This window comes from Capricornis sumatraensis, chromosome 23 (genome assembly GCF_032405125.1).
Source record: "Capricornis sumatraensis isolate serow.1 chromosome 23, serow.2, whole genome shotgun sequence".
NCBI lineage: Eukaryota > Metazoa > Chordata > Mammalia > Artiodactyla > Bovidae > Capricornis > Capricornis sumatraensis.
The window spans coordinates 16,929,297-17,033,891 of NC_091091.1; the positions used below are offsets into that span (position 1 = coordinate 16,929,297).

At 39.1% G+C, this 104,595-nt stretch overlaps 1 protein-coding gene across 2 annotated transcripts; it reads left to right on the top strand.

Moving 5' to 3' along the window:
- Positions 1 to 7,997: 7,997 nt before the first annotated feature.
- Positions 7,998 to 55,393, top strand: LOC138070144 (cytochrome P450 2C9-like). 2 transcript variants are annotated; one of them, XM_068961232.1, is made up of 9 exons: positions 7,998 to 8,215; positions 11,513 to 11,675; positions 11,832 to 11,981; positions 26,255 to 26,415; positions 27,597 to 27,773; positions 33,919 to 34,060; positions 38,103 to 38,290; positions 53,781 to 53,922; positions 54,940 to 55,393. In XM_068961232.1, the coding sequence occupies exons 1-9, from the start codon at positions 8,048 to 8,050 to the stop codon at positions 55,119 to 55,121; spliced, it is 1,473 nt and encodes a 490-aa protein (XP_068817333.1). In that variant the 5' UTR covers positions 7,998 to 8,047; the 3' UTR covers positions 55,122 to 55,393. The 2 variants fall into 2 exon arrangements, with proteins under 2 accessions (XP_068817333.1, XP_068817334.1); XM_068961233.1 differs by lacking the exon at positions 27,597 to 27,773.
- The last annotated feature ends 49,202 nt before the right edge of the window (positions 55,394 to 104,595 follow it).

Below are 104,595 nucleotides of genomic sequence, written 5' to 3' on the forward strand. Positions count from 1 at the left end.
TTGAAGCAGAGGAACAGATAAGTGACCTGAAAGACAGAAAGGTAGAAACACTGCTATAAAACCGAATATAAAATAAGAATGAAAAAAATGAAGATAGCCTAAGAGTCTTCTGGGACAACATTAAACACACTGACATTTGCATTATAAGGGTTCCAGAAGGAGAAGACAGGAAGACAGGTTCAAGAAGGGAGAGTAGAAGGATGTGCACTCATCTTCTCCTGCGAGAACACCAAAATCACAAATTGCTGTTAAGAACAACCCTCTACAGGAGAATGCTGGAACCCACCAAAACAAGATACCCTATCTCCAAGGACAAAGGAGTAGCTGCAACAAGATGGTAGAAGGGGTGTGGTCATATATAAAATCAAGTCTCATACCCACGAGAGATCCTTGGAGGGCACATACAAAACCTTGTGCACACCAGAACCCAGGAGAAATGAGCAGTGACTGCACAAGAGACTAAGTCAGACTTGCCTGTGAGTGTCTGGGAGTCTCTGGTGGAGCTGTAGGTTGACAGTGGCTGGCATGGGGTCAGGGGCACTGATAGCAGCAGCCCTAAGACATTCTTTCGTAAGTCCTTTTGGGGGAGGTCATCATTTCCCATATCATAGTTTGGCCTAGGCCAAACACAGCCCCACTGATTAGCAGAAATTGGATTAAAGATTTACTCAGCATGACCCTGCCCATCAGAGCAGACCTAGTTTTCCCCACAGCCAGCCCCTCCCATAAGGAAGGTTGCACAAACCTCTTATCCTCATCCATCAATGGGCAGACAGAATGAAAACCACAATCACAGAAAACTACCCAAATTGATCACATGGATCACAACTTTGTGGAACTTAATGAAACTATGAGGCATGCCATGTAGGGTGACCCAAGATGGATGGGGTCATGGTGGAGAATTCTGACAAAACATGGTCCACTGAAGAAGGGAATGGCAAACCACTTCAGCATTCTTGTCTTGAGAACCACATGAACAGTATGAAAATGAAAAAAGATATGACATGGAAAGATGAAAACCCAGGTTGCTAGGTTCCCAATATACTACTAGAGAAGAGTGGAGAAATAGCTCCTGAAGGAATGAAGTGGCTGAGTCAAAGCAGAAATGACACCCCGTTGTGGATGTGACTGGTGGTGAAAGCAAAGTCTGATGATGTAAAGAACAGTATTGTATAGGAACCTAGAATGTTAGGACCATGAATCAAGGTAAGTTGGAAGTGGTCAAGCAGGAGATGGCAAGAGTAAGCATTGACATTTTAGGAATCAGTGAACTAAAATGGACAGGAATGGGTGAATTTAATTCAGATGACCATTATATCTACTACTGCGGGCAAAAATCCCTTCAAAGTAAATGAGTAACCCTTAGTCAACAAAAGAATCTGAAATGCAGTACTTGGGTGCAATCTCAAAAACAACAGCTTGGTCTCAGTTCATTTCCAAAGCAAACAATTCAATATCTCAGTAATCCAAGTCTATGCCCCAACCACTAATGCTGAAGAAGATGAAGTTGAATGGTTCTGTGAAGACCTACAAGACCTTCCAGAACTAACACCAAAAAATGATGTCTTTTACATCATAGGGAATTGGAATTAAAAAGTAGGAAGTCAAGAGATACATGGAGTAACAAGCAAGTTTGGTATTGGAATACAAAATGAAGCAAGGCAAATGTTAACAGAGTTTTGCCAAGAGAACACACTGGTCATAGTAAACACCCTCTTCCAACAAAACTCTATACATGGATACCACCAGATAGTCAATACCAAAATCAGATTGATGATATTCTTCACAACCGAAGATGGAAAAACTGTATACAGTCAGCAAAAAGCAAGACTGGGAGCTGACTGTGTCTCAGATCATGAACTCCTTATTGCAAAATTCAGACTTACACTGAAGAAAGTAGAGAAAACCACCAGACCACTCACATATGATCTAAATCAAATCTCTTATGATTATACAGTAGAGTGACAAATAGATTCAAGGGATTAGGTCTGATAGAGTGCCTGAAAAACTATGGACAGAGGTTCACAACACTGTACAGGAGGCAGTGATCAAAACCATTCCCAAGGGGGTTGGGGAATGCGACAAGGCAAAATGGTTGTCTGAAGAGGCCTTACCAATCAGTGAGAAAAGAAGGGAAGTGAAAGGCAAAGGAGAAAGGAAAGATATAACCATCTGAGTGAAGAATTTCAAATAATAACAAGGAAAAATAAGAAAGCCTTCCTAAATGAATAAAGCAAAGAAATAGAGGAAAACAATAGGATGGGAAAGACTAGAGATCTCCTCAAGAAAATTAGAGATACCAAGGGAACATTTCATGCAAAGATGGGCACAATAAAGGATAGAGATGATATGGATCTAACAGAAGCAGAAGATATTAGGAAGAAGTGGCAAGAATACACAGAACTATACAATAAATGTTTTAATGACCCAGACAGCAACGATGGTGTGCTCGCTCACCGAGAGCCAGACAACCTGGAGAGAGAAGTCAAGAGGGCCTTAGGAAGCATTACTATGAACAAAGCTAGTGGAGGTGATGAAATTCCAGTTGAGCTATTTCAAATCCTAAATGATGAAGCTTGTAGAAGTGCTGCACTCATTAGGCCAGCAAATTTGGAAAGTTCAGCAGTGGTCACAGGACTGAAAAAGGTCAGTTTTCATTCCGATCCCAAAGAAAGGCAATGCCAAATAATATTCAAACTACTGCACAATTGCACTCATCTCACGTTAGCCAGGTAATACTCAAAATTTTCAAAGCTAAGCTTCAACAGTATGTGAACAGAGAACTTCCAGATGTATACACTGGATTTAGAAAAGGCAGAGGAACCAGAGATCAAATTGCCAATACCCATTGGATCATAGAAAAAGCAAGGGAATTCCAGAAAAAAATCTACTTCTGCTTCATTGACTACACTAAAGCCTTTGACCACATGTATCACAACTAACTATGGAAAATTCTTAAAGAGATGGGAATACCAGAGCAGCTTACCTGCCTCCTGAGAAACCTATATGCAGGTCAATAAGCAACAGTTAGAATTGTACATGGAACAACAGACTGGTTCAAAATTGGGAAAGGAATAAGACAAGGTTGTATATTGTCATCCTGCTTATTTAACTTACATGTAAAGTCTGTCATTCAAAATGTTGGGCTGGATGAATCACAAGCTGGAATCGAGACATACCAATAACCTCAGATATGCAGATGATACCATCTTAATGAGAGAAATAAAGAGAAACTAAAGAGCCTCCTGATGAAGGGGAGTCCTTCATTGGAAGGCCTGATTATGAAGCTGAATCTCCAATACTTTGGCAACCTGATGCTGACTCATTGGAAAAGATCCTGATGCTCAGAAAGATTGAGGGCAGAAGAAGATGGGGGAGACAGAAGATGAGATGGTTGGATGACATCATCAACTCAATGGACATGAGCTTGAACAAAATCCAGGAGATAGTGAAGGACAGGGAAGCCTGGAGTGCTGGAGTCCATGGGGTTGCAAAGAGTCAGACATGACTGAGTGACTCAACAACGAACAACAAAGAGAAGAGAGAGAGAATAGACCTGAGCAAACATTCAAAAAGATAATAGTTGAAAACTTCCCTAGCATAGGAAAAGAAATACTCAGCCAAGTCTATGAAGCAGAGAGAGTCCAGGCAGGATAAACCCAAGGATGAACACACCAAGACACATAATAATCAAACTGACAAAAATTAAAGACAAAGATAAAATATTTAAAAAACAAGGGAAAAAAATAACAAATAGCATACAAGGGAACTCCTATAAGTTTATCAGCTGATTTCTCAACAGAATCTCTACAAGCCAGAAGGAAATGGCACAATATATTCGAAGTGATGAGAAGGAAGAAGATATAACCAAGAATACTCGACCCATCAAGTCTGTCATTCAGATTTAAAGGAGAAATCAAAAGCTTTACAAAGGCAAAAGTTAAGAGAATTCAGCACCACCAAACCAGCTTTACAACAATTGAAAAAGGAACTTCTCTAGGCAGGAAACACAAGAGAAGGAAGAGACCAACCTACAAAGAATAAACTTAAAACAATTAAGAAAATGGTAATAGGAGCATATATATTGATAATAACCTTACATGTAAGTGGATTAAATGCACCAGCCTAAAGACAGACTGGGTGGATGAAAGATGAAATATATGCATGCATGCATTTCCACTTACCACATCACTCTACTTAAGCCCCCAAAATGTAATTATTTTATACTGTTAGGTTAATCATGTTTCCATTATGGCTTGCAATTGCAATTACATATTTTTTGTCTGGCTATTAATTGTGAAAACTGATAAACATTTTTCATTGTTGTGATTAGATGACTACTGTTCATTTAATACCATTGGGTCATCATTGGTCAACAGAAAATAATAGAATTCTATATCACTAAAACTACCATTTAATAGAAAAACCTGTAATCACTTTTTCAAATCCAGATGCACATTAGAATTATCTTAGAATTTTTTGAAAAAATGCAAATGCTTAGGTATTGTTATTTTCTCCAAAGTTCCAGATGTGATTCTAGTGAGCAGCCATATTTAAAAGTAACTGGATTATATGATCATCTTTTATTTTTATCTAGTTTGTTTCACTTTTTCTCTTTCATATTCAGTGCTCCCATTTCATTTAGTTTATGTTTTCTGATTTCTCTGTCTGTTTTTGTTGTTCTTTCTCAAACCTTTATCAAGTGTAGCAGAAAAGCTTTCATTTATATATGTATAATGCAATATATATATTTTAGAAAACTTATGAATTTTTGCTTAGCTAAAAAATATATGACATTTTGATTCCACTTGTGTTACTATGTATAAATAGAATGCTAGAATTCTAATTTATATTCACTCAAACCTTTGATATAATTCCATTTATTCTGGCATCAAGTATTACTGCTGAAACTCTAGAAAGCTTATTATCTTAGTGATTTTTAAAAAAATTTGAATGAGGCTTGGAACTTCTAATCCAATTCTGAAAAAGAGTTAAGAGCTACTATGTTGTAAAAAAACAAAAACAAAAACAAAACAGGAAATTAACATGTGATACAGTATTAACTGGACTTCCCTGATAGCTCAGCTGGCAAAGATTCTGCCTGCAATGCAGGAGACCCCAGTTCATTCCTGAGTTGGGGTAGATCCCCTGGAGATAGGCTACCCACTCCAGTATTCGTGGGCTTCCCTGGTGGCTCAGACAGTAGAGAATCTGCCAGTGGTGCGGGAGACCTGGGTTTGACACCTGGATTGTGAAGATCCCCTGGAGAAGGACATGGCAATCCACCTCCAGTATTCTTGCCTAGGGAATCTCCATGGACAGAGAGGAGCCTGGTAGGCTACAGTCCGAGGGATCACAAAGCAACTTGGGCATGACTGAGCAACTCAGCAAAACTCAGAACAGCACAGCACAGCACAGTATTAACTAAAGCACAGAATTTGTTCAAATTTCACAAAATTTTATGCTAGTGTCCATTGTTTGTTTTCATACCTTATTCAAGATTCCACATTGTATTTAGTTGCCTTGAGCTGCTTCAGCTGCATGCAGCAAATTTTGATAAATGCTGTTTTCATTTTTATTTCATTACAAATATTTTTTTAATTTTCCTTGTTATGGCTTCTTAGATATACCCATCATTTAAAAGTGGATACTTAATTTTCACATACCTGGAGTTTTTATTTTATTTTTTTAATATAAATTTATTTATTTTAAATTGGAGGTTAATTACTTTACAATATTATCCTTGATATTAATTTCTCATTTAGATGCTTTTTTCTCTTCAATCACCCTCAGTGCTTTTTCTTTTAACCTTTTTAAGGTTTTCAATGGCTAAGTCAAAGATCTGTCTTGATAAATGTCACATTGCACTTGAAAATATGTGGGCTATTTTAAAATATCTGTTGATATTGATTTCTGACATAATCCACAGCAGTAAGAGAACACACTCTGTATGATTTCAATATCTTTAGATCATGAAGTTTTTGCATCTTGTTTTATGTTCCTGGATATGTTCCATTGTCTCCTGGTTTATAGTATATGGGAACTTGAATAGAATTTGTATCCTGCTATTGTGTGAAAACTGTATAAATCTAACTATGTTGAATAGGTTCATAGTGCTTTTTAGATCTACTGTATACTTCTACATTTCTTTCTATTCATTTTATTAATTTTTGAGAATTTGATATTGAAACTCCAACTAAAAACCTTAATTTATCTACTTAAAAAAATCATTGCTATACACAGTGAACTATATGCAAATTTGTTCTATATTTTCCAGTTCAGTTCAGTCTCTCAGTCATGTACAACTCTTTGCAACCCCATGAGCTGCAGCACGCCAGGCCTCCCTGTCCATCACCAGCTCCTGGAGTTCACTCAAACTCACCTTCATTGAGTCGGTGATGCCATCCAGCCATCTCATCCTGTCGTCCCCTTATCATCCTGCCCCCAGTCCTTCCCAGCATCAAAGTCTTTTCCAGTGAGTCAACTCTTCGCATGAGGTGGCCAAAGTATTGGAGTTTCAGCTTTAACATCATTCCTTCCAATGAAAACCCAGGGCTGATCTCCTTCAGAATGGACTGGTTGGATCTCCTTGCAGTCCAAGGGACTCTCAAGAGTATTCTCCAACACCACAGTTCAAAAGCATCAATTCTTCGGTGCTCAGCTTTCTTCACAGTCCAACTCTCACATCCATACATGACCACAGGAAAAACCATAGCCTTGACTAGACGGACCTTTGTTGGCAAAGTAATGTCTCTGCTTTCATAACTTTCATTCCAAGGAGTAAGCATCTTTTAATTTCACGGCTGAAATCACCATCTGCAGTGATTTTGGAGCCCCCCCAAATAAAGTCTGACTCTGTTTCCACTGTTTCCTCATCTATTTCCCATGAAGTGATGGGACCAGATGCCATGATCTTCGTTTTCTGAATGTTGAGCTTTAAGCCAACTTTTCCACTCTCCTCTTTCACTTTCACCAGGAGGCTTTTTAGTTCCTTTTCACTCTCTGCCATAAGGTTGGTGTCATCTGCATATCTAAAGTTATTGATATATCTCCCGGCAATCTTGATTCCAGCTTGTGCTTCTTCCAGCCCAGCATTCTCATGCTGTACTCTGCATTTAAGTTAAATAAGCAGGGTGACAATATACAGCCTTGACATATTCCTTTTCCTATTTGGAACCAGTCTGTTGTCCCATGTCCAGTTCTAACTGTTGCTTCCTGACCTGCATATAGGTTTCTCAAGAGGCAGGGCAGGTGGTCTGGTATTCCTATCTCTGTCAGAATTTTCCACAGTTTATTGTGATCCACACAGTCAAAGGCTTTGGCATAGTCAATAAAGCAGAAATAGATGTTTTCCTTGAACTCTGTTGCTTTTGCCAAAGTCGCCTGTCAATGTGGTATCATACTTTCACAACTTAAAGGACTAAAAATGTTTAAAAATTAAAAAATAGATAACTGACTAGGACTTACTGTATAGCACAGGGTTCTACTCAATATTCTATAATTTTCTGTATAGGAAAATAATCTAAAGGATAAAAAGAGTGGATATACATATATGTACAACCTATTCACTTTGCTGTATACTTGAAACTAACATTTGTAAATCAAGTATACTACAATAAACTTGTTTAATTTGGTAATAAATAAATAAATAAAAATGGCATAAAATATACTGATTGTCTTCAAGTCATAAATTTGCAACTGCTCGTTGACTTGAATCCAGAGTTTTGAGCTGTTTTTGGCATCAAATTATTTATTTCAATGGTTCTCAATCCTGACTGCACAATGGAAATTTTTTTTTTAATTATCAAACATGGATCCCACCCCAGTACAAGTAAATGACAATCTCCAAAGTTATTACTAGACAGAGGGAAAACAAGACTAAAGTACACTTTAACTTTATCTTTATCAGTGGCCAAAGTCTACTCAGAATAGAGTATAAAGTGGATGTGATTGATTGATATCTTTAGTCCTCAGAGAGACCCATATTGAATCAGCAGGGACTTAGATTTCAAGCTCACAGTCGTCTGAGTAAGAAGAGAAGGTGTCAATGGATCTGGCTGTGGTCCTGGTGCTCTGTCTCTCCTGTCTGCTTCTCATCTCACTCTGGAAACAGAGCTCTGGGAAAGGGAAGCTCCCGCCGGGCCCCACTCCTCTCCCGATTCTTGGAAATATCCTACAGTTAGATGTTAAGAACATCAGCAAATCTTTAACCAATGTAAGTAGCCTTTATGCTCCTCCAGGGCCTTGAAAAGGGTAAGTAAACTAAGTCCAGTTTTTTTGCAGGTCAACTATGTTGTCAAATCTTTTTTTTTTTCCAATGTAATTAACCTCCAATTAAAATAAATAAATTTATATTTAAGTCCAGTTTTAAAAGTAATATATATTTCTCTGAGCACGGTTTTTTTCTTTTACCGTTTAGTTTGTATTTATTTATTTATTTTTTAAAAATTTTATTTTTACTTTACAATAGTGCATTGGGTCTTCCTTGCTGTGCACAGCTCTCACTAGTTGTGGCAGATTGGAGCTACTCTCTAGTTGTGGTGCACAGGCTTCTTCGTTGTGGTGGCTTCTCTTGTGGAGCATGGGTTTTAGGGCACATGGACTCAGGAATTGTGGAAAACAGGCTTAGTTGCCCTTTGGCACAAGGAATCTTTCTGCCCCAGGGATTGAACTTTCATCAGTGGGTGAATTCTTAACCACTGAAACACCAGGGAAGTCCTGGGCACATTGTTAAAACAGATCAGCAAATTATTCCCTGTAACTTCTGATATTCCTGCTGCCTTTTCTCGCCTGTCATTGTCATAAGTAGAGAAAAGAAGTAATGTGTTTTGTGAGCAGAGAAATATTTGTCTTTGCACAAGTAATAGAAACAAAATAATAAAGTGGCAAAAGCTGCAATTGTTACTTCCCTTTTTGTTTCACAGCCTTTCAGTATGATTTGGGACTGAAAGTCAATGGTAAGTTTTTTTCTGATTAGAGATTTCCTTGCAGAAGTCTTTTACTATATAAGCTGTGTGTTTTGTTCAGATGGCCATGAAAATAGAACTTTTCTGAAGAAGTACATTGTGGTTGGTATTAAGGAAATAGCTCTGCATTCAGCACAAGGATGAGTGAATGAGGGAAAGAAGTCACCAGTCAGGGTCCCACTGGCAGCAGAAGCACTCATTTGGATTTTGCAGGAAGCTCCTGTCTGTACCCAGTAAATAATGCAGGATGGAAGATATTGTTCCTCCATGAGATATGCATGTCCTGACGCTGCCTCTATGATGCTTCCTCCCTGTCTGTCTTAGTGACACCATTGGATCTCAAACTAAGCTGGGCGTTAGAGTTATCTGAATTCATTTTTTAAAATATGGAATTCTAGTATTTATCACAGGGCTGCTGCTAAGTCGCTTCAGTCGTGTCCAACTCTGTGCGACCCCATAGACAGCAGCCCGCCAGGCTCCCCCGTCCCTGGGATTCTCCAGGCAAGAATACTGGAGTGAGTTGCCATTTCCTTCTCCAATGCATGAGAGTGAAAAGTGAAAGTGAAGTCGATCAGTCGTGTCTGACTCTTAGCGACCCCATGGACTGCAGCCTACCAGGTTCCTCCATCCATGGGATTTTCCAGGCAAGAGTACTGGAGTGGGGTGTCATTGCCTTCTCCGCATCACAGGGCTAGGGAATATGAATTCCCATTGGAAGAACCCTGCATGTGGTTCTGAAGCAGCCAGCTAGGTGATGGTTTAAAGGTGGACCTCAGGGATTGATGCCTTGCTCCTTAAGGATCAGAAGGTGAATAAGAGTTTCAAATTTAAATCTATGTAGTAGCCATGGGATGCTGGAAAGGAAATGAAATTCCACAACCTGTTTCCTTATTTATTGTTGTTGTTGTTCAGTTGCTCAGTCATGTCTGACTCTTTGCGACCCCGTGGACTGCAGCATGCCAGTCTTCCTTGTCCATCACTATCTGCCAGAGCTTGCTCAAACTCATGTCCATTGAGTCAGTGATGCCATCCAACCATCTTGTCCTCTGTCATCCCCTTCTCCTCCTGCCTGCACTCTTTCCCAGCATCAGGATCTTTTCAAATGAGTCACCTCTTTGCATCAGGTGGCCAAAGCATTGGAGCTTCATCTTCAGCATCAATCCTTCTAATGAATATTCAGGGTTGATTTCATTTAGGTTTGACTGGTTTGATCTCCTTGCAATCCAAGGGACTCTGAAGAGTCTTCTCCAATGCTACAATTCAAAAGCATCAATTCTTCAGCACTCAGCCTTCTTTAGGGTCCAACTCTCACATCCATACATAACTACTGAAAACACCATAGCTTTGACTAGACAGACTTCTGTCATCAGAGTAATGTCTCTGCTTTTTAATAGGCTGTCTTGTTTGGTCATAACTTTTCTTTCAAGGAGCGAGCACATTTTAACTTCATTGCTGCAGTCACCATCTGCAGTGATTTTGGAGCCCAAGAAAATAAAATCTGTCACTGTTTCCATTGTTTTCCCATCTATTTGCCATGAAGTGATGGAACCGGATGCCATGATCTTTGTTTTCTGAATGTTGAGCTTTAAGACAACTTTTTCACTCTCCTCTTTCACTTTCATCAAGAGGCTCTTTAGTTCCTCTTTGCTTTCCGCCATAAAGGTGGTGTCATCTGCATATCTGAGGTTATTGATATTTCTCCTGACAATCTTGATTCCAGCTTGTGCTTCATCAAGCCCGGCATTTCTCATTATATACTCCTTATTTATAAGCCGGGCAAATAAACCTTCTGAAGGTGCTGATATGAGAATTCATTGTAATCTGGGTACCAGTTACTTGGGCCATTGCCTAGCATAACAGATGGAAATGGAAACGGTAACAATTACCATCATCAGTTCAGTTCAGTTCACTACAGTCACTCAGTCGTGTCCGACTCTGCAACCCCATGAATCGCAGCACGCCAGGCCTCCCTGTCCATCACCAACTTCCAGAGTTCACTCAGATTCACCTCCATTGAGTCAGTGATACCATCCAGCCATCTCATCCTCTGTTGTCCCCTTCTCCTCCTGTCCCCAATCCCTCCCAGCATCAGAGTCTTTTCCAATGAGTCAACTCTTCTCATGAGGTGGCCAAAATACTGGAGTTTCAGCTTCAGCATCATTCCCTTCAAAGAAATCCCAGGGCTGATCTCCTTCAGAATGGACTGGTTGGATCTCCTTGCAGTCCAAGGGACTCTCAAGAGTCTTCTCCAACACCACAATTCAAAAAGCATCAATTTTTCAGTGCTCAGCTTTCTTCACAGTCCAACTTTCACATCCATACATGACCACTGGAAAAACCATAGCCTTGACTAAACAGACCTTTGTTGGCAAAGTAATGTCTCTGCTTTTCAATTACCATCATACTTATTTATTAAATTCAGAAATATTTAGGCTGTATGTGGCAGAATAAAAGCATAATAGTAGGAGGATAATACATTCTGCCTCAGGCACAATATAGTTTCAAATATTGACTTCTTTTGTTATTATGTTTACCTCCCTTCACAGCTCTCAAAAGTCTACGGCCCTGTGTTCACTGTGTATTTTGGCATGAAGCCCATCGTGGTCTTGCATGGATATGAAGCAGTGAAAGAAGCCCTGATTGATCTGGGAGAAGAGTTTTCTGGAAGAGGAACATTTCCATTGGCTGAAAGAGCTCATGTAACAAATGGTATGTGTTAAGCATTGGCAGTGGGAGTGGGCAGGATGGAAACAGGAATTTGAAGAGCTCTCCAGCAGAGCTTGGCCCATGTTGGGGGCTGCCAAGTGTCAGCTTACTTCTCCTTCCCTAGGACCTCCCTCCTAGTTCTATTTCTCCTCCTGGTAGGAATCCTTTTCAGCAATGGGAAAACATGGAAGGAGATGCGGCGCTTCTCCCTCATGACCCTGAGAAATTTCGGGATGGGGAAGAGGAGCATTGAGGACCGAGTTCAAGAGGAAGCCCACTGCCTGGTGGAGGAGTTGAGAAAAACCAATGGTGAGCAATTCTATGCTCTGATAGCTCTATCTTTAATAGTCTTCTCTCTCTCCAATGATGCCTCTTCGAAGAATTTCAGGATGGGCCACATCTTTCCTATGGGTCATGACTGTCAGCCTTCATGTGGAGGAGAGAGAGTTTGAAGAAGAGAACCAAGCGGGCTTTTGTGTATCTATGCTTGCTGGGTGTGGACTTCTATGATTACACATATGATGCGGTTACAAAAAGTCATTTATTCATAGTGTCTCCTGAGCCCTGTTTTAATATCAGAAATCACTAAGAATAGTTTTGAATCATTTCATGATAGAGAGAACAGTGGTTTTCCTGTATCACAAATGTGGTTGTCTGTTTTAGAGCATTTCACCAGGAAATACTTGTTAAGTGGACAGGGTGGGAATGATCTCCTCATGCCCTTATGGAGCATGAAACAAGTGTCATATGTATTTACTTAATTGAACTATATTCTTATATTCAGTCTCACAGACACATCTGAGAGTTATTCCAGGACCCAGGCCTGAAGTTCTGGCCAATAGTTATGTCATCTATGATTTCAGTCCATTAGGAATATTTATCTCAGTGAAGTTCTCCTCAATCATGAGTTCTTTGTAAAGGCATGAGTGCATGCTAAGTCATTTTGGTCATGTCCGACACTTTGTGACCTTATGGACTGTAGCCCACTAGGCTCCTCTCCCCATAGGATTCTCCTTGCAAGAATACTGGAGTGTGTTGCTGTCCCCTCCTCCAGGGGATCTTCCTGACTCAGGGATTGAACCCGTGTCTCCCTCTGAAGTCTTCTGCATTGGCAGGCAGGCTCTTTACCATTAGCTCCACCTGGGAAGCCCTCTCTGTAAAGGCAGCACTATTTAAACATATCAGCATCAATGATTTTTGTTACTCAGTACTCACTATATTTATATTTTGAAAAAATATATGCTAACATATTCAGCACAATACACCAAACCAAGTGATTAATATGAAATGTTTAACTAGATTTCAATCTAATTAATACCTTTTTACCCTGTCTTCTCGAACTAGAATTTGACTCTGTTTTCAGTTTACCAAACTTTGCTCCATCATTATTGGATTTTGATAACAAATTTATGGTAAATATTTACTTCCCACTACCAGGCACAAAGCGTTTGTCACAATGACTCTGATTTTTCAGCTTGTATTACAAATTACACTGTTATTTTTTTTCTTCAGAATTAGAGTATTTTTATAGTAAACAACATATAACATGAGATCTATCCTCTTAACATATTGTGTGCAGGACAGTATTATTAACTATAATCACACAGTGAAAAGTGAAGTCACTCAGTCATGCCCGACTCTTAGCGACCCCATGGAATGTAGCCTACCAGGCTCTTCCATCCGTAGGATTTTCCAGGCAAGAGTACTGCAGCCTACCAGGCTCCTCCATCCATGGGATTTTCCAGGCAAGAATACTGGAGTGGGTTGCCATTCCCTTCTCCAGGAGATCTTCCTGACCCAGGGATTAAACCCAGGTCTCCCACATTGTAAGCAGATACTTTACCGCCTGAACCACCAGGGAAGTTAATCACACAGTAGGCCTTTAGAACTTTCATCCTTCATGACTGATACTCTCTACCCATCGAACTCTCCATTTCCTTTCCCCGAGGCCCTGCTAACCAGCAATCTACTTTCTATTTCTGTGAGTTTGACTTCTTTGGCTACTTCATTTAAGTGGAATCATGCAACATTGGTCCTTTCATGACTGACTTTTCTATTTAGCAAAATATGCTCATGGGTCATCCACATTGTAGTATGTGACAAGATTTATTTCATGTTTATGACTGAATAGTACTCCACTGTGTGTATTTACATATTTTCTTTTTTGCTAATTATTGAGGGTATTTAGGTTCTTTCCACCCCATGGCTATATCTATTTGAGATCCCAAATCAGTCCAGTTCTCTTGAATAAAAACTCATAAATGGGGCTTCTGGGTAATATAGTGATTGTATTGAATATTTCTATTTTTTGAGGAGCTTCCACAGTCAAAATATGAACACAAGGGCTGGTCCAACCACACCATTGGTTATTAATAAGCTGAGACCAGCACAAAACTTAATGATTAGTGATGTTAACATTGTCTTAGATACCTATTGACCAATCTTCTTTATTTTTTTAAATGAACACAAGTTAAAAATATTATATAACTCATTAATGTGGAAATAAGTTACAAGTAGTAACAGAGTGTTCCAACCAGGTTACAGGACAAGGGTGGAAAAGTACAGATTTATTTAGAGTGAAAAAATGTTGATATGAATGTGCAAATGGAGGCAAAACTATCTAGGAAAGTCAACTGAATCTCTACAGAACAGAGTTTGTATGTCTAGAGAGAAGAATTATTTTGTGTCACTATCTATTGTTGAAAATTGAAAAAGTTGCAAAATATCTCCCATAGAATTACAGAAGAGTGAACTACATAGATAGTGCAAAGTTTTCTGCTGAACCATACATTTTCCCTACATGGTAGCTGTAACTACACCTACCTATCCAGGTTTTTAAAAAATCAACTTCCTGAATGGATGTGGTCTATACTCAATATTTCCCCCCAGGTTCATTGAGATATAATTGATACTGTGTAAGTTTAAAGTATACAATATGTTGATTTTATATACTCATATATTGAAATAGATTACTACCATAGCACTGTCTAGCGCCTCCATCAAGTCCCATAATTACCTTTCTTTAGAAAACATATAAAATCTAATTTCTCAGCAATTTTTTGATATGTAATATGGCTGTGTTAACTCTATTAATACTGTTGTGCATTAGATTCCCCAGAACTGATTCATTTTCTAACTGGAAATCTGTACTCTTTGAGCAACATCTCCTTATTTCCCCAACCTCCTGCCCCCTTAAAAACCATCCTTCTACTCTGTTTCTATGTGTTAGTTTTTTGTTTTTGTTTTTTACATTCCACATATAAGTGATTTCATATAGTATTTATCTTGTCTGTCTTATTTCACTCAGCATAATGTGCCCACGATCCATTCAGTGGTAGCAAATACAAGGATTTACTTCCTCTCATGGATGAATAGTATTCCATTGTGTGTATATATGTATATATCACTCAAGCACTGCACTTAAAGTGATGTATATACAGTAGACACTTGAACAATGTGGGTTTGAACTCATTGGTCTACTGATATGTGTGTATTTTCCAGTAAGTATTTGCTACAGTACCACATGATTCATGCTTGGTTGGATCCTGGAACATGTAACTGCAGATGTGGAAGGCCAACTGTAAAGTTGTACATGGACTTTCAACTGTGGCCGCATGGGATGGGGTCAGTGCTCCATTCCCATGTTGTTCAAGGTTCAACTCTTTGTGTGTATATTTATTTTTTCTTTATCCATTCAACAGTTGATGGAGACTTAGTTTGTCTCCACATCTTAGATATTGTAAATAATGCTGCAATAAACATGAAGTATAGAAACCTCTATGATATTCTGTTTTCATTTCATTCAGAAGTAGCAATGCTGGATCATATGGTAGTTTTATTTTTAATATATGGAAGAACTTCCACACTGTTTTACATAGTGACTGTAGAAGTTTACATTCACTCCAATAGTGTCATGGTAATGTTGAGAACCTTTTATGCACTTGTTGGCCATTTGCATGTCTTTTGGCAGATGTCTGTTCAGTTCCTCTGCCCACTTTTAACCAGGTTGCTTTTCTTTTTATTGCATTGTATGAGTTCTGTACATATTTTGGATATTAACCCCTTATAAGAAATATGGTTTGCAAATATTTTCTCACATTTTGTAGGTTTCCTTTCATACTTATTTTGCTGTGCAGAAAAGCTTTTTACTTTGATGTAGTCCCATCAGTTTACTTTTTATTTTATTGCTTGTGCTTTTGGTGTCACATTTGAAAAATCACATTCCCAAAACTGTTCTCAAGGAGTGTTTTCTCTAAGTTTAATTCTAGTAGTTTTATGCTTTCAGGTCTTCCATTGAAGTCTTTAATCCACTTAAAGTTAACTTTTATGAGTGGTAAAGATAGGGGTCTTGTTTCATTCTTTTGCATGTGAATTTGTAGTTTTCTGAACACTATTTATTGAAAAGACTATCCTTCTCCACTGAGTATTCTTGGCTCCCTTGTCAAATATTAGTTGATAATATATGTATGGGTTTATTGCTGGGCTCTGTATTCTGTTGCATTGGTTTATGTGTTTGTTTTTACGCCAGTACAATATTCTTTTGATATCTTAGCTTTGTATTATGATTTGAAATCAGAAATTTTAATGTGTTCAGCATTTTCCATTTTTCTTGGAACTTCTTTGGGTATTTGGGGTCTTTTTCTAATTCCATGTGGATTTTTAGAATGATTTTTTTGTATTTCTGTAAGAAATGCCATTAGAATTTGATGAAATTACAATGCATCTACAGACTGCTTTGGATATTATGGAGATAATAGTAGAATTAATACTTCTGATTCATGGACACTAAATAGCTATTCATGCCTTATTTAATTATTTTCATCAGTGTCTTTGAGAGATCAGTATAAACACTTTTATTTCATTGGTTAAATTTATTCTTAGGCATTTTATCATTTTATTGTGAGAAAAATGGGATTGTTTTCTTTATTTCTTTTTCAGACAGTTTGTTTTTAAAGTACAGAAATGCAAATCATTTTTTAATGTTGACTTCATATCCTGCAACTTTACGGAATTCACTGATTAGTTCTAACAGTTTTTAGTAGGGTCTTCAGGGTTTTCCATATATAAGATCATAGCATGTGCAAGAAGACTTTTTTACTTCTTCCTTTTCCTTCATGTGTGTATGCATGCTCAGTCGTGTCTAACTCTACAACCCTAGGGTCTGTAGCCCATCAGTCTTTTCTGTCCATGGAATTTTCCAAGCAAGAATACTGGAGTGGGTTGCCACTGAGAGACTGCTGGGGCTAGGATTCCAGTACTATATTGAATAGGAATGGTAAGAGTGGGCATTCTTATTGTTCCTGATCCTAGAGGAAAAGCTTTTGATCTGTCACCTCTGAGTACAATGTTAGCTGTGGGGTTGTCATAGATCACTTTCAGTTGCAATGTCTCATTTTTTATGTTGACTTCATATCCTGCAACTTCACTGAATTCACTGATTAGTTCTAAGCTTTTAGTAGGGTCTTTAGGGCTTTCCATACATATGTGCAAGCAGACAGTTTTTACTTCTTCCTTTTCCTTTGGACACATTTTATTTCTTTTTGCTGAGAGATGCCTGTGGTATGAACCCCCAGTACTATGTTGAATAGGAGTGGTAAGAGGGGGCAATCTTATATTTTTCCTGATCCTAGAGGAGAAGCTTTCAGACTGTCACCTTTGAGTATAATGTTAACTGTAGGTTTGTCATATATCACTTTATTATGTTGAGTAATATAGAAGTGTTTTTATCAAGAAGAATTTCTAATTTTGTCAAATGCTTTTTCTACATCTATTGTGTTGATTTTTGCTTTTCATTTTAATAATGTGGTATATTGCATTGATAAATTAGCATATGTTCAAAAGAGTTTGAGAAGGATTGGCAATGTTTCTAATCCTTAAATGTTTGTGGAATTCACCAGTGAAACCATCTGGTTCTAGGCTTTTTTTGTTGTTGGGTTTTGATTACTGATTTGACAACCTTATCATTTTTGGTTTGTGAGATTTTCTGTTTCTTCATGATTCAGTCCTAACAGCTTGTCTATCCATTTCTGCTATGCTATGCAATTTGTTGACATCATAGTAGTTGCTTCAACATTTTTTGTATTTCTGTGGTATGAGTTGTAATGTTTCATCTTCACTTCTGATTGTTTTTCATTTGAATTTTCTCTTTTTTAATTAAAAAATTTTAAATAGCATTTGTTATTTTGAGTGAGACTTTCTTGTACACCTTTTCATCCATTTATTTATTTGTTGTGTTTTGGCTGCGTGGCATGTGGGATCTTTGTTCCCTGACCAGGGATCAAACACATGCCCCCTGTATTGGAAGTACAGTCTCAACCATTTGACTGCCACGGAAGTCCCTGCCTTCTCTCTCTCTCTCTCTCTCTCTCTTTTTTAGATAATCTAGGTAAAGGTTTGTCAGTTTATCTTTGAATTTCTATGCTAGAGGTAATGGTGGTTTATGCACCACCTTTACATTACTGTATTATTCTGGATTCATCTATATATTTACCTATATCAGTAAGCTTTATACTTTTGTGCTTTTGTGTTGCTGTTCTGTGCCCCATTGTTTCAACTTTAATGACACATTTTAGCATTTCTTGTAAGACATGTCTAGTGGTGATGAACACCTTCAGCTTCTATTCGTCCTTTTTTGGAGAATTGTTTTGCCAGATATGTTAAGAGTTTTCTTGGTTGACATTTTTTTTTCTTTTTGCTTTATCATCCCACTCATTTCTGGCCTCCAACATCTCTGCTTAGAAACCTGTTGTTAGTTGTATGATGCTTCTGTTGTAAGAGACAAATCACTATTTCCTTGCTGCTATCACACTACTCTCTTTATCTTTGACTTTTGACAATTTGATTACAATGTCTTTCAATGTGAATTCTTTTGTTCATCCTAGTTAGAGTGTGTTGGCTTTCTAGAATCCGAGTGTCAATTTTTCCCCTGATATGGAAAGTTTTTGCTACTATTTCTTCAAATAAGCTTTCTGTCCCTTTCTGTCTCTCTTCCCCATAATATGCATATTGATATAATTATTGGTGTTCGCTAAGTTCCTTAGGATTTCTTCATTCTTTTTCATATTTTTCCCTTTTGATCTTCTGATTAAATAATATTAGCATGGGCTTAGTTACTCTGAGCCATATGGGATCTTAGTTTCCCAACTGGGAATGGAACCCATGTCTCCTGCATGTGAAGGCGGATTCTTAACCATTGGACTTCCAAGGATGTCCTTGTTTGATTCTTTTTTGTGTTTTGTCTCTTTGTGGACAGTCTCATTTTGTTCATGAATCATCCTCTTGAACTGATGAAGCATCTTTATCACATTTTTAAAAATTATTTGTTCATATAAGTAATATCTCCATTTCTTTAGGGTCAGTTTCTAGAGATTTATTTTCTACCTTTGAGCCATGTTTCCTGCTTCTTTTTGTATTTTGTGACTTCATGTTAAAATCCAGGATTTTGAAAAAAAAAAAAAGCCAACCTTCCCACTCTTTCTTTTTTCCTAAATGGGTAGTTCACAGCTCATTCTGCCTTCTTTTTTAATTATTTAAATTTAATTAATTTATTTTAAATTGGAGGATAATTGCTTTACATTATTGTGGCCCAGTCTTTATATGAGGACAAGGTATCTTGGCTAGGCATTCTGGGGGCCTCTGAAATCTTTTTCTTTTGAAAATGAAGATGCAGCTTCTCTGGCCTTGAATGTAGAATTTCACAATTAGTGAAGCTTGCCAAATTCATTTCAGGTAATCTCTTGTTCCCTTTGTTTTCTGTCTGCAGCAAGTTCCCCCTTAGTACCCTGAATCAGATGAGACAGATACCATTCCTTTGGGTAGCCCTGCAAAAAGCCAGAGCACCAGGTGCAAGCTTTACTCCTCTCCCATCCCCTTCAAGAAGAATTCTGAAGTGGTTCACTTTCTCTAGATTGTGTCAAGCCATGCTGGCCACAGCAAACCACTATCGTCACTTTCCAGAACAAAGCTAGTAGAGGTGATGGAATACCAGTTGAGCTGTTTCAAATCCTGAAAGATGATGCTGTGAAAGTGCTGCACTCAATATGTCAGCAAATTTGGAAAACTCAGCAGTGGCCACAGGACTGGAAAAGGTCAGTTTTCATTCCAATCCCAAAGAAAGGAAATGCCAAAGAATGCTCAAACTACCGCACAATTTCACTCATCTCACATGCTAGTAAAGTAATGCTCAAAATTCTCCAAGCCAGGCTTCAGCAATACGTGAAACATGAACTCCCTGATGTTCAAGCTGGTTTTAGAAAAGGCAGAGGAACCAGAGATCAAATTGCCAACATCCGCTGGATCGCTGAAAAAGCAAGAGAGTTCCAAAAAAAGGATCTATTTCTGCTTTATTGACTATGCCAAAGCCTTTGACTGTGTGGATCACAACAAACTGGAAAATTCTGAAAGAGATGGAATACCAGACCACCTAACCTGCCTCTTGAGAAACCCATATGCAGGTCAAGAAGCAACAGTTAGAACTGGACATGGAACAACAGACTGGTTCCAAATAGGAAAAGGAATACGTCAAGGATGTATATTGTCACCCTGCTTATTTAACTTCTATACAGAGTACATCATGAGAAACGCTGGACTGGAAGAAACACAAGCTGGAATCAAGATTGCCAGGAGAAATATCAATAACCTCAGATATGCAGATGACACCACCCTTATGGCAGAAAGTGAAGAGGAACTCAAAAGCCTCTGGATGAAAGTGAAAGGGGAGAGTGAAAAAGTTGGCTTAAAGCTCAACCTTCAGAAAACAAAGATCATGGCATGCGTTCCCATCACTTCATGGCAAATAGATGGGGAAACAGTGGAAACAGTGTCAGATTTTATTTTGGGGGGACTCCAAAACCACTACAGATGGTGACTACAGCCATGAAATTAAAAGACGCTTACTCCTTGGAAGAAAAGTTATGACCAACCTAGATAGCATATTCAAAAGCAGAGACATTACTTTGCCAACAAAGGTCCGTCTAGTCAAGGCTATGGTTTTTCCTGTGGTCATGTATGGATGTGAAAGTTGGACTGTGAAGAAGGCTGAGCACCGAAGAATTGACGCTTTTGAACTGAGGTGTTGGAGAAGACTCTTGAGAGTCCTTTGGACTGCAAGGAAATCCACCAGTCCATCCTAAAGGAGATCACCCCTGGGATATCTTTGGAAGGAATGATGCTAAAGCTGAAACTCCAGTACTTTGACTACCTCATGCGAAAAGTTGACTCATTGGAAAAGTTTCTGATGCTGGGAGGGATTGGGGGCAGGAGGAGAAGGGGATGACAGAGGATGAGATGGCTGGATGGCATCACTGACTTGATGGACATGAGTCTGAGTGAACTCCAGGAGTTGGTGATGGAGAGGGATGCCTGGCGTGCTGTGATCCATGGGGTCGCAAAGAGTCGGACAAGATGGAGAAACTGAACTGAACTGAACTGAACTGAACAGATCCTCACTTTCCTTTATTCTCACTGGTCCCAGACATCCATCTATCCTAGTTCTGAGAGCACCCCAAGTTAGTTAAGACAGAAACCATTTCCTAAATAAGCCCCTGAAAAGTCAGTTCATTGGATACATGCTTTATCCTTCTCTTTCTTACAATGGAGCCATCACCACCTTGGCCATTCTCTTCCAGCACTGAGTTGTGCCAGGTTGGGGGAGTTGCTAATACAGGAAAAATGAAATTGCACTTCTACAAGTTTTAATATGGCTGTTCCTAGCTGTGTACTCATCTAAGGTACTGCAACACTTAACTGGATTCTGAAAACCTCATTAAAATGTTTGCTGCGTTTATCATTTCTAAATCAATGTTTCTATGGGAGAATAACGGCTAGGTCACCGTCTTCCTGATGTCACTCTGTCAGTATATTTTTTATTCAAGTAATTATTAATCTATAGAGATGAACATTTTATCTCTCCACATAATGAATTTTCATTGATTATTTCATTGCAGCAATTTTGTTTTATAGATCTCCTACCAAAAAAGAAAACTTTTCCTCTAATGTGATTTCTTTACTGGAAATATGATAATTTAGATTTAAATGATGCATTTAAAACTGATTGAAATATACTATTCTGTTGCTAGCTACACAGAACAATATCCCAGATGTTCACATAGGGCAACTCTGACCAAATAATTAATTTTTGATCTGAAAGGAAATGATTAATATTTAATTCCTAAGGAGACAATTTAAAAATTTTTTTCATAATTTACCTTTTCTGCTTCACTTACCTCAGATTTATGTTTGAAATAGAAATTTTACATTTTATTCATATTTTTCTATGATCCAGCATATGTTGGCAATTTGATCTCTGGTTCCTCTGCCTTTTCTACATCCAACTTGTTGATCTGGAAGTTCTCGGTTCATGTACTGCTGAAGCCTAGCTTAAAGGATTTTTTGGATGACAGAAAAGGCAAGGGAATTCTAAAAAATTCATCTGCTTCTGCTTAATTGACTCTGCTAACGTTTTTAACTGTGTATTGTTGTTTAGTCCCTTGGTTGTGTCCGACTCTTTGTGACCCCATGGACAGCAGCATGCCAGGCTTCCTTGTCCTTCACCTTCTCCTGGAGCTTGCTCAAACTTATGTTCATTGAGTCAGTGATGCCATCCACCCATCTCGTCCTCTGTCATGCCCCTCTCCTCCTGCCTTCAATCTTTCCAAGCATCAGGGTCTTTTCAAATGGGTCAGCTCTTAGCATCAGGTGACCAAAGCATTGGAGCTTCAGCTTCAGCATCAGTCCTTCCAAAGAATATTCAGGGTTGATTTCCTTTACATTGACTGATTTGGTTTCCTTGTAGTCCAAGGAACTCCCCCCCAGTCTTCTTCAACACCACAGTTCAAAAGCATCAACTCTTCCACATTCAGCCTTCTTTATGGTCCAACTCTCACATCCATACATTACTACTGGAAAAACCATAGCTTAGACAAGATGGAATTTTGTTGAAAAGTAATGTCTCTGTTTGTTACTATGCTATCTAGGTTTGTCAAAGCTTTTCTTCCAAGGAGCATGCGTCTTTTAATTTCATGGCTTCAGGCACCATCTGCAGTGATTTTGGAGCCCCCCAAAGTAAAGTTTGTCACTGTTTCCATTGTTCCCCATTTATTTGTCATGAAGGGATGGGACCAGGTAGTATGATCTTTGTTTTTTTAATGTTGAGTTTTAAGCCAACTTTTTCACTCTGCTCTTTCACCTTCATCAAGAGACTCTAGTTCTTCTTCACTTTCTGCCATAAGGGTTGTGTCTTCTGCATATCTGAGGTTATTGATGTTTTTCCCAGCAATCTTGATTCCAGCTTGTGCTTCATCCAGCCCAGCATTTCCCATGATGTACTCCGCATAGAAGTTAAATAGGCAGGGTGACAATAGACAGCCTTGTCATACTTATTTCCCAATTTTGAAAAGTCCATTGTTCTATGTCCAGTTCTAACTGTTGCTTCTTGACCTGCATACAGGTTTCTTAGGAAGCAGGTGAGATGGTCTGGTATTCCCATCTCTTTAAGAATTTTCCAGTTTGTTGTGATCCACACAGTCAAAGGCTTTTAGTGTAGTCAATGAAGCAGAAGTAGATGTTTTTCTGGAATTCTCTTGCTTTTTCTAAGATCCAATGGATGCTGGAAGTTTGGCCTCTTGTTCCTCTGCCTTTTCTAAATCCAACTTGAATATCTGGAAGTTCTTGGTTCACATATTGTTGAAGCCTTGCTTGGAGAATTTTGAGTATTATTTTGCTAGCATGTGAAATGAGTGAAATTGTACAGTAGTTTGAATATTCTTTGGCATTGCCTTTCTTTGGGATTGGAATGAAAACTGACCTTTTCCAGTCCTGTGGCCACTGCTGAGTTGTCCAAATTCGCTGGTATGTCGAGTGCAGCACTTTAACAGCATCATTTTTAAGGATTTGAAATAGCTCAGCTGGAAGTTCATCACCTCCAGTATCTTTTTCACATAATGTTTCCTAAGGCCCACTTTACTTCACACTCCAAGATGTCTGGCTCACGGTGAGTGACCATACCATCGTAGTTATCTGGGTCATTAAGATCTTTTTTGTATAGTTCTTCTGTGTATTCTTGCTACCTCTCATAATATCTTATGGCTCATACCATTTCTGTCCTTTATTTTGACCATCTTTGCATGAAGTGTTCCCTTGCTATCTCTAATTTTCCTGAAGAGATCTCTAGTCTTCCCCATTCTATTGTTTTCCTCTATTTCTTAGCATTGATCACTTAGGAAGACTTTCTTATTTCTCCTCGCTATTCTTTGGAACTCTTATCCAGGTGGGTAAAATTTTCCTTTTCTCCATTGACTGTGTGGCTCACAACAAACTGTGGAATATTCTTAAGGAGATGGGAATATCAGATCACCTAATATGGATTGACTGGTTTCATCTCCTTGCTGTCCAAGGGACTCTCAAGAGTCTTCTCCAGCACCACAGTTCCAAAGCATCAGCTCTTCAGCTCTCAGCCTTCTTTATTGTCCAACTCACACATCTATACATGACTACTTTAAAAACCATAGCTTTGACTATATGGACCTGTGTGGGCAAAGTGATGTCTCTGCTTTTTATTTTTTATTATTTTTTAAATATAAATTTATTTATTTTAATTGGAGGTTAACTTTACAATATTGTATTGGTTTTGCTGTACATCAACATGAATCTGCCACAGGTATACACGTGTTCCCCATCCTGAATCCCCCTCCCAACTCCCTCTCCGTACCCATCCCTCTGGGTCGTCTCAGTGCACCAGCCCCAAGCATCCAGTATCATGCATCGAACCTGGACTGGCAATTCGTTTCATATATGATATTATACATGTTTCAATGCCATTCTCCCAAATCATCCCACACTCTCCCTCTCCCACAGAGTCCAAAAAACTGTTCTATACATCTGTGTCTCTTTTGGTGTCTCGCATCACTCATTATCAGAGAAATGCAAATCAAAACCACAATGAGGTACCATTTCACACCAGTCAGAATGGCTGAAATCCAAAAGTCTACAAGCAATAAATACCAGAGAGGGTATGGAGAAAAAGGAACCCTCTTGCACTGTTGGTGGGAATGCAAACTGTCTCTGCTTTTTAAAACACTGTCTCACTTTGACATAGCTATTCTGCCAAGGAGCTAGCATATTTTAATTTTGTGGCTGCAGTCTCTGATTTTGGAGCTAAAGAGCATGAAATCTGACACTGTGCCCACTTTGTGCCAGTCTATTTGCCATGAAGAGGTAGGATCAGATGCCATGATCTTAGTTTTTTGAATATTGAGTTTTAAGCCAGGTTTTTTCACTCTCCTCTTTCACCTTCATCAAGAAGCTCTTTAGTTCTTCTTCACTTTCTGTCATTAAAGTGATATCATCAATACTGAATATGATTTAGAAGGACTGATGCTGAAGCTGAAGCTCCAATACTTTGGCCAGCCCAATGCAAAGAGTTGACTTATTGGAAAAGACCCTGATGGTGGGGGAAATTGAAGGCAAGGGGTGACAGAGGAGGAGACGATTGAATGATATCACTGACTCAATGGACATGAGCTTGAGCAAAGTCAGGGAGATTGTGATGGACAGAGAAGCCTGGCATGCTGCAGTTTGTGAGGTCACAAAGAGACAGACATGACTTAGTGACTGAACAATAACAACAATTTATATTTTAGGCAAGAAACCCATTTTATAAAAAGTTATTTTTCTTGTTCTCATTTATTTTATTTTATTTGTTTTTAATTGGAGGATTTTTGCTTTACAATGTTGTGGTGGCCAAGATTGTTCATTTGTATTAGTTTTTTTCTCATACAGCATGGATGCTTGCTGCTTTTTAAATTAACCTCCAATTTATTTTTTAAAAAGACAAAAAAAAAAATCTGTTCCTTTAAATATGTGAAATCACCTACAGTCTCTGTTTAACTTCCATGTTGATTCTAGAGATGATTCTTTCAACTATTCATTACATAAAGCATTTTGAGGTTCTCAACTATTCTCTTTTTTCTTTATCAGTGCTATATTTTCTACAGGCTTTGCAAACAGATAATATTCAGTGCTGATAAATTTAGGTTATTAAATGATATAAAAATAGTCTTTTAAACTGTTTTCTTTCTCCCCCCCCCCCCCCACTTCAACTTAACAGGCCCCTTAGGTGAAAAGAGTACATGTTAAAGCAGTGGATTTTAATTGATTTTTTTTCCCAAAAACCATATTTACATAGGTGAATGTAGGTGAAATGACCTACTCAGGTTAAGGTAAAAGTGATGTGTTGATTTTATGCATGTGGAATACTTTGCTATTAAGGCAATTAGCTGGTAAAATATTGCTTTGTGAAAATGATAGTCACTCGGTTGTGTCCGACTCTTTGCAACCCCATGGACTATCCATGGAATTCTCCAGGCCAGAATACTGGAGTGGGTAGCCTTTTCCTTCTCCAAGGGATCTTCCCAACCCAGGGATCGAACCCAGGTCTCCTGCACTGCAGGCAGATTCTTCACCAGCTGAGCCATAAGGAAGCCCAAAATATTGCTTTAGAGTTTCTAAAATTACCTTTACCTGTTGTCTTAAATACAAATGTCTCGTGTATGTTTTAATGATGTGTTCAAATTGTTATTCTTCAGGGTTGCCCTGTGACCCCACTTTCATCCTGGGCTGTGCTCCCTGCAATGTGATCTGCTCCATTATTTTCCAGAACCGTTTTGATTATAAAGATCCGATTTTTCTAGATCTAATGGAAAAATTGAATGAAATCCTCAAGATTCTGAGCTCTCCATGGGTTCAGGTGAGGCCCAGGTCCTTTCTTCTCTAGGAATCATTTCTGCTCTTTTCTCCATGAGGTCCAGATACACCAAGCTGTGAGGTTAATGTGTGAACAGCACAGTCTTGCCCAGAGCTTAGCATCATGGAGTGCTCATCTGGGGACGATGGTGGAGCCCTTTAATGATAGACAGGAAAATTTGTGCCCAGAATACAGAATTGTAATTCAGTCCTATTGACACTGTTCAGTGGTTTCCCCACCAATTTTCAAAGCCATTTTCCATAAACTATTTTGGTAGCTTCCTCAAAGCATGCCTACAGCAGTAGAAGGATGTCCATGTCTTTCTGGAAAGCCTTCCATTGCCCACAAACCTTGTCACCCAGTCACCACTTAAGGACTTCTTTGGCACGTTAAGTTGGCAGAAATATCTGTGTTTGGAAAGGAAAAGAACGTCTCCTTCAATGGGGGAGAGTACTGCCAGGGGACACTGACTAGGATAGGAGTGTTTGGTGCTTCAGTTGGCATCTTAACTGACAAGATAATTGCTTTGAGGATGCCAAAGGTGATTGGGGTTGTTTGGTGTAGGAACCACAAACCAACATCACAAGTGTACCTTTGCTGAGCTGACATGTTCTGCCCTCTACCTAAAAGACAATGATGTGACCTTGCAGAGGTCACTTAATTGCTCTGGGGGCCAGTGACTTTATCACACTGAGTTAAGTTTCGTGGTTTTTAGTATTCTTTCAGTACTCAAATATGATCTTATGTTTGAGTCTATGAGACAACAGTAGAAACATCTGGGACCAGCTCTGGACCGTATATCAGATTGTCCAAACTCTTTTAACTACTGTTGTTTGTCATCTACAAAATGTGAGTCATAGTATTTCATGCCATCCCATATTTCATGGTAGAAGGGAAGATTGATATAAGAAAATGAGATAATTTTTATAACAGTGCTTGTATACTATACATATAATATATAATTATAGGAAATGATTATCATATTTGATACCTGGTCAGAATGTTCTCCCTCATAGATATCTATCAGTATAGCAAATTATGTACCTGTAAGGTAAGAATTTCCCTCAATACAGAGACCATATTATATTAATACTTATAATATCATTTCTGACAAGGTTTTGGCATATGGTATAGAAGTATTATTAAAGTGATCTTTATTTAATAAACAATTGTTTCTCTCCTAGGTTTGCAATAGTTTCCCTGCACTCATTGATTATTTACCAGGAAGTCATAACAAAGTAATTAAAAATGCTGCTGGTTTAAAAAGTTATGTGTTGGAGAAAGCAATGGAACACAAAGCATCCCTGGATATTAACAACCCTCGGGACTATATTGATTGTTTCCTGATCAAAATGGAGCAGGTAAAATGTTAATATCTGACCGATTGTGCATTCTGTGGCTCATTGACTAGTTCTGTATTTATCAGAGTTATTTTAATGGTCAGGGAAGCAATGCTGTCAAGCAGTTTAAATACATATTGTGTGCATGATAAGTAGAAAAATTGATCCTGCTCTTTGTGTAATAAGAATCTACCCAAAGAGAGACAGAATGACACCTCAGGTGAAATGTAAACAATTACAAACAAGTTGTTGCTTATTTGCTAAGTTGTATCCTATTATTTTGAGAAAATACAAAATATCATGCTGTAATATGAAAATGGTCATGGTAATTGCACACACTGTGTGAGGGAATGGAAAAGAATGACTTAAGGCAGCTGGCCTTCCTGTATGTCCAGTGGTTGGAAATATAATAATATATTTGCATTGAAAGACAGGGGAGGGAATTTCAGATGGGTATATGCTGTATTCAGCAGTGCAGAGAAGTGTGATGGGAAAGAGTAGGTGGATGGAAGAGAGAAACCTTAATTGAGTGTAAAGTAAAATGGATGACATAGATACGGAGTTGGAAGTTGGTATCTGTGAGCACCATTTGTGGAAAAGACTGTTTTTCCCACATGAATCATCTTGACATCCTTGTTAGAAATCAGTTGACTCAAAATGTGGGGGTTTATTTGTGTAATTTCAATTCTATTTTGATAATCTCTGTCAGTCCTTATGTCAGTATCACATCATCTGGCGGTCTTAATTATTAGCTTTGTAGTTAGTTTTGAAATTGAGATGTCCTTTAACTTTATTGTTCTTTCTAAAGATTGTTTTGGCTTTTGTGGTCTCTTAAACTTCCATGTGGATATTAGAATAAACTTGTCAATTTATACCAAGAAAGTGATTTTGCTAGGGATCGCAAAATTTTAGTGAGCCTATGCCTCTGGACTCTTAACTTCATGTGTGTTCCTCAGTGTTTTTTTCCCTCCTTAGCTGGGGCAGGAAAGCGAGAGTGGGCCAGAGCTGAGAATTTCACTTCTCCCACAGCTAGAGCTAACTGGATGGGATATTTCTCTATCCTCAGTTTGGTTAGTGTCTGATAAAACCCCAGCAGGTGAGGCTCTGGTTAACTAGCTTCTGTTGAGGACAGGCCTTCTTAAGACTTTATTTGGCTACTCAGTCTTGCAATATCTTTTTTCTTCTTTCACATTCAACATATTTGTGTATTTGGGTCTTAAGTGACTTTCTTGTAGACAATGTAGATTTTTATTTCTAATTTGAGGAATTAATATATTAAACATATAACATATTAGCTTTAGATGTACAACATAAAGATTCAATATATGCATGTATTGCCAAATGATCACCAAGATAAGTCTAATTAACATTCATCTCACATATAACTGCATTTTTTTCTTGTGATAAGAATTTTTAAGATTTACCTTCCTAGCAACTTGCAAATTTACAATATAGTATTAACTACAGTTATCATGCTGTATAGCATATACCTAGGACTTATTTATATTTTACAACTGGAAGTTTGTACTTTTTGACCACATTCATTCATTTTGACCCCTTTTCATCTCTGACAGTCACCAATGTGTTCTCTGCATTTATGAGTTCAGATTTTTATTTTATAGTCCACATATGTGTGCATGCTCAGTCACTCAGTTGTATCCAACTCTTTGTGACCCCATGGACTGTAGCCCACAAAGCTCTTCTGTCCATGGGATTCTCCAGGCAAGAATACTGAATAAGTTGCCATTTCCTACTCCAGGGGATCTTCCTGACCCAAGGATCGAACCCAGGTCTCTTGTGTCTCCTACTTTGGTAAGCAGATTCTTTACCACTGCACCACTGGGAAAGCCCATAGTCCACGTATATGTGAGATAATATGATATTTTATTTTCTCTTCCTGATTTATTCCATTTAGCATAATGCCTTCAAGTCCCGTCCATGCAATCATAAATGACAGGATTTCCTTCCTTTTTATGGCTATATTATATTCCATTATAAATAGGATATTTATCTACACAGTTTATAATGATTAGATGTAGTGAATGATTTACTTCAGTGTACTACTTTTTATTGTAAAAAGTACAATACCAGAAAGTTTCTGGTAAGTTTTTAAATTTTTATGGTATTGTACTTTTAGCTCCTGAATTTCTATTGGTTCTTCATTACAATGCTGTTCTCATTATTGATATTCCCTAATTGTTCTTATACTTTTCTGATATTCTTAGTTCCTCATACATGGCTTCCTTCATATCTTTGCACATACCTAAGACATCTATCTTATAGTTTTTAATCTAGTAAATCCATTGTCTGGGTTTCCTCAACAGTGGTTTGTGTTAATTTTTTTTCAGTTGTTAATGGACCATACTTACATAATTTATATAATGTAATGTGGTAACTCTGGAAATAAGATTTTACACTCTTCTAACAATTGTTATTGTTATTTGATGAAGACTGTATTAATTCCTTTGTGTAGTGACTTTTCTAGATTACTTTTGCCAAGACTATTTTCTTATCTTGTGTGGTCACTTGACTCTCTGTTCTGTTATCTCCATAGTCAGACAGTGACCTTACAGAGATTCTCTTAAATACCTGTACCTAAATGTAAATGGGAAAAGAAAGCATTCTCTTTATGTTTTCAATGAAAGTCATGGAGATTGAAACAATGGCTGCTTTCTGTGCCAGCCTCCAATGTAGAAGAATGTGGTCCAGTTTCCTGTTCTGAGATCCGCTGGCTACACCACAAATAAAGTCCACACTCTCCATAACTGTCTGCCTTGGAACTGGGTTATGAGGAATGTTAGTCAGCATGGGAGATGTCACATTTATCAGACACTGCACTTAAGCACATCAGCTGCAACTAACTAGTTTCCAGAGTCCCAAAGTAGTTGCTCAGACACTTTGTGCATGGCCAGTTGTTATTTCAGTGGAGGGATGGATTTTTGAAACTTCCTATCTGCCTTCTTTGTGACATTAAGTCAGTAATGCTATCATAATAATACTGAGTGCTTTTGATCTATATCAAGGAAGGTTTTTTATTTGTATGCATGCTAAGTCACTTCAGTACTATCTGTGGACTGCAGCCTGCCAGACTCCCCTGTCCATGGGATACTCCAGGCAAGAATACTGGAGTGGGTTGCCACGCCCTCCTCCAAGAGATCTTCCCAACTCAGGGATCAAACTTGTGTCTCTTCTATCTACCTGCACTGGCCAGTGGGTTCTTTACCACTAGCACCACCTGGGAAGCCCTTTATTTATATAGGTTTTCTTTAATCTTTCAACATTGTTTTATATAATTCCTTTCAGCAGTATTTTCTATAGCCTAAGAATGATAGGCTATGTACACATAACGACTTTATCTTCAAATCCAATTCAAGAAATCAAAATACTAGTACTGTTTTATGAGTTCACTGCCTTTCTAACTGATTTTAGAATAGTTTTGAATTGACAAGCTTATAGCTTGTGTAAAGTCAAAGACGATAACTTTTTCTAAAAAGTATACTCACTCAGAGTGTTTGGTCTCCCTTGAGGGTGTTTATTACTTAATATTAGACATGGCACTGGACCACTGGAGGTTGCAAATGCATCGTGAAATTAATACTGGCCTAAGGACAGGTTCACAGTGTTTTTGCATGTTAGCAGTCCCTTCTACTCAGTATTTAAAACAGCCTGCTCACTTTTACTTGTCAAGTGCTTTTTATGTTTGCTTGCTTTAATTCTGTGAAAAATGCCCTTGGTAATTTGATAGGGACTACATTGAATCTGCAAAGAGATCCAATTAGTCCATTCTAAAGGAGATCAGTCCTGGGTGTTCTTTGGAAGGAATGATGCTAAAGCTGAAACTCCAATACTTTGGCTATCTCATGCAAAGAGTTGACTCATAGGAAGACTCTGATGCTGGGAGGGATTGGGGGCAGGAGGAGAAGGGGACAACAGAGGATGAGATGGCTGGATGGCATCACCAACTTGATGGATGTGAGCCTGAGTGAACTCCGGGAGTTGGTGATGGACAGGGAGGCCTGGTGTGCTGCAATTCATGGGGTCGCAAAGAGTTGGACACGACTGAGTGACTGAACTGAACTGAACTGAACTGAACATTGAATCTGTAGATTGCCTTGGGTAGTATAGTCATTTTCACAATATTGATTCTTCTGATCCACGAACATGATATATCTCTCTATCTATTTATGTCATCTTTGATTTTTTCATTGGGATCTTATAGTTTTCTGAATACAGATCTTTTGCCTCATTAGGTAGGTTTATGCCTAGCTACTTTATTCTTTTAGGTGTGATGGCAAATGAGTCTGTTTCCTTGATTTCTTGTTCTGATCTTTCATTGTTAGTGTATAGGAATGAAAGGGATTTCTTTTCGATGTATTAATTTTGTATCCTGCAACTTTACCAAATTCATCGATGAGCGCTAGTAGTTTTATGGTAGCATCTTTAGGATTTTCTGTGTATAATATCATGTATAATACCATTGGTTGCAATGTGGTGGGTGCGTGCTCAGTCATGTTCAATCCATTGGTTATTTAATAACATATTGTTCAGCCTCCATTTGTTTGTGTTTTATACATTTTTTTTTTCTGTAACTGATATCTAATCTCATAGCCTTGTGGTTGGAAAAGTTTCTTGATATGATTTCAATTTTCTAAAATTTACTGAGCTTTGATTTGTGACCCAAGATGATATCCTGGAGAATGTTCCATGTGTGCTTGACAAAAAAGTATATTCTGCTGCCTTTGAATGGAATTTCCAATTAATATCTAGGACAGTAAGTTTATCTAGTCTAATGGGTTATTTAAGGCTTGTGTTTCCTTAATTTTCTGTCTGGATGATCTGTCCAGTGCTGTAAGTTTAAGTTGCCTACTATTATTTTGTTAGTATAGATTTCCCCTTTAATGGATGTTAACATTTGCCTGGGAGAAGGCAATAGCAACCCACTCCAGTACTCTTGCCTGGAAAATCCCATGGATGGAGGAGCCTGGTAGGCTGCAGTCCATGGGGTCGCTAGGAGTCGGACACGACTGAGTGACTTCACTTTCATTTTCACTTTCATGCATTGGAGAAGGAAATGGCAACCCACTCCAGTGTTCTTGCCTGGAGAATCCCAGGGATGGGGGAGCCTGGTGGGCTGCCATCTCTGGGGTCGCAAAGAGTCAGACACGACTGAAGTGACTTAGCAGCAGCAGCAGCAGCAGCAGCAGCATTTGCCTGACAAACTGAGGTGCTCCTATGTTGGGTGCATATGTACTTATAATTGTTACATCTTCTTGGATTGATCCTTGATCATTATGTCCTTCCTTGTCTCTTATAACAGTATTTATTTAATTTATTTGTTTATCTTTATTTATTTAGCTGTGCCAGGTGTTAGTTGTGGCATGCAGGATCTTCTAATTGTGGCATGTGAACACTTAGTTGCAGCATGTGAGATTTAGTTTCCCAACTAGGGATCAAACCTGGGCCCCCTGCATTGGGAGTGCAGAATCTTAGTCACTGGACCACCAGGGAAATCCCAGTCTTTATTTTAAAGTCTATTTTGTCCAAAATGAATATTGCTACTCCAGCTTTCTTTTGATTTCCATTTGTATGGAAATCACTTTCAATCTATCAAATACTTGTTTTGAGTAAGAAAGAGGAAGTGTACCAGTAAGCTTCTATTTATATCTTGCTGGCAAAAATTAAGCTGCATAGCCTGAAAGTGAATGTGTTAGTCACTCAGCTGTGTCTGCCTCTGCAACTTCATGGACTGTAGCCCACCAGGCTTCTCTCTGTCCATGGAATACTCCAGGCAAGAATACTGGAGTGGGTAGCCATTCCAATATCCAGGGGATGGAGAAGCTATTGCCTTCTCCAGAGGATCTTCCCTACCCAGGAATCAATCTTGAGTCTCCTGCATTGCAGGAAGATTCTTTATTATCTGAACCACTACTTAAATGCAGAAAAGGCTGATGAATGGAACTTTTAGGCAAATGAGGAATAAGGCAGGAGAAAATGACATTTAAGTCAACTGATCTACAGTATTTTGTTTTTCTACACAGTGGTTTTTTCCCTATAATTGCCCAGTAGTTTGTATGTTGCCTTAACTTTAAAACACCATGAGCTATTTTGGATTAAGGGCAATTCTGATAAACTAGCTTGTCAAACAATTTTATCAAATCATTCCTAGGAAAAACAAAATCAACAATTGGAGTTTACTTTGGAAAACTTGACAACCACTGTATTTGATTTGTTTGGAGCTGGGACAGAGACGACAAGCACCACTCTGAGATATGGGCTCCTCCTGCTGTTGAAGCACCCAGAGGTCACAGGTATGGTACATGGTGAGCAGGGTGACTGCAGAAGAGACATTGGAAAGAGACTGGGAGTGTTTTCCATCTTGTTGCTCTTAGAGAATTATGTAAATTTCTGTTTGAGCAGCTTAATGTTTTCAGTTTTAATGAAGGGATGTATTGGGACATCTTTACATAATACAGGAGGATGACAGACAGGAGTGAAACACTGTGGAAAATAAAAGCAATAAAGCAGCATCTGGATTTCATGGGAGGTCATGTGTAGCAGGCAATCCCAGCATGAATTGGCCTGGGGCTGCATAATGTGTTTATTATGGAAAGGCCAATTTGTTGCCACTTCATTCTGAAAATGCAATGTTCTAAAGTTTTCTAGAGGGAAAATGGAAGCTCTCCTTGCTGCTGCTGCTGCTGCTGCTAAATCGCTTCAGTCATGTCCGACTCTGTGTGACCCCATATGGCAGTCCACCAGGCTTCTCTGTCCCTGGGATTCTCCAGGAAAAAATACTGGAGTGGGTTGCCATTTCCTTCTCTGGATACTCTCCTTCAGTTCAGTTCAGTTCAGTCACTCAGTCGTGTCTGACTCTTTGCGACCCCATGAATCGCAGCACGCCAGGCCTCCCTGTTCATCACCATCTCCCGGAGTTCACTCAGACTCACGTCCATAGAGTCCATGATACTGAAGCCTAAATGGAAATCCTAGAAATTTAGTGAGGTGGCCAGACATAACGTCTACTTTCTGGGAAGTGATCTAAAAATTTAGATTCACAAGAAATTGTACTATTCAGGTTTAAGGTGCCTGTAAAGGTATTTTATTAGTCCAGAAGTCTGGTTCTAGAGAAACAGTGCTTGCCAAAATAAGAACTTTGGTGATCTATAGTTTTATCTTTTACAAAGAACATTATATAAGACATTTACATTTAAAGAGTTATGATTATTCATAGCAATTTAGAAACAATCTCCTGTCATGTGTCAGGATGTCTCTACAATGACTATGAACTATTACAGATGAGAATCAGTCTTCTAAAGTTGGACAAGAAGAAGCCAGGAAACAGCAACAGATAGATCTTTAACAAATTTCTAAAACACAGAGAACATATTGAGGGGTGATAATGAAATCAGTAGAGAAGATGAAGTTGTATCCTAAATATTAGAAAAGGAAGATACTTCTCTGCTAGCTCAGTTGGTAAAGAACCCACCTGCAATGCAGGAGACCCAGATTTGTTTTCCGGGTCAGGAAGGTTCCCCTGGAGAAGGGATAGGCTGCCCAGTCCAGTATTCTTGGACTTTCCTGGTAGCTCAGATGATAAAGAATCCATCTCCAATGTGGCCTGAGTTTGATCCCTGGGTTGGGAAGATCCCATGGAGGAAGGCATGGCAACCCACTATAGTATTCCTGCCTGGAGAATCCCCATTGACAGAGGAGCCTGGAGGGCTACAGTCCATGGGGTTGCAGAGAGTCAGACAAAATTGTGCGACTAAGCACAGCACAGAGAAGATTAAGTTGTGCCCTAAATATCAGAAAAGGAAGATACATAATTAGGAAAAGTTGTTTATATCCCTACCAGCCTGTAAGTTTCCGCATTTAGAAGTAGCAGGTGACAAACAGAAGAGGGGGAGACAAAGGCTGATAAAAGTAGCTCACCTAGCCACAACTCTTTGACAACTCCTCAGTGGCTCAGAAGGTAAAGAATCTGACTGCAGTGAAGGAGACCCAGGTTTGATCCCTTGATCAGAAAGATCCCCTGGAGAAGGGAAAGGTAATCCACTCCAGTATTCTTCCCTGGAGAATTCCATGGACAGAGGAACCTGGAAGGCTACAGTCCATGGGATCACAAACAGTTGGACATGACTGAGACACTAACACTTTCACTTTATCAGATCACTGTGTTCCCCCAGTAGGATGAGAGAAGTGGATCTCTCTAGAGAAGTGGAATCTAAGAGGCCCTATGCCCAGGACACTGGGCAGAGACAGGAGGAAACAGTGAGGTCACAGCATGGAAGAAAATTTAGGGAAGCATCCACATCTTGAATTCAGACTCAGCTCCGTTCTGCATCCTGCTTCCTGAAATTCAGCAGCAAGAGAAAAACTCAAGAGAGTGAACACTCTGGATAAAAGACCTCTAAATATTGCCAGGTAGATAGATAATTCTCTTGATATGTCTAACAGAGTGAATGAAATAAAAACATTCACCTCAAGACAGAGGGTCATGAAATTTCAGAACACCAGGATAAAAGAGAAAACTGCAAAAACTTTCAGGAAATGTAGCAGGTCATAGATAAAGGATTAGAGTTCACAACAGCATCAGAATTCAAGAGCAACTATCAAACTGGGTATTGATTTTATAAAGGGTATTTTCAGACCAGTGTGTCTGACAAAATTTTTACCCACTCTTTCCCTTTTCTCATCCAAATTCCTGAAGTCATGTCACAGGAAGTCATGGCTCCAGAAATCTTGAGAACTCATGAAGGAGAATGAAAGTGTCAGGGCTATAGCTAGGTATCAGGCATAGAAAATACCTGCTTCAAAATGGATTAGATAAAGCAGCTATGAAGGGAGACACCAAACAAAAGAGAAGTGATTGATGATCTGAGATTTCCTTATAAAAGGAAAACAATTATTTGGAGTTTGGAATATTTATCTCAGTATTTGGAAATAATTCTAGATCAAAATGCAGAAATTTATAAGATGAAATAAAGAGACATATTTAAGTCCAAGAAAATACAAAAAATGAAACATAATCATAGTTGTCTGATCAGGAAGCTTTGTTTATGTAGCCAGAATGATGATAAAATGAAATTTTAACAGCCAAAAATTGTGATCTAAATATATTGGGGGAAATGGAGTAACAGGAATTATGTGTGTTATGTGTGTTCTGTATGAAGTGGAGATGGAGTTATACTAATAAATTCTCATCTCCCACAGGACAATATTGTCTAGAAATAGGTATGTTAAAAATAGAAATAGTGAATTATTATTTAGAAATATAGCATCAATTTCAGAAGAAACTGCTAGAACACTCAGTGTGGTAGCTTATGGAAATTGGAAGATGAAAAGAGTATCATTGCAAATTGTACAAATACACAAAAAGATGTATAATTTAACTTTTCTACCTCTATATTATTTTGTTAAAAATTAACATCTGATTCCTATTTTTCCTCCAGCAAGGACTATAATTCTTGAGGTTATGTTTTGTTTCTATTTTGAAACAGTTCATCATTTGTTTTATCATGTATGTTAATATAGAGATATGTATAGATGTATCTTAAGCACAGTTTGTAGGAAACGTACATACATCTATATTACGGTCATTTTCTCTCTATGTCTGGGTGTAGTTCTGGGCATGTAACTGACTTTTGTTTTAATTTTTGTTTATTTATTCATTTAGTTTTGGCTGTGCTGGGTCTTTGTTGTTGCATGTGGGCTTTCTCTAGTTTTAGCGACTGGGGCTGCTTTCTAGTTACTGCATTCAGGCTTCTCCTTGTGATGGCTTCTCTTGTAGAGCACAGGCTCTAGGGCACGCAGGCTTCAGTAGTTACAACATGTAGGCTCAGTAATTGCAAGGCATGGGCTCAGTTGCCCCACAGTATATGGAATCTTCCCAGACCAGAGATTGAACATGTGCTCCCTGCACTGGCAGGCAGATTCTTATCCACCAGGGGAGTCCTAACTGATGTTTATAATGATGTTGGAATACCTTCATAATGCCTCATGTATCCCTGAATTCAGTCCTAAATATTCATTGGAAGGACTGATGCTGAAGCTGAAACTTCAATACTTTGGCCACCTGATGTGAAGAATTGACTCACTGGAAAAGACCCTGATGCTGGGCAAGTTTGAAGGTGGGAGGAGAAGGAGACAAAGGATGAGATGGTTGGATGGCATAACCGACTCAATGGACATGAGTTTGAGCAAGCTCCAGGGGAGCCTGGTGTACTGAGTTCCGTGGGATCGCAAAGAGTTGGACATGACTGAGTGACTGAACTGAACGGTTCCCTGAATTGGTATGCAAATGTGATATGCGTTTTTCGTTTTTGCATTAGTCATACTATCTCTTATCAGCTAAGGTCCAGGAAGAGATTGACCATGTGATTGGAAGACACCGGAGCCCCTGCATGCAGGACAGAAGCCACATGCCCTACACGGATGCCGTGGTCCATGAGATCCAGAGATACATTGACCTGGTCCCTTCCAGTCTTCCCCATATGGTGACCCATGACATTGAATTCAGAAACTACATCATCCCCAAGGTTAGATTGGGTTCTCTTACAGTGACTTCAGTGGTCTTGACATTCCCATTTCATGGTATGGGTGCAATCCTTAATGAACACAGATGAGAGAAGCACTAAAATCATATGTGAGGCAATTCAATAGTTTGTGTATTGTTTCCAGGATAGTCTAGAAAGCTTTATAACAGATTTTGACAGGTAGCAGTGTAAGTCTTCCAAATTTGTTCTGCTTCGTTAATATTGTTTTTCTGATCTTAGATGTTTACTTTTCCAAACAATGTTAGTACTAGTTTGTCAATTTATCAAAGCTCTCTGCTGGGATTTTTATCAGTGTTACATTAGATCTATTTAGAAAGGTTTAACATCGTGACTCACTTTATCTTTGTGTTAATAAATATGGTTTATACTTCCAGTTTTGGGGGGTTTATAGTTCTCTCAAAAATTTTCAGTGTACTGATTGGCTTGCAAATCTTTTGTTTTGTTTCCCCCCTAGATGCTTAATATCATTCTTGCTTTTATAAACTTTTTAGTCTTTTCTATTTCTTTTATCTGGAATATGGGAATATAATCAGCTTTTATCATTTGGTGATTTTAATGGTAGGAAACTTGCTAATTTTAAAATCATTACTAATAATCTTTCTCTAAATTAATTGCAATTTCTATATACATTGCCCTGTAGTCTGGGTTAATATCCATGTTTCATCTTTGTTTTATTTCTGATCTGTAGGAGAGTGGAGGTTAACCTCTCACTATTGAGCATGTTTTATGTACATTTTGGTAGATTTAAAAAATTAGATTAGGAAAATTTACCCTCTTTGTTTTTTATGATTTATAGGTTATAATTGCTATACAATTTTTTCATATTGATTTATGCAACTATTGTTATGATTGTATGGCCTTAATTTCCCACTAAATATACGTATTATAAGTATACACACAGCTGAATTTGGTTTGCCACATTTTGTTCAGAACTTCTCTGTTGAGTAAAGAATTTTGGTCTACTATATTTCTTCCTCAAAATTTTCTTGTCAGATTTCTGATATAAAGATAATGTTGTCCTTATAAAGTGAGATGAGAAATATTCCCTATGGTGGGCATATTTTATAAGTTTTCCCGTCTTCTACTTATGGTCACCTAGCTGTGCTTTTGAAGTGCCTAATAACTTTTTGTTGAGTATCAATTGTTATAAATGAGAAAATGCTGAGTTTCAGATGATGTTTATATTCTTCCACGAAAAGTTTATCCTAGTGGATATTTGGAGTGATATAACACCTCCCTTTCAAGTAAAATGTGGGCATTGACACAGACTAAAATTATTAATAATTTTAGATGTTAAGGCAGTGGAAGCATGAGTCTTAACCATTGGACCACCAGGGAGGTCCCCCCAGCCTGTATTTCAATTTTTCCCACCTTTACTGGAATATCCTTTATGGTCTTTTTTTCCCCTTTTTAATTCAATATCCAGCCAAAGAACAAGCATGAAATCTGGCTATCTTCACTTTTTAGTCTTCCAACATGAGTTCTCTTTGCCCTCTTTGTTTTCTTTCAGTACATTTCACTTTGTGAAGTGTCCAGGCCAATACTCATGTAAAATATTCTTCAAGCTGATTCTCTAGAAATTAGATTCCAGTTATGACTGGGCAAGAGAACTACATAGGTGCTTTGCATATCCCACTGAAATTTGTTGGGAAGAGGGAGACCACATCATGTCACTTACCTCGTTATTGGTTATGCACTGTTGTTCACATAATAAAATAGTATCTGTCAGGTTTTTCCATGGCCTATGTTCTGACTTTTTTTTACACTTAATTAATAAAAATCTATGGCAAAGTACTAGAACTTAATAAATTTCATGTGTATCATTCACCCTACAGTTTTAGCATTAATAGGTAAATGTTGCTTAAGTCAGTGACCCTAAGGTGAATTGTTATAAAATGATTTTTCTACTTTTTTTATGCTTTCTGTATGTTTCCTTTTTAATTTTATTTTTTCATTAATTAATTAATTTATTTTACTTTACAGTATTGTATTGGTTTTGCCATATATTGACGTGAATCTGCCATGAATGTACATGTGTTCCCCATCCTGAACCCCCCTCCCACCTCCCTCCCTATACCATCCCTCTGGGTCATTCCAGTACACCAGACCCGAGCACCCTGTATTATGCATCAAACCTGGACTGGCGATTTGTTTCACATATGATATTTTACATATTTCAATGCCATTACCCATATCATCCCTCCATCATCCTCTCCCACAGAGTGCAAAAGACTGTTCAATACATCTGTGTCTCTTTTGCTGTCTCACATACAGGGTTATTGTTACTTTCTTTCTAAATTCCACATATATGCATTAGTATACTGTATTTTTGTTTTTCTTTCTGGCTTACTTCACTCTGTATAATAGGCTCCAGTTTCATCCACCTCATTAGAACTGATTCAATAATATTCTTTTTAATGGCCGAGTAATATTCCATCGTATATATATACCACAGCTTTCTAATCCATTCATCTACTGATGGAAATCTAGGTTGCTTCCATATCCTGGCTCTTATAAACAGTGCTGCAATGAATATTGGGGTACACGTGTCTCTTTTGGCTCTGGTTTTCTCAGTGTGTATGCCCAGCAATGGGATTACAGGGTCGTATAACAGTTCTATTTCCAGTTATTGAAGGAATCTCCACACTGTTCTCCATAGTGGCTGTACTAGTTTGCATTCCCACCAACAGTGTAAAAGGGTTCCCTTTTCTCCACACCCTTTCCGTCATTTATTGTTTGTAGACTTTTGGATAGCAGCCATTCTGACTGGCATGAAATCGTTCTTCATTGTGATTTTGACTTGCCTTTCTCTGATAAAAGTGATGTTGAGCACCTTTTCATGTGTTTGTTAGCCATCTCTATGTCTTCCATGGAGAAATGTTTGTTTAGTTCTTTGGCCCACTTTTTGATTAGGTCATTTATTTTTCTGGAATTGAGCTGCATGAGTTGCTTGTATATTTTTGAGATTAATTCTTTGCCAGTTACTTCATTTGCTTTATTTTCTCCCATTCTGAAGGCTGTCTTTTCACCTTGCTTATACTTTCCTTTGTTGTGCACAAGCTTTTAATATTAATTAGGTCCCATTTATTTATTTTTGCCTATATTTCAAATATTCTGGGAGGTAGGTCATAGAGGATCCTGCTATGATTTATGTTGGAGAGTGTTTGCCTATGTTTTCCTCTAGGAGTTTTACAATTTCTGGTCTTAGGTTTAGCTCTTTAATCCTTTTGAGTTTATTTTAATGTAAGATGTTAGAAAGTGTTCTAGTTTCATTCTTTTACAAGTGGTTGACCAGTTTTCCCAGTATCACTTGTAAAAGAGATTGTCTTTTCTCCATTGTATATTCTTGCCTCCTTTGTCAAAGATAAGATGTCCATAGGTGCATGGATTTATCTCTGGGCTTTCTATTTTGTTCTAATTCAGTTCAGTCGCTCAGTCGTGTCTGACTCTTTGCAACCCAGGCAGGCCTCCCTGTCCCTCACCAACTCCCAGAGTTCACTCAGACTCACGTCCATCAAGTCAGTGATGCCATCCAGCCATCTTGTCTTCTGTCGTCCCCTTCTCCTCTTGCCCCCAATTCCTCCCAGCATCAGAGACTTTTCCAATGAGTCAACTCTTTGCATGAGGTGACCAAAGTACGGGAGTTTCAGCTTTAGCATCCTTCCTTCCAAAGAAACCCCAGGGCCAATCTCCTTCAGAGGGACGGGTTGGATCTCCTTGCAGTCCAAGGGACTCTCAAGAGTCTTCTCCAACACTACAGTTCAAAAGCATCAATTCTTTGGCGCTCAGACTTCTTCACAGTCCAACTCTCACATCCATACATGACCACAGGAAAAACCATAGCCTTGACTAGACGGACCTTAGTTGGCAAAGTAATGTCTCTGCTTTTGAATACGCTGTCAAGCTTGGTCATAATTTTCTTCCAAGGAATAAGCGCCTTTTAATTTCATGGCTGCAATCACAATCTGCAGTGATTTTGGAGCACCCCCAAAATAAAAGCTGACACTGTTTCCACTGTTTCCCCATCTATTTGCAATGAAGTGATGGGACCGGATGCCATGATCTTCATTTTCTGAATGTTGAGCTTTAAGCCAACTGTTTCACTCTCCTTTCACTTTAATCAAGAGGCTTTTTAGCTCCTCTTCACTTTCTGCCATAAGGGTGGTGTCGTCTGCATATCTGAGGTTATTGATATTTCTCCCGGCAGTCTTGATTCCAGCTTGTGTTTCTTCCAGTCCAGCGTTTCTCATGATGTACTCTGCATAGAAGTTAAACAAGCAGGGTGACAATATACAGCCTTGATGTACTCCTTTTCCTATTTGGAACCAGTCTGTTGTTCCATGTCCAGTTCTAACTGTTGCTTCCTGACCTGCATACAGATTTCTCAAGAGGCAGGTCAGGTGGTCTGGTATTCCCATCTCTCTCAGAATTTTCCAGTTGATTGTGATCCACACAGTCAAAGGCTTTGGCATAAAGCAGAAATAGATGTTTTTCTGGAACTCTCTTGCTTTTTCCATGATCCAGCAGATGCTGGCAATTTGATCTCTGGTTCCTCTGCCTTTTCTAAAACCAGCTTGAACATCTGGAAGTTCATGGTTCACGTATTGCTGAAGCCTGGCTTGGAGAATTTTGAGCATTACTTTACTAGCATGTGAGATGAGTGCAATTGTGCGGTAGTTTGAGCATTCTTTGGCATTGCCTTTCTTTGGGATTGGAATGAAAACTGACCTTTTCCAGTCCTGTGGCCACCGCTGAGTTTTCCAAATTTGCTGGCATATTGAGTGCAGTACTTTCACAGCATCATCTTTCAGGATTTGAAATAGCTCTACTGGAATTCCATCACCTCCACTAGCTTTGTCCGTAGTGATGCTTCCTAAGGTCCACTTGACTTTACATTCCAGGATGTCTGGCTCTAGATGAGTGATCACACCATTGTGAATATATGGGTCGTGAAGATCTTTTTTGTACAATTCTTCTGTGAATTCTTGCCGCCTGTTCTTAATATCTTCTGCTTCTGTTAGGTCCAGACCATTTCTGTCCTTTATCGAGCCCATCTTTGCATGAAATGTTCCCTTGGTATCTCTAATTTTCTTGAAGAGATCTCTAGTCTTTCCCATTCTGTTCTTTTCCTCTATTTCTTTGCATTGATCGCTGAAGAAGGCTTTCTTATCTCTTCCTGCTATTCTTTGGAACTCTGCATTCAGTTGCTTATATCTTTCCTTTTCTCCTTTGCTTTTCACCTCTCTTCTTTTCACAGCTATTTGTAAGGCCTCCCCAGACAGCCGTCTTGCCTTTTTGCATTTCTTTTCCATAGGGATGGTCTCGATCCCTGTCTCCTGTACAATGTCATGAACCTCATTCCATAGTTCATCAGGCATTCTATCTATCAGATCTAGGCCCTTAAATCTATTTCTCACTTCCACTGTATAATCATAAGGGATTTGATTTAGGTCATACCTGAATGGTCTAGCGGTTTTCCCTATTTTTTTCAATTTGAGTCTGAATTTGGTAATAAGGAGTTCATGATCTGAGCCACAGTCAGCTCCTGGTCTTTTTTTGTTGACTGAATAGAGCTTCCGCATCTTTGGCTGCAAAGAATATAATCAATCTGATTTCAGTGTTGACCATCTGGTGATGTCCATGTGTAGAGTCTTCTCTTGTGTTGTTGGAAGAGGGTGTTTGCTATGACCAGTGCATTTTCTTTGCAAAACTCTATTAGTCTTTGCCCTGCTTCATTCCGCATTCCAAGGCCAAATTTGCCTGTTACTCCAGGTGTTTCTTGACTTCCTACTTTTGCATTCCAGTCCCCTATAATGAAAAGGACATCTCTTCATAGAATCGTTCAACTTCAGCTTCTTAAGCATTACTGGTTGGGGCATAGACTTGGATTATGGTGATATCTATATTTCTGTCTTTGTGCCAGTACCACACTGTTTTGATGATTGTGGCTTTGTAGTAGAGCCTGAATTCAGACAGGTTGATTCCTCCAGTTCCATTCTTCTTTCTCAAGGTTACTTTGGCTATTTGAGGTTTTTTTTTGTATTTCCATACAAATTGTGAAATTATTTGTTTTAGTTCTCTGAAAAATACCGTTGGTAGTTTGATAGGGATTGCATTGAATCTCTGGATTACTTTGGGTAGTATACTCATTTTCACTATATTGATTCTTCTGATCCATGAACATGGTATATTTCTCCATCTAATTGTGTCCTCTTTGATTTCCTTCACCAGTGTTTTATAGTTTTCTATATATAGGTCTTTAGTTTCTTTAGGTAGATATTTCCTAAGTATTTTATTCTTTTTGTTGCAATGGTGAATGGAATTGTTTCCTTAATTTCTCTTTCTGTTTTCTCATTGTTAATGTATAGGAATGCAAGGGATTTCTACGTGTTAATTTTATATCTTGCAGCTTTACAATATTCATAGATTAGCTGTAGTCATTTTCTGGTGGAGTCTGTAGGGTTTTCTATGTATAGGATCATTTCATCTTCATACAGTCAGAGTTTTACTTCTTCTTTTCCATACTGGATTCCCTTTATTTCTTTTTCTGCTCTGATTGCTGTGGCCAAAACTTCCAAAACTATGTTGAATAGTAGTGGTGAAAGTGGGTACCCTTGTCTTGTTCCTGACTTTAGGGGAAATGCTTTCAATTTTTCACCATTGAGGATAATGTTTGCTGTGGGTTTGTCATATATAGCTTTTATTATGTTGAGGTATGTTCCTTCTATACCTGCTTTCTGGAGATTTTTTTTTTATTGTAAACGGATGTTGAATTTTGTCAAAGGTTTTCTCTGCATCTATTGAGATAATCATATGGTTTTTATTTTTCAAGTTATTAATCTGGTGTATTACATTGATTGATTTCCAGATATTGAAGAATCCTTGCATCCCTGGGATAAAGTCCACTTGGCCATGATGTATGCTCTTTTAATATGTTGTTGAATTCTTTTTGCTAGCATTTTGTTAAGGATTTTTGCATCTATGTTCATCTGTGATATTGGCCTGTAGTTTTCTTTTTTTGTGTGGCGTCTTTGTCAGGTTTTGGTATTAGGGTGATGGTGGGCTCATAGAATGAGTTTGGAAGTTTACCTTCCTCTGCAATTTTCTGGAAGATGTTGAGTAAGATAGGTATTAGTTCTCCAAATTTTTGGTAGAATTCAGCTGTGAAGCCATCTGGACCTGGGCTTTTGTTTGCTGGAAGATTTCTGATTACAGTTTCAATATCCATGCCCTGTGATGGGTCTGTTAAGATTTTGTATTTCTTCCTGGTTTAATTTTAGAAAGTTGTACTTCTCTAAGAATTTGTCCATATTTTCCAAGTTGTCCACTTTATTTACATATAGTTGCTGATAATAGTCTCTTATGATCCTTTGCATTTCTGTGTTGTCTGCTTTCATCTTTCCATTTTCATTTCTAATTTTGTTGATTTGATTTCTCTCCATTTGATGATTATTTTTCTCTCTTTCTTGATGAGTCTGGTTAATGGTTTGTCAATTTTATTTATCTTCTCAAAGAACCAGCTTTTGGTTTTGCTGATTTTAGCTATAGTCTCTTTTGCTTCTTTTGCATTTGTTTCTCCCCTAATTTTTAAGATTTCTTTCCTTCTACTAACCCTGGGATTCATAATTTCTTAATTTTCATGTTGCTTTAGGTGTAGAGTTAGGTTATTTATTTGACTTTTTTTTTGGTTGTGGAGGTAAGCCTGTATTGCTATGAACATTCCCTTTAGCACTGCTTTTATAGTGTTCCATAGGTTTGTGGTTGTTGTGTTTTACTTTTTCATTCATTTCTATGCAAATTTTGATTTCTTTTTTGATTTCTTCTCTGATTTGTTGGTTATTCAGCAGCGTGTTGTTCAGCCTCCATATGCTGGAATTTTTAATAGTTTTTCTCCTATAATTGAGATCTAATCTTACTGTATTGTGGTCAGAAAAGATGCTTAGAATGATTTCAATTTTTTTGAATTTACCAAGGCTAGATTTATGGCCAAGAATATGATCTATCCTGGAGAAAGTTCCGTGAGCACTTGAGAAAAAGGTGAAATGTCCTATAGATATCAATTAGGTCTAACTGGTCTATTGTGTCATTTAAAGTTTGTGTTTCCTTGTTAATTTTCTGTTTAGTTGATCTATCCATAGGGGTGAGTGGGGTATTAAAGTCTCCCACTATTAATGTGTTACTGTTAATTTCCCCTTTCATACTTGTTAGCATTTGTCTTACATATTGTGGTGCTCCTATGTTGAGTGCATATATAGTTATGATAGTTATATCTTCTTCTTGGATTGATCCTTTGATCATTATGTAGTGGCCTTCCTTCTCTCTTTTCACAGCCTTTGTTTTAAAGTCTATTTTATCAGATATGAGTATTGCCACTCCTGCTTTCTTTGGGTTTTTATTTGCATGGAATATCTTTTTCCAGCCCTTCACTTTCAGTCTGTATGTGTCCCTTGTTTTTGGGTGGGTCTCTTGTAGACAACATATATAGGGGTCTCATTTTTGTATCCATTCAGCCAGTCTTTGTCTTTTGTTTGGGGCATTCAAGCCATTTACATTTAAGGTAATTATTGATAAGTATGATCCCGTTGCCATTTACTTTATTGTTTTGGGTTGGAGTTTATACACCCTTTCTGTGTTTCCTGTCTTGAGGGGATCCTTTAGTGTTTGTTGGAGAGCTGGTTTGGTGGTGCTGAATTCTCTCAGCTTTTGCTTGTCTATAAAGCTTTTGATTTCACCTTCATATTTGAATGAGATCCTTGCTGGGTACAGTAATCTGGGCTGTAGGTTATTTTCTTTCATCACTTTAAGTATGTCCTGCCATTCCCTCCTGGCCTGAAGAGTTTCTATTGAAAGATCAGCTGTTATCCTTATGGGAATCCCCTTGTGTGTTGTTTGTTGTTTTTCCCTTGCTGCTTTTAATATTTGTTTTTTATGTTTGATCTTTGTTAATTTGATTAATATATGTCTTGGGTTGTTTCATCTTGGGTTTATCCTGTTTGGGAATCTCTGGGTTTCTTAGACTTGGGTGATTATTTCCCTCCCCCATTTTGGGGAAGTTTTCAACTATTATCTCCTCAAGTATTTTCTCATGGTCTTTCTTTTTGTCTTCTTCTTCTGGGACTACTATGATTTGAATGTTGGCGTGTTTAACTTTGTCCCAGAGGTCTCTGAGGTCGTATTCATTTCTTTTCATTCATGTTTCCTTTTTCCTCTCTGTTTCATTTATTTCTACCATTCTTTCTATTACTTCACTTATCCTATCTTCTGCCTCCCTTATTCTACTTTTAGTTCCCTTCAGAGTGTTTTTTTTTAATCTCATTTATTGCATTATTCAGTATATATTGACTCTTTTTCTATTTCTTCTAATTAGGTCCTTGTTAAACCTTTCTTGCATCTTCTTGATCCTTGTCTCTAGGCTATTTATCTGTAACTCCAATTTGTTTTCAAGATTTTGGATCATTTCACTATCATTATTTGGAATTCTTTATCAGGTAGATTCCCTATCTGTTTCTCTTTTGTTTGGTTTGGTGGATATTTATCCTGTTCCTTTACATTCTGGGTATTTTTCTGCCTTTTCATTTTGTTTAGATTACTCTGTTTGGGGTAGTGTTTCTGTATCCTGGCATTAGGTGGTTCCTCTTTATTGTGGAGGTTCCTCACTGTGGCTGCGGTTGGATGGGTGGCTTGTCAAGGTTTTCTGGTTAGGGAAACTTGTGTTGTTGTTCTGGTGGGTGGAGCTGGATTTCTTCTTTCTGGAGTGCAATGAAGTGTCCAGTAATAAGTTTTGAGATATCAGTGGGTTTGGTGTGACTTTGGTCAGCCTGTATATTGAGGCTCAGAGTTATGTTGCTGGAGACTTTGTGTGGTATGTCTTGCTCTGAAGCTTGTTGGCCCTTGGGTGATGCTTGATTTCAGTGTAGGTATGGAAGCATTTGATGAGCTCCTATCGATTAATGTTCCCTGGATTCAGAAATTCTCTGATGTTCTCAGGATTTGGCCTTATGCCTCTTGCCTCTGGTTTTCAGTCTTATTCTTATAGTAGTCTCAAGACTTCACCTTCAATACAGCACCAATGATAAAACATCGAGGTTAATGGTAAAAAGTTTCTCCACAGTGAGCAACACTCAGAGAGGTACACAGAGTTACATGGAGAAGAGAAGAGGGAGGAGGGAGATAGACGTGACTAGGAGGAGAAGAAGAGGAATCAAAAGGGGAGAGAGCAAGCTAGCCAGTAATCACTTCCCTATGTGCTCTCCACAGTCTGGACCCCTCAGAGATGTTCATGGAGTTGCACATGGAAGAGAAGAGGGAGGAAGGAGACAGAGGTGACCAGGAGAATAAAAGGGGGAATCAAAAGGAGAGGGGCAGATCCAGCCAATAATCAGTTCCCTAAGTGTTCTCCACAGCTCAGAACAGAAAGAGATTCACCGATTTGGGTAGAGAAGAAAAGGGGAAAGAGGGAGATAGAGGGGACCTTTTGGAGAAAAAGAAGAGTCAAAAGGGGGAGAGAGCAATCAGGCCAGTAAAAATGGGTCCTGTAAATTGGGTTCTTAAAGGTACAAAGTTGATAACAAATACCAATAATTAAAAATTAAAAATCTTTAATAGAGGTTAGATTCTCAAAAATAAAATATTAAAAAAGAAAAAGCAGATTGCTTTGGGTAGTATACTCATTTTCACTATACTGATTCTTCCGATCCATGAACATGGTATATTTCTCCATCTATTAGTGTCCTCTTTGATTTCTTTCATCACTGTTTTATAGTTTTCTATATATAGGTCTTTAGTTTCTTTAGGTAGATATATTCCTAAGTATTTTATTCTTTTTGTTGCAATGGTGAATGGAATTATTTCCTTAACTTCTTTTTCTACTTTCTCATTATTAGTGTATAGGAATGCAAGGGATTTCTGTGTGTTGATTTTATATCCTGCAACTTTACTATATTCATTGATTAGCTCTAGTAATTTTGTGGTGGAGTCTTTAGGGTTTTCTATGTAGAGGATCATGTCATCTGCAAACAGTGAGAGTTTTTCTTCTTCTTTTCCAATTTGGATTCCTTTTATTTCTTTTTCTGCTCTGATTGCTGTGGCCAAAACTTCCAGAACTATGTTGAATAGTAGCAGTGAAAGTGGGCACCCTTGTCTTGTTCCTGACTTTAGGGGAAATGCTTTCAATTTTTCACCATTGAGGATAATGTTTGCTGTGGGTTTGTCATATATAGCTTTTACTATGTTGAGGTATGTTCCTTCTATTCCGGCTTTCTGGAGAGTTTTATCATAAATGGATGTTGAATTTTGTCAAAGGCCTTCTCTGTATCTATTGAGATAATCATATGGCTTTTATTTTCCAATTTGTTAATGTGGTGAATTACGTTGATTGATTTGCGGATATTGAAAATCCTTGCATCCCTGTGATAAAGCCCACTTGGTCATGGTGTATGATCTTTTTAATGTGTTGCTCGATTCTGATTGCTAGAATTCTGTTGAGGATTTTTGCATCTATGTTCATCAGTGATATTGGCCTGTAGTTTTTTTTTTTTTTTTGTGGCGTCTGTGTTAGGTTTTGGTATTAGGGTGATGGTGGTCTCATAGAATGAGTTTGGAAGTTTACCTTCCTCTGCAATTTTCTCGAAGAGTTTGAGTAGGATCGGTGTTAGGTTTTCTCTAGATTTTTGGTAGAATTCAGCTGTGAAGCCATCTGGACCTGGGCTTTTGTTTGCTGGAAGATTTTGATTACAGTTTTAAGTTCCGTGCTTGTGATGGGTCTGTTAAGATTTTCTATTTCTTCCTGGTTCAGTTTTGGAAAATTGTACTTTTCTAAGAATTTGTCCATTTCTTCCACATTGTCCATTTTACTGGCATATAATTGCTGATAGTAATCTCTTATGATCCTTTGTATTTCTGTGTTGTCTGTTGTGATCTCTCCATTTTGATTTCTAATTTTATTGATTTGATCGTTCTCTTTCTGTTTCTTGATGAGTCTGGCTAATGGTTTGCCAGTTTTATTTATCCTTTCAAAGAACCAGCTTTTGGCTTTGTTGATTTTTTTTATGATCTCTTTTGTTTCTTTTGCATTTATTTCTGCTCTAATTTTTAAGATTTCTTTCCTTCTACTAACTCTGGAGTTCTCCATTTCTTCCTTTTCTAGTTGCTTTTTCTAGTTGTAGAGTTAGGTTATTTATTTGACTTTTTTCTTGTTTCTTGAGGTATGCCTGTATTGCTATGAACTTTCCTCTTAGCACTGCTTTTATAGTGTCCCAGAGGTTTTGGTTTGTTGCATTATCATTTTCATTTGTTTCTATGCATATTTTGATTTCTTTCTTTATTTCTTCTGTGATTTGTTGGTTATTCAGAAGTGTGCTGTTCAGCCTCCATATGTTGGAATTGTTAATAGTTTTTCTCCTGTAATTGAGATCTCATCTTAATGCATTATGGTCAGAAAATATGCTGGAAATGATTTTGATTTTTTTGAATTTATCAAGGTTAGATTTATGGCCCAGGATGTGATCTATCCTGGAGAAGGTTCCGTGAGCACTTGAGAATATATATGGAATTTAGAAAGATGGTAATGATAACCCTGTATGCGAGACAGCAAAAGAGACACAGATGTATAGAACGGACTTTTGTACTCTGAGGGAGAGGGAGAGGGTGGCATGATTTGGGAGAATGGCATTGAAACATTTATACTATCATGTAAGAAATGAATCGCCAGTCTATGTTTGATACAGGATTCAGGATGCTTGGGGCTGGTGCACAGGGATGATCCAGAGAGATGATATGGGGTGGGAAGTGGGAGGGGGTTTCAGGATTGGGGACTCATGTACACCCATGGCTGATTCATGTCAATGTATGGCAGAACCAATACTGTATTGTAAAGTAAAATAAATAAAAATTAAAAATTAAAAAAAAAGAAAAACAAAACAAAAAAAACAAAAACCAAACAAACAGAAAAATACAAAATCACAGAAATTAAAAAGTATATATATATATGAAGTTTTCTTTAAAAAATAGGGTCTTTCTTCCTTTTTTTTTTTTTTGCAAGGTAATAGTAGGTTATAAAAATGAAAATTAAAGGAGTAATGGGGACTTAAAAATAACAAAAAAAAAAGAAAATAATTTTTTTAATTTAAAAAATTATAATAGTAAAAATATATCTAAGACTTTCTCTGGAACTGTTGTGGACAGTGTGGGGTTAGTTCATTTTCAGATAGTTCCTTGGTCCGGCTTGTACTTCTCACAGTCTATAGGCCCCTGCCTATGTAGTTGGTGCTAACTACAGAGTTTTAATCTATTCACCTGAACCAAAGCGGTTCCCTCTCCTTATTTTAACTTAGTCTGTTTGCTGATCTCTTCAGTGTATAATTTCTGCCCTGACACAAGGGGCGCGGTGGTGGTCACTTTTTTTAGGCTAGCTTGTTTGGTCATGCTTTGGGGAGAGAGGAATACTGCAAACAAAAATCACTGGCGTGTGTTCACAGTGATTCAGCCACACTGGGTTTCCCCTGCTCACAGCATATGTGTTTTCCCAGTCTACACTGCTCAGACTCTAGTTTGCTCTGCTGGGAACTGTCTGATGCGGGCCCTGGTTTGCATGCACTTCCCAGGTCTAAGCTGCTCAGGTTCAGGTTCTTGGGTACTCCACAAAGGTGCAGACTTGTTTGGGCCTGCATTTTGCACCTGTCCCAGGTCTGAGCAGCTCAGGTGACCAGGTCCTTGGCACACATAGTCACCATCAGTTGAAGGCTGCAACTTATCCCCTCCCCTGTCCCACCCGCTTGTTTTTCTGGGTGTACAACAGGCGCACCTTCTCAGGTGTGCTGTGTGTCTCTTCTGGGAAGCTGATCTCTGGCTGCAACCCTCCCGGCGGATGTCAACCATCCAGAATCCCAAGAAGTCTTGGTTATCTAGGAAGTCTGATTGCAGTTTGGTATAGGATGCCTCCCTGGGGCTGTGATTGCCCCCTTCTGGCTGCCCTTACCTGCCTGTCTCCGGTGGGGGATGGGCTGGGTCCACAGCCAGCTAGCTCTGCTCAGTCCTTTGTTCTGTGAGCATGCCTGGTGGTGGTTAGGGCTTTTCGGGGGATCACAGGTCAGCTATTCCACAGTCTGGGTTGCGATCTCAAGCTAGTTCCCTCACATTGCCCTCAGGGCATTCATGTCTTATCTTAAGCAATACAGCCTGCTCCTCCCTGTCCCTCCCCCGCTTGCTAGTGGGGGATGCGAGCCTCTGGGCTGTTGCATGACTGGGAGTTGCTGTTAGGGACGTAATCTGTGGGGTTTCATTATTTATTTATTTTTCCTCCCGATTATTTTGCCCTCTGAGATTCCAAGGCTCGCCACAGACCCACCAGAGAGAATGTTTCCTGGTGTTTGGAAACCTTTCTTTTATTTTTTAAGACTCCCTTCCTGGTACGGATCTCAGTCCCTACCTCTTTTGTCTCTCTTTTCATCTTTTATATTTTGTCCTAACTCCTTTTGAAGACAATGGGCTGCTTTTCTGGGTGCCTGATCTCCTCTGCCAGCATTCAGAAGTTGTTCTGTGGAATTTGCTTGGGGCTCAAATGTTCTTTCGATGAATTTGTGGGGGAGAAAGTGGTCTCCCCGTCCTATTCCTCCTCCATCTTAGGATCATCCCCACCACCTTTCTATATGTTTTTAACCTAGCATCCATCTCTAATGAACCCTGCCATATACTTTAAGACAAACAATCTGCATGGCAATGATAAATACCAGCAGTTTTTTATTATACTTATTGTTATTATTACAGAAGTTATTATTAATTAGATGAAAAATCTGTTTATAAAAGTCTTATGAATTTATAATCCAGACATCCCAAATTCTAACAGAGTCTCCCCGTTTTAAACCATAATCCACGTATTGCTGCTGCTGCTGCTAAGTCGCTTCAGTTGTGTCCGACTCTGTGCGACCCCATAGACGGAAGCCCACCAGAATCCCCCGTCCCTGGGATTCTCCAGGCAAGAACACTGGAATGGGATGCCATTTCCTTCTTCAGTGCATGAAAGTTAAAAGTGAAAGGGAAGTCGCTCAGTCATGTCCGACTCTTCGCAACCCCATGGACTGCAGCCTACCAGGCTCCTCCGTCCATGGAATTTTCCAGGCAAGAGTACTGGAGTAGGGTGCCATTGCCTTCTCTGAATCCATGTATTAGATGAGTGAAAACTAAAGTAGTAAAATAAAGCAGCTGATGGGGACAGACACCAGTATGATAAGAAGAATGGATTCATAAGGTCTAACACCCTAGGACCCATGGACTCACTACTTCAAATATCACTGTCACTTGCCTTAAGCATATTCCTTGTTTATTACTTCTGTGTCTGGCTCAAAATGCCATTATCTTTCTTTGGACCTAGGATTTCTCACCTGTAGGTCATAAGATTGGAGTGAATAATTTATAACATTTCTTCCAGTTCCATGACTTCTTTATAATTCAGTTTATCTTCATCTTTTCTTCCCAGGGCACAGGTGTATTAGTATCACTGAGTTCTGTGCTGTATGATGACAAAGTATTTCCTAACCCAGAAATGTTTGACCCTGGCCACTTCCTGGATGAGAGTGGTAACTTTAAAAAGAGTGACTACTTCATGCCTTTCTCAGCAGGTAACAAAATTTTTTTCCTTCTTTACTTCAAAGTGAAAGTGAAGTCGCTCAGTCGTGTCTGACTCTTTGCAACCCCGTGGACTGTAGCCCACCAGGCTCCTCCATCCATGGGATTCTCCAGGCAAAAATCCTGGAGTGGGTTGCCATTTCCTTCTCCAGGGGATCTTCCCGACCCAAGGATCCAACCCAAGTCTCCCGCATTTCAAGCAGACACTTTAACCTCTTAGCCACCAGGGATGATTTCGGGGGGGTGGGGGAGGGGGGATCAGTTGGAACTTCTTATAAAATTCCCATTCAGGGACTGGTTGAACTGCTTTTTTCCTACACTCAGGTGTAGCAATTGCAATGCCCACACACTTTCCCTCCTCATAATATATGCTCTTTATTGGACTAAGTCACCAAAGCTTTGGAAAGATGACCCAGTTCTTTCAAATTCAGAAATAAAATTTGAGCCAGGTGCTGAAAATATAAGAGAAGTGCACCTTAACCAGAAGGAACCATGTGTTGTAAAACTTGAAACTTCAAGAGGTATTGAAGATTGATGAAGATGTAGTTAGAGGAGAGAAGAGGGGCTGTGAGGAGTAGAAATAAAGATGATGGGGACATCAGACTAAGAACATTAAACACAACTAAACTGTGTGTTTCCAGGGGAAGAAAAAGATTGATGAAAACATGAAATATCAAATTGCATGAGAATAGTTAATGAAGTACTTGGCATAGTGCCAAAGCTCATAAAAAATTTGTGTAAATAAGGGTAGCCGTTAAGATATGAAATTATGTGGACAGCATGTGTATCCATCCATCTATCTATCTAACTGTTGTGGCTTACATTTATCCATTCAACCATTCATCAATGGTTACTTTCTAACCACTGATAAGTAACATATTGGCCAGTTCCTCATGAAATCCCCCCACAGCTGTGAGAGACTGGAATGCCAGATGTGCATGCCAACTCTTTCTAACAGCCAGAAACACAGTGTTCAAGGAGTATGTACTCTCTGTGTTTGTTATTTTCAGGAAAACGGATTTGTGCAGGAGAGGGCCTGGCCCGCATGGAGGTGTTTTTATTCCTGACAACGATTTTACAAAAATTTACTTTGAAATCTGTGGTTGACCCAAAGGACATCGACACCACCCCAACTGCCAATGGGTTGGCTTCTGTGCCACCTCCTTACAAGCTCTGCTTCCTTCCTCTGTAAGGAGGTGTCTCCTATGATGTTGTCTTCTCCTTCTCATCTGGGGCATTGGTCACCTCCTTTCCTCTTCATTCTTCTGCCTAGGAATGCCTTCTCAACCTCTCTTCTTATTATGGTGCAGTTTCACTGCAGAAATGTATCCGCTATTCTCCATGTCCTGTAACATTTGTATCGGCCATCACATATGCTAATGCTTTATCTATTATTGAGTAGCACTATGTAGTCAATACAAAATAGAACAAGATGATTAGTGTATGGCAATGGAGAGTCATTATTCCAGTGTATGTTCCTAATAAAAAGCATAATTTGATGAGCCAGTTCTCAGAGTTTCCTTATGGTGTGCCTAATACAAGTAAGAAAGGAAGGAAAGTAATTCAAAGAAGTCATGTTGGTTTCATAGTGATCAGCACAGAGGACTAGGGAGATTAAGCAGGAAAGTTCTCTTGGCTACATGTCACCTAGAGTTACTTGACGTTTGGATTTGAAACTGAAAGAAATTGTGTCCAGAAGTGCCTCAGTAGGAAAATACTGAAATCAGTGATGGTAAGGAATTAAATCCAAAGTAAGCCACAGAAAACTACAAATGAAAATTAGAGCAGAAATCAGTGAAATTGCAAACAAGGAATCAAGATAAAAATCAATGAGACCAAACCTAATTCTTTGAAAAGTTGAGCAGAATTGATAAACCCATAAGTAACCTATCCCGCACTCCGAGTGAAGACACACATTATTAATATCATTGCTAAAAGAGGGACCATAACTTTAAGTCCCAGAACACTAAAAGGATAGTAAGGAATTATTATGAAGCAGTATGCCCACCAGTTTGAGAAGTTCAATGATATTGGTTAATTTCACACACAATCTGTCAAAATTCACACAGGAAAGAGTAACATCAACTAGTTGAAACTAGTTGAAAGACTTCTGTACCCTTAGTGAATATAAACCTAGTCACATCAAAGCCAGAAAGAGAAGCAGATCTTCTCTCATCACAACTACCAAGCCCAACAATATGCCATATAATTGGGCAGGTATCTCCCTCCAAACTCTCAGCTTTTCCTTGAGGAACAAAGGAGTTGGCATGCACATCTGGCATTTCAACCTCTCACCGTCGTGGGGGAGTTTCATGAGGAACTGGCCTCTGTGTTACCTGTCTTGGAGCATTGAAAGGACTCAACGAGCTGTAGATACCTGGGAGTTTCTAGAACATAAGAAGCAGACTGGGCCAGCACACAGGTTTGAGAGACCTCCAGAATCTCTGGCTGAGCTGATTGGTGAAGTTCTTCTCCTCCATGTGACTAGTCAGTGAAGACTGAAACGAGCTATTGTCTAATGTGCAAACCGCAATGAAAAGAGTCAAGGAAAATGTAGAAACAGGAGATGTATGATTGACCTAAAACATCATTCAAAATAAGTCATGAGGTTGTTCACTGTGGCCTGGAGAACAGTAAACAAATGAAGTAGGAATTTCAACAGGGCAGAAAATTCAAAGGTATGAAACAGAAGTCATAGAGCTGAAGATCACTTTTTGTATTTTAAAAAATCATTAGAGAATGTAGCAATAGACTAGATCAAGCAGAACAAAAGATCAGCAAACTTGAAGATAAGTCATTGGAAATTATTCAATTGAGAGAAAAAAGAAAAAAGGAAGAAAAAGAAAAGAAGTTTCAGGGACTTACAGAACACTATCTGGTAGATCAATACATGCAGTATACGAGTCATAGACAGAGAAGAGAGAAAGGAAGGACCGAAAGCTAATTGAAATTAACAATGGCAGAAGACTTCCCACATCTGGGAGAGGAAGTGCACATAGAAGGAAGGAGGTACCAAGCAGGACACCTCTTCCTCAGGGAATAAAATGGTTACTTCAAGAGAGTGATAAGTTTTTTATTCAAAAGAAGCTGGTCTGGTTCTATTAGAGTTAGAACCACGTGGGTTAGATAGGAAAGTAGTATTTTGATTTGTCCTGGTTAAAATGTTCCCTGAGACATGTGTTCACTTAAATTCTAAAGGTTACAGAACCAAACTTTTCTGACTCCATTTTAATAAGCTGGCACTGTAATTATTAACTATATTAATATCTATTTTGAAAGTCATTGATTAGTGTGAATCATAGAATATTGAACACTGGTGGCATAAAAAGGAATTATAAAAATCAAACAAAGCCCATAGTCAGCATAAAGAAGGAATTAATAAAAATCACAGTGGAAATAAGTAAAACAGAGACTAAAAGAATGATAGAAAAGACCAACAAAACCAAGAATTGGTTTTTTTGATAAGGAAAAGAAAATTGATAAAATTTTAGCCTGACTCTTTACGGAAATTAAGAGCGGAACATATAAAATTAGAAATCATTGAGAAGTTACAACCAATATCACAAAAATACAAAGACTCATCAGAGAATACTACCAACAATTATTTGCCAATGAACTGGACAGCCTAGAAGAAATGGATACATTCCTAGAAACATACAATCTTCCAGGACTAAATCAAAAGAAGTAGATAATCAGAACAGATGAATTACTAGTACTGAAATTGAATAAGTAGTAATTAAAAAATCTGCCTCCAAACAACCGTTCAGGACTGGATGGCTTCACAGGGGAATTTTACCAAACATTTAAAAAATACTTGAGAATTCCTTGGTGATTCAGTGATTAGGACTTTGTGCTTTCACAGCTGGTGATCAGATTCAATTCCTGGTCAGGGAACTAAGAACCCACAAGCTACACATCACAGCCAGAAAAAAATAGTTAATACCTATCCTTCTCAAACTATTCCAAAAAACTGAAGAGGAGGGAACACCTCCAAACTCATTCTGTGAGACCATCACTACTTTGATACCAAACCAAGACACTACTAAAAAAGAAAACTACAGATCAATATCTCTGATAAACAAAGAAGTCCTGAAAAAAATATTAGCTGAATTCAACAATACATACAAATGATCATATACCATGATCTAGTAGGGTTAATTTTAGGGATGCAAGGATGATTCAACACCTACAAATCAATCAAAGTGATATGCCACATTAACAATACAAAGGGTTAAAATCACATGATCATCTTCCCCGATGCAGAGAAAGCATTTGAGAAAATTCAATATCTATTCATGATAAGAAAAAAAAAAGACTCTAAACAGACTTGATATAGAGGTACCATATTTCAAGATAGTAAAGGCTATTTATAACAAATCAACAGATAACATCATATACACAATGGAATTTAACTCAGCCATAAAAAAGAATGAAATTTTAGCATTTTCAGAACGTGGATAATCCTGAAGGGTATTATGCTTATTGAGATAAGTCAGATAAAGACAAATACTGGACACTCACTTACTCAGTTCAGTTCAGTCACTCAGTTGTGTCTGACTCTTTGCGACCCCATGAACCTCAGCATGCCAGGTCTCCCTGTCCATCACCAATTCCCAGAGTTAACCCAAGCTCATGTGCATCAATTCAATGATGCCATCCAGCCATCTCACCCTCTGTCATCCCCTTCTTCTCCTGCCCCCAATCCCTCCCAGCATTTGGGTCTTTTCTAATGAGTCACCTCTTCGCATGAGGTGGCCAAAGTATTGGAGTTTCAGCTTCAGCATCAGTCCTTCCAATGAACACCCAGGACTGATCTCCTTTAGAATGGACTGGTTGGATCTCCTTGCAGTCCAAGGGACTCTCAAGAGTCATCTCCAACACCACAGTTCAAAAGCATCAATTCTTCAGTACTCAGCTTTCTTCACAGTCCAACTCTCACATTCATACACGACCACTGGAAAAACCATAACCTTGACTAGACGAACCTTTGTTGGCAAAGTAATGTCTCTGCTTTTAATTTTTTTATTTAAATTTATTTATTTTAATTGGAGGCTAATTACTTTACAATATTGTTTTGTTTCTGCCCCACATCAACATGAATTCGCCATAGGCATACATGTGTTCCCCATCCTGAACCCCACTCCCACCTCCCTCCCTGTACCATCCCTCTGGGTCATCCCAGTGCTTTTTAATATGCTATCTAGGTTGGTCATAACTTTCCTTCCAAGGAGTAAGCGTCTTTTAATTTCATGGCTGCAATCACCATCTGCAGTGATTTTGGAGCCCAAAAATATAAAGTCTGACACAGTTTCCACTGTTTCCCCATCTATTTCCCATGAAGTGATGGGACCAGGTGCCATGATCTTAGTTTTCTGAATGTTGAGCTTTAAGCCAACTGTTTCACTCTCCTCTTTCACTTTCATCAAGAGGCTTTTTAGTTCCTCTTCACTTTCTGCCATAAGGGTGGTGTCATCTGCGTATCTGAGGTTACTGATATTTCTCCCGGCAATCTTGATTCCAGCTTGTGCTTCTTTATGGAATATAAACTGTAAAAATATCTAATCACCATGTTGTACATCTAAAATTAATATAGTATTAAGTTAACTATGAAAAAAGTGAAAGTGTTAGTCGCTCAGTTGTGACTATAGCCCACCATACTCCTCTGTCCATGTTCATTCTCCAGGCAAGAGTACTGGAGTAGGTTGCCATGCCCTCCTCCAGGGGATCTTCTCAACCCAGGAATCTATCCCAGGTCTCTTCCATTGCAGGGAGATTCTTTACTGCCTGAGGCACCATGGAAGTTCGAGTTAACTATGACAATTAAGAAAAAAAGGGGGGCTTCCCTGGTGGCTTAGACAGTAGAGAATCTGCTTGTTAATGTGGGAGACCCAAGTTCTATCCCTGGATCAGGAAGATCCCCTGGAGGAGGGCATGGCAACCCACTCCAGTATTCTTGCCTGGAGAATCCCATGTGCAGAGGATCCTGGTGGGCTACAGTCCCTGGGGTCGCAAAGAGTTAGACACTTCCACTTTTTTCAATAAAAAATAACTTGGGGTGTCAGTAATTTTACATTTTATGGACAATTTTATTACAGAAATTTACCTTTAAGGAGACTCTGTATATGCATAGCAGATTAAAAGCATACATAATCTTGTCCTGTGTCAGAATCTCACTGAAATGACTATAACCTCAATTGCAAATGAGATTTAGTCTTTTATACTTGGAGAAGTGTATCCCTTAATATACCACTATGCATATTCCAAGTGCAAAGATCTTCTCATTCATAACAGTAAAACATTTTGTGCTCAGAAGTTATTATTGATACAATAGTATCTAATAGATAATCTATATGTAAGCTTTTCTAACTTTCCTAGAATATCCATTATAGCTTTTTTTCTCCTTTGCAATTCAGTATCCAGTGAAGAAAACGGCATATAATTTGGTTATCTTTTCCCTTTTGGTCTCCCGTAACCAAGAATAAATTCACTTTGTTTCTTTACTTCCATTCATTACATTTACCGTTTTGGGCTCCAAGCTAGCAGTCGTGTGAAATGTTTGATTGTTTTCTAGAGATTAAATTCCAGCTATGATTTTGGCAAGAGAACTACATAGATGCTATATGTATGTCCCACTGAATCTCATTGAGAAGATGGAGGTACATAATATCACGCATCCCATTATTGGTTATGTCAACCACCTCACTAAACAAGGAGATATTCCCAGATGTCCTCATGGCAGAGGTTTCATCATTTAATACATAATTAATAAAAATTTATGGCATCACACTTTAAGACCTTGTGGATATTCTACAGTCAAAGCATTCACCCAAGAGCTTTTGCATTTGTTGATGGTCCTAATCTGAATTGTTGCCAAAAGATCTTTTTTTTTTTTTCTATTTAATCCTCTCTTCTGTGTTTTTAAGCTAGGATCAATCCATAGTGACGATTTGCCCCATATTTTTTAATTAAGGGAAACAAATTACATTGAAGTGATAAACACACCTTAGTTGTTATTGAAATTGTTCTCATTATCTCCGAAGAGGTCCTTTTTCATTAGGTCAGAATTATTTGTATGTTTACAAAGGCCCTGGAAATAGATACTTTGGACATTTCAAGTGCCAGCAGAGATTTTCATTTTAGGCCACAGGTGAGGTGAATGAAAATTAAAGTAATGAAATAGAGCAGCAGATAGGTAGCAACACCAGTGTCCAGACTCTCTGCAAGCAGGACAGATTCAGGTCTGGTAGCTAACAACTCATGTCCTTGGTACTTGCTATGGGAGGCTACTTTAACAAGATTGCTGCCATTAAACTTATGGTATTAAACTTATCCATGCCTATTGCTTTGTCTGTCTGATTTGAAATGCCTCTGCTCTTCTTTGGACCTAGGGTTCCTCATCTATGGGCTGAGTTGAAACATTTCTTCCAACTCCATGACTTCATAACACATTTCAGGACACAACCATATTTACATTTCTACCCTCTGTGCTGGATAATGACAAAGAATCCTCCAACCCAGAGGGGCTTGACCCTGGCCACTTCCTGGAGGAGACAGGCAACTTGCAAAAGAGCAATTGGCAGAAAAAAAATTATTTCCTTCAGTATTTTGTGGAACAAGACACTGTTTTGAGATCAGATAGAACTTACATGGTGCCCACTCTGGGGCTGCTAGGATGGCTGTTTGTCCATAAGCAGAAGCACCAGTCCCTAAGCCCACGTGGTCCCCACACTTCATGATACACCATTGGGTCAGATCACTGAGGCTTTGAAAGATGATCCAGTTCTTCCAAATTAAGAAAATTAGAGTATGAGTTGATGAAATTCTTCCCTTAGACACATCACTGTGTGTCTTAGAACTGCTTAGAATGTAAAACTCATTAAGACTTTCCTTACCTGCCATGAGAAGGGCACCTAACTCTGGCCAAATAAAAAAAATGCACTGAATGGATCATATGCCATGATTAAGTGGGATTTATTCCAGGGATGCAATGATGATTCATTATCTGTAGTTGGCTTGTTAATTAAAAATTAAATTAAATTAAAATTTTTCTAATTAAAAATTTATATTAGAAAATTTAAAATTAAAAAACAAATTAAATTAAAAATTAAAGTTAAAAAAACTGGAAAAGGTCAGTTTTCATTCCAATCCCAAAGAAAGTCAATGCGAAAGAATACTTGAACTACCGCACAATTGCACTCATCTCACATGCTAGTAAAGTAATGCTCAAAATTCTCCAAGCCAGATCTCAGCAATACGTGAACCATGAACTTCCAGATATTCAAGCTGGTTTTAGAAAAGGCAGAGGACCCAGAGATCAAATTTCCAACATCCGCTGGATCATCAAAAAAGCAAGAGAGTTCCAGAAAAACATCTATTTCTGCTTTATTGACTATGCCAAAGCCTTTGACTGTGTGGATCACAAGAATCTGTGGAAAATTGTTCAAATGATGGAAATACTTGACCTGCCTCTTGAGAAACCTATATGCAGGTCAGGAAGCAACAGTTAGAACTGGACATGGAACAACAGACTGGTTCCAAATAGGAAAAGGAGTACATCAAGGCTGTATATTGTCACCCTGGTTATTTAACTTCTATGCAGAGTACATCATGAGAAACGCTGGGCTGGAGGAACCACAAGCTGGAATCAAGGATGCTGGGAGAAATATCAATAACCTCAGATATGCAGATGACACCACCCTTTTGGCAGAAAGTGAAGAAGAACTAAAGAGCCTCTTGATGAAAGTGAAAGAGGAGAGTGAAACAGTTGGCTTAAAGCTCAACATTCAGAAAACTAAGATCGTGGCATCCAGTTCCATCAGTTCAATTCAGTTCAGTCACTCAGTCGTGTCTGACTGTTTGCGACCCCATGAATTGCAGCACGCCAGGCTTCCCTGTTCATCACCAACTTCCGGAGTTCACTTAAACTCACGTCCATTGAGTCGGTGATGCCATCCAGCCATCTCACCCTCTGTCGTCCCCCTTTCCTCCTGCCCCTAATCCCTCCCAGCATCAGAGTCTTTTCCAATGAGTCAGCTCGTCTCATGAGGTGGCCAAAGTACTGGAGTTTCAGCTTTAGCATCAGTCCTTCCAATGAACACCCAGGACTGATCTCCTTTAGAATGGACTGGTTGGATCTCCTTGCAGTCCAAGGGACTCTCAAGAGTCTTCTCCAACACCACAGTTCAAAAGCATCAATTCATCGGTGCTCAGCTTTCTTCACAGTCCAACTCTCACATCCATACATGACCACTGGAAAAACCATAGCCTTGACTAGACGGACCTTTGTTGGCAAAGTAATGTCTCTGCTTTTTAATATGCTATCTAGGTTGGTCATAACTTTCCTTCCAAGGAGTAAGCATCTTTTAATTTCATGGCTGCAATCACCATCTGCAGTGATTTTGGAGCCCAGAAAAATAAAGTCTGACACTGTTTCCACTCTTTCCCCATCTATTTCCCATGAAGTGATGGGACCGGATGCCATGATCTTTGTTTTCTGAATGTTGAGTTTAAGCCAACTTTTTCACTCTCCTCTTTCACTTTAATCAAGAGGCTTTTTAGTTCCTCTTCACTTTCTGCCATAAGGGTGGTGTCTTCTGAATATCTGAGGTTATTGATATTTCTCCCAGCAGTCTTGATTCCAGCTTGTGCTACTTCCAGTCCAGCGTTTCTCATGATGTACTCTGCATAGAAGTTAAATAAGCAGGGTGACAATATACAGCCTTGATGTACTCTTTTTCCTATTTGGAACCAGTCTGTTGTTCCATGTCCAGTTCTAACTTGCTTCCTGACCTGCATACAGATTTCTCAACAGACAGGTCAGGTGGTCTGGTATTCCCATCTCTTTCAGAATTTTCCACAGTTTATTGTGATCCACACAGTCAAAGTCTTTGGCATAGTCAATAAAGCAGAAATAGATATTTTTCTGGAATTCTCTTGCTTTTTTGATGATCCAGCAGATGTTGGGAATCTTATCTCTGGTTCCTCTACTTTTCTAAAACCAGTTTGAACATCTGGGAGTTCACAGTTCACATATTGCTGAATCCTGGCTTGGAGAATTTTGAGCATTACTTTACTAGCATGTGAGATGAGTGTAACCAGTTCCATCACTTCATGGCAAATCGATGGGGAAAAAAGTGTTAGACTTTATTTTTTGGGGCTCCAAAATCACTGCAGATGGTGACTGCAGCCATGAAATTAAAAGACACTTACTCCTTGGAAGGAAGTTATGACCAACCTAGACAACATATTAAAAAGCAGAGACATTACTTTGCCAACAAAGTTCTGTCTAGTCAAGGCTATGGTTTCTCCAGTGGTCATGTATGGATGTGAGAGTTGGACTTTAAGAAATCTGAGTGCCAAAGAATTGATGCCTTTGAACTGTGATGTTGGAGAAAACTTGAGAGAGAGTGCAAGGAGATCCAACCACTCTATCCTAAAGGAAATCAGTCTGGAATTTTCATTGGAAAGACTGATACTGAAGGTAAAACTCCAATACTTCGGCCACTTGATGCAAAGAACAGATTCATTTGAAAAGAGCCTGATGCTGGGAAAGATTGAAGGTGGGAGGAGAAGGGGACAACAGAGGATGAGTTGGTTGAATGGCATCACCAACTCAATGGACATGAGTTTGGGTAGACTCCGGGAGTTGGTGATGGACAGGGAGGTCTGGCGTGCTGCGGTTCGTGGGGTCACAAAGATTAGGACAGTACTGAGTGACAACTTAACTTAATTGTTTGTACAAAATTTTTTCACACAATGCTTTCTGATGGGTTCTTCATCTCATTTATTGAGTGCAGGTGGAGCATTCAGGGACTCCTTCCTCAAGCCAGCTCTAAGTCATGCATCCTCTGTGCAGGGGCTCCCAGTTTGATGGGAATGGAGTGATCAGGCTCAAAGTGACTGCTCCCAATGAGCAATCTCAGGACAAGTGAAGAGTAGTGTTTTCCTCACTGCCCTGGACTTGGCCTTGAATTCTTGGGCTGAGGGATGGGTGAACGGTCTCTTGTATCCTCCAGGCCCTTTGAGGAGGTCTCATGCATCTGAGGAGAAGCCTGGGGGCACCCTGGAGCTCTTCACACTAGAAAACATTTAAAAAGGGAAGAATGTTTGGACATTTCAAATGATTCTGGTGGCTGATCTCTCACAGAAAATATCATATTTTTTATTTTTTTTTTCTCCAGAGCTCCAGATATGTTTCTTTTTTTTTTTAATTTTAAAATCTTTAATTCTTACATGTGTTCCCAAACATGAAACCCCCTCCCACCTCCCTCCCCATAACATCTCTGTGGGTCATCCCCATGCACCAGCCCCAAGCATGCTGTATCCTGCGTCAGACATAGACTGGCGATTCAATTCTTACATGATAGTATACATGATAGAATGCCATTCTCCCAAATCATCCCACCCTCTCCCTCTCTCTCTGAGTCCAAAAGTCCGTTATACACCGCTGTGTCTTTTTTCCTGTCTTGCATACAGGGTCGTCATTGCCATCTTTCTAAATTCCATATATATGTGTTAGTATACTGTATTGGTGTTTTTCTTTCTGGCTTACTTCACTCTGTATAATCGGCTCCAGTTTCATCCATCTCATCAGAACTGATTCAAATGAATTCTTTTTAACGGCTGAGTAATACTCCATTGTGTATATGTACCACAGCTTTCTTATCCATTCATCTGCTGATGGACATCTAGCGTGTTTCCATGTCCTGGCTATTATAAACAGTGCTGCGATGAACATTGGGGTACATGTGTCTCTTTCAATTCTGGTTTCCTCGGTGTGTATGCCCAGCAGTGGGATTGCTGGGTCATAAGGTAGTTCTATTTGCAATTTTTTAAGGAACCTCCACACTGTTCTCCATAGTGGCTGTACTAGTTTGCATTCCCACCAACAGTGTAGGAGGGTTCCCTTTTCTCCACACCCTCTCCAGCATTTATTGCTTGCAGATTTTTGGATCGCAGCCATTCTGACTGGTGTGAAGTGGTACCTCATTGTGGTTTTGATTTGCATTTTTCTGATAATGAGTGATGTTGAGCATCTTTTCATGTGTTTGTTAGCCATCCATATGTCTTCTTTGGAGAAATGTCTATTTAGTTCTTTGGCCCATTTTTTGATTGGGTCGTTTATTTTTCTGGAATTGAGCTGCATAAGTTGCTTGTATATTTTTGAGATTAGTTGTTTGTCAGTTGCTTCATTTGCTATTATTTTCTCCCATTCAGAAGGCTGTCTTTTCACCTTGCGTATATTTTCCTTTGTTGTGCAGAAGCTTTTAATTTAAATTAGATCCCATTTGTTTATTTTTGCTTTTATTTCCAGAATTCTGGGAGGTGGGTCATAGAGGATCCTGCTGTGATTTATGTCTGAGAGTGTTTTGCCTATATTCTCCTCTAGGAGTTTTATAGTTTCTGGTCTTACATTTAGATCTTTAATCCATTTTGAGTTTATTTTTGTGTGCGGTGTTAGAAAGTGATCTAGTTTCATTCTTTTACAAGTGGTTGACCAGTTTTCCCAGCACCACTTGTTAAAGAGATTGTCTTTACTCCATTGTATATTCTTGCCTCCTTTGTCAAAGATAAGGTGTCCATATGTGTGTGGATTTATCTCTGGGCTTTCTATTTTGTTCCATTGATCTATATGTCTGTCTTTGTGCCAGTGCCATACTCTTTTGATGACTGTGGCTTTGTAGTAGAGCCTGAAGTCAGGCAGGTTGATTCCTCCAGTTCCATTCTTCTTTCTCAAGATTGCTTTGGCTATTCGAGGTTTTTTGTATTTCCATACAAATCTTGAAATTATTTGTTCTAGTTCTGTGAAAAATATGGCTGGTAGCTTGATAGGGATTGCGTTGAATTTGTAAATTGCTTTGGGTAGTATACTCATTTTCACTATATTGATTCTTCCAACCCATGAACATGGTATATTTCTCCATCTATTAGTGTCCTCTTTGATTTCTTTCATCACTGTTTTATAGTTTTCTATATATAGGTCTTTAGTTTCTTTGGGTAGATATATTCCTAAGTATTTTATTCTTTTTGTTGCAATGGTGAATGGAATTGTTCCCTTAATTTCTTTTTCTACTTTCTCATTATTAGTGTATATGAATGCAAGGGATTTCTGTGTGTTGATTTTATATCCTGCAACTTTACTATATTCATTGATGAGCTCTAGTAATTTTGTGGTGGAGTCTTTAGGGTTTTCTATGTAGAGGATCATGTCATCTGCAAACAGTGAAAGTTTTACTTCTTCTTTTCCAATTTGGATTCCTTTTATTTCTTTTTCTGCTCTGATTGCTGTGGCCAAAACTTCCAGAACTGTGTTGAATAGTAGCGGTGAAAGTGGACACCCTTGTCTTGTTCCTGACTTTAGGGGAAATGCTTTCAATTTTTCACCATTAAGGATAATGTTTGCTGTGGGTTTGTCATATATAGCTTTTATTATGTTGAGGTATGTTCCTTCTATTCCTGCTTTCTGGAGAGTTTTTATCATAAATGGATGTTGAATTTTGTCAAAGGCCTTCTCTGCATCTATTGAGATAATCATATGGTTTTTATTTTTCAATTTGTTAATGTGGTGGATTACATTGATTGATTTCCAGATATTGAAGAATCCTTGCATCCCTGGGATAAAGCCCACTTGGTCATGGTGTATGATCTTTTTAATGTGTTGTTGGATTCTGATTGCTAGAATTTTGTTGAGGATTTTTGCATCTATGTTCATCAGTGATATTGGCCTGTAGTTTTCTTTTTTTGTGACATCTTTGTCAGGTTTTGGTATTAGGGTGATGGTGGCCTCATAGAATGAGTTTGGAAGTTTACCTTCCTCTGCAATTTTCTGGAAGAGTTTGAGTAGGATAGGTGTTAGCTCTTCTCGAAATTTTTGGTAGAATTCAGCTGTGAAGCCGTCTGGACCTGGGCTTTTGTTTGCTGGAAGATTTCTGATTACAGTTTCAATTTCCGTGCTGGTGATGGGTCTGTTAAGATTTTCTATTTCTTCCTGGTTCAGTTTTGGAAAATTGTACTTTTCTAAGAATTTGTCCATTTCTTCCACGTTGTCCATTTTATTGGCATACAGCTGCTGATAGTAGTCTCTTATGATCCTTTGTATTTCTGTGTTGTCTGTTGTGATCTCTCCATTTTCATTTCTAATTTTATTGATTTGATTTTTCTCTCTTTGCTTCTTGATGTGTCTGGCTAGTGGTTTGTCAATTTTATTTATCCTTTCAAAGAACCAGCTTTTGGCCTTGTTGATTTTTGCTATGGTCTCTTTTGTTTCTTTAGCATTTATTTCTGCCCTAATTTTTAAGATTTCTTTCCTTCTACTAACTCTGGGGTTCTCCAATTCTTCCTTTTCTAGTTGCTTTAGGTGTAGAGTTAGGTTATTTATTTGACTTTTTTCTTGTTTCTTGAGGTATGCCTGTATTGCTATGAACTTTCCTCTTAGCACTGCTTTTATAGTGTCCCACAGGTTTTGGGTTGTTGTGTTTTCATTTTCATTAGTTTCTATGCATATTTTGATTTCTTTTTTGATTTCTTCTGTGATTTGTTGGTTATTCAGAAGTGTGTTGTTCAACCTCCATATGTTGGAATTTTTAGTAGTTTTTCTCCTGTAATTGAGATCTAATCTTAATGCATTATGGTCAGAAAAGATGCTTGGAATGATTTCGATTTTTTTGAATTTATCAAGTTTAGATTTATGGCCCAGGATGTGATCTATCCTGGAGAAGGTTCCATGAGCACTTGAGAAAAAGGTGAAATTCATTGTTTTGGAGTGAAATGTCCTATAGATATCAATTAGGTCTAATTGATCTAATGTATCATTTAAAGTTTGCGTTTCTTTGTTAATTTTCTGTTTAGTTGATCTGTCCATAGGTGTGAGTGGGGTATTAAAGTCTCCCACTATTATTGTGTTATTGTTGATTTCCCCTTTCATACTTGTTAGCATTTGTCTTACATATTGCAGTGCTCCTATATTGGGTGCATATATATTTAAAATTGTTATATCTTCTTCTTGGATTGATTCTTTGATCATTATGTAGTGGCCTTCTTTGTCTCTTTTCACAGCCTTTGTTTTAAAGTCTATTTTATCAGATATCAGTATTGCCACTCCTGCTTTCTTTTGGTCTCTATTTGCGTGGGATATCTTATTCCAGCCCTTCACTTTCAGTCTATATGTGTCCCTTGTTTTGAGGTGGGTCTCTTGTAAGCAGCATATAGAGGGGTCTTGTTTTTGTATCCATTCGGCCAGTCTTTGCCTTTTGGTTGGGGCGTTCAACCCACTTACGTTTAAGGTAATTATTGATAAGTATGATCCCGTTACCATTTATATTATTGTTTTGGGTTCGGGTTTATACACCCTTTTCGGTTTCCTGTCTAGAGAATATCCTTTAGAATTTGTTGGAGAGCTGGTTTGGTGGTGCTGAATTCTCTCAGCTTTTGCTTGTCTGTAAAGCTTTTGATTTCTCCTTCGTATTTGAATGAGATCCTTGCTGGGTACAGTAATCTGGGCTGTAGGTTATTGTCTTTCATCACTTTAAGTATGTCTTGCCATTCCCTCCTGGCCTGAAGAGTTTCTATTGAAAGATCAGCTGTTATCCTTATGGGAATCCCCTTGTGTGTTATTTGTTGTTTTTCCCTTGCTGCTGTTAATATTTGTTCTTTGTGTTTGATCTTTGTTAATTTAATTAATATGTGTCTTGGGGTGTTTTGCCTTGGGTTTATCCTATTTGGAACTCTCTGTGTTTCTTGGACTTGGGTGATTATTTCCTTCCCCATTTTAGGGAAGTTTTCAACTATTATCTCCTCAAGGATTTTCTCATGATCTTTCTTTCTGTCTTCTTCTTCTGGGACTCCTATAATTCGAATGTTGGAGCATTTCATATTGTCCTGGAGGTCTCTGAGATTGTCCTCGTTTCTTTTAATTCGTTTTTCTTGTTTCCTCTCTGATTCATTTATTTCTACCATTCTATCTTCTATTTCACTAATCCTATCTTCTGCCTCCATTATTCTACTATTTGTTGCCTCCAGAGTGTTTCTGATCTCATTTATTGCGTTATTCATTATATTTTGACTCTTTTTTATTTCTTCTAGGTCCTTGTTAAACCTTTCTTGCATCTTCTCAATCCTTGTCTCTAGGCTATTTATCTGTGATTCCATTTTGATTTCAAGATTTTGGATCATTTTCACTATCAATATTCAGAATTCCTTCTCAGGTAGATTCCCTACTTCTTCCTCTTTTGTTTGGTTTGGTGGGCAACTCTCCTGTTCCTTTACCTGCTGAGTATTCCTCTGTCTCTTCATCTTGGTTATATTGCTGCGTTTGGGGTGGTCTTTTTATATTCTGGTAATTTGTGGAGTTCTCTTTATTATGGAGCTTCCTCACTGTGGGTGGGGTTCTATCAGTGGCTTGTCAAGGTTTCCTGGTTAGGGAGGCTTGTGTTGGAGTTCTGGTGGGTGGAGCTGGGTTTCTTCTCTCTGGAGTGCAGTGGAGTGACCAGTGATGGGTTATGAGACATCAAAGGTTTTGGAATAATTTTGAGCTGCCTGTATATTCAAGCTCAGGGGAGTGTTCCTGTGTTGCTGGAGAATTTGAGTGATATGTCTTGTTTTGGAACTTGTTGGCCCTTGGGTGGAGCTTGGTTTCAGTGTAAGTATGAAGGCATTTGATGAGCTCCTATTGCTTAATGTTCCCTGAATTCAAGAGTTCTCTAATGTTTTCAGGCTTTGTATTTAAGCCTCCTGCTTCTGGTCTTCAGTTTTTACAGTAGCCTCTAGACTTCTCCATCTATACAGCACCGATGATAAAACATCTAGGTTAAAGATGAAAAGTTTCTCCACATTGAGGGACACTCAGAGAGGTTCACTGAGTTATAAGGAGAAGAGAAGATGGAGGGGGTAGTTAGAGGTAACTGGAATGAGATGCGGTGAGATCAAAAGAGGAGAGAGCAAGCTAGGCAGTAGTCACTTCCTTATGTGCGCTCTATAGTCTGGCCCGCTCAGAGGTATTTACGGAGTTATACAGGGAAGAGGAGAGGGAGGAAGTAGACAGAGGTGACCAGGAGGATAAGAGAGAGGAATGAGAAGGAGAGAGACAAATCCTGCCAGTAACCAGTTCCTTAGGTGTTCTCCACCATCTGGAACACACAGAGATTCACAGAGTTGGATAGAGAAGAGATGGGGGAGAAAAGAGACAGAGGCCACCTGGTGGAGAAAAAGGAGAGTCCATAGGAGAAGAGAGTGGTCAAGCCAGTAATCTCGCTCTCAGGTAAACTTGGGTAGTGAAGTTTGGGTTTTTAAATGAACAAAATTGACAACAAAAACCTAAGAGCAAAGGTTAAAAATCTAGAGTAGAGGTTGGATTTTCAAAAATACAATATTAAAGAAAAGAAGCAGAAGGAAAAAGCAGGAAAGAAAGAAAGAAAAAAAACCAAGAATTATTAAAAAAACAAACAAACAAAAAAAACAAAACAAACAAACAAAAAAAAACCCCACCAACAACCATCCAAAGGCTATATATGGTGTTTGCCTTAAAAAAAAAAAAGTCTTTTTTTAAAAATAGTAATAATAGGTTATAGTAATAAAAATTAGAGGAGAAATAGAAGACTTAACAATTAAAAAAAAAGGTTAGAAAAAAAATGAAAAAAAAAAAAGGAATGATTTTTAAAATAGTAAAAATATATCTGGCCCTTCTCTGATGTTTTGGGCCGTGTGGGATCACTTCCAAGGTGGTTCCCTCTGTTTAACTTCTTCCGTTTGCTGGTTTTTCAGGCTCACTAGTTCAGTCGCGCTGTGGGGAGGGGGGATGCCGCAAACAAATAGCGCTGTCGTGTGCTCACAGTGTCACAGCCCCGCTTGACCTGTCCCTTCTCGCGGCGCACAAACCACTCCGGCTCTACGATGCACAGCTGGGAACCGTCTGGGGCCGGCCCTAGGCTGCGTGCACTTCCCGGTCCAAGCCGCTCAGGTTTGGCGCTCAGGCAGCCCTCAGAGGCACAGATTCGGCTGGGACTGCGCTTTGTGCCCTTCCCAGGTCCGAGTAGCTCAGGAGTTTGGCGAGCGTGATCGCCGCGGCTTGTCACCTTTTCTGTCGCTGCTGCTCAACTTTCTGGGTGGACCGCTGGCGTCCCCCGTGAGGCAGATTGTGACTGTCCAGCACCCCCAGAAGTCTTAGCAAAGAAGCCCGCTTGCAGTTAGGTAAGTAAAGTCTCTCCGGGTCTGCAATTGCCCCTTTCCAGTCCTTACGGCTCTGGCTGCCTGTCCCCGGCGGGGGATGGTCTGCAGCCGGCTTTTTCCGTTCCGTCCTTTGTTCTGTGCTCGGTCCTGGCGGTGTCTTATGTTCGAGCTTTTCGTGCGGTAGCTATCAACACAGTCTGGTTTGCTAGCGCAAGTTAGATCGTTCTGGTTGCGCGTGGGGCATTCCTGCCCGATTCTTACAAAGCACTGCAGCCCGCACCTCCCGCGCGTCCCTGCCCTGCCCTGCCCCTACTTCCCAATGGCGGATGCAGGCGTCTGTGCTGCTTTTCTGCTGGGGGAGTTACTGTTGGGCTTGTAATCTCTTGGTTTTAATTATTTCTTTATTTTTCCTTCCTGTTATGTTGCCCTCTGGGTTTCCAAGACTCGCCACAGACTTGGCAGGGAGAGTGTTTCCTGGTGTTTGGAAACCTCTCTTCTTAAAATTCCCTTCCCGGGACGGGCTTCCCTTCCCAGGACGGAGCTCCCTCCCCACCTCCTTTGTCTCCTTTTTCGTCTTTTATATTTTTTCCTACCTGTTTTTGAAGACAATGGTCTGCTTTTCTGGTTGCCTGCTGTCCTCTGCCAGCCTACAGAGGTTGTTTTGTGGAGTTTGCCCAGCGTTGAAATGTTCTTTTGAGGAATTTGTGAGGGAAAAGTGGTCTTCCCGTCCTATTCCTCCGCCATCTTTATGCTCCTCCCCAATATCATATTTTTTAGGGAAAAGTAGATTGATTTCTTGAATTAAAATTTGCTGCTAATTGGGACATCTCTGGTGGTCCAGTGGTTAAGAATCTACCTGCCAATGCAGGGGATGCAGGTTTGAGCCCTGAAGGGGGAACTAAGATCCTACATGCTATGGGACAAATAAGCTCATACACCACAACAAGAGAGACCTGTGAACCATAATGAAAAAATCCCTGCACAGACAAAAATGTTAAAAAAAAATTTTCAAATGCTACTTATCTAAATAATGCAAAGAACAACATAAATGAGTAAACTATTTTGTGTAATAAAACTGTTCAGAAAACTATAATATTGACAAGGTATGAAGTCAACACAAGTGAAATCACTCAGGGAGCTGGTGGAAAACTTCACTATCAGAGAATCCACCTCTTGTGTTACCCCATCACTCTATTCTCTCTAGGACATGCCAATTTAAGTGACTCTGCAGTGACTTCTGTGAGTTGTTTTCTTGTGAATAATTTTTCTAGGTTGAAACACTGTTATCCGTGGCAAGGTTGGTTTGATCAAGCCACTCCGCCAGGTATCAGAAGGATTAACTTCTCTACCACATCAGTGGACTTAAATGAAAGGATAACTCACTTCCTCTACAATTCAAAGCTCCTGCCCTAGAATGAGTCTTTGGGAATAAGACTGGGCAGCTGGTTTTAACTGCTTTCAATGCCTGATCGCAGAATGTCTGTAAACCCTTCAGACAATGAAGGGGAGAGTCCTTTGGGGCCACACTTAGAGGTGAGGTTCTTCACAAGGTTTTTTCATTCTCAGGACCTGCAATGGGACCCAGAGCTTTCCAAAAATTGGTTCTAACTAAAGTGGGAACTCTTGCCTGGAGAATTCCATGGACAGAGGAGCCTGGCAGGCTACAGTTCATGGGGTCACAAGAGTCGGACACAACTAAGTGACTAAACCACCACCACCACAAAGTGGGGACTTGAATTTGGGTTGTGTGGAAAAGAGAGGCTTTCTTTTTTTTATTTTAACACCAGCTCTTTCAGACCCAAGGGAAATTTCAGGTTAGGAGGAAAGGAGGACAGCCTTCTCTTAAGGGGAAGATCTAGGGAAGGAATGTGGGGCCTTCCTGTCTCAGAAGAAGCAGCACCCTTGGACAAGGATCAGGAAGCACATGCTCCAAGGGAATCACCAACTACCTAAGATTCCATGCCTGGAAGCTGGACTTTAATCACAGGTGGGTAGATCTTTGTGTAAAGTCTGTAATCTCCTCTCCACAGATGAAGAGATTTTGTCCAACCTCCCAAGATCTCAAGCAAAGAACACGAGATTTTAGTTCCAGGGAACAGAATCTGCCTTTGTAAAGAAATGATCCTTTGGAGTATTTCTTTGAGGTTTTTAAAGTCACTTTCTGTAGGTTTTAAGGAAAATCCCACTTCTTGCTCCAAGCCACAAACTGTCTTGACAGGTAATGCCTCCAGGCGCTCCCCTTTTTTATGTTGATAAAGTTCAGTTATTTAATTTCCTTTTTCCTCAACATGTTGATATACTCTTTCAAAGAAGCCTTCTTTAGTCTGGAAAATTTTATGATGACATGTCAGGTGGGTTTTTATTTCTCTTTTTCAGTCACGTTGGTGTAAGATGGATTGTTCACTTTGATTTGAATGGTTAAATGAGCACTTGACTTGCAACCTACCTCCAAAGTCCTCTGGGCTTCCCAGGTGGCTCAGGTGGTAAAGAATCTGTCTGCAATGCACAAGACCTGGGTTCAAACCCTGGATCAGGAAGATCCCCTGGTGGGGGGGGGGGTGTGTGGCAACCCACTCCAGTATTCTTGCCTGGAGTATCCCATGGACAGAGGAACCTGGCGGTCTACAGTTCATGGGGTCACAGAGGTAGACCCTACTGAGTCAATAATGCTTCAACATTCTGCTAGATGTTTTTTTGCCACATCATTAACTTTTACTCTGTCCTTTGATTTCAAGTTACCTACTGTACCCACTCCCACATCCAGCAGAGAAGCTGCCTGGAATTTGATCTTGAGCCAGCTTCCTGCAGAGGTGTGACTGGCCTCTCAACACAGACTCTGAGGCTTTTTTCAGTTTGTAATAGTTTCAGTACATAGGGTTGGGCTAGTCTTGATGCCTTACTTGTATTTAAAATGTTTTATCATTTTAAGTATAAAGAGTAAAAGGACAGATTCTGATTCTCTTGGATTCTATTGGAGGGTTTCTTTGAAGAAGGAGGGAAGTGCAGACCTTCTGTCTGGGATGTGCCTGTTTATGATATAACTGAGCAGGACCCTCTGGAGCCTCCCCTTGTATCCTCTGCTTTAGCTCCTCTCTGAATTACCTAGATACTAGTATTTGATGCACATTTCCTGAGTCGTTTTGCAGATGTGAATCCCCCTTACCAACAAGTGGGGGAGCAGATTGATGACCATAAGCACATACACAGCCCCAGGCCCGCTGGAGCCTAAGGACTGATAATATTAACCCCTGTGACACCACTCTGCTACCTCATCATCAGCCAGTCAGAGAACTCTGCACAAGGCTGATCACATACCCTGCAGATGGCATCCTGCCCCCTGCCCCACCACACCTGCCCTTTAAATAAAGGCTTTGCCAAAACCCTTTAGGGAGCTCAAGTCTTTTTAGGATATGAACCACCTCAAGTTGCAATAAATCTTTCTTTGCTCCAAATTCCAGCCTTTCTGTTTGTTTGGCCTCACTGTGCATTGGGCACACATACTTGCATTAACAATGGTTGTGGGATGAATCAATAAGGAAGGAAATGAGTGAGGCAGGGACAAAGCCATCATTGGCTAATGCTGAGGTTGCACAGTGAACTCTGAACTCTGCAGAAGGTTCCCCTAAGTACAGCTTAAAACCCTGCTGGAAAAGCATACACTCATGGGAGGTTTGGGGGGGGGGGTGCGGTGAGTAATGTAAACCAGACTCACACCACCCCCAGTATAGGTGCTCTATTCATGGGAAGCTGAGAGTCTCATGTCCAAATGTGAAAACTGAAAATTAAAGAGACTGTGCTTCTCCCTAAACTTCTTAACTTGCCCTTCTGTGGGGTCCAGAACAGGTCAGGCCAGTGGATGCCACTAGCCTGGGAGACAGGCAGTTCTGTCTTTCTAGCTGTCACTTCAACCCATGGTCCCCAGACAGCATATAGAACTTATGTGTACCTGTCTTTTTTCCAAAGCAGGTGTACTTTTACATTTTTCTTAGAATCTGACAGTACTGGGTTTCCCACATCTTTGCCAGTTATCACTGTTTTTGAAATTTAGTGTTTTTCATGAAGTGTAAATCCCTGATGAATAATTATGCCATATCACTTTTTTCATCTACTCCTTGCACTTTCATTTTTCTTTCTTTGTGAATTATCATTACAAGATATACACTTATAAAAAATTTATTTGGCTGTGTCGGGTCTTGTTGAGGTCCTGTAATGGACCAGAACCCGGTGGTCCACAGTCGACCTATAAGAAAGTAAAGGAGAGAGAAAGAGGCTGATATTCCTTGGTTTACGCAGAAAGCCAATAAAGCCCCTGGCATGGGGCTTGCTCTGTTCACGGAGGCCTCAGGTACCCTCCTACGGAGTGAAGGTGCAGAGCAGCTTCTCGAGAAGGTCTTATAAGCCCAGGCAAGAAAGTGAACTCAGAGAGCCTCTGTGCTCCAAAGAAATAGCCTGAGAGAGAGAGAGAAAGAAAGACACGGGGATATGGTGATAAGTACCCTCTTCCTTCATGTGAACCATAAGGTAAAAGTGATTATTTACAACTCTCTCTCTCTCTTTAATATGGATCACCTATGTTTTGTAAGTCTGGAATTTTAATCTTTATCTTTGCTGAGAATAACTACAGAATATATGCCCACACCATGTTGATTAAAACACCTTTGTTCCATCAGAGCTTTGGTCCCCGTCTCTCTCTCTCTCTCTCTCTCTCTCTCTCTCTCTTTCAGGCTGATACCCTGGAAACGCAGAGGCTCTCTGAGTTCACTTTCCTGCCCAGGCTTCTAAGACCCTCTCAAGAAGGGACTCTGCACCTTCACCCCATTGAGAGAGCGCCTGAGGCCTCCATGAACAGAACAAGCCTTGTGTCAGGGGCTTTACTGGCTTTCTGCACAAACCAAGGAATATCAGCCTCTTTCTCTCTCCTTTACTTTCTTATTGGTCAACTCTGGACCACCGGGTTCCAGTCCATTGAAAGACCTCAACAGGGTCTTAATTGTGGCACGTGAGTGTGAGATCTTTAGTTGAGGCATGCGGAATCTAGTTCCCTGACCAGGGATCAAACCTGGGCCCCCTGCATTGGGAGCATGGAGTCTTAACCACTGGATCACGAGGGAAGTCTCATGGTATGCACATTTAAAAAATTACTTTGTAATTTTATTGTTGAAGCTTGATTAATTTAAAAAAATATTTGTTTATTGAGCTATCTTGGTTTGGGGTGGGGATGAAGGTACAGAGGCAGAGTATGAGACAACCTGGAGAGGGGACTTAGCATGAGGTAGGGTGAAGAAAGCACTCCCACTGAGGGACACTCCAGGATAGAGTATCATAGCCAAGAGAGGTAAGAAGGGCACCCACATGGAGCAGGTGGGGGGAGCTACCTTATTTGAAAAATCATAGCCCATCCACATTGATGAGAAGAGGCTGACAAATACTAACCTAACCAAGTAATCAAAGCAAATAGCATCTGTAATGAACAGATTGAAACTGTCACCTCACAGGATGCAGTAAACAGAAAAAACATTATTTTGTAACATTCCTGTCAAAGAGACACAACCTGAATCTAATCATGAGGAAACATCAGACAAACTCAAACTGAGGGACATTTTACAAATACCCAGACTATACTCTTCAAGAGTGACAGGGTCCTGGAAATCAAGGAAAGACTGAGGAACTCTTCCAGATTGAATGTGACTAAGGAGACAGGACAACTAGTTGCAGGATGTGATTCTAAGGAACTGGAAATAAGGAATATCTTTGGGATGTACTGGTTAAAGACAGAGATAAGAATTAGATGGTCCAAATGCATCAATATTAATTTCCTGTTTGTATTTAAGTTTGTATCATGGTCATGCAGGAAAATCACCTAGTTTTAAGACAATGCATACTAAGTATTCAGATCTTTAGAACACTGGGTCAGCATTTACTCTCAACCTATTCAAAATACATACTACCAAATTTCCTATACATTTGCACAATATAATTATGTACATATCTGTATGTTTATATAGAGAGAGCCAACTATGGGTACATTTCCAAATATACAAGCCTTTCACAAAAGATTTGATACTGCTAGTGGACATCTGAAAAAGTGCTCCACATTGTTAAACAATCTTCACAGAAATGCAAATTGAAACTTCAATGAAGTATTATTATATACCCATCAGAATGATTAAAATGGAAAAAGGTTATACTACGTGTTGACAAGAAAGTGAAGGAACTGGCACTCTCAAAGTAAACCATAAATTGGTTCAATCATTTTGCCAATTATTTGGCAGTGTTTATTAATGGCAATCCACTCAAGTATTCTTGCCTATGGAAAATCCCATGGGCAGAGGATCAAGGTGGGTCCATAGCATCACAAAGAATTGGACATGACTGAGCAACTGAGCACACACACACATATACTTAAAGTGAACACAGGCCTATCCAACAATCCCACTTGTCAGTCTGTACTGAACAGAAATGCGGTACATTGGAAAAGCCAAAAAGCCATACTTAAAAATTGTTGGTGGGACAGTAATTTGATACAACCACTATGGAAAACAGAATGGAGTTCCTTAAAAACCTGAAAATAGAACTTTCCTATGATCCAGCAATCCCACTTCTGAGCATATTACCCAGAGAATATCATAATTAAAAAAGATACATGTGCTCCAATGTTCATAACAGCACTATTTACAATAGTCAGGACACAGAAGCAACCTAAAAGTCCATCAATAGAGGAATGGATAACGCAGATGTGGTGCATATACAATGAAATATGCAGTTCAGTTCAGTTCAGTTTAGTTCAGTCGCTCAGTCGTGTCCGACTCTTTGCGACCCCATGAATCGCAGCATGCCAGGCCTCCCTGTCCATCACAAACTCCCGGAGTTCACTCAGACTCATGTCCATCGAGTCAGTGACGCCATCCAGCCATCTCATCCTCTGTTGTCCCCTTCTCCTCCTGCCCCCAATCCCTCCCAGCATCAGAGTCTTTTCCAATGAGTCAACTCTTTGCATGAGGTACTCAGCCATAAAAAGGAACAGAGCTGGATCATTAGTACAGTTGTGAATGGACCTAGAGTATGTCATACAGAGTGAGGTAAGTCAGAAAGAAGAAAACAAATATCATATATTAACACGTATATGTGGAACTAGAAAAATGGTATAGATTATCCTATTTGCAAAGCAGAAATAGAGGCACAGATGTAGAGAACGAATATATGAATACCAAGGGGGATAAGGGTATAGGGGTTAGGAGGACTGGGAAATTGGGATGGACACATATACACTATTGATACTGTGTAAAAATTAGATAATTGGACTTCTCTGGTGGTCCAGTGGTTGAGAATCTGCCTGCCAAGGTAGAGGACATGGGTCAGTCCCTACTCCAGGAAGACCCCACATGCTGAGAAGCAACTAAGCCTGTGTGCCACAACTACGGAAGCCCACATGCCTTAAAGCCCATGCACCACATTGAGAAGCCTTGAGCACCACAACTGAAGAGTAGTTCCCACTCACTGCAACTAGAAAAAGCCCTTGCACAGCAATGAAGATCCAGCATAGCCAAAATAAAAATAAATAAATCTTAAAAAAAAAAAAATGATAGCATAGAGAACCTCCTGTATAGCACAGGGAACTCTAGTTAATGCTCTGTGGTGACCTAAATGGGGAGGAAATGCAAAAGGAAGTGGATGCATGTATAACTAGGGCTGATTCATTTTGCTGTATAGTAGAGACTAACACAACATTGTAGAGCAACTATACTCCAATAAAAATGGATTTAAAACAGAAAGTAGTATAGAAAGAGATGTTAAAGTTCAGTTCAGTTCAGTCACTCAGTCATGTCCGACTCTTTGTGACCCCATGAACTGCAGCACGCCAGGCCTCCCTGTCCATCACCAACCCCAGGAGTTCACTCAAACTCACGTCCATTGAGTCAGTGATGCCATCCAGCCATCTCATCCTCTGTCGTCCCCTTCTCCTCCTGCCCCCAATCCCTCCCAGCATCAGAGTCTTTTCCAATGAGTCAACTCTTCGCATGAGGTGGCCAAAGTACTGCAGTTTCAGCCTCAGCATCACTCCCTCCAAAGAAATCACAGGGCTGATCTTCAGAATGGACTGGTTGGATCTCCTTGCAGTCCAAGGGACTCTCAAGAGTCTTCTCCAACACCGCAGTTCAAAAGCATCAATTCTTCGGCATTCAGCTTTCTTCACAGTCCAATTCTCACATCTATACATGACCACTTGAAAAACCGTAGCCTTGACTAGACGGACCTTTGATGTTAGTTATTAGATCTTGAAAGAAAAAAGAATTTTAATAATGACACCATTCAAAATAATACCAATCTTGAAGATCTAATATCCATAACAATACAATGCAAAAAATAAACTGCAGAATAGTTATTCAAAGCACAAATCACAAAGCAAAATCTTTCTACTATTACTTGTAACAACATGAAATAAACTTGGGCCCTGGAAGCTCAGATGGCAAAGAATTTGCCTGAACTCACAAATGAATTATCAAATGGAAAAAGACGGATACAAAAAAGAAAATTTATGATTCCATTTATTTAAAGATTGCAAACAGGCAAAACTAACCTATGGCAAGAAACAATGCATTTTAGGTCAGGGTAAGTAGTGGGTAGAGGGGATATAAAGGCACTTCTGGGTCCTGTTTAATTCTTTTTCTTGACCTGTATGCTGGCCGCACAGTATATGTTCACATGATAATTCACCAAGCTGTACATTTAAGACATAGGCAACATTTTCTAGGCAAACTTTCATAGGCAAACTTTCAACTTACCATTCTGCCCAAGCTTTGACTCTGGAGGACTTCATGTTGATGTCCTCCTGGACACCCTTGGTGGTTTAGTTGCTAAGTCATGCCAGCTCTTGCGACTGTGCACTGTAACCTATTGGGTTCCTCTGTCCATGGAATTATCCAGGCAGGAATACTGGAGTGGGTTGCATTTCCTTCCCGGGGTATCTTCCCGACCCAGGAATCAAACCCAGGTTTCCTGCATTGCAGGCAGATTCTTTACTGACTGAACTACAGGAAAGGAAGTTCCTGTACACCCATAGGAAATCTCTTTGATGGGAGAAATTCTTGAACTGGGTGTTGGGAAACCTAGACCCTAAGATAGGATCTTGTACTGATATGTTGGTGCCAATCCATCTCACTAAGTTAGAAATTCCTAAAAATGAAGGAAGAATGAGACTAGTGGTTTTCTGAGATGCTCCTGCCTCTAAAATATCTATGATTCTTTCATTCTACAGAAAGATAAATGATCAACAGAAGACTTCCCAGATGGAGGGAGGAGCAGGGAAGAGTAATAAAATAATTACTGTAAAGAGAGCAACTCAGCTCTTTTTTTTTAAATCCAAAATAAAGTATTTTGGCTCTTTCAGAGTGTACACTATATGACTCAGGTAGCAAATCACAGCTCTTTGTCCTGGGTAAAAGTTTCATTGCGACCTGGGCTTATTCGAGTCCCAAAGGTTGCAAAACCAACGTTTGATTCTTATTTTAATCAACTGATGCTGTAATTATTAACTCAGTGTTTATTTTAAACATCACTGATTATGGCAAATTACAGAATACTGAATTATGGTACACAGTACATGTTGGTGACCTTGCTTAAACTGAATGCTTGCTTTGTTGTTTTCAGCTGCTAAGTTGTGTCCAGTTGCTAAGTTGTGTCTGACTCTTTGCAACCCCATGGACTGCAGTCTTCCTTGTCCTTCATTATCTCCAGGAATTTACTCAAACTCATGTCATTGAGCCAATGATGGCATTCAACCATCTCATCCTCTGTCGCCCCTTTCTCCTCCTGCCTTCAATCTTTCCCAGAATCAGGGTTTACTTAGAGGGAAGCATACAGGCCTCAGAGGAATTCAGCCTCAGCTCTACTGGCTGCAGACACCATGTCCTTGGCCCAAGTATTAAATTTCTAAGACCCAGTTTCTTCATCTTTAGAATAGGAATGATTCTAAATTAGGCAAAGTTAATCAAGATAATCTGAAAGGATATGATGGGTATGAAAATTTTCTAATTGTCATTATTCCGGCAAACAAGTGAGGGTAAGACATTTTGTAGCTGGAGTCTCGACAGCTCTTAATTTTTCCTTATGAATTCATGAAGCATTCCATATTTTTAGAAATCAAAGAGGACACTAATAGATGGAGAAATATACCATGTTCATGGATTGGAAGATTCAACATAGTGAAAATGAGTACACTACCGAAAGCAATCTACAGACTCAATGCAATCCCTATCAAGCTACCAGCTGTATTTTTCACAGAATTAGAACAAATAATTTCACAATTTATATGGAAATACAAAAAACCTCGAATAGCCAAAGCAATCTTGAGAAAGAAGAATGGAACTGGAGGAATCAACTTGCCTGACTTCAGGCTCTACTACAAAGCCACAGTCATCAAGACAGTATGGTACTGGCACAAAGACAGAAATATAGATCAATGGAATAAGAAAGCCCAGAGATAAATCCACACACCTATGGACACCTTATCTTCGACAAAGGAGGCAAGAATATACAATGGAGTAAAGACAATCTCTTTAACAAGTGGTGCTGGGAAAACTGGTCAACCACTTGTAAAAGAATGAAACTAGATCACTTTCTAACACCATACAGAAAAATAAACTCAAAATGGATTAAAGATCTAAACGTAAGACCAGAAACTATAAAACTCCTAGAGGAGAACATAGGCAAAACACTCTCTGACATAAATCACAGCAGAATCCTCTATGATCCACCTCCCAGAATTCTGGAAATAAAAGCAAAAATAAACAAATGGGATCTAATTTAAATTAAAAGCTTCTGCACAACAAAGGAAAATATCAGCAAGGTGAAAAGACAGCCTTCAGAATGGAAGAAAATAATAGCAAGTGAAGCAACTGACAAACAACTAATCTCAAAAATATACAAGCAACTTATGCAACTCAATTCCAGAAAATAAATGACCCAATCAAAAAAATGGGACAAATAACTAAATAGACATTTCTCCAAAGAAGGCATACGGATGGCTAACAAACACATGAAAAGATGCTCAACATCACTCATTATCAGAAAAATGCAAATCAAGACCACAATGAGGTACCATTTCACACCACTCAGAATGGCTGTGATCCAAAAATCTGCAAGCAATAAATGCTGGAGAGGGTGTGGAGAAAAGGGAACCCTCTTACCCTGTTGGTGGGAAGGCAAACTAGTACAGCCACTATGGAAAACAGTGTGAAGATTCCTTTAAAAATTGCAAATATAGCTGCCATATGACCTAGCAATCCCACTGCTGGGCATACACACCAAGGAAACCAGAATTGAAAGAGATACATGTACCCCAATGTTCATTGCAGCACTGTTTATAATAGCCAGGACATGGAAACAACCTAGATGTCCATCAGCAGATGAATGGATAAGAAAGCTGTGGTACATATACACAATGGAGTATTACTCAGCCATTAAAAAGAATACGTTTCAATCAGTTCTAATGAGGTGGATGAAACTGGAGCCGATTATACAGAGTGAAGTAAGCCAGAAAGAAAAACACCAATACAGTATACTAACACATATATATGGAATTTAGAAAGATGGTAATGATAACCCTGTATGCAAGACAGCAAAAGAGACACAGATGTATAGAATGGACTTTTGGACTCTGAGGGAGAGGGAGAGGGTGGGATAATTTGGGAGAATGGCACTGAAACATGTATACTATCATGTAAGTAACGAATCACCAGTCTATGTTCGATGCAGGATACAGGATGCTTGGGGCTGGTGCACAGGGATGATCCAGAGAGATGATATGGGGTGGGAGCGGGGAGGAGGGTTCAGGAATGGGAACTCATGTACACCTGTGGCAGATTCATGTCAATGTATGCAAAACCAATACAGTATTGTAAAGTAAAATAAAATAAAATAAAAAGAAAATAAAAAAGAAAAGAGTTTAGAAGTAACCGCATTAGCCAACTTAGAAAAAAATCAATATGATAATTTCCTTACAGAATATGCCTCATTCAAGCATGGTCATTATTGATCTAGTAATGTATATCAGTTCAGTTCAGTCGCTCAGTTGTGTCTGTCTCTTTGTGACCCCATGAATCGCAGCACGCCAGGCCTCCCTGTCCATCACCAACTCCCAGAGTCTACCCAAACCCATGATCATTGAGTTCGTGATTCCATCCAGCCATCTCATCCTCTGTCATCCCCTTCTCCTCCTGCACCGAATCCCTCCCAGCATTAGGGTCTTTTCCAATGAGTCAACTCTTTGCATCAGCTGGCCAAAGTATTGGAGTTTCAGCTTCAACATCAATCCTTCCAATGAATACCCAGGATCTCCTTTAGGATGGACTGGTTGGATCTCCTTGCAGTCCAAGGGACTCTCAAGAGTCTTCTCCAACACCACAGTTCAAAAGCATCCATTCTTCAGCTCCCAGCTTTCTTCACCGTCCAACTCTCACATTTATACATGACCGGTGGAAAAACGATAGCCTTGACTAGACGGACCTTAGTTGGCAAAGTAATGTCTCTGCTTTTGAATATGCTATCTAGTTTGGTCATAACTTTCCTTCCAAGGAGTAAGCGTCTTTTAATTTCATGGCTGCAATCACCATCTGCTATGATTTTGGAACCCCCCCAAAATAAAGTCTGACACTGTTTCTACACTGTCCTCATCTATTTCCAATGAAGTGATGGGACCAGATGCCATGATCTTAGTTTTCTGAATGTTGAGCTCTAAGCCAACTTTTTCACTCTTCTCTTTCACTCTTATCAAGAGGCTTTTTAGTTCCTCTTCACTTTCTGCCAAAAGGGTGGTGTCATCTGCATATATGAGGTTATTGATATTCCTCCCAGCAATCTTGATTCCAGCTTGTGCTTCTTCCAGCCCAGCATTTCTCATGATGTACTCTGTAAATAAGTTAAATAAGCAGGGTGACAATATACAGCCTCGATGTACTCTTTTCCCGATTTAGAACCAGTCTGCTGTTCATCATTCCATTATTTCTGAATATGATTGGAAAAAAAAGCAACAGAGGCAACTGTACCTGGAGGTGACTGGGAGGAAGTCCTCCCTCCTAAATTCTCTGAAATAGGCTCTTTCTCAGGTCCTTGAGCTAGTTTCTTCTTTAGTGATGGAAGGGGACAACCTTTATCTGATTTTCATTTCTTGAATTTCTATAATCTTGTTATCCTTGGGCTTCCATTTAATGGGAAATCTTTTATTTTGTGAACACTGCAGGACTTTGAGAGAAGTCACCACTTGTTTGGTCATTCATATGTGAGTTATATTTGCAAGTTTGTTTTGGTGACTGTAATGTTAGTACAGTGCATTTAATTATTTAAAAGGCTTTCTTCCATTTACAGGACAATGTATTCTAGTATTTGATAAATCTTTATAGGGTAAATTTTTACATACAAGATTTAAAATAAACTCATCTCTTTCAAAGTAATTTCCTAACTGATCATCAGTCTGAAAAGCCAGAATATCAGGCAGTTTTTTGGATCAAATAAGTTACATCATTACTTCTCACTCCTGGCTGTATGCTGTAACTACCTCTGGGGTTTTCTTCTTTTAAAAAATTACCACTACCTGGGACATAGCCAAGATATGTCTAGGGTGAGGCATTGGGAGAAAGAAAAGAAAGACCAAACAACTGTTAATTTTTACCTTTATCAGTGGGCCAAAGTCCACTCAGAAGAGAGATTAAAGTGCTTCTAGCTGATTGATCAAGCTGATTGTATGCAGCTCAAGAAGAAACAGTTAGAACTGGACATGGAACAGCAGACTGGTTCTAAATCGGGAAAAGAGTACATCGAGGCTGTATATTGTCACCCTGCTTATTTAACTTATTTGCAGAGTACATCATGAGAAATGCTGGACTGGAAGAAGCACAAGCTAGAATCAAGATTGCTGGGAGAAATATCAATAACCTCAGATATGCAGTTGACACCAGCTTTATGGCAGAAAGTGAAGAAGAACTCAAAAGCCTCTTGATGAAAGTGAAAAAGGAGAGTGAAAAAGTTGGTGTAAAACTCAACCTTCAGATAACTAAGATCGTGGCATCTGGTCCCATCACTTCATGGCAAATAGACGGGGAAAGAGTGGAAACAGTGACAGACTTTATTTTTTGGCCTCCCAAATCACTGCAGATGGTAACTGCAGCCATGAAATTAAATGATGTTTGCTCTTTTATGACCAACCTAGACAGCATATTAAGAAGCAGAGGCATTACTTTACCAGCAAAGGTCCATCTAGTCAAAGCTATGGTTTTTCCAGTAGTACAGTATGGATGTGAGAGTTGTACTATAAAGAAAACTGAGCACTGAAGAATTGATGCTTTTGAACTGTGGTGTTGGAGAAGACTCTTGAAAGTCTCCTGGACAGCAAGGAGATCCAACCAGTCCATCCTAAAGGAAATCAGTCCTGAGCATTCATTGGAAGTACTGATTCTGAAGCTGAAACTCTAATACTTTGGCCACCTGATGCAAAGAAGTGACTCATTTGAAAAGACTCTGTTGCTGTGAAAGATTGAAGGAGGGAGAAGAAGGGGATGACAGAGAATGAGATGGTTGGATGGCATCACAGACCCAATGGATATGAGTTTGAGTAAACTCCAGGTGTTGGTGATGGACAGGGAGGATAAGGTGTTGCAGTCCATGGGGTCGCAAAGAGTCGGACACGACTGAGCAACTGAACTGAACTTAGGTGATTGGTCAGTTTGCAAATGAAAGAGGGCTAAGTCATTTTAGTTGTATTGGGCTCTTAGCAACCTGATGGACTGGAGACTGCCAGGGTCCTCTGTCCATGGGATTCTCCAGGCAAGAATACTGGAGTGGGTTGCCATGCCCTCCTCTAGGGGATCTTCCCAACCGAGGGACGGAACCTGGGTCTCTTATGTCTCCTGCATTGGCAGGCATGTTCTTTACCACTGAGCCACCTGGGAAGCCCAAATGAAAGAGTAAGAAGTAGATTAACAGGAAGTGTTATAAAAGCTTGGACTGCTAGCTCAAGCTGACTTTATAGGAGAAGGCGTCAATGGATCTGGCTCTGGTCCTGGTGCTCTGTCTCTCTTGTCTGCTTCTCCTCTCACTCTGGAAACAAAGCTCTGGGAAAGGGAAGCCTCTCCCAATTCTTGGAAATATCCTACAGTTAGATGTTAAGGACATCAGCAAATTATTAAGCAATATAAGTGTGTTTTAGGTTCCTCCTTGGCTTGCAAAGAATAAGGAAATTAACCCTTACGTTTAAATAAAATATCTTCCTGGAGGCAACGTATTAAAATAGAACATATTACAGCAAACACTCCCTGTGGATTTTTTAAAATTTTATTTTTAATTGGAGGAAAATTACTTTACAAAATTGTAATGGATTTTGCCATACATCAGCATGAATCAGCCATAGTTATACATATGTACCTTCCCTCCTGAAACTCCCTTCCACTTCCCTTCCCATCCCACTCCTCTAGGTTTTCACAAAGCACCTGCTTTAGGTTCCCTGCATCATACATCAAATTTCTGATTCTGATCTTTCCATTGCTTTTTTTTTTTGGTCTGTCATTGTCAGAACTAGAACAGAGTAATACATTTGTCATGAACAAAAATCTTTACATCATTATAAAGTGAAATCAAAAATAATAAAGTGGATATACGTTTATGTATAACTGATTTACTTTGCTGTACAGCAGAAACTTACACAGCATTATAAAGCAACTACACTTCAATAAAAATTAATTTTAAAAAAGTGGTGAGGTGGCAAAATTCAGGACTGTTGCTGCTTGAAAGAAGGCAAATCCTACATCGTTTCATGGCCACTTGCTATGATTTTCGGTTGAAGATAAGTGATAATGAAACTGTTTCATTTTAGATTTCATTCAAAAAATTGACAAGTTGCTAAAACAAGAGCCAGTCTGGAGGGGGAAGTGCCTTCCCCTCCTGGAGGTTCTCTCCCCAGCAAGCTGGAGGCGGAGGCTCAGGTGGCCTGTCTCTCTGAGGGCTTCCCAGGCAATCCACCAGAAATGTTGTGGAATCTGGAGTTGCAAAACACACCTAGGAGGACACTCAAGACAGTGAAGTATAGTTTATTATGCCAGCGGATCCAAGGGGAATCAGTTCCCAACAAGGACTCTGATGTTTCTGAGAGGCCCAGTTTTATACCCCCCACTATGTGACTGCTTACATGTTAGCAACCTCTTTGTTGTATATGATTGAGTTTTACAAGAAGTAGGTGCTGGGAGAACAAACAAGTACGGTTAATGCGGGGTGGGGGGCAATGATTATACATCAAGGGGGAATGTCTCCATGGTTAATCTAACCACGGCAGCCTGACCTCAATTACAATCCCTGTTTGTCATCTGCAGGGAGGGAAGTCTCCAGGAGACCTGGTTTTCACTAGCAACAGTTTCTTCACTCTTGGGCAGGGTTCAGGCTCAGTTCACATCTAGTCTTTAAGATGGATGACAGGCTTCGAGATGGAGTCTCTCCTGCTTTCCTCACACTGACCCCAACATTAGCTTCACCTCTGCTGATTCTACATATGATTCTTTCAGCTGTTCATTACACAAAATATATTTTGATGTCCCTAATTATTCTCCTTCGTTGTATATCAGTGGTTAATTACAGGCTTTGCAGAGAGATGATATTCAGCCTCATAATTTTAGTTATTAAATGGTATTTTAAAATTACCTCTCTAAGTATTTTCACCATTTTTTCTTCAAATTAACAGGCATCTTGGGTGAAAAGGGTCCAAGAAAAGGCAACAGCAATGAATTGAATAACAATAGAACAACCCATTATTTAATTACCTATGCTGAAATCTATGTTTGGTTAAGATAAAAATGAAGTGTTGATTTTACGTTTGTTGAATATATGTTGTTAAGGGAATTTATAGATAAGATATTATTTAAAGTTTCTAAAACTTCTTTAACTATCTCAAACACCAAATGTTTCATCTGTATATTTCAATGTCTTAAAATTGTTTCTGATTTTTTAGCTTCATCCTGAGATCAACTTTCCTCCTGTGCTGTGCTCCCTGCAATGTGATCTGCTCCATTATTTTCCAGAATTGTTTTGAATATAAAGATCAGACTTTTCTAAATCTAATGGAAAAATTGAATGAAAACCTCAGGATTCTGAGCTTTCCATGCGTTCAGGTGAGGCCAAGTTCCTTTCTTCTTGAGGAATTTTTTTCTGCTCTTTTCTCCATGAGATCCAGATCTCCCTCTGTACACCAAGCTGTGAAGTGAAAGTGTGAAGAGCACAGTCCTGCCCAGAGCTTAGCATCATGGAGTGTTCATCTGGGGCTGATGGTTGAGCCCTATAATGATAGACAAGAAAATGCATGCCCAGAATACAGAACTGCAGTTCAGTCTTATTGACACTGTTCAGTGGTTTTCCCCACCAATTTCCAGAAACTACTTTTGTGACTTCTCCAAAGGGATGCCCACAGCAGTAGAAAGACTTCCAAATTCTTCTGGAAAGACTCCCATTACTCACAAGTCTTGTCAATCAATCCCAACTATTGACTAAAAAGTATAGTCACAGCCTGAAAGTAGAGAGTTGTTTTATTTGGTGGGAATGGTTAAGACTCCGAGTGCAGGTGACCACATCTCAGTAGCTCTGAGAAAACTGCTCCAAGGAGGCAAGAGGAGAGTCAGGCTATATACTAGTTTGCAACAAAAGGAGCAAGCAGTCTGAACATCAAAGATCGGATATCAAGTTAAGGAATTTAACTTATGTATGAGAAGATGCAAACCTCTTGGCTCACTGAATTCATTCCTTTCATATGCACCTCAGCTCTATTGGGCCAGATCTGGTTTCCTTGTTCACTTGGAGGCGTGGCAGTCTCTTTAAGCTTTTTCTTGCATTCCCCCAGCTCCTCAGCAGTCACTTTGAGGGCTGGCAGCATCTGTCGGATCTCAGTTTAAGAGCTCTCATTCACATTTGGAGGTCAGAAATCACTAATGGCTATGACATTTCCTGTTTATTTATATGGCAGGAGATATTTTAATTTCGCACCACTTAGTTGCTACTTAGGGCTTCCCCGGTGGCTCAGTGGTAAAGAATCCTTCTGCAATGCAGGAGATGTGTGAGATGCGGGTTCGATACTTGAGTCAAGAAGAAGGGAATGGCAACCCGCTCTAGTATTCTTGCCTGGAGAATCCCATGGACAGATGAGCCTGGCAGGCTACAGTCCATGGGGTTGCAAAGTGTCAGACATGACTGAAGTGACTTAGCACACACACACACACACACACACACACACACACAATTGCACAATTGCTACTTAAGCACATGAGTTGGCAGAAATATCTACATTTAATGAGGAGAATATCTCCTTCAAGGGGGAGAGTACTGCCAGGGAACAACTAGGATAAGAGGGAGAGTTTGATGCTTCATTTAGCATCTTAACCTACAAGGTAATTGCTTTGGGAATGACAAAATGATTGATTTTTGTTTTGGTGCAAGAAACATAAATAAACATCACAGGTGTACCCTGTGCTGAGCTATGTTCTACCCTCTCAGAAATCACTTAATTGTTCTGGTGCCCGGTTACTTTATCCATAAAGTATTGGTTGTGTTTCATGTGTTTTTAGGATACTTTCAGTCCTAAAATACTGATTTTATGTTTTAGTCTATGAGCCAGAAGTAGAAACATCAAAGACCAGCTCTGTGCTCTTTATCACATTGATTAAATTCTTTTGTCACCTACAAATGTGAATCATAGTATTCCGTGTCATCCCATATATCATGATAGTAAGGAAGAATTGAGGTAAAAAAATGAGAGAACAGATATAAAAATGCATTAATGCTACGAACATGATATATGAGTATAGGAAAAAATTATCATATTTGATCCATGGTCATAATTTTCTCCCTCAGATACATCTGTCAACACGTGCATGTGTGTGTGTGTTAGTCGCTCAGTCATGCCCGACTCTATGTGACCCCATGGACTGTAGCTCACCAGGCTTCTCTGTCCATGGGATTCTCCAGGAAAGAACACTGGAGTGGATTGCCATACACTCCTCCAGGGGATCTTCCCGACCCAGAGATCAAACCGAGGTCTCCTGCACTGCAAGCAGACTCCTTATCATATGAGCCACAGACATAGGAAATAATTGTCATATTGATTCATGTCATAATTTTCTCCCTCAAATATATCTGTCAGCATAGAAAATTATATATTTGTGAAGTGAAAATTTCTCTCAGTACAGAAACCATATTATATTAATATTTATACCACAGTTGCTCACCAGGGCTTGGCATATTAAGTAAACCTCCACTAACTGTGTTTTTTTTTAATGTAACTTTATTTAGTTTAATTAGAGGCTGATTACTTTACAATATTATATTGGCTTTGCCATACATCAACATGAATCTGTCACAGGTGTACATGTGTTCCCCATCCTGAACGCCCCTCACACCTCCCTCCCCGTACCATCCCTCTGGGTCATCCCAGTGCACCAGCCCCAAGCATCCTGTATCCTGCATGGAACCTGGACTGGCGATTCATTTCATATATGATATTATACATGTTTCAATACCATTCTCCCAAATCAACCCACCCTCTCCCTCTCCCACAGAGTCCAAAAGACTGTTCTATACAGCAGTGTCTCTTTTGCTCTCTCGCATACAGGGTTATCGTTACCATCTTTCTAAAGTCCATATATATGCGTTAGTATACTGTAACGGAGAAGGCAATGGCACCCCACTCCAGTACTCTTGCCTGGAAAATCCGATGGACGGGGGAGCCTGGTGGGCTTCTGTCTATGGGGTCACACAGAGTCGGACACGACTGAGCACTTTCACTTTCACTTTTTACTTTCATGCATTGGAGAAGGAAATGGCAACCCACTGCAGTGTTCTTGCCTGGAGAATCCCAGGGACAGGGGAGCCCGGTGGGCTGCCATCTATGGGGTCGCACAGAGTCGGACACGACTGAGGCGACTTAGCAGCAGCAGCAGCAGCAGCAGCAACAGTATACTGTATTGGTGTTTTTCTTTCTGGCTTACTTCACTCTGTATAATAGGCTCCAGTTTCATCCACCCCATTAGAACTGATTCAAATATATTCTTTTAATGGCTGAGTAATACTCAGTTGTGTATATGTACCACAGCTTTCTTATCCATTCATCTGCTGATGGACAGCTAGGTTGCTTCCATGTCCTGGCTATTATAAACAGTGCTGTGATGAACATTGGGGTACACATGTCTCTTTGAATTCTAGTTTCCTCGGTGTATGTGCCCAGCAGTGGGATTGCTGGTTCATAAGGCAGTTCTATTTCCAGTTTTTGAAGGAATCACCACACTGTTCTCCATAGTGGCTGTACTACTTTGCATTCCCACCAACGGTGCAAGAAGGTTCCCTTTTTCCCCACACCCTCTCTGGCATTTATTGCTTATAGACTTTTGGATAGCAGCCATTCTGACTGGCGTGAAATGGTATTTCATTGTGGTTTTGATTTGCATTTCTCTGATAATGAGTGATGTTGAGCATCTTTTCATGTGTTTGTTAGCCATCTGTATGTCTTCTTTGGAGAAATGTCTGTTTAGTTCTTTGGCCCATTTTTTGATTGGGTCGTTTATTTTTCTGGAATTGAGCTACAGGTGTTGCTTGTATATTTTTGAGATTAGTTTTTTGTCAGTTGCTTCATTTGCTATTATTTTCTCTCATACTGAAGGCTGTTTTTTCACCTGCTTATGGTTTCCTTTCTTGTGCAGAAGCTTTTAATTTTAATTAGATCCCATTTGTTTATTTTTGCTTTTATTCCCAATATTCTGTGAGGTGGGTCATAGAGGATCCTGCTGCAATTTATGTCACAGAGTGCTTTGCCTATGTTCTCCTCTAGGAGTTTTATGGTTTCTGGTCTTACGTTTAGATCTTTAATCCATTTTGAGTTTATTTTTCTGTATGATGTTAGAAAGTGTTCTAGTTTCATTCTTTTACAAGTGGTTGACCAGTTTTCCCAGCACCACTTGTTAAAGAGATTGTCTTTTCTCTATTGTATATTCTTGCCTCCTTTGTCAAAGATAAGCTGTCCATAGGTGTGTGGACTTATCTCTGGGCTTTTTATTTTGTTCCACTGATCTATATTTCTGTTTTTGTGCCAGGACCATACTTTCTTGATGACTGTGGCTTTGTAGTAGAGCCTGAAGCAGGGCAGGTTGATTCCTCCAGTTCCATTCTTCTTTCTCAAGATTGCTTTGGCTTTTCGAGGTTTTTTGTATTTCCATATAAATTGTGAAATTATTTGTTCTAGCTCTGTGAAAAATACCGTTGGTAGCTTGACAGGGATTGCATTGAATCTATAGATTGCTTTGGGTCGTATACTCATTTTCATATATTGATTCTTCCGATCCATGAACATGGAATATTTCTCCATCTGTTAGTGTTTTTTTTTTTTTTTCTTTCACCAGCGTTTTATAGTTTTCTCTATATAGGTCTTTAGTTTCTTTAGATAGATATATTCCTAAGTATTTTATTCTTTTTGTTGCAATGGTGAATGGAATTGTTTCCTTAATTTCTCTATTTTCTCATTATTAGTGTATAGGAATGCAAGGGATTTCTGTGTGTTGATTTTACATCCTGCAACTTTACTATATTCATTGATTAGTTCTAGTAATTTTCTGGTGGAGTCTTAAGGGGTTTCTATGTAGAGGATCATGTCATCTCCAAACAGTGAGAGTTTTACTTCTTCTTTTCCAATTTGGATTCCTTTAATTCTTTTTCTGCTCTGATTGCTGTGGCCAAAACTTCCAAAACTATGTTGAATAGTAGTGGTGAGAGTGGGCACCTTTGTCTTGTTCCTGACTTTAGGGGAAATGCTTTCAATTTTTCACCATAGAATGGTGACATTTCAGATCAATTTAGAAAGACTGAATATCATGATATGAATATGATATAGTCTCCCTGTTTTAAAGGACTTTCTGTAATGTTTTTCAATAATTTATTCCAGGCATTGGCTTGAATATTTTGGGGACAATTTTGCCAAGGTGGTTATTGTAGTTATAAAAATTTTAAATGCCTTTTCTATTTCTTGTATGTAATATCAAAATGTAATTGATTTTATCATTTTGATGACCTTGTACATGGCAAACTTGCTAAATTTATAATCATTTCTGAAAATTTCTGTCTAATTAATTTCAATTTCTATATACATTATCCTGCCTATCTGGGTTAATATCTTTGTATCATCCTTTTTTAAATTTTCTGATCTGAAGGAGAGTTGAGGTTAACATCTCACTATTGGGAATGATGTTTTATGTATATTTTTGCCTGGTGGCCTAGTGGTAAAATAATCCTCTTACCAGTATAGGAGATGCAAGAGACACCAGTTCAATCTCTGGGTCAGAAAGCTCCCCTGGAGAAGGAAAGGGCAACCCACTCCAGTATTCTTGCCTGGAAAATCCCATGGCCAGAGGAGCCTGGCAGGCTACAGTCCATGGGGACAAAAGGAGTCAGACATGACTGAGCAGAAACATGGACAATATATATTTGGTAGACCATCCCAGGTCGTTTTAGTTAATGCAGAATTCAGGTCAAATCACTGATAAGCCAGAATGATTTCACTATATTGCAATATGTGAAAACTTCTTCCACTAATAACCACTTACATACCTATATCCAGCTATCCATCAAAATCTCCTTACTTCAGTATGCATACCTCAATAACAGTGATTATTGTACACAGAGGAATAATAGACTGGCTTATCACTGAAACAATGATATCTAATGCACCGGCTATACTTAAAATATCCCAATTTTCTTAGAATAACCTTTCTAGTGTTTTTCTTTTTTCTTCACAAATGAGGTGAGGCTCCATATTGTCACTTATTCCATTATTATTGGTTATGCAGAGCCATTCACATGATAAAGTGGTATTTGCCAGACTGCTCCAGAGAAGAAGCCCTTTTTTAAAATTACACTTAATACACCAAAATCTATTGCATGGTACATTAGGGCTTTGAGAGTATCAGTTCAGTTCAGTCACTCAGTCATGTCAGACACTTTGCGACTCCATGAATCGCAGCATGCCAGGCCTCCCTGTCCATCACCAACTCCCAGAGTCTACCCAAACCTATGTCCATCGAGTTGGTGATGCCATCCAGCAATGTCACCCTCTGTCCTCCCCTTCTCCTCCTGCCCCCAATCCTTCCCAGCATCAGAGTCTTTTCCAATGAGTCAACTCTTTGCATGAGGTGACCAAAGTACTGGAGTTTCAGCTTTAGCATCATTCCTTCCAAAGAACACCCAGGACTGATCTCCTTTAGAATAGACTGCTTGGATGCCCTTACAGTCCAAGGGACTCTCAAGAGTCTTCTCCAACACCACAATTCAAAAGCATCAATTCTTCAGTACTCAGCTTTTTTCACAGTCCAACTCTCACATCCATACATGACCACTGGAAAAACCATAGCCTTGACTAGACAGACCTTTGTTGGCAAAGTAATATCTCTGCTTTTCAATATGTTGTCTAGGTTGGTCATAACTTTTCTTCCAAGGAGTAAGCGTCTTTTAATTTCATGGCTCAATTGCCATCTTCAGTGATGTTGGAGCCCAAAAATATAAAGTCTGACACAGTTTCCACTGTTTCCCCATCTATTTCCCATTAAGTGATGGGACCAGATGCCATGATCTTCGTTTTCTGAATGTTGAGCTTTAAGCCAACTTTTTCACTCTGGTCTTTCACTTTCATCAAGAGGCTCTTTAGTTCCTCTTCACTTTCTGCCATAAGGGTGGTGTCATCTGCATATCTGAGGTTATTGATATTTCTCCTGGCAATCTTGATTCTAACTGGTGCTTCTTCCAGCCCAGAGTTTCTCATGATGTACTCTGCATGGAAGTTAAATAAGCAGGGTGATTGAGAGTGTAGTGTTTCTTAATCATTTACCCAACAGTTTTAACTTTGCTAGCAAAACTTGTTTAAATTGATGATGCTAATCTGAATTGGTATGAAATGATTTTTAGTTTTATCATTCTTTCTGTGTTTCAAATCTAGGATTAATCTGTGATGATGTCTACTGTATTTTTGTCTTCTTATATAGTTTTATTTATTTATTCATTTATTATTGGCTGTGCTGGATCTTTGTTGCCACACGTAGGCTTTTCTCTAGTTGTGGTGAGTGGGGGTCAATTTTGTTGCAGTGCACAGGCTTCCCATTTTGCATGACTTCTCTTGTTGTGGAGCTTGTGCTCTAGGGCACAAAGGCTTCACTAGTTGTGGTGATTTGGCTTAGTAGTTGTGGTTCCCAAGTTCTAGAGCACAGGTTCAGTAGTTTGGTGCCTTGGCTTAGCTGTTCCACAGCATGTGGGATCTTCTTGGACCAGGGATTGAATTTGTGTCTCCTGCATTGGCAAATGGATTCTTTACCACTGAGCTACCAGGGAAGCCCTACCATATATTTTTAAATAAATACAGACAGTCTGCATGGCAATGGTAAACATTAATATTTGTTATCAGACTTATTCTTATCACAGAAGAGCATATATCCATTTATAAAAACATTATGAACAGGTAACTCCAGATCTCTCTAGCTCAATAGGGACTTCCATTTTAAACCATAATCCAAATATGAGATGAGTGAGAACTGAAATGATAAAATACAGCACATGGTGGGAATAGACACTTGTATCCAAATGTGGTGATTAACAAATTGGATTCATAAGGTCTGACACCCTAGGAACCATATACCGAGGTTTTCAGATGCTGTTGAAGTTCACTTTAGCAGCATCACTGCCACTAGTCTTAAACTTATCCTTGTTAATTACTTGTTCTGTCTGCCTCAAAATACCACTGCCCTTCTTTGGACTGAATATTCCTCATTACTGATCCTCAGAATGGACTAAGCAATTTGAAGCATTTCTTCTAGCTTCGTGACTTCTCCATAGTTTTGTTTATCTTCATCTGTTCTTTCCAGGGCATAGATATATTAACATCACTGACTTCTGTGCTACATGATGACAAAGTATTCCCCAACCCTGAGGTATTTGATCCTGGCCACTTCCTGGATGAGAGTGGCAACTTTAGAAAGAGTGACTATTTCTTGGCTTTCTCTACAGGTAATATTTTTTTTTCTTTTCCCCTCAATCCTTTAGAGGACAAGATACTTTCTAAGGATCAGTTGGGAGTTACATAGTAATCCTATGGGGCTGGTAGAAATGCTTTCTCCATGATGAGGGGCAGCAATCCCAATGCCCACGCACTTTCCCTCCCCATAAGACATTGCCATTTTTGGGCTAGATTACTGGAGTTTTGGTGAGGTGACCCAGTTATTTCAAATTTAGAAATAAAACTTGAGCTGGAAACTGAAAATGTAAGAGAACCATATCTTAACCAAAAAGAATCTTGTGTTATAAAATCTCAAGGTGTATTGGAGGTTGATGAAGAGTAGGTATACTTAAAGCAGAGAACAGACACTGTGAAGAATGGAAAGAAACATGGGGGACTACTAGATTAGGATCAGAAAATACAGCCAGTATTTGTGACTTTCTAGAAAAAGATAGATAGAAACTTGAAAATATGAAATTACAGTTATAATATGTGAATAATTTAAAGAAGTGTTTGGAATAGTCAGTAAATATTTGTTGAAAGAATAATATTTGCTATGGTAAGATGTCAGGTGGATAGCATATATGTCTACTCTTTGTCCATCAGTCTCTCTAGTCATCATGCTTTCCATCCATCCATTCAAATATTCATGAAATGGTTACTACATAATCTCTTTTTGACAGCCAGAAAGACAGAGTTCAAGGAATATGTACACTCTGTTTGTTATTTTTAGGAAAACGTGTTTCTTTGGGAAAGGGCCTGGCCCGCGTGGAGCTGTTTTCATTCCTGACCACAATTTTACAAAAATTTGCCTTGAAATCTGTGGTTGATCCGAAGGACCTCGACACCACCCCAGTTGTCAATGGGTTAGCTTCTGTGCCACCTTTTTACCGGCTCTGTTTCATTCCTATGTGAGGAATGTTAGATCATCTGACTTCTTCAGTGATGTTGTCTTCAACTCCCTCTCATCTGCGGCATCGTTCACCTGCTTCCCCTCATCTTTCTGGAGAGTGCCTGCTCTGATCTTTCTTCATTCATTGTGCAATTTCACTGCAGAAATGTATCTGTTGTTCTTCATACTCTGTAACATCTGTATTGGCTACCAGATAATGCACATAATTATCTGATGTTGAGTAGTTCTACATGCATAAGACTATATACTCCATCAAAATAAAACAAGATGATTACTCTCTATACAACACAGAGCTATTTCTGCTATGCCTGTTCCTAATAAAACACATAACTTGGCAAGCCAGTACCAAACTTTCCTTCCTTTGTGCATATTGCAGACAAGTGAGGAAAGAAAAAAAAAAAAAGACAAAGATGTCACATGGTTCTCATAAGCACAGAGAAAGACAGAGGGAATGAAAGGAGGAAAGCTCCCTTAGGTGCATGTTACCATGAGTTACTTGAGGTTTGGACTTGAAAGTGAAAGAAATTGTTTTCAGGATCATTTTCATCCTGTAGGGATTATGGAGATCACTGTTGATTGTTGTTTAGTTGCCCAGTAATGTCCGACTCTTTGCAACTCCATGGACTGTGGCCCATGTGCCTCTCTGTCTATGGGATATAATATCTCGGCCACGAATACTGGAGTGGGTTGCCATTTCCTTCTCCAGGGGTTCTTCCCCACCCAGAGATTGAACCCGGGTATCCTGCATTTGCAGGCAGATTCTTTACTGCCATGCCACAAGGGAAGCTCAAAGTCAAAGTAAGCCAGGAAAACTACAATTGAAAATCAGAACAGAACCTGGACTGGCTGTTCGTTTCATCTATGATATACATGTTTCAGTGGGGCTGGTGCACTGAGATGACCCAGAGAGATGGTATGGGGAGGGAGGAGGGAAGGGGGTTCAGAATGGAGAACACGTGTATACCTGTGGCAGATTCATGTTGGTATATGGCAAAACCAATACAATATTGTAAAGTAATTAACCTCCAATTAAAATAAATAAAGTTATATTAAAAAAAGGAAAATAAAATCAGAATAGAAATCAATAAGATAGTATAAAGGAAATCACTAAATAGAATCAATGAAACCAATGCTAGTTCTTTGCAAATTTGAATAGAATTGATAAATCTATAGCTAGGCTACCCTCAAAAATGCGTTGAACATGAGTTTGAGTAGGTTCTGAGAGTTGGTGATGGACAGGGAAGCCTGGCGTGCTGCAGTCCATGGGATCAAAAAGACGTGGACCCCACTGAGTGACTGAACAGAACTGAACTGAACCCTCAAAGAAGCTATAAGACAGAAATTACACAAGTTATCACTGAAATGGGGAGTCATCTTTTTGTTGCCATGGACATTAAAAGGATAATGAAAGAGTATTCTGAATGACTCTATGTCTACCAATTTGATGACTTAATCGAAACTGGTCAATTTCTTAAGTACAGAGTCTGACCAAATGTACACAAGGAATAATATCTGTAATGTGACATTATAGGAAGTGCTAAACTACACTTTCCCCTGTAGGCATGTTGATTCAAAACAACATGAATAAATTCTCTTTGTAAAATAACAATCTGGAAACTAGTGGAAAAATTTCTGTACCCTTAGTGAGTATGAATTCTGCTACATCAAAGCCAGAAGGAAAGACAAGGACAGAGTCTCACAAATTCAACAGCAAATTAGAAGGACTATACATCATAGCTATTCAAGATTTATCCCTGTCATGAAGGATTGCTTCAACAAACAAAATTCAAACAGTGTGATATACAATATTGCCACAACAAAGAATAAAAATCACATGATTATGTCAACAGATGTAATAAAAGCATTTGATAGCATTCAACAAGCTTTCATTACCAAAAAACTCAACAGGCTAGGAATAATAAGGCCATATGAAAACCAGTACTTAGAATCATAGATTTCAAAAAGCTGAAAGCTCTTTCACTAAGCTCTGGAGCAAGGAAGGAAATCCACTCTCACACTGATACCTGACATCATATTATAAATCATAGTTAAAGAAATTAGAAAAATAAAAATAAAAGGCATTCAAATCAGAAGGAAGAACTAATATTATATCTGTTCACAGATGACATGATCTTGTATGAAGAAAATCATAAACATTCCATAATAAAATCCTGTAAAAACTAATAAATGAAATAATTCAGTAAATTTGCAGAACATAAGGTGATCAACATGCAAAAATCAGTTGCTTCTCTATATACTAATAATAACCTATGTGTTAATTAGAAATACAATAACATCTGTGGTAGCAAGGAAAATATCAAAAAGTTAATAACTAAGAAAATGAAAGCCTGTACACCAAGCCATGCAAAACATTGCTGAAAGAACTTTCAAAAGACACAAATAAATGGAAAGATATTCCATGATTATAGGTAGGAAGAATTAATATTGTTTAAGTGTCCATACTACCCAAAACCATCTAATATTCCATGTAGTATGCATCAAAATCCTAGTGACATTTTATACAAAAATAGAAATAACATTAAAATTCATGTGGAACCACAAGACTCCAAATAGCCAATGCACTCTTGAAAAAGAAGGACAAAGCTGGAGGCATCACAATTCCTGATTTTAAATATATTTAAAAGGTAATTAAACAGTATTGTACTAACATAAAAATTGACACAGGGCAATATAACAGTATAGAGAGCCCAGAAGTGAATCCAAGTTTACAGAGTCATGTGATCATCATCTAGTATGTCAACACTACCCAGTGGGGAAAGAACAGTCTCTTTTACAAATAATGCAGGAAAAATAGACACTCCTGTGCAAAAAAATAAAATTGGACCCTTATTTTACACCAGACCAAAAAGTCAACTAAAAAGACTAAATATAAGACCTGAAACTATAAAACTTTTTGAAGATAACACAGGGTATGTTCTCCATGACATTGATTCGGCAATGATTTCATGCTTATGACACTAAAAGCACAGGCAGCTAAAGCAATCTTAGACAAGTGGGACAGTAAAAACAAAAATCTACACAGAAAGCAAAAACAGTCAAAAATGTTAAAAGACAACATACAGAACAGGAGAAAAATATCTGCAAGTCCTATCTGATAAGGGGTTAATCTATAAAACATATAGGAACTCTTAAAACTCAATAGTAAAAGGTAGAAAACCTATTAACCCATTTTAAATATGGGCAAAGACTAGAATAGCTATATCTCTAAAGAAAAACAAGAATGGCAAGCAGGTGTATGAAAAAATGCTCAACATCAGTAATCTTCAGAGAACGCAAATCAAAACCACAATGTGATAGCTCCGTACATCTTTTAGGCTGAATATTATAAGAAAGAAAAAAGTGTTGGCAAGGATATGAAGAAATTGAAATCCTTTTATACAGTTGGTGAAAAGACAAAATGGTGCAGCTTCTATGGAAAACAGAAGAGAAGTAAATCAAAAAACTAGAAATGAAATTACCACACCACCCAGCAATCCCATTTTTGGACTATTTAATAAAAGAATTGAAATCGTGATGCTAAGGAGATATTACATACCCATGTTCAAGTTGGCATTATTCTCTGTAGACAAATGTGGAAAATCCTCAATGTCCATCAGTGGATGGATGGGAGAAATGCGGTATTTAACAAATGAATGTTTATGCAAAGCTGAAACAGACTCATAGACATATTAAACAAACTAGTGGTTTTCAGAGGGGACAGAGAAGTGGGGCATGGATAAATTGTTGGTTGGATGGATACATGTTGCCCAGTTTTGTGTGAACCTAGAACTTCTTCAAAAATAACTTCAGAGCAAGAAGGATATGAATTTAGATGCAGTGAAGAGAGAAGAACTCCACAATAGACCCCTCCCCTCACCTGGGACTGAGCTGTGTGCTGGCAGCATCCTCTCCTGTGGATGAGATGGAAAGCAGTGAGTGAGTGCCTGGTCTTCTTAGTTCTGTGTGTTGTAGCTGGAGAAACTCATTTCTTTCTAGCAGCAACCAGAGTACTACAGCAGAACCCCCATACCTGGGCCAGAGAGGAGAAAGTGAATGCAGTACATAGGAATTTTCAGAGGACATTATGGAGGACACAGTCCTGCTGACTCTCCTTATGACTTGAGCAGGGAGTCTGTACACAAGCCTCTGCCTTTTTCTGGAAAGCAAAAAAGAGATTTCCAGCAGCAATCTGCTTAGGTTCAAGAAGAAGAGAAAACTAAGAAGATTAAGAATTCTGCTGTAAGAGATAGCAAAACAGAGTGTGTGTTTTTCAGTACAAAACCTAACAAACAGCACCACCAATAGCATCACCAGTGATCTATACCACCATCTGAAGACAACCAGGTAAGATTTAAGATTTTCACTTCAAATGTGGTTGGGGTATAGGTTTGGATTATGTGATATTGAATGGTTTGCCTTGGAAATGAACTGAGATCAACTTGTTGTTTTTGATATTGCACCCAAGTACTGAGTTTCAGACTGTTTCATTGACTCTATTAGAGCTACTCTATTTTTTCTTTTTTAAAATTTTAATTAGAGGCTAATTACTTTACAATATTGTGGTGGTTTTTGCCATATATTCAGATGAATCAGCCATGGGTGTACATGTGTTCCCCACCCGGACCCTCCCTCCTACCTCCCTCCCCATCCCACCCCTCAGGGGCATCCCAGTGTACCAGCCCTGAGCACCCTGCCTCATGCATTGAACCTGGACTGGCAATCTATTTCACATATGATAATATACATGTTTCAGTGCTATTCTCTCAAATCATCCCACCCTCACCTTCTCACACAGAATCCAAAAGTCTGTTCTTTATATCTGAATCTCTTTTGCTGTCTTGCATATAGGGTCATCATTACAATCTTTCTAAATTCCTTATATATGCATTAGTATACTGTATTGGTGTTTTTCTTTCTGGGTTACTTCACTCTGTATAGTAGGCTCCAGTTTCATCCACCTCATTAGAACTGATTCAACTCCATTCTTTTTAATAGCTGAGTAATACTCCATTGTGTATATGTACCACTGCTTTCTTATTCATTAGTCTGCCAATGGACATCTACGTTGCTTTCATGTCCTGGCTATTATTAACAGTGCTGTGATGAACATCGGGGTACATATGTCTCTTTCAATTCTGGTTTCCTCAGGTGTATGCCCAGGAGTGAAATTGCTGGGTCATATGGTGGCCCTATTTCCAGGTTTCAAGTATTCTCCACACTGTTCTCCATAGTGGCTGTACTAGTTTGCATTCCCACCAACAGTGTAAGAGGGTTCCCTTTTCTCCACACCCTCTCCAACATTTATTGTTTGTAGACTTTTGGATAGCAGCCATTCTGACTGGCGTGAGATGGTATGACATTGTGGTTTTAACTTGCATTTCTCTGATAATGAGTGATGATGAGCATCTTTTCATGTATTTGTTAGCCACCTGTATGTCTTCTTTGGAGAAATGACTGTTTAGTTCTTTGGCCCATTTTTTGACTGGGTCGTTTATTTTTCTGGAATTGAGCTGCAAGAGCTGCTTGTATATTTTTGAGAAAAATTCTTTGTCAGTTGCTTCTTTTGTTATTATTTTCTCCCATTCTGAAGGCTATATTTTCACCTTGCTTATAGTTTCCTTCATTGTGCAAAAACTTTTAATTTTAATTAGGTCCCATTTGTTTATTTTTGCTTTTATTTCCATTACTCTGGGAGGTGGGTCATAGAGGATCCTGCTATGATTCATGTCAGAGAGTGTTTTGCCTATGCTTTCCTCCAGGAGTTTTATAGTTTCTGGTCTTACATTTAGATCTTTAATCCATTTTGAGTTTATTTTTGTGTATGGTGTTAGAAAGTGTTCTAGCTTCATTCTTTTACAAGTGGTTGACCAGTTTTCCCAGAACCACTTGTTAAAGAGATTGTCTTTTCTCTATTGTATATTCTTGCCTCCTCTGTCAAAGATAAGGTGTCCATAGGTAAGTGGATTTATCTCTGGGCTTTCTATTTTGTTCCATTGATCTATATTTCTGTCTTTGTGCCAGTACCATACTTTCTTGATGACTGTGGCTTTGTAGTAGAGCCTGAAGTCAGGCAAGTTGATTCCTCCAGTTCCATTCTTCTTTCTCAAGATTGCTTTGGCTATTCTAGGTTTTTTGTATTTCCATACAAATCTTGAAATTATTTGTTCTAGTTCTGTGAAAAATATCGCTGGTAGCTTAATAGGGATTGCGTTGAATTTGTAAATTGCTTTGGGTAGTATACTCATTTTCACTATATTGATTCTCCCGCTCCATGAGCATGGTATATTTCTCCATCATATGTGTCATCTTTGATTTCTTTAATCAGTGTTTTATAGTTTTCAGTATATAAGTCTTTTGTTTCTTTAGGTAGATTTATTCCTAAGTATTTTATTCTCTTCATTGCAATGGTGAATGAAATTATTTCCTCAATTTCTCTTTCTGCTTTCTCAGTGTATAGGAATGCAAGGGCTTTCTATGTGTTAATTTATATCTTCTGCAAATTTCCTATATTCATTGATTAGCTCCAGTTATTTTTTGCTAGAGTCT

Excerpts from the sequence above, each read along its gene's own strand:
- LOC138070144 (XM_068961232.1), top strand. The coding sequence starts at position 8,048 with ATGGATCTGGCTGTGGTCCTGGTGCTCTGTCTCTCCTGTCTGCTTCTC. Across the intron at positions 38,291-53,780 it reads GAAACTACATCATCCCCAAG|GGCACAGGTGTATTAGTATC; the intron begins GTTAGATTGGGT and ends TTTTCTTCCCAG. Across the intron at positions 53,923-54,939 it reads CTTCATGCCTTTCTCAGCAG|GAAAACGGATTTGTGCAGGA; the intron begins GTAACAAAATTT and ends TGTTATTTTCAG.